This window comes from Chiloscyllium plagiosum, unplaced genomic scaffold, assembly GCF_037043375.1.
Source record: "Chiloscyllium plagiosum isolate Xiang-an unplaced genomic scaffold, Cpla_swu_hap1 HiC_scaffold_48, whole genome shotgun sequence".
In the NCBI taxonomy this organism is placed as follows: Eukaryota; Metazoa; Chordata; class Chondrichthyes; order Orectolobiformes; family Hemiscylliidae; genus Chiloscyllium; species Chiloscyllium plagiosum.
Genome location: NW_028270186.1, coordinates 5,984,742 through 6,113,724, shown reverse-complemented (window position 1 = coordinate 6,113,724; position 128,983 = coordinate 5,984,742). Strand labels below are relative to the sequence as shown.

The window sequence follows — 128,983 nt, the reverse complement described above, 5'->3', positions numbered from 1 at the left end:
GACCAATAAAGGAAAGCATACCAAATGCCGCCTTCTCTATCTTATCTTCCTGTGACTCCTACTTTCAAGGAGCTATGAACCTGCTGTCCAAGGCCTCTTTGTTTAGTAACACTCTTTAGGACCTTACCCATTAAGTGTTTACATCCTGCTCAGATTTGCTTTCCCAAAATCTTGGATCAGAGAGAAAACTAAGCTTGAGTGTTCCCTTTTTGTGTGGCTGGGGCATGAATCAAAATGTTCCCAAGGCATAAATAGAAGACCAGGCTGCTGTCACTGACTGTGCCCTTTCTGCACCATCAGCTACACACACACAACAGATGAATCAACTGTTTGTAATAAAACCGACAAATGCATACGCTGGAAACCTAAAACAAAACCGGAAGGTCCTGCAGAAACATCAGAAGATCTGCCAGCATTGCTTGAGAGAAAGCAGAGTTAACATTTCTGTGATAAAGTGTCACTGAAACAGATGTGTTGACTTTTTTTCTCTACAGGTGCGGCCAGACGTGTTGAGTTTCTCCAGCAATTTCTGTTTTTGAATGAAGTGGCTGTCTGAGGGAACTTAAGCTGGGGAAAATTGTTTTCTGAAAACCTGACTGCAGTTCAGATTTAGTGGTATGCAATAATTGTTTAGGATTGATGCCTTTTGCGAAGGTGTTACATAAACGTAAACAGGGGTTGCTGGTAAAGCTCAGCAGATCTGGCAGCATCGGTGAAGAGAAATCAGAGTAAATGTTTTGGGTCCGGTGACCCTTCATCAGAACTGATGGTAGCTAGAAAAATGTCAGTTTGTATGCAGAAGATAGGGTGGGGAGCGGGGAGGTAAGGAGTAAACAATAGGTGCTGCTAGAGCTCAAAGAGAGAGAGAACAGTTGGACAGACAAAGGAGTGGTTAACGATCTGGCTAGGAGGATGAATAGCTATTCATGGAGACTGTTGGTAGCTAACAATAGGTATGATTTGGAGATGCTGGTGTTGGACTGGGGTGTACAAAGTTAAAAATCACACAACACCAGGTTATAGTCCAATAGGTTTAATTGGAAGCACACTAGCTTTCAGAGCGTCGCTCCTTCATCAGGTGAGAGTGCAATAGGAAGTGTGTTTGGCAGTCTATAACAAGGCCTGGTGTATGGGGTAGCGGGCTGCAGCGGCCCCAAGAAGAAAATGAGGTTTATTCTTCCAACTTGAACTTTGCCGGAGTCCAGCAGGAGGTTTGAGACAGATGTTAGCCAGGGATCAAGGTGGTGTGTTAAAGTGGCAGGCAATTGTCAGTTCAGGGTCTGTATTGCAGGGGCACATAGATGTCATGCAAATCAGTTACTCAGTCGACCGTTTGTTTCCCTAATATAGAGGAGACCACATTGTGATCAGCGAATCCAATAGACTGGGTTATGAGAAGTGCAGGTACAGAAGTCCTGCTTCGCCTGGAAGGTTTGTTAGGGCCCTTGGATTCTGAGGAGGGAAATGGGCTAATGTCACACCTTCAGCAGTTGCCGGGAAAGGTGTTGTGGTGGTAGTGGGGGTGGGGGGCGTAGGTGTTATGAATGAAGGAAATGTGTCCTGGAGGGAACGGTCTCTTCCTTGTCCATCTTTCAGGTGCTCCAGTTTTCTCCTACAATCCAAAGATGTGCAAGTTAGTTAGATTGGCCATGTTAAATTACCAGTAGTGTTTAGGGATACGTAGAGTAGGTGCATTAGCCATGGGAAATTCAGGATGATATGGGTGTGGATGGGATGACCTTCAAAGGGTTGGTGTGGAATTGTGCGACAGAATGGCCTGTTTCCACATTGGGGATTCCACCTTTAGCGGTTGTCCATCTTCCAGGACAGCCTGGTACTCTCTTCCTTCACTCCCAATAACCCCCCATGGCACCCTCCCCTGCAACTGCCAAAACAGTGCTTACCACTGAGTCACTGTGCCACCACCTCTCACAATCTGATCTACTGTTTTCACTACTCACAATGTGGCCTTGCCTACATTGGGGAAACAAAGGGTAGACTGGGTGGCCATTTCACAGAACATCTACATGCTGCCTGCAATGAAGACCCTGAGCTTTCAGTTGCTTGCCACTTTAACACACCAACCTGTTCCCTGGTCAACATCTCCGTCTCAGGTTTGCTGCAGTGCTACGGCAAAGCTCAGCACAAGCTGAAAGAACAACACCTTATTTTCCACTTGGGGACCCTGCAGCGGTCCAGACTCAATATCGAGTTCAATAATTTTAGGGCCTGAACTCTCCCATGTCTTAACATCCTACCCCATGCACCAGGCCTTTTATCACATCGTCTGCCATTACATGCTACCGATTGTTAGCCATTAACAGTCTCCAGTAACAGCTACTCACCCTCCTTATCCACTCCCTTGTCTCTCCCCACCTATTGTTTACTCCTTATCCCTTCCCCAACCGCCAACCCTATATTATGCATTTAAACTGACATTTTCTAGCTACCATTAGTAATGAGGAAGGGTCACTGGACCCGAAACGTTAACTTTGATTTCTCTTCATAGATGCTGCCAGACCTGCTGAGCTCTTCCTGCAACTTTTGTTTTTATTTATGATTTACATCATCTGCAGTTCGATCAGTTTTTATTCCATAAATGCATGTGGTTTATCCCATATGTGATCTGAGAAAAACATTTTACAATAAAGTTCCCATAGTTACCCACCACTTGGTTCATTGAAGTGTTGTTTAAACACAGTTTGAAAAATGACTGTCCTGCAAATGCCTCTCTTTGGTGAGAGAACAGCCTGTAGTCGTCTTGAGATGATGGCACCATGTACTTTGATGCTGTTGTGGGATTGAAACTTGGCAAACGAGCCTACTTATGTACCAACAGCTTTGAAAGATTGTAGTTGCATCCCAGCCAGTTGTGAAATTATTTCACACCTCGGGCAATAATATCAGGAGACATAGAAAGAAAACTTATACAAAAGTAGAAATTAGTGAAGAAACTCAGTGATCTGGTAACACCTGGAGAGAAACAATTCATGTTTTTTTATCGATATTTTTATTGAAAATTTAACATGTTTTTACAAGTTTACAAATAAAAAAAACCCCAAGTATAAACATTGATATACAATTAAATCTTAAATAATTAATAGCCAAAATCTATTAAACAAAAGAAGAGATACCGAAAAGAAAAACCAAGACAAAACTCAACTACTACTAATCAAACCGACAACTAACCAGAGTGTATGATTAAATCTCTTACATTATTCAAGAAAAGAAAAAACAATGGATAACACAGAAATTGAGTAGTAAAGTACATGCTCGGAATGTGTTAACATCAGATCGTAACAGAACCCGTATTCGTTCAGGATTCTTCTCCCAAGGGGCCCCGGACCAGCCAGGGCCGTTGTCTCAATGAGATAAAAGCCCTTGATATAATGGTCGAAATATCTATCTGTATAATTCAAGAAGGGCTGCCATATTTTATGGAATAATTCGGTTTTTTGGTGCACTAAGTTTGTAAGGAAGTCAAGGGGAATATATTCCATGATTATTCTGTGCCAATTCAAAAGTCCAGGAGGGCCCTCAGCCACCCAGTTTACCAAAATATTTTTCCTTGCACAGAAAGAGGGAATGGAAAATAATTTCTTCCTGTGCACATCCAGGGAAGGTAAGCTTGAAAAGGCCAAAAGGAAAGATACTGGATGCACTCTAATTTCTGTCAGGGCATTTGCTACTTTAGTCCAATATTTACGGATCTTATGATAAGTCCATAAGCAGTGTACAAGAGTGCCCACCTCTGTTTTACATTTGGGACACATTGGAGATGCTCCTGCCTTAAATTTTGCCAATCGGTCCAGTGCCATATGGGGCCTGTGAAGTATCTTCAACTGAATGGCCTGGGTTCTGTTGCAGATGGAAATTTTTCTGGCATTTTCCCAAATGTCATTCCACATGTCTATGGAGATTTCCAGCCCCAAATCCTGATCCCATGTTTTAAGCAGATTGTCCATATCTCTCGATACTTCATCATGTAATAAATGATAAATAATGCTGACGGAAGATACCCCCATTGGCCATAACATTCTATGTTCTCTGCTGTGGTTCTGTTCGCCGAGCTGGAAGTTTCTGTTGCAAACGTTTCGTCCCCTGGCTAGGCGACATCATCAGTGCTTGGGAGCCTCCTGCGAAGCGCTTCTTTGATGTTTCCTCCGGTGTTTATAGTGGTCTGTCCCTGCCGCTTCCGGTTGTCAGTTTCAGCTGTCCGCTGTAGTGGTTGGTATATTGGGTCCAGGTCGATGTGTTTGTTGATGGAGTTTGTGGATGAATGCCATGCCTCTAGGAATTCCCTGGCTGTTCTCTGTCTGGCTTGCCCTATGATAGTAGTGTTGTCCCAGTCGAATTCATGTTGCTTGTTGTCTGCGTGTGTGGCTACTAAGGATAGCAGGTCGTGTCATTTCGTGGCTAGTTGATGTTCATGTATGCGGATTGTTAGCTGTCTTCCTGTTTGTCCTATATAGTGTTTTGTGCAGTCCTTGCATGGTATTTTGTACACTACATTAGTTTTGCTCATGTTGGGTATCGGGTCCTTCGTTCTGGTGAGTTGTTGTCTGAGCATGGCTGTTGGTTTGTGTGCCGTTATGAGTCCTAGGGGTCCCAGTAGTCTGGCTGTCAGTTCTGAGATGCTCCTGATGTATGGTAGTGTGGCTAGTCCTTTTGGTTGTGGTATGTCCTCGTTCCGTGGTCTTTCTCTTAGGCATCTGTTGATGAAGTTGCGCGGGTATCCGTTTTTGGCGAATACCTTGTATAGGTGTTCCTCTTCTTCTTTTTGCAGTTCTGGTATACTGCAGTGTGTTGTGGCCCTTTTGAATAGTGTCCTGATGCAGCTTCGTTTGTGTGTGTTGGGGTGGTTACTTTCATAGTTTAGGACTTGGTCTGTGTGTGTGGCTTTCCTGTAAACCTTTGTGGTGAATTCTCCGTTCGGTGTTCTCTGTACCATCACGTCTAGGAATGGGAGTTGGCTATCCTTTTCTTCTTCTCTCGTGAATCGGATTCCTGTGAGTGTGGCGTTGATGATCCGGTGTGTTTTTTCTATTTCCGTGTTTTTAATGATTACAAACATGTCATCGACATATCTGACCCAGAGTTTGGGTTGAATTTGTTTGTTCTAACTTTTGCATAACTGCCTCTGCTATGAGTCCCGAGATTGGTGATCCCATGGGTGTTCCGTTGATTTGTTCGTATATCTGGTTGTTGAATGTGAAGTGTGTTGTGAGGCACAAGTCCAGTAGTTTAAGTATGCCGTCTTTGTTGATAGGTTCAGCATCCTGTTTTCTGTTCTGTATGTCCAGTAGGTTGGCTATTGTTTCCCTGGCTAGGGTTTTGTCAATCGAAGTGAACAGTGCCGTCACGTCGAATGATATCATGGTTTCTTCTTTGTCTATGTGTATATTTCTGATGATGTCCAAGAATTCCTGTGTTGATTGTATAGAGTATTTGGATCCGCTGACCAGGTGTTTCAGTTTCTGTTGTAGTTCTTTGGCCAGTTTGTATGATGGTGTCCCTGGTAGTGATACTATGGGTCTGAGTGGGATGTCTGGTTTGTGCACTTTATGTTCGCTATCTGATTTATAAAGACTATCTAATAACATAGTCTTCTTCTGTATGTAATCTCGAATTTGGAAGTATCGAAAGAGGTCACCATTAGGTAATCCAAATTTCTGATGCAGCTGTTCAAAAGACATCAGGACCCCTTCTTTAAACATATCCCCTAAACAGGAGATACCCCTGGATCTCCACAGTTTGAATGTGTCATCTGTAAGCCCCGGTTGAAACCCCCATGCTCCCACTATCGGAGCATAGGGGGATGTTTTATGTGAGTTGCCCTCATTTTGCCACATTATATTCCAAGCTTTAATTGTGTTTAGTATTATAGGGCTTTTACATTGATCCGTGATGATTTTCCTCTTGTCTGAAAATAAGAGGTTAATAAGTGGGCATTTCACTTGAGAAGCCTCGATGTCCAGCCAGATTGATTGCGGGTGAGACAAGATCCAATCGGCTATGTAACTTCACAGGGAACTTAACTGATATTACCTAAAATCTGGAAAATCCAGTCCTCCCCTTGCCTGTGGAAGCCGTAGCTTGCCCAGCTTAATGAGGGGCCGTCGATGATTCCAGATAAAGGAACCCAACCAACCATATAATTTACGTAGTGCCAGCCTTGGCAGCATCACCGGACGCATTCTCATAGGGGATAGGAGACGGGGCAAGACATTCATTTGATTTAGTGCTATTCTACCCAGCCAGGAAATTGGAAGGTCTCCCCATCGCTGGAGGTCCTGCCTTATCCTTTCCAGTAAATGCACAAAGTTAGCCTTGTATAACGGACCAAATACTGGGGTAATAAAAATGCCTAAATATAAGGAACCCTCCAGGGACCGCCAAAAGGGAAAGTAGGATCCGTCCAATAAGTGGGATATACTAGCAAGGCCACCCATTGGCATAGCCTCTGATTTTGAGAATTTAATTTTATAGCCTGAAAATACACTAAATGTATTAATAACTTGGACTAAGCAAGGCACAGACATCAAAGGATTACTGAGAAATAGAAGAACATCATCTGTATAAAGGGTAATTTTATGTTTATCTGTACCAATCCTCAGGACTGTTATATTAGGGTCAGCCCGTATAGCTTCTGCTAGTGGCTCAATTATTAGCATAAATCGCAATGGCAAAAGAGGCCATCCCTGACGGCAGCCCCTATCCACACTGAATGTATCCGAGCCTAATCCATTGGTAACCACAACTGCTTTGGGATCATTATACAATGTTGAGACCCATTTGGTAAACACCTTTCCAACGCCAAACCTTTCCAGTGTGTAAAACAAATATGACCATTCAACCGTGTCGAATGCCTTTTCCGCATCTAATGAGACGACTATTCCTGGTATCTTTCCCTGATGGCAGGTTTGAATCACAATCAAAACCCTTCTAACATTATTGGATGATCTATGGCTCTTAATAAACCCCATCTGATCCTTCTTTATGATGTATGGTAATACCCTTTCTCGCCTCAATGCTAATGTTTTAGAAAGGATTTTAAAATATACATTTAGCAAGGATATTGGTCTGTATGACGCGCAATCTTCTGGGTCCTTTTTTGAAAATAAGGGAGATATTCGCCTCTTTCAGCAAAGGTGGGGGACAGCCCTGACTGTATGAATAGTTATACATGTCCATAAGTGGACCAGCCAATATTCCTGTAAATTCTTTGTAGAATTCAGCTTGAAAGCCATCTGGGCCAGGTGCCTTACCGCTCTGAAGTTACCTGATTGCGTCAAGTATTTCTTGGATTGTTAGGGGAACATTCAGAACCGATACCTGATCCAGGGTTAGGTCCAGAAAGGTTAAGTTTTTAAAAAATGACTGCATCCGCCTAGCTCTATCTTCACAATCCTGCAATTTATATAAATCAGAATAAAATTTTCTAAAGATTGCGTTCATCCTTTTGTGATCATGAGTCAAAGTACCCACACTTTCCTTGATAGACATGAGGGGCCTTTTTTATCTTTGCGAGAAATGCGAAGTATCTACCATGTTTATCGCCAAATTCATATAACCTTTGTTTTGCAAATAATATTTCCCTCTGAGCTGTTTGGGTAAGCGTGGTATTCAGAGCTATCCTAAGCTTCGTAATCCTTTGTAATTTGATAATAGAAGGTCTGTCAGTGTATGCTGTTTCAGCTGCTTTTAAGCGAGCTTCAAGCAGACGCTGTTGATCTCCCTTTAATTTTTTCTGGGTCGCCGAGTATGAAATGATCAAACCTCGCGCCTAAGCTTTGATGGTCTCCCACGTCATTGATGGGTTGCTAGCCTTACCTGAATTAATTTCTGAAAAAGTTTTAAATTCTTGAGAGAAGTATTTTACAAATTTACTATCTTTCATCAGGAAGGGGTCAATACGCCAATGCTGGGGGAATGTCTCATTGTTCCTCGCCTTGATTTCCATATATACAGCAGTGTGATCAGAAATTGCTATACTGCCTATTTTACAGGATGATATGGAATTTTTAAAAATCGAGGGGGCAAAAAACATATCAATTCTGGTATGGCATTTATGTGGATTGGAGTAAAAAGAAAAATCTCTGCCCTGTGGATGAAGGCATCTCCATACATCTACTAGTCCAAATTCTTTGTTCAAATCCACCAATTGTCCAGATCTGGGAAATACTCCTGCAGTACTCTTGGGAATCCTATCTATTTCCGGATCCATAATACAGTTAAAATCTCCCCTTATAATTATATGACGAGCACCGAGAGCCATCAATTTGGAGAAGGCTTCCATTATAAATTTAAAAGGATGGGCCGGGGGACAATACAGATTTAAGATCCCATATTCCTCTCCATTTATAAGGGCTTTAATTAGATTATATTGTCCAGATTCGTCTTTTATCTGATTTAGGATTTTGAAAGGGAAATTCTTCCGAATAAGAATAACAACTCCCCTACTTTTTGAGCTGAAGGAAGAAAAAAAGGCCTGATCAAATCCACCCTGTCGTAATTTCAAGTGTTCTTTATCCAATAAGTGTGTCTCCTGTCGGAGAGCTATATCAACCCTTTCTTTCTTGAGGTTTGATAATATTTTCTTCCTTTTGCTTGGTGAATTACTCCCCTTGATATTCCAGGTGCACCATTTAATCGAATAACTAACCATAATCGTCCGGGCAAGTCCAAGACCCCTCGGGAGGGGAAACCCTATCCAGAACATCCCGAGCAGAGAACATATAAAATTCACAAAAATAAAGGTTCTTTAATACACTCACATCAATATAATAAAAAACTATTTTGAAATAGAAAAAATATAAAACATATTTAAATGGAGATTTTCCACCTTGTTCCCCAGGGCATCACTTCCTTTCCAAATGTCCATCATATCCTCTCCCCACCAGTGCCCAACCCTTGACTCAGGTGCCCTACGAGAGAATAAAGAAAATTCAAATATACTACAGAGCTTGAGTTAACAGTGAGCATCCTACCCCCACCCATACCAACACCTGGGTATATTTGGTAATGTTAATACCATATATGAACATATATAACTATAAAATTACAGTCTCAACAAATAATAATTAAATATAGTAATGCAAAATAACAGGGGAAAACACCCCTGCTCTTAAAAACAGAGATAAAATAGGATAAGGTAACCATCTCCCCCCACCTACATTAACTAGACTACCCGGCCTATATATATCTATTTTTCAAAAAAGAGGGGGAAAATTACAAAGTAAAGAACAAATAAATAAACCCCTCTCCCCACCCCCTGGAGATAATATTTCCGCCACCTCCAAACGGACCCCACCACCAAGGATATATTTCCCTCCCCTCCCCTATCAGCATTCCGTAAAGACCACTCCCTCCGTGACTCCCTCGTCAGATCCACACCCCCCACCAACCCAACCTCCACTCCCGGCACCTTCCCCTGCAACCGCAGGAGGTGCAAGACTTGCGCCCACACCTCCCCCCTCACCTCCCTCCAAGGCCCCAAAGGAAACTTCCATATCCGCCACAGATTCACCTGCACCTCCACACACATCATCTATTGCATCCTCTGCACCCGATGTGGCCTCCTTTATATTGGGGAGACAGGCCGGCTACTTGCGGAGCGTTCAGAGAACACCTCTGGGACACCCGGACCAACCAACCCAACCACCCTGTAGCTCAACATTTCAATTCCCCCTCCCACTCCACCAAGGATATGCAGGTCTTTGGACTCCTCCATCGCCAGACCACAACACGACGGTTGGAGGAAGAGCGCCTCATCTTCCGCCTAGGAACCCTCCAACCACAAGGGATGAACTCGGATTTCACCAGTTTCCTCATTTCCCCTCCCCCCACCTTGTCTCAGTCAAATCCATCGAATTCAGCACCGCCTTCCTAACCTGCAATCTTCTTCCTGACCTCTCCGCCCCCACCCCAGTCTGACCTATCACCCTCACCTTGACCTCTTTCCACCTATCACATTTCCGACGCCCCTCCCCCAAGTCCCTCCTCCCTACCTTTTATCTTAGCCTGCTGGACAAACTTTCCTCATTCCTGAAGAAGGGCTTATGCCCGAAACGTCGATTCTCCTGTTCCCTCGATGCTGCCTGACCTGCTGCGCTTTTCCAGCAACACATTTTCAGCTCTGATCTCCAGCATCTGCAGTCCTCACTTTCTCTGATAATATTAAACAGTCAGGTAAAAGAAAGGGATGAACCGGGGTGGGGGGAGGGCAGAACAACATCATTCACCACTCGAATTAAATCTGATAATTTATCTAAGAGAGTCCAGAAATTCCTTGGCCTTCTCCGGCGATCCGAAGTTGTACACGGACCCTTCATGGCTAAAACGTAGCGACGCTGGGTAGCACAGGGAGTACTGGATGTTTAAGTTCCTTAAACGCTTCTTCGCTTCGTCAAACACCTTCCTCTTTCAGACCAAAGCTGGGGAAAAGTCCTAGAAAAGCATAATCTTGGATCCTTTGTAAACCATGGCTTGGGGATCTTTCCCAAGATTTCTGGGAGCTTCTCAGGGCATCTGCCTCTCCTTGTTGCTCTGCAGCCGGAACAAGACCGGGCGGGGGCGCTGGTTCGAGCCAGGCCCGCGCATTGCAAACCGGTATGCCCATTCCACCCTTACCCGGCCTGACCCAGCCTTCAGATTTAAAAGCTGTGGAAGCCACTGCTTGAGGAACGCTGTATGTTGGCCTTCCTCTTCCCGCTCGGGAAGGCCCAGAAAACGAATATTTTTTCGTGATTTTCTAAGGCCAAGACTCGCTGTTCGAGAGTCCGGACCCGACCCACAGCCGATTCTGCGGTCATCTCGAAGGTCGCGGCCTTTAGCTCCACCCCTCCGACTTGGCGCTCGATTTCCTCGATGTCTCGGTCGTGCTTTTGTAGCGCGACCGAGAGTGAATTCCATCTGCTCCGGAACTCTTCGATGAAGGCGCGATCTTCACGTCAAGTTTGGAGATTACTTCCACGAGGCTCGCCACCTTGGGTAAGTCCCCCGGGGCGACTGCGGATGCCTCTGCTGCAGCTGGGTAGGGTGGGGGAGGGGTTCCTGTCTGCTGAGAACTGCGGGCACCTTTCCCTTTAGTCATTTTTGCAGGAGACTAGACTGTTTAAATTTAGTACAGAGCAACTAATTATATAAATAAAAACTATTTTGAATGGTTTGGTAGGTGTGGTGGAGGCCTCTTGGGAGGAGCACTATAGACTCAGACTGGCTGGGTCGCCGCCATCTTGGATCTCCCAGAATTCATGTTTGAAGTCCTCTGAGTGTTCTTTAGAACTATGTTCTGAAGAGAAAATAGAGTTTGCAAAGGGATATTCAGGTGATTTCTCGACTCGCGTTTGATGTCGAGTTTTGACTCCCCAAACTAACACAGGAGATAGTTCACAAGAGACTCGAGATGCTGATTCCGAAGCGGAGTTGATTTATGAACAATGGCCTCAGGATGGTTAGACCTTTATACATTTGTGTTCATTTCCAGAAGAATGAGAAATGATTAATGAAACATTCGTGTTTTGGAGGAGGCTTCTGAGAGAATGTTTTGACAAATCTCACACCAAATAATGGGACACTGATTTAAAACAGATAAAATTATAGAATTCCAAACACGTGGAAGCAGGCCATTTGTCCCATTGAGTCCACACCAGCCCTCTGAAGAACATCCGACCCAGACCAATCCCCTTCCCCTTTAATCCTGCATTTCCCATAACTAACCCACCGAGCTTACGCACGCTTACACTCACACAATCACACAGATCCTCTCATACACGCACTCTCGCTCACACACTCACACGCAACTCTCTCAGAGGCATACACTCCATCACACACACACACACCTGTAAGTCATTGGAATGAATTTGCATTTTCTAGATTAGAGTGGTGCTGGAAAAGCACAGCATGTCAGGCAGCATCTGAGGAGCAGGAAAATTGATGTTTCGGGCAAAAGCCCTTCATCAGGGATTCCTAATGAAGGGATTTTGCCCAAAATGTCGATTTTCCTGCTCCTCGGATGCTGCCTGACGTGCTGTGCTTTTCCAGCACCACTCTAATCTCGAATCTGGTTTTCAGCATCTGCAGTCCTTGTTTTTACCGAGATGAATTTGCATTTGCAGATTTGCATTTGCATAGCCATTCTGTTTTGTTCAAAAAGCACACAATCTGTAAGCAGTCAGTCCATGTGACATTTTATAAATTCCTACTTTGGAAATAGAACCGGTCTGACTCAAAGTGGAATACAGACATACTCTAACCTCACACCTTTCATGCATTGTCTAAGCTGAGATATTACCTTTTTAAATAAAACCTTAAGTTATCTTGGCAATGTGACTTGAAAGAAGTTCTGGGATTTACATATTAATGAACCAAAACCTGCATCCCCATTCTAAGACTTAACAGCAATCTAGCTTTGTTCAATATGTTGCATTAGTTGTATGACACTTTGATTTTTTACGATAAATTCTGTGTCCTATGATCCTGCCCCACTGGCTACCTGATGAAGGAGCAGTGTACAAAAAGCTCGTACTTCCACATAAGCTGGTTGGATGATAACCTGGTGTTGTGTGATTTTTAACTTTGTCCACCCCAGTCCAACACCAGCACCTCCACATCATAGATAACACCTAACCTGCACATTCCTGGCTGCTATGGGTAATTTAATATAGCCAATCCACCTAACCTGCATACCTTTGGACTATGGGAGGAAACCAGAGCACCCAGAGGAAACTCAGGCAGATACAGGCAGAGTGTGTAAACTCCCCACAGATGGATGCCCAAGGCTGGAATCAAACCCAGGTCCCTGGCGCTATGAGGCAGCAGTGCGAACCAAGCCACCATGGGGTGAACAAATTTCTTCTCCCAGAGTGTAGTTGGGACCAACTCACTGAACACATTTGAGCAAGAGAGAGATACATTATTTTTTAAATCTTCAAAGCATGCAGTGTTTTGTCGAGGAATAAGATGGTGTTATTTTCTGGATCTGTAGATTGTGAAGGAGCAAAAATGGCCTTTAATAGAGTGATATGCTCTTCTTGTCAGATGTGGGAGTTTAAGGAGAGTTTATGGATTACTGTGGATTATATCTGCAATAAATGACTTTGGTTGTGAATCCTATCAGATCAAATGGATCGGTTGGAGAAACAGTTGGAGGCAATAAGGAATTTACAAGAGCAAGGGGATGTGATGGATGGCAGTTATAGGAAGGGGGAAAAGTCGCAGATACAGTCACATAGATGGGTTAACTCCAGGAAAGGTGAGAGAGGCAAGCAGTTAGTGCAGGAGTCTTCTGTGGCTATCCCCATTTTAAACAAGTATGCTGTTTTGGAAAATGTCGGGGGTGATGGATTCTCAGGGGAAAGTAGCACGATCAGCCAGGTTTCTGGTATTGGGGCTGGTTCTAATGCAACGAGGGGTATGTCGGCTTCTAAGAGACCAATTGTGTTGGGGACTCTCTTGTTATTAGATTAGATTACATTACAGTGTGGAAACAGGCCCTTCGGCCCACAAGTCCAGTCCGACCCGCCGAAGCGCAATCCACCCATACTCCTACATTTACCCCTTACCTAACACTACGGGCAATTTAGCATGGCCAATTCACCTGACCTGTGGGAGGAAACCAGAGCACCCGGAGGAAACCATGCAGACACGGGGAGAACATGCAAACTCCACACAGTCAGTTGCCTGAGGCGGGAACTGAACCCGGGTCTCCGGCGCTGTGAGGCAGCAGTGCTAACCACTGTGCCACCGTGCCACCACCGTGCCGTGCCACCTACTCCGAGGTACAGACAGACGTTTCTGTGGCCAGCAGCAAAAAAGCAGAATGGTGTGTCATTTCCCTGGTGCCAGGATCAAGGATGTCTCAGAGAGGGTGCAGAATGTTCTCACGGGGGAGAGGGGCCAGCAAGAGGTTATTGTCCACATTGGAACCAACGACATAGGAAGGGAAAAGGTTGAGATTCTGAAGGGAGGTTACAGAGTTAGGCAGGAATTTGAAAAAGGAGGTCCTCGAGAGTCGTAATATCTGGATTACCCCCAGTGCTATAAGCTCGTGAGAGCAGGAATAGGAGGATAGAGCAGATGAATGCATGGCTGAGGAGCTGGGTATGGGAGAAGGATTCATATTTTTGGATCATTGAAATCTCTTTTTGGGGTAGAAGTGACCTGTACATGAAGAACGGATTACACCTAATATGCTGGCAGCATGATTTGCAGGAGGATTTAAACTAGTAAGGTGGGGGGGTGGGTGGGACCCAGGGAGATAGTGAGGAAAGAGATCAATCTGAGACTGGTACAGTTGAGAACAGAAGCGAGTCAAACAGTCAGGGCAGGCAGGGACAAAGCAGAGAACAAGGGAGGACTGATAGACTGCATTTGCTTCAATGCAAGGGGCCTAACAGGGAAGGCATATGAACTCAGGGCATGGTTAGGAACAGGAGACTAGGATATCATCGCAATTACAGTAGCAGGGCTCAGGGATGGACAGGACTGGCAGCTTAATGTTCCAAGATACAAATGTTCCAGGAAGGATAGAAATGGAGGCAAGAGAGGAGGGGGAGTGGCGTTTTTAGGGACAGCATTACGACTGTACTGAGGGAGGATATTCCTGGAAATACATCCAGGGAAGTTATTTGGGTGGAACTTAGAAATAAGAAAGGGATGATTACCTTATTAGGATTGTATTATAGATCCCCAAATAGTCAGAGGGAAATTGAGAAACAGATTTGTAAGGAGATATCAGTAAGAATAATAGAGTGGTTATGGTAGGAGATTTTAACTTTCCAAACGTAGACTGGGACTGCCATGGTGTTAAAGGTTTAGATGGAGAGGAATTTGTTAAGAGTGTACAAGAACATATTCTGATTCAGTCTGTGGATGTACTGACTAGAGAAGGTGTAAAACTTGACCTACTCTTGGGAAATAAGGCAGGGCAGGTGACTGAGGTGTCAGTGGGGGAGCACTTTGGTGCCAGCGACCATCATTTTATTAGATTTAAAATAGTGATGGAAAAGGATTAACCAGATCTAAAAGTTGAAGTTAGGGTGAAAGGAAAGGCTGGTAAGTATAGGGAGTGCTTGGGAGGTCATGTTGCAGCTATACAGGACATTGGTTAGGTCACTGTTGGAATATTGCATGCAATTTTGATCTCCTTCCTATCGGAAAGATGGAGTGAAACTTGAAAGGGTTCAGAAAAGATTTGCAAGGATGTTGCCAAAGTTGGAGGATTTTAGCTGTTGGGAGAGGCTGAACAGCCTGGGGCTGTTTTCCCTGGAGCGTCGGAGGCTAAGGGGTGACCTTATAGAGGTTTACAAAATTATGAGGGGCATGGATAGGATAAATAGACAAAGTCTTTTCCCTGGGGTGGGGGAGTCCTGAACTAGAGGGCATCAGTTTAGGGTGAGAGTGGAAAGATATAAAAGGTGGCATGTGTATGGAATGCGTTGCCAGCTGTGGTGGTGGAAGCAGAGTCATTAGGGGCATTTAAGCGACTGCTGGACATGCACATGGATAGCAGTGAGTTGAGGGGTGCATAGGTTAAGTTATTATATTTTCCATTAGGATTAAACCTCGGCACAATCAAAGGGCCTGTTCTCTGCTGTACCTTTCTTTGTTCTATGTTCTAAAATAAGGCCCAGAAGCAGGAAATGTGAAACAAAAATCAAGAGAAATTATGTTTAACGTTTCCAAACTGTTCTGCAGAAGACTGATTGGACTTAACATTAATTCTGCTTTTTTTCTCTATGTCTGTATTGATACTGCCAGAACTGCTAAATTTCTCAAGCAATTTTGGTTTCAGATATGAATCACCCAATACCCTATTTTTTTCATGGAAAACGATATCTAGTAATTGTGACAAATGGATATATCTGTGTAAGGAGGATAAAGGAGGGTGTACGTTTTAAGTCTGAAGAAGCAGGGAGTTGAGTGGTGATCTTACTGAGGTTTATAAAATCATGAGGGGCATGGATAAAGTGAATGACGAGGGTCTTTTCTGACGGTGGAAAGTTCAAAACTATGGGACATATCTTTAAGGTAAGAGCAGAAAGATTTTAAAAGAACATGAGGGTCAACCTTCTGACACAGAGAGTGGTTCATAGGTGGAATGAACTGCCAGAGAAAGTGGTGGATTCAGGTACTGAGAATGTTTAAAAGACATTTAAATAAGTTCCTGAACAGAAAAGGTTTGGAGGGATTTGGGTCAGGAGCAGACAGGTGGGACTAATTTAGTTTGAGATGATGTTTGGAATGGACTGATTGGACTGAAGGGTCTGTTTCCATGCTGTATCACTCTGTAACGAAGCCTTGGTCTGCAGTCGCCAAGCTCTGGATATGGCTACCTCCTCAGGGCCCTTGTGGCTTGGCCACGCCCACAGAAACCGCTCTATTCCGCAGCACAGCCGGGCCATCTCGCCATAATGCATGAGCGCATTTCCCCGAGCCAGCCAAAAGACTCTACATGACTCGAACTTTGTAAGCTTATTTTTTTGTTTTGGAATCGCGGGCCGTGCGATTAAAAATGACGGCGAGTGGCTCGGGCGGGCAGCCGGGACGGCGGGCGCCTCTGTTAGACAGTCCTGAGTGTGGGAGGTGCGGTTAGGGTCCTTGCGGATGCCTTGATCAAAGATGGCGGCGGTGAAGTTGGGCACTTGTTGGCTCTTGGCTTCAAGGTGAGTCCTGGTGGGTCACTGCTGGGCCTGCAGGTCAGTGGGGTAGATTTATTGAATGATTTCTGATCACTTGCAGCTTCAAACGTCTGCCTGTCGCTGCAGCGAGCTCAGGTAGTGGGCACAGTCCTCCCCACTTCTCCTCCAAATCCACTTGGTTTTCACAGGCCTGGCCAAATGTGCCCTGGTGAGGGATGTTTTCTGGTCAGTCACTTCAGGGATATCATTCACAAACACACACACCTCTGGGAGGAGGGTGTGGGAATTGAACCCAGACTCCCTGGTTCAGAGGTGGGATGCTACTGCTCTGCCACAGGAGCCCTCTTGCCCTGCTGAGGAGCACTTTGCACTTGAGCTGCTGCTGTGGCTTGCAACAATGTTTTCCAGTGCATCGCATTATACGAGCACAAGAGCTCTCCTCGTGATGGCTCGCTCGAACATTATGAAACAAAATTAACTTTTGTCAGTCAGGGCCTTGAGTATAGAAGTTGGGAAGTTATGTTGTAGTTGTACGAGATGTTGTTGAGGCCGCATTTTAACTACTGTCTTCAATTTTGGTTACCTCGCTTTCGGAAGGATGTCATTAAATGGAAACAGTGCAGAAGAAATTTACAAGGATGTTGCCAGACCTCGACAGTCTGTGTTATAGGGAGAGGCTGGACAATCTAGGACTTGTTTCTTCAGAATGTAGGAGGCTGTGGGGGGTGTCATATCGAAGTGTATAAGATCATGAGGGGCCTGGATAGGATGAATGTGCTCAGTCTTTCTCCCAGGTTTTGGAATAGAAGGTGAGAGGGCATCAGTTTAAGATTCGAGGGGGAAGTATAAAAAGGAACCTGAGGGGCAGCTTTTTTACCACGGAGTGGTACACGTGTGGAATGAGCTGCCAGTGTAAGTGGTTGACGTGGGTACATTAGCTGCATTTAAAATGCACTTGGGCACATACATGGATCGGAAAGGTTTAGAAGGAGATGGACTAAGTGCAGGGAAATGGGGTTAGCATGGATGGTCAGTTTAGTCGGCATGGACCAGTTTGGGCCGAAGGACCTATCTCCATGCTGCAGGACAGTATTAAGGTAAAAAGGGTGCCAGCACAGATGGTCAAAAATTTGGGTTTAGGCAGCTGGTTTTTAAGAAGTGTCTTCAAGCTTGGACACAAAAAGTGTCATGTCTGGACTACTTCTGGTATCACATGCTAATGAGTACAGGAGTAGGTGGATAGAATTAATGGATGTGTGGCAGAAGGGTTGGAGCAGGAGGGAAAGCTTTAGATTGCTGGATCGCTGGGTACGTTCTTGGGGAAGGTGGGACTGGTACTAGTGGGATGTGTTGCATCTCAACTGGAACTGGACCAACATCCTCATGAGGATGTTTTTGCCATACATTTGCCTTCCTTGATCAGACCATTGAGTAGCGGAGTTGGGACGTTATGTTGTGGTTGTACAGGAGATTGGTAAGGCCACTGTTGGAGGGCTGTTCTGGTTGCCCTTCCGAAAGGATATTGTTAGATTGGAGAGGGTGCCAACATGCTGTGTTTTTTCCAGTAATTTCTGTTTTTATTTCTGATTTCCAGTATCTAATGTTCTTTAGGTTTGTGTGCATATGTGGTGGGTGACGATGCTGTTCCTTTAACAAGGTTATGTTGTCCTTGGCACTTTTTTCAAAGAGTTCATAAAAGACACAGACTCTTAAAAAGTCTGGGGACCAGCTTAATGGTTTAGTTTCGTTTTTAGCAATTGTGTCAAAAAAGCTGCTGGACCCAAAGAAGCAGGTCCATGCGGATCTCTCTCTGACTTCTTTCCTGTAAGACCCTGTGTTTGATTTTTCCTTTTGTGCCAAGGGATGTTTATGGGGATTTTAGCAAGTATTTGGAACAGCATCATCAAGTTGGGATAGTCTGTTAGCTTCTTGGATCGGTTGCTATTCTATATTTTGTTCTCTTTTGTTTGTGTTTCATTCGGAAATCTTATAAATAAATTCAGTTTGGTTGAAAACTAAGTGGTTTGACCAGCTGCATGTCTCCTGGAATATCCACTGTACACATACTTGAAACAACCAGAAAGGTGAGGGTCTGGGCTGCTTTCTTGAAATGTTTTGAGGGAGTCTGGCCTGGTTTGTCTCTGTTATTCAAAGGGTCAATTGCTGAAGTAAGGAGTGATGATATCTTGGAAGGTTCTTGTGGGCCATCACTTGGCTGGAGGTACACAAACAATCAGAGAGATAGAGAAATATGGAGGCAAATCTCGATGTATCAAAATAGTAGGTGAGCAGTGGCAGAGGATTTAAACTCTCTTGATATTAACTATGTGTTAAGGACCAGGCCAGACCCCCTCAAAACATTTCAAGACAGTCGCCCAGACCCTAACTTTGCTCGTTGTTTTGAGCAGGTGTAAAGTGGATAATTCAGGAGAGATGCCACTGGTCAAACCACTTAGTTTCTGACAAAACAGAATTCATTGACAAAATTACTGGATGAAATACAAACAACAGAATACTGAATAATTTAACGTCTCCAAACACCCAGCAGACTATCCCAACTAAATGATGCTGTTCCAAGTTCCTGCAACAATCCCCATAAACACCCTGTTGCAAAAAAGGAAAAATCAAACACAGATTCTTAGAAGAGAGAGAGAGATGACAGAGAGATTCAGCACAGAACACCTTCTTCCATGCAGCTGTTTCTTGGACTAACAGCCTCACTGACTGACTGCCTGCTTTCAGTGAACAGCCAGACTGCTAAAACCAAACCAAACCAAACCAAACCAGAGAAAACTGAGCTGAGCGAACTGGCCACGCCCCTTTCATTGTACAAGTGTATCTTTTTCAACTTAAAAACTTCTTTAAGTCGATCAAGCCAGATATTTTGGATCCTGTGTCTCATAAAAGGCTTCTGAATAAAAAACAAGGACAACACAACCTTTTTAAATGAGCAGCATCATCACACTAGTATACAAAGTCTTCAAGGATGCACAATTGTTCAGCTATGTCCAGGAGAGCCTTTTTCAGCCAGCATGTGAGGGGGTGATGTTGGACCTAATTTTAGGGAATAAACCCAGGCAAGTGGTAGATGTGAAGCAAAAATAGAAATTGTTGGAATGACTCGGCAGGTCTGCCTGCACGTGTGGATGGAGAACGAGTTAACGTTTTGGGTGCAGAGAGCCTCCTTTTATTTGAGATTTTTATCATTCACGTTCTTCGTTTTTTTTTTGGTTAAGTGATAGCTGTGGCAATGCAGGCGCATTTGTTTGCTAGTAACTGTAATTTGGTAAGTTTTAAAGTAATTGTGGAGGAGGACTGGATCAGGGGCCTGGGTTCGATTCCACCCTCGGGTGACTGTCTGTGTGGAGTTTGAGCATTCTCCCTGTGTCTGCATTTCCTCTGGGTTGCTGTGGTTTCCTTTCACGGTCCAAGTATGTACAGGTTTGGGTGGATTGACCATGCTACATTGCCCATAGTGTTCAGTGATGTTCAGGCTCAGTGGATTAGCCATAAGAAATGCAGGGTGATAGGGATGGGGTAGGAGATGGGTCTGTGGGGGGGGGCAGGGGGCGGATGCTCTCAGAGTGGAAATGGTGAGTTGAATAGCCTGCTTCCATACTGTAGGGATGCAGTGAGTCTTCCTGATCTTGCACGGTGGTGCACGATATTCACAACAGGCCAACAGACCATTTGCTGGAAGCGGTCCAGGCAGTGATTATATCTCAGCTGAGTCTACCTCATTGCTTCAGGTTCTTTTCATTGAAAAGGTGGATTTATTTATAGAGATGTGCCCAACCAGCCCAGGGCCTTCCGCTACTTTCTGTAGTGCCCGAGTTCAATTGAATTGAAATTGAAGCCTGTTGTAAAATTGTATCTTACTGCCAAACCAGCAAGCAAGCGGAAAGGTTTACTTTTGTGTCTTCACGCCTCAGCTTGCACTGCCTGCCTGCTTGATCCTTTGAGTGCTTACAAGATTGCTATTTTTCAGAATACACACAGGCCAGCACGCGAGGCGCATGTGTTTGACCAAGAAATGGAGCGGGAATGGCTTGGGATATCAGAACCTTCTGCAACCATCAACTTCCGTCTCCGTTGCCTGTAAGCTGGTCAGAGTCTCTTTTATTCTTCTTAAAACAGTTTCACTGATGGCAGGGCGAGTGTCTCTAGGAAGGTCAGCATTTATTGCTGATCTCGAAGGTGGTCTTGATCCACCTTCTGAACCGCGGCAATTTTCTCGTGGTTCGATCCAGTCCGTTAGTAGCGATTTCAGAAGGCAGTGTAGAGTCCACCGTATTGCTGGTGGCCAGATCGGGAGCAGACAGCAGGTTTGCTTCATTTTCATGACAGTCCAGCGGTTTCATGGTCATTGATGGTTCAGTGGTTGGCGCCGCTGCCTCGCAGTGCCAAGGACCTGGATTTGATTCCACCCGCTGGGTACTCTCTGAGTGGAATTTGCACACTCTCCCCTTGACTGCTTGAGTTTCCTCCGGGTAGCCTGGTTTCCTCCCGCAGTCCAAAGATTTGCAGGTTAGTTGGATTGGTAATGCTACATTGCCTGGACTGTCCTGCAGGCTGGATGGATTCTCCATGGAAATGCAGGGTTCCAGGGACAGGCGGGTCTAGTTTGGATGCTGTTTGGATTGTCAGTGTGGACTCAATGGGCCGAATGGCCTGCTTCCACACTATAGGGATTCTCTGGTTCTATGACCATTCCTAAGACTGAGTTTTCATTTTAGAACTCAGTTAATGAAAATTGACCGACTGAATTTGAGCTTCTGTCTTTGGACAGTTCATCCAGGCTCCAGGTCACTAGTTCAGCTGGCTCTTCACTTTTCATGCGGTCTGTGATGCCCACGTTGTTATTGTTGAAAGTAATTGTGAGCGATTTGCTGCACATATTAGACACAGAGTTGAGACTAGGTTCGGTGTTGCTGTTGGTGTGACAGTTGTCCTTGGCAGCGTGAGGATGAAACTGAGCACGCTCGTGGGCCCAGTTCTGACCCCAGCTCATTTCAATGACTAAAAGCTGACTTTCCAACTCAGACTGGAGAAGTCTCTTGGACTTGTGCTGGAGCACAGTTTGTGCATTCAGGAGAGGTGAGAGGGAAAGACAAAGGTCAAGGCCAATCGTGCATTTTTTAGATTGCAAAAATATGCTTTCTTCACAAAAAAAAATCTTTACATACAAAAGTAATCACTAAAGCAGTTCAGTTCTATGCAGTGGCATATGAAGAAACAAACAAACACTGGAGTTTGACTCTGTCAAGTAAACAGACCAAAGGTATTTCTTACTTGTACAAGACTATATTTACATATGGGAGGCTCTGATAACTAAAAAGACCCCTGTTTAACTTCAGCAGAAGGACCTCGCACAGTGGTCTTGCCCCACTGCGCCTTGGCGGCAGCTGCCCAAAGCTTTAGTGTGTCCCTCAGCACGTAATCCTGGACTTTGGAATGTGTCAGTCTGCAACACTCAGCCAGGGTCACCTCCTTCCTCTGGAAGACTGTGATGATGCTGCTCCTCTAACAAGGTTTTGCTGTCTTTGGCTTTTTTTATTCAGAGAGGTCGTAAAAGCAGCGATTCAGAAACATCGAGGTTTAAAGGGTTTTAGGGACCATTTGATTATAGCTAACAGATACTGCCTCAGGAAAAGGGCTTTCAAGTTCAAAAGAAACACCTGAGTAATGAAAGGGGAGTGGCCAGTTCTCTCAGCTCAGTTTTCTCTGGTTTGCTTTGGGTTTTAGCAGTCTGGTTGTTCACTGAAAGCAGTCAATCAGTTTTGAGGTTGCTGGTCCAAGAAACAGCTACATGGAAGTAGGTGTTCCATGCTGAATCTGTCTCTCCTGTAAGACCTTGTGTTTGATTTTCCCTTTTTTGCAAAGGGGTGTTTATTGGGGACTCTTGCAGGAATTTGGAACAGCATCATTCCTTTGAGGTAATCTGTCTCTTAGGTCAAGTTATCCCATTTTCTGTTCTCTTTTATTATGTTTAATTCGGTAATATTGCAAATAAATTCTGTTTTGTTTAAAACAAAGTGGTTTGGCCAGTGGCATATCTCCTGCAATATTCACTGTACACCTGCTTAAAACAGCGAGCAAAGTTAGGGTTTGGGCTACTTTCTTGAAATGTTTTGAGCGGATCTGGCCTGGTCCTTAACAAAAGCAAGCGCTGAGAGGCATCTCCAGCACAATGGGCCGAATGGCCTCCTCCTGAGCTCTAACCTTTTCATTTCCATGAAATACTTGCAGTGAGTGTTAATAATAACTGGTAGCCCTAGGGGTGTCTCAAACTGATTGGCAAGGGAGATTTCATTACTATGCATGGTTGGTGCTGAATCATTCTCAGCTTCTGAATCTGAGGGAGTGCTGATTCTGTTCCATAACCACTGCGGCCTGTGTTTCTTTCAAGCTGTTGCCCAGTGAGACCACTGACAATTGCTTGCAAAGCATGTGGATGCAAAGAATGAGGAGCATTAATTATCATTTGCATCTGCTTGGGGTAATGTGCTTTTGTTGTTCAGAGAAAGTGAGAATTCAGCCCCTGCTTCTTCTCCCTGGAAGGTAACCCATGTTTAATCTCCCTCGATTGACACGGTGCAGGGATTTGCAGGCTGTCAGTCCCAGTGCAGAGCTGTGACTCGTGTTGCTCATGGCTCTCCATGTTGCCTAGACACTGAAACCCAAGCAGCTCACTGAACATTGCCAATGCAAAACTCAATCAGGTTACGTACAGCCTGATGGCACTGGAGCAGGACCAGCAGGGTTCAAATAAACCCCAGAAGACATTGTCCTTTGAAACAGAGACATTCTGTTGTGTTCCTGGAGCACTTTGGTGTCCCACTGTCACTGGTACCAATGGTCCGCATTAACCACCCATCATAAGGTGTAGTGTAGTGGAAGGCAGGTCCTTGTGCAGAGATGGATGGTGGGATATGGAATAAGGCTGGAAACTGGCAGTTGGTCACCAGAAACAGTGCAGATGCAAAGGGCCAAATTGCCTCATTCTGTATCCTAATAATAATGTGATTCTTGGTTCACTGTTGTCTTTCCAAACCTCTAGACCTATTCTGTGCCTCTCTCTTTATTTGGAGATAATCTATAGAATCTATCATGTTGCTGTTGTTAGGGACCAAACCAGACCCCCTCAAAACACGTGAAGAAGGTAGTCTAGACCCTAAGTTTTAAAGGCAGGTGTGATGCAGCTGGTCAAACTGAACTTATTTAAACACTACAGTTGAAACACGGACAAAAGAAAACGGAATTTGGAGTAATTTAACTGTTTTAAAAGCCAGCCAACACGATACAGCAACGTAATGAAGGAGCTGTTCCAATTCCTGTAACATCCCTGTGGGAAAAGATCTGTCACCCTGCCAACCCACAAAAAGGCCCACAAAAGCAAAATTGGCCAAACTGTACTAAAACACTCAGCAGGCTGACAAGCGAAACTAGACAGCACTCAGAGACAGGGAATACACTTCAAGCATCCATGAACAATTAAGCACCACAGCTATCCCAAAGCCCTGATGGCAGTTTCACAACCCCCAACAATGCCAAAGCCACACAAAGAACAGGTCAGACAGAGAGGCACCAGCGTGCACTACTCCCAGGACAGGACAATGGAAGCACCTCACTGCTTCAGAGGAGACATTAGCGCCTACCTGCATAGAGCAATGGAACCCATCGATACTGTCAGAATGTTGCTTTGTGTAGAGAATTAGGACATTCCTCCGAGAACTGTTTCCTGATTAGCATTGTTATAATTAGATTACTGCATTTCCATTGTATTTTGTCCCTATTTCTAATTAATCCTTTTGTACAGGATTATTATAAAAACTGGATTCTTCCTCAGCTCGAGGAAGAGAAATTCTGATCTACCTGCACAGACGATGAGTGCTGTGTCAGCCTAGTCAATTTCTCTTCCAGCGATATCGCTTGTAATAAACAGCTTGTCACTTTCACCCGATCTGGTTTGTGTGATCTCTGCTTTATTGGGCAAATTTCTCCTACAATCCCATAAACGTACCCCTTGTTAATTGGTAAATTCAAACACTGGTTCTTACAGGCAAGAGAGATTTCAGAGAGAGCAGCCAGCCAAGAATCATCTGCTGAAGCTTGGAACCTTTCCCCACTGTATCAGCTTCTCACTGTTACAACGAAAAGAAATTTGAAAAAAACCTGAACTGGGAGAACTCACCACTTCCCTATCATTGTGAAACTAGGCCCTTTGCCAGATATTTATGACCTCTTTTTAAAAACTAAAGTTATTATGTCCTTGTTTTTTTTTTTCAAGTGAAGCATTGTCACCCTGTCCAGTGTTGACAACCTCTTCCTCATTTTCCTTCAAATCCTCCCTCCATCATGCTCTTACATTTTCCGCTGAGATACTGTCTTTTCCTCAATGCGATTTCTTCCTTCAGTCGCTCTCCAACGCACTTCACTTAAGTTTTTTTTCCACTTTTCTTTTTCCTGTCCAGCACTTCCTTTCCATTCTTCCCCAAGTCCTCAGTTCAGGGCTGTTTAGCAAATCGATCTGCTCTTCCCATCAAGTCCAGGTCTGTCATCCGCATAAAAAACCACACTCCAAATGCAGCTGGTTGTTATTTCGATGCTTCTTCACCTGTCTGGTTTGTGACATAATTTGGAGGTGCCGGTGTTGGACTGGGGTAGACAACGTTAACAATCACACGACACCAGGTTATTGTCCAACAGGTTTATTTGGAAGCACTTGCTTTTGAGGCACTGCCTCTTCATCAGGTGTTTGTGGAACATGACCGTACGACAGTTACTGACAGTTGCATTGTGGACTCCCCATCACGCAGCTGTTGTGGCACATCCTCCACAGTTTCCCTTTGAGCAGAGGGTGATGTCTGACTGACATGTACAAGACTATGAAGAGCAAAGGTGGGGTGGACGGGAAGAGACATGTCCCCATCGTACAGCGATCAATGGCCAGGAGCCTTAGATTTAACGGTGAAAGGCAGATGGTTTAGAGGGAATTTATAGATTATTTTTCACCCACAGCACAGTACAGATCTGGAACACTCTGCCCTGAAATGTTGCTAAAAGCAGGAAGCATTGCAACGTTAAATAATTGTTTAGACGAGGACTTGAGATGCTAAGTGCTGGGAAATGGTTAAGTGCTTGATGACAGGCATGGGCACAATGGGCCAAATGGCCCCTGCCTGTTCTGTGGAACCCTTCGACCTTGTGCCAAGTCAGCTCAACTCCATTATCTGCTGAAACCCCTGCCACTGCTGTTCCACCGATCGCCACAAGGTGGGGCACGAAAACAACTGGTTTGACCGTCTGCTGCTTGCAATCCTGGTTGACTGATCTGTACAGATTGGGGGCCAGTGCAGGTCTCCGAAAGACTTCGCTGTGTGATGTGCCCTACTCCTTTGTGCCATTGTGGGGAGCGGGGAGGAAGAGAGGCTCGTCATCTTTCTGAGAGAGTTGGTCAGCTCCATTGATAATCCATGTGGCTCTCTTTCAGTGAGAAGCATGTTCATTCAGACCCAAGACACGCCAAACCCGAACAGCTTGAAGTTCATCCCTGGATGTACGGTGTTGGAATCGGGCACCATGGAGTTCTCAGCACCCCGAAGTGCCTTCTGTTCTCCTTTGGCCAGGTACAGTACCTCACCAGCTTCCTTTGTCCCTGTAGGTGGTGTGAAAGGTGTTGGGGTGGGGGGCAAGGAGGTGATGTTCGGAAATAGATAAAGTTGGGGGCATTACAGGGGAGAGTGGGAGCCAGCTCAGTGCATTCTGTCAATCTCATCCCTCTGGCCCAGCAAACTGGCCCAGGTTCCCAACAACCAAACAGCGCTGGACTCAGGGTCACCACCTTCAGGGTCAGACGTCGGTGAAGAGCGAGGGCCCACTCCTTCACTCAGAGGGTTGTGAATCTTTGGATTCCAAACCCCACCCCAACGTGAGATTTGTGGAGTGTGAGGCACTGAGAGAGAGAGAGAGAGAGATGGGGAGAGGTCTGTCAGATGGAGTTGAGTCAGAACCCCAGCCAGCCTGTTGTCCCATGTATCACGGGGCCCTGGAAGCTGTGGGGTCCACCCCTGCTCCAATATTTTATGGTCTTCAAGACTTCTCTCACTGAGAGATTCAAGAGTTAGTACTTTGCAAGGTTAGGAGGGTCGAAGGTCAGCCACGTTCTTGATGGCTTGCTCAGCAGATTGAAGAACTTAGTTTGGGGATGAGAAAATGTTCCTGCAAGACAAAACCTTGGAGTGTTCCTGGGCTCAGGATGGGAGGAGCCTGCTGCTAACCAGTTGGAGAGGCGTCTGGGGATTGGCCAAGAGGGAAGTGAGAGTTCCCTCTTTGGGGATGTGACGAGACGCACAGACAGACAGTCTCAGCCTGTTAGTGTACAGCGGTCCATTGATGACCATGGAGCTGTGCATGGAGCTCTGTTGTATTCCTTACTTCAGACTGCCATGCGTGTTCTCTTGTGGGGTTGGCTGCTCCGTTGGAGGCTGTAAAAGATAAGGTCGTGGTTTAGTTTCACACGAAGAAAACAACAGCAACACACTGCAATTTCTACTGCTCCGTGAGCAAGAGTGCCACGGGTCCAAAAATCTTGACTCGGGCCAAAGCAGGACAGGGAAGAGGTGGGTTTCGGGCTTATTTGGAAGGAGAGAAATGAGGCAGAAAGGTTTAAGAAGCAATCTTGGAGTTCAGAACCCAGACGGTTGAAAACAATCCTACCTTGACTCCAATCTTACTCCTCTGTTTCACTCTCTCCCCACCTACATCCGGGATTCCTCTCATGCCCTGCGCCATATTGACAGCAGGCCCTAACCACCTTCTATTCACCATGGATATGCGATCTCTTTACACCTCCATCCCACACCAAGACGGCTTGAAAGCTCTTTGCTTCTTTCTCGAAAAGAGGCCCGAACAATCTCCATCCACCACCACTCTCCTCCGCCTGAACTTGTTCTCTCTCTCAACAACTTCTCCTTCAACTCATCCCATTTTCTCCAAATCAAAGGTGTAGCAATGGGTATCCGCATGGGTTCTAGCTATGCCTGCCTTTTCATGGGGTACATGAAACATTTCTTGTTCCAGGCCTACCCAGGTCCCCTCCCACAACTGCTTTATCGGTACATCGATGACTGTTTCGGTGCGGCTTCATGCTCTCGTCCTGACCTGGGAAAATTCATAAACTTCCCTTCCAGTTTCCATCCCTCCATCACCTTCACCTGGTCCATCTCCGACACTTGCCTTCCTTTCCTTGACCTTTCTGTCTCCATTTCCGACAATAGTCTATACACTAGTGTCCGTTACAAGCCCACTGACTCCCACAGCTATCTGGACTGCAGCTGTCCTCACCCTACGTCCTGTAAGGACCCTATCCCTCTCTCTCAGCTCCTTCGCCTCCGCCGCATTTGTTCTGATGAGGCCACTTTCCAAAGTGGTGCTCTTAATATGTGCTCCTTCTTCTCCAACTGTGGCTTCCCACCTATAGTTGTTGACAGGACTCGAGACTGCGTGCAGTCCATCTCCCGTGCCACGACCCTCACCCCCTCCCTCCCCTCCCAGAACAAGGATAGGGTCCCTCTTGTTCTCATCTTTCACCCCACCAGCCTTCACATGCAAAGAATAATCCTCTGCAACTTCAACACGACGCCACCACTAAACACATCTTCCCTTCCCTCCCCCTGTCTGCATTCTGCAGAGATTGTTCCCTCCGGGACAACCTAGTGCACTCCTCCATCACACCTAACACCTCTCCCATCACACACGGCACCTTCCCATCACACCTAACACCTCTCCCATCACACATGGCACCTTCCCATCACACCTAACACCTCTCCCATCACACACGGCACCTTCCCATCACACCTAACACCTCTCCCAGCACACACGGCACCTTCCCATCACACCTAACACCTCTCCCATCACACATGGCACCTTCCCATCACACCTAACACCTCTCCCATCACACACGGCACCTTCCCATCACACCTAACACCTCTCCCATCACACACGGCACCTTCCCATCACACCTAACACCTCTCCCATCACACATGGCACCTTCCCATCACACCTAACACCTCTCCCATCACACACGGCACCTTCCCATCACACCTAACACCTCTCCCATCACACACGGCACCTTCCCATCACACCTAACACCTCTCCCATCACACACGGCACCTTCCCATCACACCTAACACCTCTCCCATCACACACGGCACCTTCCCATCACACCTAACACCTCTCCCATCACACATGGCACCTTCCCATCACACCTAACACCTCTCCCATCACAAACGGCACCTTCCCATCACACCTAACACCTCTCCCATCACACACGGCACCTTCCCATCACACCTAACACCTCTCCCATCACACATGGCACCTTCCCATCACACCTAACACCTCTCCCATCACACACGGCACCTTCCCATCACACCTAACACCTCTCCCATCACACACGGCACCTTCCCATCACACCTAACACATCTCCCATCACACACGGCACCTTCCCATCACACCTAACACATCTCCCATCACACACGGCACCTTCCCATCACACCTAACACCTCTCCCATCACACACGGCACCTTCCCATCACACCTAACACCTCTCCCATCACACACGGCACCTTCCCATCACACCTAACACCTCTCCCATCACACACGGCACCTTCCCATCACACCTAATACATCTCCCATCACACACGGCACCTTCCCATGCAATCGCAGAAGGTGCAAGACCTGCCCCTTTATCTCCTCCATGCTCACCATCCAAGGCCCCAAACACTCATTTCAGATGAAGCAGCGTTTCACTTGAACCTCTTTCAATTTGGTCTATTGCATTCGTTGCTCCCAATGTGGTCTTCTCTATATCGGAGAGACAAAACGCCGACTGGGTGATCGCTTTGCAGAGCACCTTCGGTCTGTATGCAATCAGGTCCCGGACCTTCCCGTGGCTTGTCACTTCAACACACAATCCTGCTCCCATGCCCACATGTCTGTCCTTGGCCTGCTGCAATGTTCCAGTGAAGCTCAACGCAAACTGGAGGAACAGCATCTCATCTTCCGACTGGGCACGTTACAGCCTGCCGGTCTCAACATTGAATTCAACAACTTCAGATGATTATCCCATCTCGACCCCTCTGTTTTCATTCTGCTCCGTAATTATATTTCATTTATTTTATTTATTTAATTTGTGTTTTAATTTTTTTTCACTGTTCTGTACCTCTTATTTCTTGATCGTCTCTCTTTCTCTCGCTCCCCACTCTCTTAACACCTTTTTCCTCTCCTCTTCCTCCTTTTCTACCCTTCTCCCCTGTTTTCCATTTTGTCTCTGCTTCACCCATCCCCCTCCATCCCCCACATATTTTGTCACATAGCACTGACTTCAGCCTTGGATACTCACAGCTCCTAATCTCCCTATAGTCTCTCTCTATGCACTGTCATTATCACCTCTTTATTGCTACCTTTGCTTCTGGAACCACGACTCACTTTCTCTCAGGCTAGTATAAATACCTCCCTATTTCTCCCCTTTTTTTCAGATTTGACAAAGGGTCAGTTAGACTCTTTTCTCTCCTTCCAGATGCTGCCAGACCTGCTGAGATTTTTCAGCATTTTCTCTTTTGGGTTGAAAACAGAGGCTGGAAGTGGCCAAGGAAGTTGGGCGAGAATCAGTCAAGGTGGGAGACCTCTGAGATTTGTGTGCACCTCTGAAGTTTACCCCCCAGCCAGCACGCTCGGACAAATAGAAGTAACCTTCCAGTCAGTTTTAACAATTTCCTGTTTCTTCTCTTCCCCCTCTCGGCAGGCAGCTCTTCAGGATTGACGGGGTGAAAGGTGTTTTCCTTGGGCCTGATTTTATAACCATCACCAAGGTGAGGAGGAAACCTTTCCTCGTGTCCTGAGAGCTGGGTCCAAGTCACCTTGAGCAGAGGTCCTCGCAATCAGGAAGGTTTTCCACTGAGTGAGGGAGGTGGCTCCAGCAGGAGGACACATGAGATAATGTGCAAAGGGGGCCAGGAAAAGATTGACCAGGATGTTGCCAGGAATAGAGGGTTTAACTTATAAGGAGAGGCTGAGTAGGCTGGGACTTGTTTCAGTTGCAGGTTGCAAGGTGACCTTTTAGAGGTTTATAAAATCATAAGGAGTATAGATAAGGCAAACAGCTAAGGTCTCTTCCCCAGGATAGGGGAGTCCAAAACTCGGGGGCATACTTTTCAGGTGAGAGTCATAGAGATGTACAGCATAGAAACAGACCCTTCAGTCCAACCCGTCCATGCCGACCAGTATCCCAACCCAATCTAGTCCCACCTGCCAGCACCCGGCCCATCTCCCTCCAAACCCTTCCCATTCACATACCCATCCAAATGTCTTGTAAGTGTTGCAATTGTACCAGCCTCCACCACATCCTCTGGCAGCTCATTCCATACACGTACCACCCTCTGTGTGGGACAACATTTTTACACAGAGTGTGGTTGATGTGTGGAACAAACTTCCAGAGGAAGTGGTGGATGTGGGTGCAGGTGTGACGTATAGAAGACATTTGGATAAGTGCAGGAATGTGAAAGGTTTGGCGGGGGATACAGGCCAGGAGCAGGCAGGCGGGGATCGTTTCATTTGGGATTCTGGTTGGCGTTGGACCGAAGGGGTCTGTGTCTGTGCTCTATGACTCTGTAACTGTTTCACAGGCAGTGAGTTGCTGTGATCTGGAATACGTTACATGCAAGGATAGTGGAAGCAGGCTCCTTTGTAACCCTGAAAGGAGAATCAGAGGCATATTCGCGGGAGAAAATACATGACCAGGTGGTCAGGGCAAAAGGAGAGGGGCTAATGGACAGCTCCATCAAACAGCTAGTACAGCCACTGTGGGCTGAATGATCTCCCTGCTGTGCTCTGTGACTGTGATGGTGGACAGGGAACTTGGAAGTACTGTAAACCAAGGACGGTTTGGAATTCCTCAAGGACATAGACAACTTGGTAGATTAGGCGAATAGGTGGCATTGCAGAGAAATAGGGGGTGCAATTCAAAAAGGGGGTGGAGGAGCAGAAGGACCTTGGTAGGCAATTGCAGACATCATTGACTGGTGGAGATAGCAGTTTTGTGAACCATAGTGTTCACGTGAATAAGGGAATGGTGTTCAACAGCTGGGCGGTGGTGAAACAAAACCAGAAATGTCTGGCAAAACTCAGCCAATGTGGCAGCATCTGTGCACCAAAAGCAGAGTTAATGCATTGAGTCCAGTGAGGATTCTTCAGAACTGGTGATGTTAAACTGTTTGGGGGAAAGAATAAAAGGGAAGCTGAGGGACAGATTTTTTCTTTACATAGAGGGTGGTACACATATGGAATGTGGTGCGAGTGAAAGTGGTTCAGGCGGGTACATTAACAACTTTTAAAAGGCATTTGGACAAAGACATGGATAGGAAAGGATTAGAAAGATATTAGGTTAGATTAGATTCCCTACAGTGTGGTAACAGGCCCTTCGGCCCAACATGTCCACACCGACCCTCCGAAGAGTAACCCACCCAGACCCATTTCCCTCTGACTAACACAATGGGCAATTTAGCATGGCCAATTCACCTTAATTGCACATCTTTGGACTGTGGGAGGAAACCGGAGCATCCGGAGAAAACCCACACAGACTCGGGAGAATGTGCAAACTCCACACAGACAGTTGCCTGAGGCTGGAATTGAACCTGGGTCCCTGGTTCTGTGAGGCAGCAGTGCTAGCCACTGTGCCACCCAAGTGCAGGGAAATGGGTTTGGCGTGGATGGACATTTTGGTCAGCATGGACCAGTTTGGGCCAATGGGCTTGTCTCTATGCTGTAGGATAGCACGACTCTATGCTTGTTAGACCTTATCTGGAGAATTGTGTCAACCTGTGGATCCCACATTCCAGGAAAAAGGTGAACGCATTGGAAAGAGTGCAGAAACAGTTTGCAGTAATGGTTCAAGGGATGAGAAACTTGAGTAATGCAGGGAGACTGGGGAAGTTGGGACTGTCCTCCCTGGAGAGAGGAACACTGAGAGCAGATTTTATTAAGGTTTTCAACGTGAGGGGATGGGGAGAAGCCGGTCCCACTGGTAAACAGAACAAGAATGAGAGCAGAGGCATGGATTTCAAATGAATCCTTTCTCACACAGTGAGTAATTCAGGTCAAGAAAGTCCTGCCTGCAAATGGGATGGGCGCAGGTTCAAGTGAGCCATTCAAGAGGCCAATGGGTGATTCTTTTGAACAGAAATAGATTAGATTAGATTAAATTAGATTATTTACAGTGTGGGAACAGGCCCTTCGGCCCACAAAAGTCCACACCGACCCTCCCAATAGCGACCCGACATTTACCCCTTCACCTAACACTACGGGCAATTTAGTATGGCCAATTCACCCTAACCTGGCGCTGTGAGGCAGCAGTGCTAACCACTGTGCCACCCACGTGTGCAAGGCGACAGATCAAAAGCAGGAGATTGGCACATGGTCATGATGGAAAGCCTGTCCAGGCATGAGGGGCAGAAAGGCCTCGTTCCATACCGGGACAGTTAAGGAGTCATATAGCTGTTCAACACAGTCCAACTCATCCATGCCGACCAGATATCCCAAATTAATCTAGTCCCATTTGCCAGCACTTGGCCCATATCCCTCCAAACCCTTCCTATTCATGTGGTTAGCACTGCTGCCTCACAGCGCCAGAGACCAGAGTTCAAATCCCGCCTCAGGCAACTGACTGTGTGGAGTTTGCACATTCTCCCCGTGTCTGTGTGGGTTTCCTCCCACAGTCCAAAGATGTGCAGGTTAGGGTGAATTGGCCATACTCAATTGCCCATAGTGTTAGGTAAGGGGTAAATGTAGGGAAGTGGGTCTGGGTGGGTTGCTGTTCGGAGGATCGGTGTGGACTTGTTGGGCCGAAGGGCCTGTTCCACACTGTAAATAATCTAATCTAATCTAATCTATCCATCCTGATGACTTTTAAATGTTGTAACTGTACCAGCATCCACCACTTCCTCTGGCAGCTCATTCCATACACGTACCACCCTCTGTGTGAAATGTTGTCCCTTTGGTCCCTTTTAAATCTTTCCTCTCTCACCATAAACCTATGACCTCTTGATTTGGACTCCAACACCCCAGGGAAAAGACTTTGTCTAGTTACCCTATCCATGCCCCTCGTGATTTTATAAACCTCTATAAGGTCACCCCTCAGCCTCTGACAATCCAGGGAAAACAGCCCCAGCTGATTCAGCCTCTCCCAATCTCGCATGTTAAAACATAATTGAATTTATCATGAGTTTCTAACTCCAATTCTCCCTTTAGATAAGCTACACCGTTAGCGTTGATCAGTTTGGACAGATTGTCAGAGACGCCTGCGTATCTGTGTACTCCTCGTGCACCAGATAAATGGCCAGAGTGCCTCAGGCACTTCTGCATCAAGTGTGGGTCAGGACCACAGATGGGGGTCCTGAGCTGAGGCTTTGGGTCTGTGAGCTTTGGGACAAGGATGGCGACTGTGGGGGTCTGTGTCAGTTGTCCTCCTACTTTCCTGGGTTCTCACCGAGGGGCCGTGACAATTCTCAACCCTCCTCGCCCAAGGGGAATGGCTGTGAACCCGGGATGCGATGAGGAAGAGAGGAGCCTTCCTCACCGATTCGGGTCGGATTTCAAGTGGGCCAGATATCGAAAGAGGGTTTGATCTTTCCAAAAAGTATCAGGATGACAGAAGGGTTACGGGAAGAATCGTGGGGGGATTTAGGGGTACTGGGGACTGAGCTTTCCGAAAGCTGGGGCAGTCCTGTCTGGATGGGCTGAACGGCCAGTGGTGATTGTGTTCTGTGTGTGTGTATCCCCAGGTCGGCGAGGAGGTGGATTGGAAGTTGCTCAAGCCGGACGTGTATGCCGCCATCATGGATTTCTTTGCGTCGGGACTCCCAATCCTGACTGACGACGCTCCGCGCTCCGATACAGGTGGGTGCTCGAGCTGGTCAGCTGTGAGGAAACCCCATCCCACCCTCCTGGCGGCAGAAAGACAGACAGATACACATGTGGGTGCAGCTGGGAGACTGGTCCTGGCCACTGCCCGGAGGGTAAGCACGGTGGGGGAGAGTGACCGGTGAACAAACAGGACTGCTCCACCCAGCAGCTAGCACAGGCATGACGGGGCGAACGGACTCCCTCTGTGTCCAGTCGCTGTGGCGATCTGGCACGAACCACAGAATGGTCGGGTGGGGGTGGGGCAGTGTGGAACTCTGAAAGGACACAGGCAAATTGGTATATCATTGGGGTAGGGTGACAGATGAGGTTCACTTGAAGAGAAGTGTGAGGTGATGCACTTGTGTTGAAAGAACTTTGGAATGGCACTGTAATGTAGGGGTACCGTTCTACAAGTAAGTGCAGGAGCAGGGACACCCAGGGGTATACGTGCACGTTGAAGGGAACAGGAAAAAGAGAGGAAAAAAGGTTGCTTTCCTGTCAAGATCGATGGGATGGTTTTATTTCCCTCCTGCCTTGGCTGGATGCGTGACACGTCAGGTGTTGTCAAGATGGAATGTGGCGCGGGGGCTGAATGGCCTCCTTGCGTTTCGCAGGTGTCCGGGCATCGGTGAGAAATCAGATCTCGGGGAAGGGTGTCACAGCTCCCAATCCTCTCGCCGTTTCTGCATCAATTCTCACAGGTGCCTGACTCAGTTCACCGGGCAGGGGTCTCAGACAGTGGCCCTGACAACGAGGGGCTGTTGGTGGCCGAATTACATGAAATGTGATTCAGCATAAAACCAAGGCCAGCTCATCTCAACCAAGGCATCCCCACTCCAGCATTCCATGATGCAGGGTTTGCCACACAGTTATAGCGCACTTGGACTGTTCCTGATGCCCAGCACGTTCCTCCTTCTCCCCTTTACACCATTTGCCTGCTTTCCTGTTCATTTCTCCCTCAGCTCGTTCTTCACCTTCCCACTGTTCACCTGAGTCACAGTCGGGGGTTGCACACTTATGGTGGCTTTCAGGGCCCAGGAACGCCATCCAACCTTGCTCATCCCCTCTCCCCGATCCTGTCCCCCCCTTCTGATGGAGATCGCACACCTCCGCTGGTATAAAGCCCTTTGGCCAGGTGGGAAAAGTCCAATGGGATGCTTCACTTGGAGGCTTGACAGGGGGTCACAGCATATTGGAACATTTTGTACAGTGGCCTTGTGGATTAAAGTTCCCAACGGTGGAACCCTGCGCATTGATTTATTCTGGTGCACTGTGTCATCCCGTGCTATACCTTGTTGCAGGCATGTGTGAAGCATGTTTTCATTTCAAAATACTGTCCCTAATACTCTTCGAAACTCAGCTCGCGGCCCTGAGCCCCCTGGAACCTGACTCTCCGAGAAGGGCCAGGCTGCAATGGACTGACTACTCCTGTCCCCCTAGAGCTGAAGCATATCTTGTTATGGTGCCCTGGTTCCTCATGAAAATCAGAGAGGCCACCTCTGAGGTCTCGACAAAAGATCGTTCGCGTCTTGTCTCATTCAGGCGATGTTGTCACGCTCCAGATCGACAGAGTCAGAGAGGACATGCAAAAACACGTTTTATTTTCGTATGATTGCGTGTGTTACTTGGCAGCACCCTGACATGTGTTGATTTTTTTAAAAAATTGTCCCCTTGTTGCTTCCAGCTGCTTCAGAGGATGATGACGAAGTTGTGGCCATCATTAAGGAGCTGTTGGACACCAGGATTCGGTGAGTAGCAGTGGAACATGCCATGCACTTGAAATGTGAGTCTGGGAGGGAATGACGAGTTCTCAATTTCTGTGGCACATGCTTTTCGACATTGTCTCTCACAATGCACAGTCACGGGCAGCTGACCAAGCAGGTAGTCCGGTTCAGGTTCTGATCCAACCGAGACGTGATATGATGTATTCCTGTTGTGGGGGGAGCGGGGTTTGGGGCATTGGTTTATACATTAATTGGTCAACAGCAGAGCAGAAATCTAAAAGGGATTCCTGATGTGCAAATGAGTCTTGCCAGACAGAGACACCATGTGGAGTACAGGCAGCCCAGAGGCTCTATCGCCACACTGTTAACCCAGAGACGCAGATCATGTTCTGGGGACCAGGGTTTGAATCCCACCATGGAAGATGGTGGAGTTTAAATTCAATAACAGTCTGCCTCGTGACGACAATGGGACAGTTGTTTGTTGGAAATAACCCATCTGGTTCAGTAACGTCCTTTAGGGAAGGAAATCTGCCTTCCTTGCCTGGTCTGAATGACACATCAGTCCAGACCCACAGCAAAGTGGTTGACTCTTCACTGCCCAGAGGGATTGGGCAATGGATGGTGTCCCAGCCAGTGACGCTCTACTCACTGTGGCTGAAGAGTTTTAAAAAAAGCACCATGATAACAGGCTACCGGTTCCCTCTGAAAAGGTTCACTTCTGTGTTGCCCTTGACACAGGGTGTTGGTGACTGCCTGCACCTCTTAGGGAGATGTAAAAGAGAAATGGGCATTCTTAATCTGTGACTGATCTTACTCACAGGGCTGCACAACGCTGGGTGCGTTTCTGACTGCCCGTTTCCATTTTTCTTTAATCGAAACTGTGTGCGCTATGTCAGATCGTGGTTGCAAATCTTCTGTTGATAGTTGCGGGGGTATTTGCATTCCCTTCAGGAATATCTTCTGGTTCAGGAGAAATGGGGAGTAAGGGGGGGTTTCACCCCATTATCAAAGCTGGAGATGCTGGATAAACTGAGCTGCACCTCTTCCTAAGATTGGACTCCGAACATGAATTCCATGCCCCTGTCTGCAGCCATCCTGGGAAATTGATCTCTTTTTTAAAACCAGTTATTTCTCATTGCAGCCCACAGTTTCAAAAGGCACAAATTTTTAAAAATGTACAATTCTTAGAATCAACTTTTAATTGAGTTCTGAAATGGTCAAGCAAGCCTCCCAATTCAAGAGCAGTGAGGGGTGTTCGTCCTGCCAGTGATGCTCATATCTCGTGCAGGAAGAATTTCACCAAATACAAAGGGACCTGTTCTCTGTGGGGTAAAATGGAACTTCTCCAGGCTTTACCTCTTTTATTTTTGAAAAATAAACAAAACTTCAGAGACAACTGTTCCCTTAGTTATGCTTTAAGAAATTGGAGTTGACCCACCAACCAATCAACACTTGTTTCTCATGCATTATAAATTGTTCCCTCGAGATGGTGTGGTGGCTCAGTGGTTAAAATGGCTGCCCCACAGTGGCAAGGACCCAGGTTTGATTCCAGCCTCGGCTGACTGTATCTATGGAGTTTGCACATTCTCCCCGTGTCTGTGTGGGATTCGGCCGGGTGCTCTGGTTCCCTCCCACCGTCCAAAGATGTGCAGGTTAGGTGGATTGGCCATGCTAAATTGCCCATAGTGCTCGGGGACGTGTCGGCTAGGTGGATTAGCCATGGGGAAATGTGAGATTGTGGGGAGAGGGTGAAGGGTGTGGTTTTGGTTGGTGTGAAGAAGTGGAGGCATCAGTGTGCTTGCTTAACTGTGGCGTCGGTATTGATGAACCAGGATGGACCGCTGATCATACTTACTCTGAGGAATGTGAAACTCTCGACCATGTCTACTTTCAGCACCAGTGATGCATACAGGTGGGATCTTGTTGCTCACTTCCCCACCCCCCACCCCCACTCAACTTTAATATCACCCACTGCGTATCACCCTGTCTGTACTTGATGGGGCAAACGGCCTGCTTCCACCATATGGGGGATTCTGTGATCCTGAAATATGGCATTAGGGTGTCTGGCTGCATGAGTGCAGGATGAAAAGCATTGACAGTGTGGCTGTCTTTTCTCAGCAAAGCTGTGGAGAGTGGTGCTATTGGTATGCGTGGAGAAAAAAATGGAATGGCAACTTAGGGATGACCGACAGAGGTTTGGATCTGGAGAAGGTGTTGTAGGCGAGAGAAGAACTTGGGACGTTTGAGAAAGGCACTCACTGGTTAGAAAAGTTGGCTGCTCTGGAGAAGTTACTCTGCCAACAGAGGGTTGTTCAAATGACCATTCACTGCCACAGGGAATGTAGTGGATGAATTAAATTCAGGAAAATGTGAATTTACATATGTGGGTGAAGGGGCTGGAAGGTGTGTTGAGGGGGTGAGCTAATTTATTTGTTGGCTGAATGCATTCATGATCACAGTGGCCAGCAGTAGCCTGGTCAGTGGTTTTTGCAGGTTCCTGAGGTCCATCTTGATGGTCGGTCAATGCAGTCTTCTGGACATTGCAAGTTACTGTCTGATCTGGAGTACTTCTCCAGCCTTGCTGGGTCATGGTGACTCTCCTGAGCACAGGTGGCTGTGCACAATCTGTGGAAAAGCTGTTATTGGGTGAGATTAAAGATGAGTGGGGGGACGGGGAAGTGAGCAGCAGGATCCCAAATGTATATATCACTGGTGCTGAAAGTGGCCGTGGTCGGCAGCTTCACATTCCTCAGAGTAAGTATCATCAGCATTCCGTCCTGGTCCATCGACACTGACGCCACAGTCAAGAAAGCATGGCAACCCCTTGACTTCCTCAGAAGGCTGAGGAAATCTGGCAGGTCCACAATGACTCTGACCAATTTATATCAATGCACCATCCCACCCCTGGTGCATCACAGCTTGGTGTGGTAACTGCTCTTCCCAAAAGTGCAGGAATTTACACAGAGTTGTGAACACAGCCCAGTCAATCATGCAAACTAGTCTTCCTTTCACTGACTTCGTATACACCTCCTGCTGCCTCAGGAAAGCAGCCAACATCATCACCCCAGTTATCATCTCTTCTGCCCTCTTCCATTGGGCAGAAGATACAAAAGTTTGGAAACATGTACCAACAGATTCAAGAACAGCTTCTTCCCCACTGTTATCAGATTTTTGAACAGACCCCTCATATGTGAGAGCTGATCTTTGGCTGCACCCAGCTCTCCAGCTGTAAAACTGCATTCTGCATTGTGCTTCAGAAAGGTACGGTTTGTCTGGTTAGCACGCAAAATTATATTTTTCACTGTGTCAGTGTTTGTGACAATAACAAATCAAATCAAATCAGAGTGAAGCAGCAAGTTCCCCAGGTGGGAGTTGGTAAAAGTGTCACAACACCACATTGTCACTAAAGAGGGGTGGGAGGGGGCACACATAGGTCACAACCCTGTTGCATTCTGTAAGAAATCAGGAATTTTCTGTCTTCGTCCCCTTTCAGCTTGGATCACCTGCTTTGCCACTAGATGGCAGACACACACACACAATTCCAAACACAGTGGCATCCTTGTTTGAATCTCAGTGAAATCCTGTACTGTGTCTGACACAGGTTAACTGTGCTTTCTCTCTCCCTGTACCCCACCCCTCACAGGCCCACAGTTCAAGAGGACGGCGGTGATGTGATCTTCAAAGGTTTTGAAGACGGAATTGTCAAATTGATGCTGCAGGGTTCGTGCACCAGCTGCCCCAGCTCTGTCGTCACCCTGAAGAGTGGAATTCAGAACATGCTGCAGTTTTACATCCCAGAGGTGGAGGGTGTGGTGCAGGTACTTTCCCAGGGGCTTGTCACAGGGGATCACAGGGATCAGTGCTCGGACACCAGCTGTTCACAGCATTGATGCACAATTTGGATGAGGGAACTAAATGTAATCACGCCAAGTTTGCATACGAAACAAAGATGGGTGCGAGTGTGAGGAGGATGCAAAGTTCCTTCATTCTGAGTTGCACAAGCTGAGCACGTGGGCAAATGCATGGCCAAAACCATGGGATGCAGGTGAATGTGAGGCAATCCAGTTTGGCAGCGAAAACAGGGAGGTATATTATTATCTGGGTGGTGATAAATCGAGTGAGGGTAATGTGCAATTTACACCATTAGCTGAAAGTAAGCGCACAGATGTCGCCAGCAATAAACAGATAATCAGTATGTTGACCTTCTTCACAAAAGGATTTGAGTACAAGGGCAGGGCTGTCTGACTGCAATTATAGGAGGCATTGGTGCAGACCATGCCTGGGAGCAGTATGTGTAGTTCTGGTCCCCTTATCTGAGGAAGGATGTTCTGCTCAGGGAAGGAGTGCACCAGTTGCTCAGACCACATTTGGAGTATTGTGCACAATTTTGCGTTCCATATCTCAAGAAGAATGCACTGACCCTGGAGTGTGTTCAGAGGAGGTTCAGTGGAATTGTCCCAGGAATGCAAAGTTTAACATGTGAGGAACATCTGGGTCCATACTCAGTGGAGTTTAGAAGGATGAGAGAAGATGTAATTGAAACATCCAGAAAACTGAATGGCCTGGACGGAGTGGATGTTGGGAAGATGTTTCCATTGGTAGGAGAGACTAGGACCCTTAAGAGTAAAGTGAAGACCTTTCAGAATGGAGATAAGGAGAAACTTCTTCAGCCAGAGAGTGGTGAATCCATGGAATAGATTGTCACAGAATGCTGTGGAGGTCTGGTCATTGAAGATATTTAAGACTGAGATATCACGAGGACAATGGGGTTGAGAAGCTAGTCAGCCATTCACTCATGGTTGATGAGACTCAATGGGCTGAATGGCCTAATTTCTGCACCTATGGTCTAAGGGTCTTATCATTGTTCTCCAGAGCGATTCCTGGCATGGTAAGACTACATACCAAAAGAGACTGGATCGGTTAGGATGAGGGTTTGGAACAATGAGGGGGAATCTCATCAAAGTCTATCAGATTCCAACAGGCCTACGCAGGAAGGATGTTCCCAATAACCAGGGCGGCACGGTGGCACAGTGGTTAGCACTGCTGCCTCACAGCACCAGAGATCTGGGTTCAATTCCTGCCTCAGGCAACTGTCTGTGTGGAGTTTGCACATTCTCCCTGTGTCTGCATGGGTTTCCTCCGCGTGCTCCGGTTTCCTCCCACAATCCAAAAATGTGCAGGTTAGGTGAATTGGCCATGCTAAATTGCCAGTAGGTGAAGGGGTAAATGTAGGGAAATGGGTCTGGGTGGGTTGCGCTTCGGCGGGTCGGTGTGGACTTGTTGGGCCGAAGGGCCTGTTTCCACACTGTCAATAATCTCATCTAACCAGGGGGGGGTCACAGCCTGAGGATATGAGTAGGCCATTTGGGACTGAGATGAGGAGAAATGTCTTCACCCAGAGAGTGGGGACCCTGTGGAAATCTCTTTTGTGATAAAGTTCTTTTGTGATAAAGTTTTTAAAAAAAAAACAAAGACCTGCAGACACAGGAAATCTGATACATAGGAAGTGCAAGAAATCTGGCAGCACCTGTTGAGATAAAAATGGGATGGTCACTGCACACAAAAGGTTGACTCTGCCAGACCTGTTGAGTTTCTCCACGACTCCCAGTCTGCTTTTTTTTTTGTCATGTTGATTGAGGGATAAATGTTGACTTAATCATGAGGGAAGACTCCTCTGCTTTTTTCAAAACAGTGTCTTGCCTCTAACCGAGAGATCAGTCCATTATCTTGAGTTAACATTCCATTTGAAAGAGAGCACAACTGACAGTCCTGCACTCTGTCATTACAGCAATGACGTGCTGGCCTGTATTTTCATGCTAGGGTCTGGGATGGGATTTGAACTGACTCACATGTCATTCTTGTATTTAAATGTTGAAGGGATATTTTTATGTAACCCAAGAATAATTAGGTAAAATAGCTGTAATGTCATCGCTTTGTCATTCCAATACCACTCTTCATAATGGCCAGTTACCAACAATCAACCAGAGATCCGCAAGTCTTCTCAGTCATATTGCTCCTGTGGACCACTATTAAACCTTCGGTGGCTCAGAACCAGAGATGTGATACTTTGAGCAATTGGTCTTACAAAATGCTGGCATAAATGTCAATCTTTCTCCCTGGGCACCTCTGAATTCACCTGAAGCACTCACCTCCAAGTTATTGTGTATAACAACTTGCGGGTGTGCTGATAACCTGCCTGAGCATAGCAGTTCGGATTGACAAGGGTGAAATTGAAACAACAGAGTTCCACGCACAATAGGAACAAAGCAAATACAATGCTAGATCCGATAATGGCACCTTGTTGCTTCACTGTAGATTATGAATGTTGCAGCTCGTAAGCAGAAAGTGGTGGAATATATTACCTGAGATAACATGTGTGCTATAACCTTTTTTTAATTTACAAACTTTACTAAACTTCATCCCCCCCGAATACATGGATACAAGCTAAAACAGAAGAGTATTGCCACTGTGGGCAATGTCAGTACTCCGTCTCAGTTGATTTTATACTTCTGTGCTTTGGAATCATCGTGACATGCCGTTGGGGTGATCTTCCGCATTATGTGTGAATACTTTAACCGGCTCGGGCATGCCTGATGTGTCCTCAGTATTGACTTCCGTCCTGCAACGGGATTCCAGGTGAGCAGATCAGTGACTTGGGGCTGGTTAATCATTTGGGAGAACACAGAGCTGTTTGGGATTGACTTCACAACAGCTTCAACATGAAGGAAGCGGGCAACGTAGATGTACCGACAAGAGAGAGGGGTTTGTGAATTATCAAGGAAGAACTTGAACTTTTATCAACCCAATTACATCTTTCCATTATTGGAATACTTTGCATGCCATTCATTACTCTGAGGTCAAATCATTAATCTATGTCTGTTCCAAGAAAGGTTTTCAGGCATTAAACGTGGAACATGTATGGTTTCGATGCCCCAAGTAATTCTGAAAGTTGCCTTCCAGTCTCTCTCTTGATTTGTGCTGAGTATCAGGCACTGGTTTGGTTTGGGTAATAAAGTTGTCAGCAATAAAATTGGTGTCTTACTGTTTGCTCCTGTTATGACACCAGGTAAACCCTCTTGCTTAATTCAAACCAGCAACACAGAAAAGATTTATCCCGTGCAGTAATCTGTGAAATTTTGAGAGGCCAAGAACTATTTAAAGTAAAACTTTATCACCTTAAGAAATAAAGTGGTTCAGAGAATAATTAACTAACAACTATTTACAACTCCTTCCTCTAACCAATATTTTACCTTCATTAATACTAGTTTGATGACATCCCCTGATTAAGATTTACCAAAAATTCAAGTTTTCAAAGCTAGCCAGCTGTCGAATCCTCTATTTGGATCTTCCTGTGTCTTTTCTTCCGAGGGATTATGCTTCATATGTCACAGAGTGATAAAGGTATCTTTAAGAGAGCTATTCTCCAGGCAGTCTGCAGATGTCATTGGCTTGGCAGTTCTCCCCCCCACCTCCATTCAATTTTTCCCAGTCTTATACTCCCAAAGCATCGGATTGTGCCACTGGCTTTTAAGATTGTCAAGATACTCAATTCAAACTGCATTGGAGTTTGGTATTTTTTTGAGGTATAATTTGAACTGATTGGCCTAATTTGAATTTGTTTTGTCACTTCCAGGCAACCAGCTAATTGAGTTGGTCAACCAAGCTTGTGGGATTAAGACTACAGGTGATAATTTAACCTGATGGTGCAAATTTTACATTCCTACGGATTTGTCAGTATTTGTCCCTCAACTAACACCAACAAAGCAGATTATCTTGTTAGTTCAGTCATTGCGGTTTGTGGAAACTGCCTGTCTGGAAAGTGTACCTTTCTTGTCTTTCTAGAATCCCTTCAACTTCCAAATCCTTGCTCACTAGTCCAAAAACTAATCCTCACCTTCTCCCCCAACCCCTGCTGTCACACACACACAATCTGCACCAGTAAAAGAGAAACAATGGGTGTCCTTTAATCTCTTCCATGCCAGTGACCTTTTTAGTCCATACTCTACTGATTGTGCAATTGTTGGGGCACTCAACTGTGCTCAAAATTCCTTTCTCGCTCTTAGCAAGGATCTTGAATATGGGCTGAGGCTGTGAAAAGGACGATAGGTATAACTGCATTTTTTTTTTGTGCTATGTGCAACCTCGGAATGTTTCGCAGTCAATTAAGGGATTTGGAAGTGTCAGCGCTGTTGTCACGCTGTACGTACGAGGGCCAATTTGCACCTAGCCAGCTCCCCACAAACAGCGGTGTCTGCTGATAGCGACCAGATCCCCTGATGGTGCTTTGAGTTAAGAGGACTGTAGAATAACTCCATTGTGAGAATGAAAACAGAAGAGCATTTTGGAAAACTCCAGTCAGCTGGGGCACCGTCCGCAAAGAGAGCAGAACAGAATTAAAATGTCTCTATCGGGGGGAGGTGATGTCCCAATGGAATTATCATGAGACTGGAAATCAGAAGACCCAAGTAACCTGCGTTTGAATCCTGTCACAACTGACAGTGGAATTTGAATTCAATAGAATTCTGGAATTAAATGTTTAATGTTGATCGTGAATTCATTGTCAATTGTTGGAAAAGCCCACCTGGATCACTAATGTCCTCTGGGGATGGAAACTGCGACCTTACCTGGTATGAGACAAAAAAAAACTGCAAGTGCTGGAATCCAAAGTGGACAGGCAGGAGGCTGGAAGAACACAGCAAGCCGGGCAGCATCCAGAGGTGGAGAAGTCAACGTTTCGGGTGTGACCCTTCTTCAGGACTAGTTCAGGAGGAGACCTTACCCATTCTGGCCTACACGTGACCCCAGTGACGTGGGTGACTCTTAACGAGAGATGGGCAATAAATGCTGGCCTAACCCCATGAACGGATTTTAAGGAAACTGCACGTTCTCTTTGTTTAGGAAATGCAGAGGATTACACCAGAGTGGAGTTTGTGTTTACAGTTGGGGTGGACTGTCTCAAGGAAATAGGAGAAAGTGAGGACTGCAGATACTGGAGATCCGAGCTGAAACATGTGTTGCTGGAAAAGCGCAGCAGGTCATGCAGCATCCAAGGAGCAGGAGAATTGATGTTTCGGGTATGAGCCCTTCTTCAGAATGAGGAAAGTGTGCCAAGCAGGCTAAGATAAAAGGTAGGGAGGATGGACTTGGGGGAGGGGCGTTGGGAATGCAATAGGTGGAAGGAGGTTAAGGTGAGGATGATGGGCCGGAGAGGGGGTGGGGGCAGAGAGGTCGGGAAGACGATTGCAGGACAAGAAGGCGGTGCTGGGTCCGAGGGTTGGGACTGAGATAAGGTGGGGGGAGGGGAAATGAGGAAGCTGGAGAAATCTGCATTCATCCCTTGTGGTTGGAGGTTTCCTAGGCAGAAGATGAGGCGCTCTTCCTCCAGGCGTCGTGTTGCCATGGTCTGGCGATGGAGGAGGCCAAGGACCTGCATGTCCTTGGTGGAGTGGGAGGGGAGTTGAAGTGTTGAGCCACGGGGTGGTTGGGTTGGTTGGTGCGGGTGTCCCAGAGGTGTTCTCTGAAACGTTCCGCAAGTAGGCAGCCTGTCTCCCCAATGTAGAGGAGGCCACATCGGATTCAGTAAATGATGTGTGTGGAGGTGCAGGTGAATTTGTGACGGATATGGAAGGATCCCTTGGGGCCTTGGAGGGAAGTGAGGGGGGAGGTGTGGGCGCAAGTTTTACATTTTTTGCGGTTGCAAGGGAAGGTGTCGGGAGTGGAGGTTGGGTTGGTGGGGGGTGTGGACCTGACGAGGGAGTCGCTGAGGGAGTGGTCTTTCCGGAACGCCGATAGGGGAGGGTAGGGAAATATATCCTTGATGGTGGCGTATGTTTGGAGGTGGCAGAAATGATGAAGGATGATACGATGTATCTGGAGGTTGGTGGGGTGGCAGGTGAGGACCAGTGGGGTTCTGTCCTGGTGGCGATTGGAGGGGCGGGGTTCAAGGGCGGAGGAGCAGGAAGTGGAGGAGAGCATCGTCGACTACATCTGAGGGAAAATTGCGGTCTTTGGAGAAGGAGGCCATCTGGATTGTTTGGTATTGGAATTGGTCCTCCTGGGAGCAAATGTGGCGGAGGCGAAGGAATTGGGAATATGGGATGACGTTTTTACAGGGGGCAGGGTGGGAGGAGGTGTAATCTAGGTAGCTGTGGGAGTCAGTCGGTTTATAGTAAATGTCCGTGTTGAGTCGGTCGCCCGAGATAGAAATGGAGAGGTCTAGGAAGGGGAGGAAGGAGCCTGCTTGGCACACCCTCCTCATTCCTGAAGAAGGGTTCATGCCCAAAACGTTGATTCTCCTGCTCCTTAGATGCTGCCTGACCTGCTGCGCTTTTCCAGCAACACATTTTTCAGCTCTATTTCAAGGAAATGCCCATTTCAGTCAGAACAAAACTTGATAAGTGAACCTTGCTGCCAAGCGAAGGGAGAATCTCCATTATGACTGAGTTTAATGACTTCCTGTTTTATTGCCAGGTTACAGATGAAGAACTCGAAGCCGACGTTTCGTGAATGTTTGGTGACCACAGGGTGATAACCCAAATGTGCTGCCTGTTGGTAAATCCTCATGCACCTTAACAATTTATTGGCACCTCTACTGGCTGCAACGCATTGTGAAACAGAATAATATATGTTGCAATAAAGCATTAAAGCTTGAGTTTTTCAGTTGATTTTGCATGTCTTTGGATGGCCTGACCGGCTTTGTGTTGTGCCAGCTATCTGTTAGTGCTCTTGGGCAGTTTTTTCAAAGAACAATTCTCTCTCCTGCCACCCCTTCATATTTGAAGTATGTATTTGTTCAGTCATTATGAAGGGGGGCAAACCAGGATGTCGTGGTGGTGCACCCAGTTATAGAGTCAGTGAGTCATATAGCTTGGAAACAGAGTCTTCACGCTGACTGTAATCTCAAACTAAATTAATCCCACCTGCCTACACTTGGACCCTATCCCTCCAAACATTTCTTATTCATGAACTGATCCAAATGTCTTTTAAATGTTGTAATTGTATCCACATCCATCACTTCCTCTGGAAGTTCATTCCACACATTAACCACACTCTGTGTAAAAAACAAAAATTGCCCCGAAGGTTTTTTAAAATCTTTGTTCTCTCACCTTTAAAATATGCACCATAGTCTTGAAATCCCTCATACTGTGGAAAAGAAATTTTTGCCGCTGACTTTATCTATACCCCTCATGATTTTATAAACCTCAATAAGGTCACCTCTCAGTCTCCTGTGCTGCAGTGAAAAAAGTCCCAGCCTCTCCTTATAAATCAAACCTTCTATTCCAGGCAACATCCTGGTCAATCTCTTCTGAAACCTCTCCAGTTTAATAATATCCTTCCTGTTACAGGGTGACCAGAATTGGACAGAATACTCCAGAATAGGCCTCACCAATTTTCTGTAAAACCTCAACGTTATGTCCCGACTCCTGTCCTCTCAGGTCTGAGCACTCAAGGTGCTTCAACCTCTGAGCCAGATACGGAGGTTTGAATTCCCCCTCCAGGACTCGATGGCTAAGGAAATGACAGCCATGATGCAGCCAAACAGAGTGCCAACTTGTAAATCCTGTCCGCTCCCACCATGCATCATGAGACAGACTCCTGGTTGAGCCATTTCATGTGGAGAAATTTGGGCCATTTCCCACCACGATTCATAATTCCAGCAACCATGTGCAGACTCCCTGAGTAAAGTGTGACGCACTGCCGTTCAAAAATGTGCCTTTCCTTGTGCAGTTGAAATGAACAGAGTGAGAAAGACGTCCAGCAACGTGGAATGTTAACAGAAAAGGAAGTCAAGATCAATCCCACAGTCAAAGACCTCACTTCCAGAGGTGACTTTTCTGTCAGAGTGGATTTAAGGAATCATACAGATATCTGTGGAAGCATATCTTGACTTGTTTACAATCCTACCAAAAATTGATATTCCACTTCTAATTTTGTCAGTACTGTTTGAAAATCAAACAATCATGAGAATTTCTTTCTTGTAGAATTCTCAGCTTGGTTCTGACAGTATACAAGCAACAGCCAAGTTTGACTAATGAAGTTAATTGTTCTCCATCTGATCACCCTGTTGTATCATGTTAAATCTGGATGTGGGACTTCCTGGTATTCCTCCTCAATTTTATGATGCATTCCAACTCACTTGCATTGAGAAATTAGAGCCATCATAAAGATAAGGAATTTTATAAGTCTACAATGTTCCCTGGCAGGCTTGAATCTGTGCTTTGTAACCATGGAAACCATGGGTTGAACTTGATTCATTTACAGAAATAACTTAATGAGCAGTGCTGAACCTATTGCTTTTTATTACTGTTGTTCTACTGGTGTCGTCATAGTTTACGTTACAGGTAATGATATCCTGGAACAGAAAGCACTGGGGCTGCTGGTTGACCTGCCTCTGTGCTTGTGATGTTAAAGATATCCTCGCCTAGTTTCACGTAAGCCTGCAGATGAATGGTGGGTGGCTGGCCACATGTACAGGAATTAATGGGATGTGACTTCACCTTTGCAGATTGGAATGAGGTTAGCCTCCTAGAATGTGAGTTCCCTGAGAGAGGCTGTTAACCAGGTCTGCTTGATGGGTGGAAACAGGAGTGTCAGGGAATTCGAATTAGAATCACAAATACTAAATGAGTATCGTGTGTAGTGAAAAATTTATATGTTGTCACTTATAGCGCCATCTTACCTACAAAGGCACATAGTTACAGCTTCTTTCGTTACAAGATCTTAGAAAATAGACTAATTAAATGTCCAGTGTTGCCGAAATAAAAGTTTAGAACCATGGTCTTCCAAACCAGACCACGCTGGCGCCAAGCATCCAGTCTGCACCGAGCTTCACCCTGAGGATCATGAGCTGGGTCAATGTCAAATCCTCTCCATGTGTAAATAAAGGGTAACATGGTGACGAAATCATAGAATCCCTGCAGCGTGGAAACAGGCCATTTGGCCCAACGAGTCCACACCGACCTTCCGAAGAGTATCCTACCTACACCCATTCCCCTAACACTCTACATTTCCCCTGACTCATGCACCTAGCCTATACACCCCTCAACGTTATAGGGCAATTTAGCTTGGCCAATTCACCTGACCAGCACATCTTTAGGTTGTGGGAGGAAACCCGCGCAGACCCGAGGAGAATGGGCAAACTCCACACAGACAATTGCCTGTGACTGAAATCATAATGGGTGCCTGGTTCTGTGAGGCAACAGTGCGAACCACTCTGCTGCCCGGGGATACTGGCCCTTGTGGAGTTACTTCAGCCTAAAACCCCAGGGTCTGGAGTGAATCATATGCTTTATGTCAGCTGTTGCATGGTTAAATACAGTCCCGTGGTGTGTCTTTTCAGTTGTAGTTTTTTGGACTGGTCGCTTCTGAGCCTTAGCTTTTGTATGAGTGCCTTGCAAGCTGTGAAAATCAAAAGGTGTGTGGAGTCCAGTGTTGCCTGGACCAGACAACTCGCAATCATTGTGCAAAAACCTCCACTCCCAGATCGTCCACCTTCATTTTCATCATCCACAAGTATACCAGAACTGTGCCCTCAGCACAGAAAACTCAAAGTGGTTCAGCTCAGCAGAGCTGTCTCTCCCAGGAGCAGTTTCTTCTACAGAATCAGGGCTTTGTTTTATTCTGTTGAGCTGACCTGGCTAACGGGGGTGTATAGGCTAGGTGCATGAGTCAGGGGAAATGTAGAGTGTTAGGGGAATGGGTGTAGGTAGGATACTCTTCGGAAGGTCGGTGTGGACTCGTTGGGCCAAATGGCCTGTTTCCACGCTGCAGGGATTCTATGATTTTGTCACCATGTTACCCTTTATTTACACATGGAGAGGATTTGACATTGACCCAGCTCACTCTTCCACACGATGCTGGACCCTGTTTCGATGTAAGCCTGGGGTACAGACAAGCAGAAGAGCAAGATTTAGGGCAGGTTGTCAAGGAATACCTCACTTTGCCTCATCCTGGAGCTCAGTATTGGAATGTTTTCATTCCCAAGTTGAAGGAAGGCTGGGCCACATTTGAACAGAGTAGTTAATATACAAATAGAAAAGAAGGCACTGATTCTTTTACAATCTGCACCACACACCATCTCTAATGCAAATGGTGACCCTCTTGGACATTCAAGGGGATAAACCAAACCGAAGCAGCACATTCCGCTCCGAAGTGGGAGAAGTCATTCTCATGTGTTCTGTCAAAATTCCTCGCCCATCTCCATGTTTGACATTTGGATTTAAGAGAAGGGATCTTGGGAGCTGAAGGTAGAGTTTTACCTCTCCAGGTTGTCAGACAACAGCGTTGCAGAGGATGTGGCAAATGGAGAGTGTCATTGAAAGGTATTGTTCCCAGCTCAAAGTGAAACCTTTTCAGTGCAGAAAGCAGCCATGGTATTGGCCATGCACTTCAGCTCAAAGTCTTCATGACCTGCAGCCCGTACTCCGACTGGCTCAGCACAGTTCTTGACAAACAGCTATGTTTCTGCGCCATGTTTACCAGGTTTATTTTGAATGAGTTATGGTCCTGGGGAGTGTTGCTGACCAAAGAGACTTTGGGACGCAGGTTCATAGCTGATTGAAAGTGAAGTTGCAGGTAGGCAGTAGTGAAGAAGGCATTTGGTATGTTTGCCTTTCTTGGTCAGTGCATTGAGTATTGGGTTTGGGGGGGGGGGGGCACATTGCAGCTGTACAAGACATTGGTTAGGAACACTGCGTTCAGTTTTGGTCTCCCTGTTATGGGAAAGATGTTGTGAAAATTGAAAGGGTTCAGAAAGGATGTTGTCAGGGTTGGGCTGTAGGGAGAGGCTGAATAGGCTGGGGCTATTTTCCCCAGAGCGTCGGAGGCTGGGGAATGATCTTATCGAGGTTTATAAATTCAGCACGGATAGGGTGAATTTCCAAGGTATTTTCCCCATGGTAAGGGAGTCCGAAACTCGAGGGCATAGGTTTAGGGTGAGTGGGTAAAGTTTTAAAAGGGACCTAAGGGGTATCTTGGTCACGCAGAAGATGGTGCATGTGTGGAATGAGCTGCCAGTGGAAGTGGTGGAGACTGGGACAACCATTTTAAAGGGATCTGATTGGTTATATGAATAGGAAGGGTTTAGAGGGATACTGGCCAAATGCTGGCAAATGGGACTAGATTAATTGAGGCTATCTGGTCAGCATGGACGAGTTGGACCAAAGGGTTTGTTTCTGTACTGTACAGCTCAATGTGCTGCATTATTTTATCCTCTGCCACATTAGTTAATAGCACTTGAGTAACAGGCAATAAAGAGCTCAAACAGGCTCTACTCTATTGAAACATTTCATCATTTTAAAACCTCTGAAGAAGACTCACTGAACCTGAAACATTAACTCTATTTCTCATCTCGACAGATACTACAAGAATTGCTGAGTTTCTCCAGCAATTTCAGTTTTTCTTTGGACTGAAGCATGTTCAGTGAACAGTTTTAGATCTCAGAGGTGGGAATCTGACAGAGAAACAGAGAGAATAGGGTCAGGAGTCGGTCCTTTCTGGCCCTACTACACCATTCATTATGAGCATGGCTAATCATCAAACTCAGTAACGTTTTGTCCTTTAATCCCATCATCCCTGAAACATTATCTGACTCCAACACATTGAATGTTTTCATGATGGCCTTGACTACTTTCTGTGGTTCATCATTCTCTGGGCCAAGAAATTTCTATTCATCTCAGTACGAAATATATCTTTTGACTTTAACCTATGGTTATGGACCCGTTGGTCCTTGCGCACATCCTTCCTGCATTGACCCTGTCTCTTCCTGTTCAAATGTTATTGCTTTCTTTAAGATTCACTTCCATTCTCTGAACCTGCAGTGAGTTTCATGCTAACCATTCTAGCCCTTCTTCAGAAGACAACAGATACATGGGAACACTACCACGCACTTTTCCCTACAAGCCAGTCACCATCCTGACTTGGAAATAAATCGCTGTTCCTTCACTGTCACTGGGTCAAAATCCTGGAATTCCCTCCCTGAGGGCATTGTGGGTCAACTCACATGTATTGCAGTGGTTCAAGAAGGCAGCTCACTCCCACCTTCTCAAGGGCTACCTAGGAACAGGCAATAAATGCCGACTGCAGCAGCTCCGCAGACATCCAATGAGTTAAGAGAAAATGTCCTTCCACCCCATGAATCAGTATGGTAAGCATTTGCTGTACTGTCATGAGTGACCATCCCGGATCACCTCCTGATATGTGTAAACTGTCTGTCACCCCAGCATAATCTGCTGTCAGTTACAACTGTGGAGTAAACTAGATGTTGTAGACCACAAGGGACTTTTCCCATACAGCCAGTGCACAGTTGCTCTCCACCCAGACTGAATGGCACTGTACGTGCCTGCAGCCAGAGGACAGTTTCACAATCCTTGTGAGGCCAATTCCATAGCTTTTCAACATAATTATGCAGCAACTATTCAGTTTCACAATCAACCATCAAAACTTTCATGGGCCCAATGCAGATGGAATATTTATTTAATACCTTCCCGTGAACCAATAGTTTTGGGGCAGAATCACAAAAGTGTGGTCAAAGGGCTGAGTTAGGAGCAACTTCAGGGTGAAGTGAGTCAAAGCAGTTGAAGTGTCAAGCTCAATAGCTGGTGTAAATGACAGAGCTCTGAAGGAGAACACTGGGCCTTTTGTGTCTTGCATGTGTGAAAAGACTGTCCAAAATCAGTTCCACCCCATGGCTGTTAGGTTCATTGTAGGCTTCTTGAAACTGGAGTTGCAGGTAGGTAGGATAGTGAAGAAAGCATTTGATACGCTTTTCTTTATTGGTCAGAGCATTGAATATGGGAGTTAGGAGGTCATGTTGTGGCTCTCCAGGACATTGGTTAGGCCACTTTTGGAATATTGTGTGCAAGTGTGGTATCGGAAGGATGTTGTGAAACTTGAAAGGGATCAGAAAAGATTTACAAGGATGTTGCCAGGGTTGGAGGGTTTGTATGATAGGGAGAGGCTAAATAGGCTGGGGCTGTTTTCCTTGGAGCATTGGAGGCTGAGGGGTGACCTTACAAAAGTTGATAAAATCATGTGGGGCAAGGACAGGGTAAGTAGACAAGGTCTTTTCCCTGGGGTGGGAGAGTCCAGAAGTAGAGGGCATAGGTTTAGAGTGAGAGGGGAAAGACTTAAAAGGGACCTAAGGGGCAACTTTTTCATGGAAAGGGTGGTGCATGTATGGAATGAACTGCCAGAGGAAGTAGTGGAGGCTGGTACAATGACAACATTTAAAAGGCATCTGGATGGGTATATGAACAGGAAGGGTTTAGAGGGATATGGGTCAAGTTCTGAAAATGGGACTAGATTAATTTCAGATATCTGGTCGGCATGGACGAGTTGGAGCAAGGGTTCTCTTTCTGTGCTGTATATCTCCATGATTCGCTGTTGCCCCAGCTCCATTGTTAAAGTGACCATTGAATCTATTCCCAGGAGGAATCTGTCTCCCAACTGACAGTGTCCGAGGCAGAGAAAGTGAATACTGATGTATGGAATAAAACTTTGTATTATTTGGGAATGAATATTGGATACAATTTCTATTCTCCTAAATGGTCAGTATCTGCTGGTGACAAATTTTGCAATGAAAGAAAGTACTAGAAAGATATCAAAGAGTAAAATCAACCAAACAAATTTCACATTGCACTTCAACTAGCTATTGCTAAGTGTAGTTCAATTAATCAGTGCAATAATTTGGATTAAAACTTTATCCTTTTACCATAAAACTTTAACATCATCCAAATTTGAAAGCACTGACCTTCCAACTAAAATGAACCAGATGATATTTACCTTTTAATTAAAATTGTCAACTATGTATGAAATGAGTGAATTTCTCACTGGATCTGAATTGGTTAAATTGGTTGTCATCCTCCCAAAATGTTGTGGACTGAATTCATAAAATTCTCCCTCTTCAATATATTTGCAGCAGACGAGAAGCATCTCAAAAACTGTCCCCTCATGTATGAAGTTAAAAATCACACAATTTCAGATTATAGTCCAACCAATAAATAGATTTATTTGGAAGCACTGGCTTTCAGATCACTGCTCCTTGTGAAGTATAAGGTCATAAGACACAGAATTTCAAGCAAAAATGTTAGTGTCATGGAGATGTAATTTTATATTAAACAAATTTAGATTAAGTCTTCCAACTTTTAGAATGGGATGTGCTCATTCCATTCTTTAATATGTAAATCCCAGAACTCCTTTTCAGTTACATTCTCAAAATAGCTTTAATTTTTCCAACAATAGACATCATCTGTGCTCAGGCAACGCCTTAAAGGTGTGAGGTTAAAATCTGTCTGTGTCTCAACGTTGAGTTAGACTGGTTCTATTTGTAAAGTGGAATTTACAGGATCTTACATGAATTTATGCAGTTTTTGAACAAATTAATTTCTGCAAATACAAATTCACCCCATAAACTTAAATGTGTGTGTGTGTGGAGTATGTGAGAGAGGGTGCGTGCGAGGTTGCATGTGTGTGCGTTCTGAGAGAGGGTCTGCTCTCATACATGATCGTTCACTTCGGAATCGATATTTGCAATCAACGAAAAATTAAAAAAAAGTGGAAGTCATATCCAAGGTGGTGGAGGGGGGGGAAGGGAAGGATTTCTTTATGTTTTTGTTCACTGCCACCGAATGCTGGATTCTCTGGAGCAGTTTGATTTGGAAGGTTTGCAAGGCAAGGAGGCTGGATTGCAGCAGCCCTCCTCTCTGTCCTCACCCACATCCTGGTGCCACGTCCCCGGGCGGGGCTGTCAATCAGAGGCGGGTAGGCGGGGGCACCGGGCAGGCCCCGCCCCCACTCACTGCCAACCGCCCACCAGCGATGAGGGGCGGCGGCCCCGGCCAATCGGGGGTCGCGGCCGGGCGGGGAGGCGGGGCCACGGCGGGGGAGCGGGACCAATGGGAAGGCGGCGGCGGCGGTGGTGGGGCGGGGCGTTGGCTCGCGCCGCCCCCCCTGCGGGAGGGGGTGTGTCCGCCCCGTAGCGAGGCCGCTCTCGGCGCCTGACGGAGGGAGTGTGTGAGGGAGAGAGAGAGAGAGAGAGAGAAGGAAGGAGCGAGAGACTCCAACAGAGAGAGAGAGGGGAGAGCGGACACCATGTGCGGTGAGTTGAAGGAGCCCCCTCCCCGGTTTCCCCGGTGTCGGTCCTCCCCCCCCCCCCCCCCCCCCACCCGGTCAGCACCAAGGCCCGTCCCAGGGCGCGCTGGGCCCTCGGCCCTAACCCCCCCCCCCCCCCCACACCCCCAGCCGCAGTGATCCCCATCCCCAAGTGATCCCTATCCCCAGAGAGATCCCTATCCCCAGGGTGATCCCCATCCCCAGAGAGATCCCTATCCCCAGAGAGATCCCTATCCCCAGAGAGATCCCCATCCCCAGAGAGATCCCCATCCCCAGGGAGATCCCTATCCCCAGAGAGATCCCTATCCCCAGAGAGATCCCTATCCCAGGGAGATCCCCATCCCCAAGTGATCCCTATCCCCAGAGTGATCCCTATCCCAGGGAGATCCCCATCCCCAAGTGATCCCTATCCCCAAGTGATCCCCATCCCCAGGGAGATCCCTATCCCCAAGTGATCCCCAACCCCAGGGAGATCCCTATCCCCAAGTGATCCCCAACCCCAGGGAGATCCCTATCCCAGAGTGATCCCCATCCCCAGGGAGATCCCTATCCCCAAGTGATCCCCAACCCCAGGGAGATCCCTATCCCCAAGTGATCCCCAACCCCAGGGAGATCCCTATCCCCAAGTGATCCCTATCCCCAAGTGATCCCTATCCCCAGGGTGATCCCCATCCCAGGGTGATCCCCATCCCTAAGTGATCCCTATCCCCAAGTGATCCCTATCCCCAAGTGATCCCCATCCCCAGGGAGATCCCTATCCCCAAGTGATCCCTATCCCCAAGTGATCCCTATCCCCAGGGAGATCCCTATCCCCAAGTGATCCCTATCCCCAGGGTGATCCCCATCCCAGGGTGATCCCCATCCCCAAGTGATCCCTATCCCCAAGTGATCCCTATCCCCAAGTGATCCCTATCCCCAGGGAGATCCCTATCCCCAAGTGATCCCCAACCCCAGGGAGATCCCTATCCCAGAGTGATCCCCATCCCCAGGGTGATCCCCATCCCCAAGTGATCCCTATCCCCAGAGTGATCCCTATCCCCAGAGTGATCCCTATCCCCAGGGTGATCCCTATCCCCAAGTGATCCCCAACCCCAGGGAGATCCCTATCCCAGAGTGATCCCCATCCCCAGGGAGATCCCTATCCCAGGGAGATCCCTATCCCCAGAGAGATCCCTATCCCCAGAGAGATCCCTATCCCAGGGAGATCCCCATCCCCAAGTGATCCCTATCCCCAGAGTGATCCCTATCCCAGGGAGATCCCCATCCCCAAGTGATCCCTATCCCCAAGTGATCCCCATCCCCAAGTGATCCCCAACCCCAGGGAGATCCCTATCCCCAAGTGATCCCCAACCCCAGGGAGATCCCTATCCCAGAGTGATCCCCATCCCCAGGGAGATCCCTATCCCCAAGTGATCCCCAACCCCAGGGAGATCCCTATCCCCAAGTGATCCCCAACCCCAGGGAGATCCCTATCCCCAAGTGATCCCTATCCCCAAGTGATCCCTATCCCCAGGGTGATCCCCATCCCAGGGTGATCCCCATCCCTAAGTGATCCCTATCCCCAAGTGATCCCTATCCCCAGGGAGATCCCTATCCCCAAGTGATCCCCATCCCCAGGGAGATCCCTATCCCCAAGTGATCCCTATCCCCAAGTGATCCCTATCCCCAGGGAGATCCCTATCCCCAAGTGATCCCTATCCCCAGGGTGATCCCCATCCCAGGGTGATCCCCATCCCCAAGTGATCCCTATCCCCAAGTGATCCCTATCCCCAAGTGATCCCTATCCCCAGGGAGATCCCTATCCCCAAGTGATCCCCAACCCCAGGGAGATCCCTATCCCAGAGTGATCCCCATCCCCAGGGTGATCCCCATCCCCAAGTGATCCCTATCCCCAGAGTGATCCCTATCCCCAGAGTGATCCCTATCCCCAAGTGATCCCCAACCCCAGGGAGATCCCTATCCCAGAGTGATCCCCATCCCCAGGGAGATCCCTATCCCAGGGAGATCCCTATCCCCAGAGAGATCCCTATCCCCAGAGAGATCCCTATCCCAGGGAGATCCCTATCCCCAAGTGATCCCATCCCCAGAGAGATCCCTATCCCAGGGAGATCCCTATCCCAGAGTGATCCCATCCCCAGAGAGATCCCTATCCCAGGGAGATCCCTATCCCAGAGTGATCCCATCCCCAGAGTGATCCCTATCCCAGAGTGATCCCCATCCCCAGGGAGATCCCTATCCCAGAATGATCCCCATCCCCAGAGAGATCCCTATCCCAGAGTGATCCCCATCCCCAGAGAGATCCCTATCCCAGAGAGATCCCTATCCCAGAGTGATCCCCATCCCCAGAGAGATCCCTATCCCCAGGGAGATCCCTATCCCAGAGTGATCCCCATCCCCAGGGAGATCCCTATCCCAGAGTGATCCCCATCCCCAGAGAGATCCCTATCCCAGGGAGATCCCTATCCCAGAGTGATCCCCATCCCCAGGGTGATCCCTATCCCAGAGTGATCCCCATCCCCAGGGAGATCCCTATCCCAGAATGATCCCCATCCCCAAAGAGATCCCTATCCCAGAGTGATCCCCATCCCCAGAGAGATCCCTATCCCAGGGAGATCCCTATCCCAGAGTGATCCCCATCCCCAGAGAGATCCCTATCCCCAGGGAGATCCCTATCCCCAAGTGATCCCCATCCCCAGAGAGATCCCTATCCCAGGGTGATCCCTATCCCCAAGTGATCCCTATCCCCAGAGAGATCCCTATCCCAGGGTGATCCCTATCCCCAGGGAGATCCCTATCCCCAGTGTGATCCCAATCCCCAGAGTGATCCCCATCCCAGAGTGATCCCCATCCCCAGGGACATCCCTATCCCAGAGTGATCCCTATCCGAGTTGATCCCCATCCTAAGCTGATCCCTATCCCAGTGTGATCCCTATCCCAGGGTGGTCCCTATTCACAGGTGATTCCCACCCCACCGCGACTCACAACACCATCCCAGGGTAATCCCTTACCCAGGTGGTCCCTCACCTCACAACCCTATCCCATGGTGATCCTTATCCTGGGATGGTCCCAGTCTCATAAACTGATCCCAGAGTAATCCATACCCCCCCCCCCACATGATACCCAGACTCACCAGCCCATCTCAGGGTTATCCCGATCCCCAGGTGACCCCCGGCCTCACAAACTGATGTCTGGTGATCACTATCCTGGGTGATCACCAGTCTCAACCAGATATACAGTCACACAAACCAGTCCCAGAGTGATCTCTATCCTGAGCTAAACCTCAGTCTCACAACTTCATCCCAGGGTTATACTTGAGCATTTTGACCCCATCGCAAAGTGATTCCCTCCCTACCCACCCACCCCACTTGGGGTGATTCCTACCAGCATTACCACCCCTGACGGTGTGATCCCCAGCCTCTCTTAGGTCCCATTGCTCCCCACTTCCTCCCCCTTCCTACAGGGCTCACTGTAACAGTGCTAAAAATGTGTTGCTGGAAAAGCGCAGCAGGTCAGGCAGCATCCAAGGAACAGGAGAATCGACGTTTGGGGACGTTTCAGGAATCCTGAAGAAGAGCTTATGCCCGAAACGTCGATTCTCCTGTTCCTTGGATGCTGCCTGACCTGTTGCGCTTTTCCAGCAACACATTTTCAACTGCACAGTGCACAGTGAATCTGGCTGTGACGGTCTCTGTACCTCTCACAGAGATGCATTTGGGGCTGGTGTGGTCCCTGCCGTCTGTACAGTGAGTGAGGCTTGCTGTGATGCTGTGAGTGAGATTACAGCCGAGACCTCCTGTCTGACTCTGACGTTCACTGTGACTGCTTGCTGTGATGCCTTGGGAGGGCTTGCTGGGTAATCCAGTGCTGGTGTGATGCAGTGGTCATCTTAGTCTGGGATGATGGCTGCATGTTGATCTCTCTGACATGGTTGGTGCTTCGCCTCATTCCATGGAGGGCCCAGAGAGGGCTTTGTCATGATGCTGGCACATTTGAGTCCTTGGGATTTGATTGATTGATTTGTTGTTGCATGTACTGAAGTACAGTGAAAAGCTCTGTTTACGACACATCATAGTTAGCAAGGATGTACAGATCAAAAGGAGTCAAATAGGGGCATGCAGGTTAGGTTCACAGGGTGTGCATGATGCAAGATCAGCATTATTTGAGGCAAGAGAGTCCCTTCATCACTCTCATAACAGCCAGGAAGAAGCTGTTCCTGAACTTGCTGGTGCGTGTCTCAGGCTTCTGTACCTTCTGCCTAATAGAAGAGGTTGTAGCAGATTATTTCCAGGGTGCGATGGATCTTTCATGATGTTAAAAAATCACACAACACCAGGTTATAGTCCAACAGGTATATTTGGAAGTATGAGCTTTCGGTGCACTGGTCCTTCATCAGATAGCCTTTACATGGGAGTGAGTTGTGTGAATGGAGTCCATGGATGAAAGGTTTGCTTCTGTGGTGTAGGCTATGTATGTTGCCTTTTGTAGTTTCTTATAGTTCCAGACAGAGCAGTTGCTTTACCAGGCCATTAAGCGTCCATACAGTTTGCTTTCAATGGTGCATCTATAGACTTTGGTGAGGGTCCTTATGGACATGCTAAATGTCCCGAGCTGCCTCAGTGAGAAGAGGTGTTGTTGTGCCGCCTTGACTGTCACATCTGTGTGGAAAGTCCAGAACAGGTTATTAGTTATCATCACTCCAAGGAATGTGACATTTTCCATCCTGTCAACCTCAGTTCTATTGATATAGATGGGGGCATGTTTCTCCTCCTTTCTTTCTGAAGTCAATGATCAGTTATTTAGTTTTGTCAACATTGAGAGAGAGGTCGTTCTCATTGTACTACATCACCAAACTCTCTATCTCCCTTCTGTATTTTGACTTGGCGTTGTTAGATATCTGAGTCGAGAGTGTGGTGGTGGAAAAGCACAGCAGGTCAGGCAGCATCCGAGGAGCAGGAGAATCGAGGTTTCAGGAGAAGCCCCTCATCAGGAATGAGACTGTAAGCTGAGGGGGTGGTGAGACAAATGGGAAGGGGCTGGGGGGAAGATAGCTGAGTCCTCATTTTCTTCTCGTTGTTAGATATCTGTCCTCCTACAGTGGTGTCATCAGCAAACTTACAGATGACATTCGTTCGGAGAACAGTCGGGGGCTGAGGATGCAACCTTGGGAAGCTCCTGTGTTGGCTGTTATCACAGAGGAGGTGCAGTTACCTATCTTCACTGTTTGCAGTCTGTGGGTCAGGAAGCTGAGGATCTAGTTGCAGAGATTCCAGAGTTTTGAGATCAGTCTGGAGGGGGTAATGGTCTTGAAGGTCAATGAGCAGGAGTTTGACGTAGATGTCCTTGTTGTTCAGATGTTCCAGGGTGAGTGCAGCACTAGGGCTATGGCACCTTCTGTAACCTGTTACATCGCTGCGTGTCTGGGATCACCTGCAAGAGAGTTTGCATCAGGACTTTGAGTGAACACCAGTAAACAGGATCTGTTTTGATTGCTCTGTGCGAGTTTCATGCTTCTTAACTTGAACCTTTTATTCCAAGTTTCATTCACTTGGAATTTCAAGTCTCCAATTGCAATGATGAGATTGGAACTTGTGTCTCCAGGTTGTCTGTACTCCTCGAGGTCATAAGCCCATGGCAGACTCCAGCCTTCTGTTTCCCTGTTGTGCCATGGCCTTAACACTCAGTGTGATATCAGGATGTAAAAATTGTTCTTTCTGATGAGATATGGGCTGTTAGGAAGACGGTATGTTTCCAATTTGCTGTCATGTGTGATGATGCAGATTGTACCTAAGCAGGTTCCAGATCATGGGCATTATACAATGATTCAGGATTGCTGTCATTTTTAAAGAACAATACATGCACAAGCAGTACAAGGAAGTGGAACTAAACGTAATTCAGTTAGTTATGTCAGTCCTTTGAACATTATGTTCTTAATTGGGTGGGTCCTATTCCATTGAAATATTACAAAAGAAGTTGATATTTCAATATGTTGTGTTCTCTAAAGCCTTTATTTTCACCCACATTAACTATTTTCTGTGCCACTGTACTGTTCATAGTGACAAGGAGAAAGCTGTGAAGATGATAGACCATGAAGAGATTGGTTCTAGGTTTTCAGATGGAATGATTTGTGCTCATCTCTGTTCTCAACCCAGTTTCTTCATTTTTATAATCTGTGTTTCAAAATAGATATCCATTCTCTTTTCAAATGGGGGATGGCCTGTCCTCAACAGGATACCATCTGTCTTTAGGAGAAGGTAAATGATGCTGGAATGAAGATATATGAAATGCCAGTGAGACACAGCTGCAGCACAGTGTATACTGGTTACCACCCTTTGGAATAGTGTAATTGTGTCCAAGAGGATGCAGTGGAGACTTAGAAGGGTACTTCCTAACCTGGAGAATTTTAGATATAACCAAGGTTAAGAGACAAAGGTGGTCCTTTTTGGAAAAGAGTGTGCTCCCAGTGTCTGCCTCAGCTGCCATAACACACAGTTGATGTTTGCTGACGGACACCATCTGCTTGGTGACTGAAGGTTACCCAGTTGAAATGTATAAAATAAGGTTAATATTAATAGGAAGGTGCCAATTCTACAAAGTTGAGAAGGCCACACGGCGTGGTATCAATGTTGGCATGGAGATTTCGAGAGGATTCAAGGGGAAGTGATTTCAGGAGGTTGTCAGCTATCAGGCAGTGTGATCGGGTGAATGACACAGAAACCTCGGAACATTTGGATAGGCACTTCAAGCGCTCTAACTTACAAGGCTGAAGATTCAGTGCAGGAGCATCAGTGGGACTTGGCAGGGCAACAGTGTGATGGCCAGCGGAGACTAATGATGGACCAAATGGCCTCCTCCCATATTGTAAATTTGTATTGATTCAGCGTGTTTCATACCCTTGACTATTTTTCCGTCTCCATTTCACCGATTCATTAACCAGTGGAAACAGTTTCTCATTCATGTCTCAGAGTGATGATTCGTTTCCTTCGGCACATTACATACTGTTTTTGGGTCAAGTTTTGGGTGTAAGTATTGAAATGGGTGTTTATCTGGAAAGCTTGAAGCATGCTTCATCACTTGGAAGGATGAAAACTTGCTTCCTCATTGAGCTGTTAGGCTGGAGCTCAGAAAGCAATGTGTTGTTCCATTCTCCCCCTCAGCAAAGGCTGGTCAGATGCAATCGAGGTAGAGTCAGAGTGAATGAAATTACTATGAAATTCACACTGGGTGCCAATTCGGGTTCGGCACTGAAGCCAACTTCCTTGCAATTAGCCATTAAATCAGTCCTCAGTCTTAAACTGATTTGGTAGATAGATTGGAATGTGAATAAAAGCTCAAAACGAGAGGAAATTTTAATGATATTGCAAGTAACCTTACAAGTTGAACTCTGTTTGAATCGCACCCCAGTCTCAGCCACTTGGTTCTCACTCTGTATCCAGCCCTTACTCCTCCTGAATTTGCATGATAGTTTATGTTGATCACTGTGTTGTCATTGAGAACTGAAAGACTTGTCCATTTTGTTTATTTACTGTCGTCATTGAGCTCCATCGGATGAATAGTCATCAAGTATCTGGTGACTACTCGCTGTCAAAGAACCCAATGTCAGCATCAAACAATGCTCAATTGAGGGCTGAGCCAAACTGTTCTCCAAAATTGTGCCTTAACTCTTCCAAAGTGTTGGTCACTCCCAGTGGATCAAATCTCAATTTCACAACCAAATTAATGGTAGTCTTGTGCTGTTGGCTCATATCCACTACAAAGCAGGTCAACACTCTTGCCAACCAGCAAACAGTAGAAACCTTCATCTCATTCAAGCGGCCTGCATTGAAGGCACACCTCCAGAGGTGGGAGCATAGAGTACTCATTCATTGTATGATGCAATCCTTGCTAGCAGCTTAATTTGGTATCAACAAACAGGTAAACATTTCCAGGGAGGAGAATGTGAGCACCACAGATGCTGGAGATCAGAATTGAAGAGTGTGGTGCTGGATGAAGGGCTTCTGCCCGAAATGTCGATTCTCCTGCTCCTTGGATGTTGCCTGACCAGCTGTGCTTTTCCAGCGCCACACTCTTCAAGGTAAACATTTTCAGCCTGAACCAATAGAGTGTTTGTTCCCAATGCAAAAATGACCACTTTGACCATATACATACGCACATTTTGCACCTGTAAGTCCTGTGGGCATAATGTTAAATTTTAAATCAATTGTTAGATTTAGGGAAACGCAGAAACACTTATAATCTCTCTGAATTTCTTTGATCGATGAGTCACTGGTTTACTGAAAAGAAGGCTGATTATTGTTCAGGCAATGTCACATTACACCTTTGAAAGACTGGACTATTTAACATTAGCCAGTAAAATGTACAGACTGATTGATTGTAATTGTTGCTGTGTTTTCCAGGATTTTACAACTATTTCAAAATTTAATGGAATTGCTATGGCCTATTTGTTTCCTCCTTGGAATGAATTTCAGCGCAATGAATGCAATGGTTTTGTCACACTGAGTCAGGTGCAATTCTGTTACCTTTCACACTAGTGCATTGCAATATAAAACCTAGCAGTGGCATTGCTGGTGAACCTACCCATCCAACTGGGGAGCTCAAATCAAATGCAGCAGCATATCCTTTTCTTTCTTCTACTCCTTTTTGGAAGCCATATGTATTCTTAAGTCCATTTAGAAAACCAATCATTTTCACATTCAGACTTCTAATTATAATTCCTTCATTCTTTGCTGTGACCTTTTCTCTGAGGTCCACCCTTTGCTCCCACTATCCATAGAAGCTGAACAAAGCATTCTAGCTTTGGCAAAAAAAATGTTCATATCACCTTAATTCACAGTACTAAAGACTATAACCAATACAGTACGCTCTGGCTATAATGCAGTTCCTTCAATGCAAATTGGCTATAATGCGATTGAAGAATTTAGACCATTATTTGTAGAATGCCAACTTTCCTTACCTGTATTGGCTATAATGCTATTCCGGTCCCATTGATTTAAATGGTGCTGCCATTACACAATTTTTGCATACCACGGGATCGCACAGGAATGGAATTATGATGTTATATCAGAACAGACTTTAGGCTGGGATATGACCAATAGGCTGGGTTTCCTTTTCCTTCAAAAAGAGAAGTTGGAAGAAGGATGTATTTGAATCATTGATTAAATGTTTTAGGTGGCTCGATTTTTCCACTTGTGAGAAAGAGTTAAACTCGAGCCATCCTGTGAAGCGAATCACCAAAATGTCCAACAAGGAATTTAAAAAGAAGTCTCGTCAAAGCATGGCGAGAATTTGGTCTCCGTGACGGGGAATTGTTGAGGTCAGAGTCATGGGTGAGGGCAATTTAGGGAATTACATGAAGGTGAAACAATTTGAGGGCGAGGTCAGGAAGATGAGAAGGAGCATGTGTATTAACATGCAGATGCCGCTGCTAATAAAGGCCATCCTATAAGCCTTCTTAACCACTTAATTGGCCTGTCCCACTGCCTTAGGGACTGGTTGACGTGCACATCAAGTTCGCTCTGATCCTCATATTTGCAGGGTCCAACTGTTCTTCATGTATTTCCTTGCTTTGTTTATCCTGCCCAAGTGCATCGCCCCACATGTATCTGGAATGAATTCCATTTGCCACTGATCAGCCTATCTGACCAAACCATACATATCCTTGTGTAGTCCAAGGATGTCCTGCTCACCATTTACCACTCCATCAATTTTTATATTGTCTGTAAACTTTCTGATCAACCTCCTACATTCAAATCTTAATTTTTCATACCACAAACAGCAAGGCTCCCAATACTGATCCCTGCGGAACCCCACTGTACACAGGCTTTCAGTCATAAAAATATCCCTCCATCATCAGCTTCTGCTTCCTTTTAATCGGTTAATTCTGTGTCCAATTTGCCATATCTTCTGAGCATGGCAAAGGCCATTGCAAATTCCAGGCAATGGGCTTTGGAACTGACTGCCTCCCCCTTTTCCATGGTTAGGTCTGTGTCATTGGAGAGAAAATGTGTGATGTCTGCTGGTGTCTTCTGCAGGGGAGAAGCATTGAAAATAGGAGCAGAAGTAGATCGCTCAGCCCAACGAGCCTGCCCTGGCATTCAAGGTGATCATGGCTGATCATCCAACTCAATACCCTGTTCCCACTTTCTCCCCAATACCTAACAACCAAGCCAAACTCCTTCTTGAAAACATTCAATCTTTAGGCTCAGCTGTTTTCTGCAGCAGGCTCACACACGATGGGTGAAGAAATTACTCCTGATCTCTTAAGAACCAGGAGCACAAGTAAGGCAATTCGTCCTCTTGAACCTGCACCATTTAATACAGTCATAGAACATAGAGCATTACAGCGCAGTGCAGGCCCTTCGGATCTCGATGTTGCTGTGACCTGTGTAACAATTCTGAAACCTATCTAACCTACACTATTCCATTCTCGTCCATACGCCTATCCAATGACCATTTAAATGTCCTTAAATTTGGCGAGTCAACTGCTGTTGCAGGCAGTACATTCCGCACCCCTACTACTCTGAGTAAGGAAACTACCTCTGACATCTGTTCTATATCTATCACCCCTCAATTTAAAGCTATATCTCCTCGTGCTAGCCATTGTCATCTGAGGGAAAAGGCTTGGCTGATCTTGTCACGGTCTCAACTTTACTTTCCTGTTCGCTCCCCATAACCCTTTAACCTCCCCTGACTGATACCCAAACTTTTGGATGGAAGACATAAGAAGTACATTCAGAGACAAACTGGCCTTTTGACTGACTGCCTTTTTGCACAGCAAGATTCCCATCCCCAGGCCGTCCGCCACCAACATGTAATTTGAAATCAAATGTCACCTTTTCTGAAATGCTCCTACAAAGGGGTTGCCAAATTGTCAATTTTGTTAATTGGTCTTCGAAGAGAGACTGCTGGGATACTGGCAGGAAGAGGATGTACATAACAGGGGTAAAATGCAGTTTTAACTTGAGTTGAAAAGTGACCCATGATTGTTAATCATTCCCATCCTGACAATCTTCTCCATTTTCTGATGAGGATGCACACCTGAAGCGACAATTATATTTTTAGTCTGATGGTGTTAAATGCTCAGCTTTATATTTCACTGATTAAATTATCTTTTTTACCTGAAAACTTCAACAAATTTTAGCTCAGTGATACATAAATCCATCCTTTGAGGAAGTTGGAGAATGTAAAAAAATTGTAAAATTTTTATTTCACCATTTTATGTGAAGAATTGGAGACTCTTAACTAACCTTAAAGCAAAAGGGTTGGCCTTCAGAATGTGTAGGCTGATCAGATGTGCTGTTCAGTCGATCAGTGAACTGTAACATTTGAAAATGTGTCAATGTTTTTCTTTTCACCCTGCTTTTTCAGAGTAAAGTGTTGTCACCCCCAACCTCTGCACCGAGATGCACCTCCATCATCAGGCAGGAATCCGCTTGTCTCTTCAAAGGTTTGATTAATAAAAGGAAGAGTCCATGTCCAATTGGTGCATTCCTTCTTGAGAGCTTCAGTTTCCATCCCATGTCTCCCAGTGCATCTCACCTGAGAGTCAAGTGTGGACATAAGCACATGTGACATACTCCGTTCAGGAGCACTGGTTGCCAGTCATATTTGTGTCTTTCGTCCTCCACTGTTCTCGCGTCACTGAGAGCTGAGGTTGGGGGCCAGTTATGGAAACACAACCACACTTGGACGCAAGATAACAATCTGAAAAACCAGGGCAGACCATGAAACATTTCAATTTACTGAAATTTGGATTGTTCTGATTGAGAGTCCAACCCAGGATGTTAAACCTGAGCTATGTCTAAGTGTATAAAATGATTCAAAGTGGTGTGACGCCAATATCTTAGTGTTCTACCTTTCATAGCCAAGAGCGTGTAATTCCCATACCTACTTCCTGGATACTTAATGATTCCAGAACTGAGAACCAGCCTTTGTTTGGTTCAGTTATTATCAGGTTTGATATGTCATGTGTAGAATTTACTTGTTACCTGAGTTCTTTGTCAAAGTATATCTGCCAGTTTAATAGCAGGATATCAGCATGCCTGACGTTCAACAATGTTATGGACCAGACCAAACCCCCTCAGACTAATTTCATAAAATAGCTTTGACCCTCACGTTTTCTTAATTTAAAGGTAATTGTAAGGTGTTGCATTCCGGATTCAATTTGATTGGTCAAACGGCTCAACTTCAAGCAAAACAAACTTTATTTATTTTAAAATGCAGACAAAATAAAAGAGTTGGCTTCACTGTAACTCCATGGAAATGCTTAACAAATTATAACCACTGCTAATTAACTGTCACACGATAGCAACATCCATAAACACACTGTTGGCAGAACCAAATTCAGCAAAATAGATTGTCTCCCATTCAATTCTAGCAGCACAAAGAGAACCCCAGCTTTTAGCTGTAACAGAGAAGGGAATTAGATCACCCATATCCAGCTTCAAAAACCCAGCAAATACAGAAAATCGAATCTGAAAATCTTGGTTCTGTGGGAGTCATACCCATCTAGCTTCTACTGTTGTTCCTACTGAGAAGAAAAACCCACTGTATACTTGATTAGCTTTGAGCAGACCACTCTTCACCTCTGTCTCAACCTTTCTTCACTCCAAAAAAGGACAAAATACACCTCTTAAAGCCATAGTGTTGTCAGAACAACATGTCGGAGGAGGTACGTTGCAAAAAACATTCTTCTTGTGCAGTGCAATAATGATACACCCATTGATGTATTGTGTACAGGGTGCAGCGTTAAGGAGATGAGTTGGCTGATATTCTGGAGGACCTCAGATTCGATATTGATTTTTGTGATCTTACTTACAACAGCCTCGCTGAGTCTTTGTGAGCGTATCAGATGGTATTCCGAGCTCTCAACCAACCCTTGTTTGCTTTTGGCAGAAGCAGTACATCACTGCAGAAAGTGACCGTTTCAGCTTCCATCTTTACTTCATGTAGTGGCATTTATTGTTCACTTGTACCTGCCTACATGTGGAACAATCCACATTTTCAGTGGCCAAACAGTTGAAGCAATCTGATTGAGTCAGTTCATCGAGCCACTGAGAAAATGTACTGTCCAAGAGGGTGGTGGAGACTGGGATCATCAAATATGTTTAAGGTTGAATCAGGTTGTTGGGTTGGCTGGCAGGAAAGTGGAGCTGGGGTGGTGTTCAAATCAGCGGTGATCTTTTTGAACAGTGGAGCTGTTGTGCATCCAAAGGATCCTGGAGGGTGTCAGGATTTATGGCAGAATTTGAGAAAATGAGCTTGCACCATACGTTGCTGAAAAAGCCAATAGTTCCTGTTCAACTCCCCTGAGATGCTGTGCTCAATAATCCTTTGAGATGGTGGGGTTGGTGGCATCACGTGTAGAGAGAAGTGTCAGCTAGAGCAATCGTGCTACTGCTGCCATTGATGTTGTCAAAGCCTGTGTTAAATCTACTGAGTTGTGAACCCATTCCGTGACCTTCCAAATAAAGGATATCAGTCAGGTAGGACCAGATTAGATTCATTTGGTTGAGCTCAGGTGTCCAGACTCTGATATTCATGCTTGTAATGAGTACATATACTGCAGTCCCTCATCATCCACTGTCAAGAGTTGTTATTTCTTGCAAAGTACCTTGCAATGTTTTTGTTAGCAGAGATGCATTGTGTGTCGACGTTTTGTGATATTCAATCATTTGATTCAGACATGGAAGTCCAGCTTCCTATTGACAGCCATTTGGGGACGATGGTGGTGGAATGGCAAAGTCACAGGATTATTTGTCCAGAACCCCAGGCTGCTGTGATGGATTCAAATCTACTATGATAAATGGTAACATTTCAATCTCAATAAAAATCTGGAATTAAAAAATGTCTAATGATGACTATGCAACTTTGGCAGTGATGCCATCATAGCATGAGCAAAGAAATAGCATATGCATCTTTTGAACTGAGTTTTCAGCTTGAATATTAGCTAGCTAAGAAACAAACCAATCTCCATTTCCTCTGCCTTGACATGAAATAAGAACAGCTTTGTTGGTGACAGGCCCATTCTGTAAATACTGAGCAAGTCAGCGGGAGAGGTTTCTGACCTTGCAGCAGAACTCCAAAATGTGCAGGTATAGTAGACATTAAGCAAGCACAGAGATCATGAAAGGAACATTGTTGAGCTTCACTGGTAAAGTGCAGAAGCAGAGGTCAGAGCTGATTGGGGAATTAATGTGGGAACCAAGAGGAAGCGTGGGGTCAAGTTTCTGGTCAGAATGGAGGCGCTCAGCAAAGTGGTCATCCGATGTCAATTTGCTCTTGATTTATTTCAAGGCCACGCAAACCTTTCGTTCCCATTTGATACATGCACCAAAACTACAAAGAACTCAGTGCATGATGTGGGTGCATGTACAGGAACCAGATCCTGTTCCATTTGGGGACAAAGAGTGGTGCTGGAAAAGCACAGCCGGTCAGGCAGCATCTGAGGAGCAGGAGAATTGATGTTTCAGACAGAAGCCTTTCATCACTTTCTCGTGTTCCATTTGAAGTTGTTTTTGGGTTTAGGTATAAGTGTGTTGTTAATGGAAATTGGCAAATGCTGGTGGGGGCCACATTTCTGATAGAATGGAATGTTTGGATAACAGAGTAAATTGGAGCAGAATCTTGAGATCCCAGTGAATGCCAGACTATTGTTATTCTCTCAGTTGTTAAGCTGCATTGATTTTTGTACTCTCTGATTTCAAAAGTGCGTTTTTTCACCTTGGCAAAAATCTGTCTTTCCAATTGAGAATGAGAGACTGAAAGGTTCTCTTATGTGTGTTTATGTTGACAGGAATCTTTGCATACCTGAATTACCATGTACCCAGGACAAGGAGGGAGATTCTGGAAACTCTCATCAAGGGGCTTCAGCGTCTCGAGTATCGCGGATATGATTCTGCCGGCAAGTGCACAGATTTTAGTTTGCTTAATTTGTTTTCTTTATTCAACAGAATCAGGCCCCGCTAGCTGGGTCAGCCTTGGAGGAGATGGTGATGAGCTGCCTTCTTAAACCATTTCAGTCTTTGTGGTACAATTATATCCTCAGTCCTGTGAGGGAGGGAGTTGTTAAGTTCACCCCAGACCATGTCCTTTCATAATTATGAAACTGAGTAATTGGCTGCTTTGAAATGTTATTATTGCTTGCCATGTCTCACTTGAGTTCACGCTGGCACTGCCTCATGTTTGTTCTGATCAACTCAGCCTACTATCTCACTTCTGAGATATTTCACGTCTGCAAACCCTCTGATCAGAGTACTCCTGGGTGATAAATCTCCACATCCGTGGAAAGGCATTCCAGGGTGGATGTTTGTAACTTTTAATACTTTTTCGTTTTTGTTTTCTCAATTGTCTTTCCCCCTTCCAGTTGATGAAATATTCAAACATTTTGATTGACTTTATTTTTGCAATGAACTGATTACTGCACCATCTGAGCAACTCGGTGGTCTGACTGATCCGAAGTATACTTGAGGGGAACCTGAGAAACAGTGGAAAGGGAGAGAGGACAGAAGTATATCCTCATACCAACCTGAGAGCTTTCCAGAGTTGCGAAATCCTGAACAATAATAATGCAGGTTGGGCAAAGATGGGAGGAGGGTGTCTCCTCAAATGGTTCAAACCCTAAATCATCTTTTGCTTCTTGTTTGGTTCTTCAGCTGCTTCTGAGTTTGTTTCTCTGCCATATTCTGAGAAGTTTTTTTTTTCTTTTGCCAGGTGTTGGAATCGATGGTGGAAATGACAAGAACTGGGAGAATAATGCACGTCAGATCCATCTGATCAAGAAGAGTGGAAAGGTCAAAGCCTTGGAGGATGAAATTGAAAGTAGGTCTTTTAGCGTGTAGATGGTGTCTGATAATCTCAAACAGTTTTGGCTTGGTCTGTGACAGAAGGGTTTCTGACTATAGTGGTGCACAGTGAAGCATGGCTGTCACACCATCAATGACAAGATTAACCAAACATTTCATAGAATAACAAGTGTGATGCCTTAACAATTAAATCATCAATGGCTTTTGCTTGGCGCCCTTCACCATATATTAGAGGTTTTCCCATTTGTTCCAAAGTGGACCACTCTGCTCTTTGTAATGACACAGTTAAAAATCACACAACATTAGATAATAGCCCAACAGGTTTATCGGAAGTACTAGCTTTCAGAGCGCTACTCCTTCAGTCATCGTCCCCAGGCCAGTTTCGAGGTTATTTCAAGCAGTTCTCGTTCATTACACAAAGTCAAGGACAAAAGACTGTTTGATTGTACCAATTCGACAATACCTTAAAGTTAAAGGAGGAGGAGAAAATGAGGACTACACATGCTGGAAATCAGAGTTGAAAAGCGTGGCGCTGGAATACCTGAAATTAAAGGGCAGGCAATAATTGCAAATATTGATGCTCATTCTTCTGCATATTGTCACATGAAAAAAAATGACAAGTGAGAGGTAAAGATGCTTAAGCTGAAACAAAGGACACCTTTGACAAGGTATCAAGCTGCATTTGCTTTCAAGGTATCAAGCTGCATTTGCTATTTGCCAGAAAAAAGCTCTGCTCAACCTGGTACTGACCCACACATGACAGCATTATATCCTGCTGTATAACTGTGTCTGCACTTCAGAAGTACTTCACTGGCTGTAAAGAGCTTTGAAATGTCCAATTGTTATGAAAAGCAGGATATAAATGCAAGTCTTTCTTGATTTTTGTCCAAAGCAAAGTGATACCATGAACCACGTTGGCTTAGTTAACTAGTTGCAGCCACAGTAGCACCTGTACAACCCGCTCTTTGGAAGTACGCAGCCTTCAACTTTCTTTCCTGATTAACAGTGACTCTTGGCAGAAAGCATTGGTGTGTGGATGCCAGATAAGGACCTGATCATTCTCCAGTTTAATGCCCTGCGTGAATTTAATTGGTATTCTGACACACAGAAGAGTGATACACACCCCAGGTATCAAACAACTGCTCGTGGCTCATCCTAGAGAAGATCAAATTGGAATGAGGTTCAGATATCAAAATAAATTATATAATAAGTATGCTTAAGGGAGGAACTTAGGTAGATTTTTTTCCCCATGACAGAGCAAGAAGTGAGAAGAAGGGATATCTTTAAGAGATTGAGGCAATCATCTTCTGAGATGATTTGCTTGAGAACCAAACTTACACTCTTAAGTACAAAACTGAGCTGTTTGTCACATAAATCTCTCTGCAACAAAACAGCAGTGATTCTCCCACGAGTCAGGAAATGTCTTGCTAAACTGATCAGACTGTTCGTTTTAATTATCGGGGCGTTAAGCAACTGTTTAAATTATGGGAAGGAATGCAAATGAAAGCTTTCAAGCAAATTTCTTGCAGCAAATGATTAAGTCAAAATCTGTGCAGAAACTTGTCCTGTTTACAGCAGTGGCAACATTGACCTATACTTGGCTAAACAAGGCTGAAAAGACACTATGCCATGGAAATGCAAGACTTCAATTGCCTTGTCTGAGGTTAATCAGCCTGCTAAGATCTTCCTGCATCTCCATGCCAGGCATGGCCCACATCAGCACCCTTTTCTCATGCTGCATAAATTGACATTCCCTTTCAAAATTTGGTTTCTTGTTCCCCCAGTCCTGCTGGATACAAGGCAGAAAGCTTTGATTCCTTGTTCCTCTGAATAAACATGCTGTACTCTGGAGCTATGGAAAATTATGCTATAGGTTCCAATAACCTCTACATCGCACAGCTGACAAGGAACCTTTTCTCTTCCTGCCTGCCATTAATGATATTCACTGTCCATAATTTGTTGTCAACTTACGCAAATCAAGATAACATTTAGACCATGCAGAGTCATTGGTAAAGTTTATCTGTCATTATACCCACGGTAGCTAATGCAATTAGAGATTTTTCCATTATGATGTAATAAAATCGATTGAAGCACAAACTCTCTCTGAACTGAGCTCAGAAAACACAGTCACCAACCTGGGAAGGCTAAGTTGAGAGGCATTAGAATCTGAACCCACCTTCGACTGCTTTTGCAAAGCAATAAATAAATCTCGAAGGAAATGTTCAAGGATCCCTCGGGTCAGATGTTGTCTTCAGCAGTTCCTGAGAAACAGGAACTAGAGAAGGCCATTTGGCCATCAAGCCTGCTCCACCATTCATTCAGATTGTGGCTGACCTGAATCTGGCCTACGCCACACTTTCCTGTCTGTCACTACAAGCCCTTGCCAACCAAATATATTTTCATGTTATCCTTGAATAGATTCAATGGCCCATCCTTCACTGGTGTCCATGGAAGTGGTAGCCACGATTGTCACCCTTTGAGACAATTCTTCCTCATCTGCATCTCAGATCAGGAAGGGGAGCATCCTGGCAGCATCTGTCCTGTCAAGACCCTCAGTCTTACATTTTGAACAATGTTGTTTGAAACATCACTAAGTATATCCTGCTTAACCTTTTGCTCATAAGAGAACCGTTTCATCCTAGGAATCAGCTAATGAACCTGGTCTGAAACTGTTTTCAAAGCAAGTATTTTGCTCCTGAAATGACCAGATCAAAACGTGTGATCCTTCAGGTGCCATCTCCCCTACAAAGCTGTAACAGAACTTCACTACTTGTATCTTCGGTTCCTCCTGGATTGTAGACCAAGTTTTCCTTTGTTTTTCCAATTACTTGTTGTGCCTGCATGCTAACTCTTCGTGATTCATAAACTGGGATACCCTGATCCCCATATACCAAAGCACTTTGCAGTTTTTCTCCAACTAAGTAATATTGTCTCTCTCTATTCTTAGTGCCAAACTAGAAAAAGTGAAATTTTTCCACAGAACAAGATGTGTCAAATTTTTGTTGATTCACTTTACTTATCTATACCACTTTTCAGACCCCTTGTGTCTTCCTCATAGCTTGCTCACTTGCTATCTGAGAATAGTCAGGAAATTGCTCGCAATATACTCAATACCTTCATCCAAGTCATGGATATCGAGAAATGAAGGCGAAATGCTGTGGAGCTGGAAGGAAACACAGAGAAGAAGTCATACCAGATTTGAAACTCTGTTTCTTTCTCCACAGATGCAGCCAGACATGCTGAGGTTCTCTAGCTCTTTCTGTCTTTGATTCGAGACATCCATAATATTGCCTCCGTCATGGATTCTGGCATTTTCCTCATTATGTATGTTTGACCAATTGGTCCATATAGCTTGACCAGAAGGTCTTGGTTCAAATCCAGCATTCCCACTAATTTTCTGCCTGGATTCTGATGTCTGAAAGTGGCACAGTTTCTGGAACTAGAAGTCTGTGCTGAGAACTGAACAGACTTTCTAATATTTCTAAAGGTGCGAATTGACACATCTTGAACAGGTTGAAAAATACCTAGAACTAATGCATCCAGTATATCTGCAGCCACATCCTTTAAGACCCGAGGTGCAGATCATTAGATTGGGGGAAGCGGGGGTGGTCATCAGCCTTTCAACCCATCAGTTTTCAAAGTATGTTTTTCATTGGGATTCCTCTGTCTTTCCCTTTTGCCTCCTGGTATTGCACATTTTTTGGGTGCTTTTGTTTCTTCTGCCGTGATTGCAGACTCACTTGTTCAAACTGTCTGCCATTTCCTTGTTTCTCATCATTCATTCCCCATTCTCACCCTTTGAGAAACTAGCATTCATTTTTTGCTACTTTGTCCTTTCTTGGAGAATCTTTTGCTGTCTTTTTATGTTTTTTGCAATTTTTATTCTATCAGATTCCAACATTTTCATTTTATTTAGTCGTAATTTGCTGGTATCTAAACTTTCCCTCAGTTCTCTGGTTTCTTACTAATCAACATTACACGTTTTTTTAAAATTTGTTTGTCTGAATGCCCGGTCACATGTTTGATATCTCCCAATTGCCACAACCAAAGCTTTGAGGCTGTAGCTGTAAGGTGATTGACAAAGATGTTGTGATAACCCGCAGTCGATTCTCTGTGCCGTAAATAGTTCACAATGGTTTTGACTATGCCAGTGTTTCATCTTTTGCAGAGCAAGAATCCATTGATTTTGACATTGATTTCGAAGTGCATCTTGGCATTGCGCACACACGTTGGGCAACTCATGGTGTCCCAAGTTCGGTCAACAGTCATCCACAACGATCTGACAAGAACAATGGTATGTTTTGTTTTATCTGAATTGTTAAGTAGTCTTGACTGTGACCTGTTAGTGTGATAGTGTTGGTAAAGTGGGAAGTCATGATTTTTCTGCTGTGTCTTTCAAGGTAACCCTTGTTATGTTTCTGCATCTTTGTGAGAGAAGAAGGTATGTAGCAATCCAGCTTGAGAGGTCACACTTGTTTTTCCTTTATTTTAGACCGTGAAGCAGTGTGGGTTGAAAGAGTGGCACTGGGGAGCATTTTATTCGTAGTGATCATAATTCAGTTTATTTTAATTTTAGCATAATTATGTACAGGGATAGAGAGAGAAGAGGAGTTAGAGGTCTTAAATGGGGTAAGGGCAATTTTATTAATGTGAGGAGCATTTTTGTAGAAGTGGACTGTAAACAGCTGTTTGAAAGTAAGCTGTGTGGGGCAGTGGGAGACATTCAAAGAGGAGATTCAACACGTTCAGAATAAATATTCTGTCACCAAGCCAAAAAAAGTGGTTTGGCCAAGTCTCGAGTCAGCTGACAGGTTAAAATAAGACAGTAAAGGAAATTTTCCATCAGACATTGAGAATTACTGAAAGTTCGAGATGAGTGTTAGAAGTGGAGGGTGAAGTCAAAATGAAAATTACCAAAGCAGGGAGAGGATATGTAAGAATATTGGCAAACAACATCATGGTGAACTCATGGATATTTCGTCAATACAATAAGGGAATATCTAAATAAAGGACAGAATCCATAACAAACTCAAACCAACCGGCAGGCGGAAGCTGTTGATATGGTTGTTCAGTTTTTACTGTGCTGTTGATAAGGGCAGAAATAGTTGCCCATCCCTAAATGCCCTTGAACTGAGTGGCTTGTTGAACCATTTCAGAGGGCAGTTAAGAGTCAGCAACATTACTGTTGGCCTGGAGTCTCATGTCAGCCAGACTGAGTCAGGACATCAGCTTTCCTTCCCTGAAGGCCGTGAGTGAACCAGGTGGTTTTTTTTGACAATTGATGATGATCGTCATGGTTATCGTTCCTGAGGTTGACTTTGTATTCCAGATTTTGTGAGGGTCTAAATTAAAATTCCACCAGCTCCTGTAATGTGATTTGTAATGCTGCCCTCAAAGCACCATCCTGGGTCTCGAGATTATCAGTGACGGTACCATTTTGCTACCAACTTTGTCATTAATGAATGCACTTCACAAATCAGGGAGCAATGCAGACATCGTCTCTGAGGCAGAGGAGTGCAAATTATTGAACATGATAACCGATGAGGGAGAGGAAGTATCATTATCGTACCCTCAGTTGTAGTGCTAGTATCATTGGAAATGCACATAGTTAGCACCAGGGCCAGACTGTTAGAATAAGCCAGGGAGAAAGCAGCACAACATATCACCATCATTTTCCCGTCCTCACTTGGCACTGGTGTGCTGTCTAAAGGATTAAAAAAGGGAGCAAGAGATGAAACTAAATAAAGACAGGTCATTTGGTTTAACCTTGGAATATGCAAATTATTGGAACCACTTCTGTCTCTCAGACAGATACACATAGATTAACCAATTAGCAAAGATCTTTTTAAGGATGCTTATGTATGACTGCTTTGATTGAATATTGTTTGAAGAAATAACAGGATTGATAAGGGTGATTCAGTTCAAGTAGTTGTGCAGATTTTGAGCAGATCCCCCCATGGCAGACAAGCTTAAAACAAAAACCCCATGGGATCCTGGTGAACTGTAGCTGGGAACCAAATTGTCTCAGTGGCAATAAGCAAAGAGTAATTGTTGGCAGGTGTTGCCAGTTGGAAGGCTGTTTTCGGTGGAAGGTCACAGGGCGTAGTACTACGTTCTCTGCTTTTTCTTAGACACATTGACAGATTGGACACAAACAGAAGGAGCATGATCAAGAAGATTGCAGATGATATTAAGTTGTCCATGTGGTTGATTGTGAGGAGGAGAGTTGGAGACTGCAGCAATGTATCAATAGACTGCTCAGGAGAGCAGGACAGCAGCAAATTCATCCTGGAGAAATGTGAGGTGATGCATTTGAGGAAGGTCAAACTGGCAAAGGAATACACAGTGAATGGGAGAATGCAGAGAGACGTAGAGGACATGTGGGATCATGGAGTGAATTTCCACATATCCCACAAGGTAGAAGGACTGTTCAGTGTATTTGCTAAGGTGGTACATAGAATCTTTTCCTTTATTAACTGAAACACAGCATATAACAGCAGGGAGGTTATAAATCATGCGTTAGGTCACAATTTGAGTCCTTTGTATAGTTCTGGTTGCCTCATTATAGACGGGATATAATTGCATTCAATGGTATGACCTTGATATTAAGGTCCAAGGGGGTGTTGCTGAACAAAGAGACCTTGGAGTGTAGGTTCATAGTTCCTTGAAAGTGGAGTCACAGGTAGATAGGACAGTGAAGAAGGCATTTGGTATGGTTTCCTTTATTGAACAGAGCATTGAGTATAGGAGTTGGGAGGTCATGTTGCAGCCGTACAGGTTATTATTTAGGCCACCTTTGAAATATTATGTGCATTTCTGGTCTCCCTCCTATTGGAAGGATGTTGTGAAACCTGCAAGGGTTCAGAAAATAATTTTCAAGAATGGTGCCAGGGCTAGAGGGGTTGAGCCAAAGGGATTGGCTTGGGCTGTTTTCCCTGGAGCATCAGAGGCTGAGGTGTGACCTGATAGAGGTTTAGAGAGTCATGAGGTGCATGGATCGGGTAAATGGACAAGGTCTTTTTCCTGGGGTGGGGCAGTCCAGAACTAGAGGACATAGGTTTAGGGTGAAAGGGGAAAGATATAAAAGAGGCCTAAGGGGCAAGTTTTTCACGCAGAGGGTGGTGTGTGTATGGAATGAACTGCCAGAGGAAGTGGTGGAGGCTGGTACAATTCCAACATTTAAAAGGCATCTGGATGGGTATATGAACAAGAAGGGTTTAAAAGGATATGGGCCAAATGCTAGCAAATGGAACTAGATTAATGTAGGATATCTGTTCAGTATGGATGAGTTGGACTGAAGAATCTATTTCGGTGCTGTACATCTCTATGACTCTATAACTAGCACAGTGAACAGTTGAAACCATGGTATAGTATAGATCCTAGTGAGCCATTACTACTCTCATCCTTCCCTTTGGAGGACAGATTCAAATCTCTTGAAAGGCTCAGCAGGTCTGGCAGCATCTGCAGAGAAAGGGTCACTGAGCCTGAATTGTTCACACCAATTTCCCTCCACAGATGCTGCCAGACCAACTGAGCCTTTCCAACAATTTCTGGTTTTGGTTTCCACTGTCTGCAGTTCTTTCAGTTTTTAGACCAAAATTTGTGCTGTATCTCAGCTTCTACCTCACCAACCTGCAAACTCGGGCAGTAAATTTTCTTCAATTCCTTCCACTTAAATTTCAGATGGCTTTCTCTCGAATTGAACTCTGTTCAGTGTTTTCTGTGCGTCATAGAGCCATAGTCATAGAGGTGTACAGCACAGAAACAGACCCTTTGGTCCAATCGTCCATACTGACCAGATATCCTAAGTTAATCTAGTCCCATTTGCCAGCACTTGGTCCATATCCCCCTAAACCCTACTTATTCCTACACTGATCCAGATGTCTTTTAAATGTTGTAATTGTCCCAGCTTCCACCACTTCCTCTGGTGGCTCTTTCCATGCACACACCACCCTCTGTGTGAAAACGTTGCCCCCTAAGTCCCTTTTAAATTTTGCCCCTCTCACCCTAAACCTATATCCTCTGGTTCTGGACTCCCCCACCCTGGGGAAAAGGCCATCTGTAATTATCCTATCTATGCCCCTGATGATTTTATAAACCTCTAGAATGTCACCCTTGAGCCTCCAATGCCCCAGGTAGTGCAGGCCCAACCTATCCAGCTTCTCCCTATAACTCAAACCCTCCTGGCAACATCCTTGTAAATCTTTTCTGAACCTTTCATGTTTCACAACACCCTTCCTGAAGGAGGGAGACCAGGACTGTATGCAGTATTCCAAAAGTTGCCTAACCACTGTCCAGGACAGCTGCAACATGACCTCCCAACTCCTGTACTCACTGCTCTGACCAATAAAGTCAAGTGTCCAAATGTCTCCTTCACTATCCTAGCAACCTGTGACTCCACCTTCGAGGAACTATGAATGTGCACTCCAAGTTCTCCTTGTTCAGCAACATTCCCCAGAACCTTAACATTAAGTATCTAAGTCCTGCCCTGATTCCATATCAAATAGATTCATAGATGTTCCCTATTGAGTACTGCAGTTCTCAATGTAACTCATGTTGCCTCGTCATAATTATTTCAAAGTTCTCTTAGTGCTGAGTCCCTGTGTCCTGAACTATAGGTTCCAGGAAGCGCCTTCCCATCTTACACCATAAACCATCAGTACCTAGTTTTTCTCTGCATTTGTTGAAATAATGAAGTTCACAGAAAAAGCTGTGATTGTGTGATACCTATATTCTTTCTTTCAGAGTTTGTTGTCATCCACAATGGCATCATTACAAACTACAAGGACCTGAAGAAATTCCTGGTGCGTATGTGTAAAAAGAATGACTGTCATGCTTTTGTTGCATTTATGGCCTGAAAGAGAAAATAGAAGCATTGAGGGGACTGTTACCAAAAGGGCTGGACAAATAGTCCTGCGACATGAGTTCACATGCCACACTGCAGCTATGAAAAATTGAATTAATTAACAGATCTAGAATTAAATGCTGGGCTTATTAACAGTCATTGAATTGCCATATTTTTAAAAACTCATCTGCTTGACTCATAATTTCAAGGGAGGGAATTAGCAATCCTTGCCCAATCCTACTGACATATGACCCAAGAATCACAGCAATGTGGTAAATGCTTAACTGCATTCTAACATGGCAATGTTAGTGTCAGCTCACTGCTGCCTACTCAGGTACAACAAATTCACAGTAAAGCTCACATCCCAAGAACAAACAGGAATAAAATAATTCCAGCCCCTGGCTATGATGCAAGGTACCTGCTTGTAATGGACAAACAATGCTAACTGGCTGTCATTGCCATAGGTGTCACTTGCTACATAACACACCAGCTTTTTCCCTGCAGAGAGTCTGAATGGTTCCACATCCGACATGATGAACTTGACAAATCACGGTCAGCCTTTCTGTTGATTTAATGGGTGACCTTCCCGTGGACCTATCACAACATCCTGGAAGCAACATGACCCTGAACATGCATTGTAGATTGGCCCAACAGAGCCCACGTTTGGAAGTCAGCAGAGGACATTACCCGATGCTAATTGGCCTTCTAATATGATATGTCGATCTTCTACACCACCACCCTGTCCTTTATGCTGTGTTTATTGACTAAAAATGTAACTCCTGTTCAGGAGCCAGCACAGGCATAATGCCCATACATAATGCACAGTCTGTATTGACGGCAAGACCTGAATTGTTGTTGATGAGCCTGTGTCAGCTTCTCTTCAGAGAGCTCTGTCTTTCTTACAGGAAAGTAAAGGTTACGAATTTGAATCCGACACTGACACAGAATCCATTGCGAAACTGGTCAAATACATGTATGATAATCGTGAGAGTGACGACATCAGCTTTGCCACCCTGGTGGAGAGGGTCATTCAGCAACTGGTAATATTTTACCCTGAATTTTTTAATTGGGAAATGAAAGTTTCACGTTTGTCATAATGTACATTACCCCATCTCAACTTTGCTCAGTATGAGTCCAAGTATCATCTCTGAAGCAGAAGATTGAGAGTGCTTGCCCCATTCCAGAGACAGGGATATGATCTCGGTTTGCATTTAAATTTAACATCAGTGGCAAACTACCTCCTTCCAAGTGCAGTGTTTTGAAGGAATTATTCCTGCACAAGATCACAGGATACATGAATGAAATTCTGACATCCTTGAATCAAAAATAGCCAATTAGTTGTTCCTCTCAGTGATGTCTAAGAAATGTTGCAGTGCTTAAGTCACAGCTCTGCTTTGTGACAAAATAGCAGACAAAATTAATTCATGACATCCTGAGGTTGAATAAGGCAACCTGCTCCTTTCCAACTGTTGAACAAAGTCATGGCTTGCAGCTTGATCTTTTGGTTTGCTTCTTGTTCAAAGGGTGCAATCATCTCATTGAACAGCACTCATGATAATCAATATTTTTGACTTCACTTGTGACTGTAATGCAGCTGTATTGCTTCAAGCTCTTCAGTATGGTGTGACCAGGGAGCTCTTGAAATTGTTGCAGCTGCAAGGCAAGATAACATGAGCACTGATTGTCCTGCTCCTTGAACAGGCTGAAAAACACTAATTGAACTTTATATTTTGAAAGCCATGAAAAGGCTAGCGTTGCAGGTGTTTTAGCGCCCATGTGAATTTCTCTGCTATGCCTTAAACTTATCATGCAAACACTATCTGTGTGTACGTAAAGTCTATGAGATGTTCATCAGTTGGTTTTTAATCCTATGCAAAGTAGTGAGTCCTTCTCCTTTGTTTTAAAATGGAATCAACAATAGTTGCAGGCTATTTCACCTGATAGAATATTCCCCTCTGTCACTTTGGTTTATTAGTGTTGTGATTGCTGTATCCTTTTGTCTTGTGGCATAAAGTTCACACGGTGTCCGGAAACCTTGGCATGAAAGTAGCCAACTTGCGCTGCTGGGGAAAGAAAATCATCGGCTGAATTAAATTCTTTGTTTTCGTTTATTGCAAGTTTGAAGTAGCAATCATTTGAATGCATGGTCTGTGACTTAGTGCTTGGAATTCATCTGATCTTTGTGAGCTATTTGAAATTCCCTTGGGAGGTTTGTAATAAGTTTGGAATCCCTCGATTGAGACACTGCCATGACCTGTTCAGAGAGGTTTCCAGTGTCCCCTGTGTACTTGGGTGCTGCCTTGTCTGTCAGGCAATGAGTACAAAGCATACTTTGTGTTTTATTTTATTTAATATGCAGCACCACCCGAAACCACCTGCTGAACCCAGTTAACCGCCGGAAAGGGTGTCATCATTTGGGTTTCGCCCTTTGAGTGGAATGTTTTGTCAATTTGGAAGAGCAAAGAGGAAAAGTGCAGGGCTGTACAATATTAGGCAGTTGCTGTTTCTGGTTTTGAATGAGTTTGATGTGATGCTTGCTCTAACACTGATATACTTCTGTTTTTAAACCCAGGAAGGTGCTTTTGCTCTGGTCTTGAAGAGTATCCATTATCCAGGTGAAGCAGTTTGCACTAGGTATGTAGATAAGGACATTGTGTCCATGATGTATTTTTCTCTCCATCCTCATGGGACAACTAAGTTTCTGCATGTTACATGTTTATAATTCTAACTCCTGGGGCATGAAGCAGAAGGCACTGAGAGTTGGATGCAGCTTCTTCACTGAATGGAAAGCATTGATGTATGTTTGGCTGGTAAGATGAAATTGATCGGTCACCAGTAAATCCCAGCAGCTTTGCCATTCCTCCTGAAATGACAAAGCTGTGGACCACTGTTTCTCGGTGGGCATTTGAGGATGCCGCAGTCCACAAAAACTTCGGAGCAAGAGGCAAAGTGAAAATGAATCCCTTGCGTTGTTGCGAAAAAAAATTCTCAGAAAGCAACAGAAGAATTTTTTTTTAACCTTACTTTTGGAGAGGTTTGGAGAAATGGAAGAAGTCTCCCAAAGTCTTCGAAAGAAGGGTCACACCGGACTCATAATGTTCATTTTCTTTCTCTCTCCACAGTGCCAAGTTTCTCCAGCAATTTCTGCTTTAATTTCAGGATCTTGCTTTTATGCAGGTCTCCCAGTCCGTTTGCAATCACGAGCAATAATCAGATGTGTGACTTTATAGATCGAGGAGCACACTTTATGTATTTTAGTTTATAATTCGTCTTGTAAGCAACTGGGCTGGCATTTATGTTCATGTCACTAGTTTTATTGCACTAGATAACGTGGCCCTTGTTGTCTTAAAAAGACCTGAGTCAAATTACGAAGGTGATGATGTTGTTATAGAATGACCATTGGGAACCAGTGAGGTGCAAAACGAGTTCAACATCTGCTCAGTTGTAAATGCAGCAGAGAAAGCAACAATCAGTGGAAGATATCAAGGGAATAGGCTTGAAGCAGCTGTGGCCTACATCAATAGTTGGCTCACTCAAATAACCAAAGGATAAAATGTCACAGCAATTGCCTAATTTCAAGCTCAGGTGACCGATCAGTGTGATTTATCACAAACAGGAGAAAATAGCTTGGTTTCAGAAGCAGAACATGTCACGAGTTTGAGTCCGCTTCATGGAGCTTTGCATTAATAGTTAGTACCAAACATGATTATCATGACAATTCCTCTGTGTAGCAAGTGGATTAGTAGTGATCAAACACTTGCTCTTTAATTCTTTAATGTGAGTGTACAGAATTTCAGTGCAATTTCAGTTCATTGTCCTTTTTGGTTTTCAGTTGATACAAGACATAATAATAAGTAAACAAATGAGTAGGAGCATAGCGGTTATTCTAGATTAACAACCTGTTGACATGTGTGTGGACTTCAAAATGTTCAGGTTCTGGTATAATGAGGTGTTTTATTTATTCAGGGAAAGTGGGCAGTACTGGCTGGGCTGGCTTTTGTTATTCATCCTTAGTTGCCCCTTGAGAGGGCGGTTTTGAGTTGCCTTCTTGAACTGCATGGTGTAGGTGTACCCAAAATACCCTGAGGGAGAGAATTCCAGGACCTTGACCCAGTGATACTGAAGGAATATTGTTAAATTTCCAAGTCAGGTTGGTGAGTGGCTACCTGCTGTCCTTGTCTTCCCAGATGGTCGTGGTTGTGAGTTTCAGAGAGAAGGAAGCATTTTTGTTAGTTGTTGAGGCATTATCTTCTAATTTCTGTGTCTACTAGCTTATTCCGATTTATACTGTAGTCTTCTGTTGGGTAATACCAGCTTTGATAACTCTTCAAAAGTCAGTCTCTAAAAAGTTACAGTTTGGTTTCTGAAATAATGCATTGACAGTTGGTTTATTAGTCTCATTAGTCTCTGAACAGGTCAAAGCTCTTACATAAACGACATAAAACTGTTTTTGTATTTGCGTTAAATCTTACTTGTGGGTCCAGTGTTGAGAATGGAAATTATCAAATGAGAGGCAGACAGCTTAGCCTCATTACTGACTTTTCATCCCTTGTGCAGCTCATGTGTTTCATTGAGAGAATGTGACCTCTCTTGCCCTCCCTGAGGCTTGAACTGCTGATCTGATTGGCAGTAAAAATGAAATGCTGAGATTTCCGAACAATCATGTGAGATGGTGAGAGGCTTGGTTTAGTTTTGAAATAATGGATACTGTAACAAACCTGCGAGAGTCATAGCAACTGCTTTTTATCAGTCTTTTTTCTGCACATTGCCTCGGGCTTGTCATCTTCTGACCCCTTTATTGTTTAGTTCCATTATCTTAAGAACAAATGTCACTGTTTAAACCCCTGTACTCGTTATATTCTAAAGCATTACTTGAGGCATTCTAACTAATCGCCATTTTTTATTTAAGTTATTGTTCCCATTAGAGTTACAGAAATACATCTGTACTTAATTAGCCAGGATAACCATGAAAGAGTCTTTGTTTAACTGAACTTTGTGCTCAGTTTTCTTCAGGGTCAACAGTCAACGTTAAGATTCCAATTAAAGCGTTCTATCATTCAAGTAAACTTGCTCTGCATTTAATTCAAAGTTAACAGGATTCATTTAAATGTGCTGAAACTATTTGAAGCCCACATACGTTCATTGAGAACTTCAAGAGCCCATTTTGCTGAATTGGTGCCATTTGATGCGTCTCTGTTTGGTTTGAATTCAGTTTACATGCCACTTTTAATCAAAATAGTGCACCATGAAGACTGGAAATGCTACATGTTTCTGCAGTCTTGTTTGTTAGCCATGCAAAGTGGTGCTGGTTCCAGTATTTATGTGCACATGAATTGATACACTCTGTATTTCGATATATATAGGATGCAATTCGTTCATATTGAGGCATGCTCCAGTTGTGTACACTGTTATTGTTGTGGCTTTTGTTGGATTGTAATGTTTGTCCTCCCATGGCTGTAGCCAAGACACTTACTCTTTCAGACTCGAGGACAATCACTGCATTTCACTGCTGTGGTGCAGTCCTCATCTGAAATCACTGGGTTACTAACTTTCTCATTTGCTTCTCCCCCTGCTCCACTGCACCCACCCCAAAGGTGCAGTGGATGAATAGCCTACTCCTGTTCTTATGTTCTATGTCGTTTTGTCATCAGTAATTGTTCATCTGTTTCTTTTCTTTTTCAGGAGGGGAGGCCCTCTACTGATAGGTGTGCGAAGTGAGCACAGATTATCCACTGACCACATCCCTGTGCTATACCGTTCAGGTACAGGAATTGTACTGACATTTACAAGCTATAGTCTTCATCATGTTCCAGAATCCTTTTGAGTAATTCTCCTTAAGACATTCTGTGGCCTAATTCAGAGGCCACCTTTGCCCTTTGTACGTGACGCATCCTTATTTTCGTTTAAAGAGCTTTATTTGCTTCTTTGGGCTCCTCCTTGATTTCAATACATGTCATACTACATCCTGGTTGTGAGCAAACACCTGGTATGTTATATACTTGCAAGATGGATGAGGATAATTGCTGTTTGACCTGCCACCCCTTGTAGAATTTGCGAGACTTTGTTTGCCTAAAGTTGGGAAGTTTGAGGATTCGATATTGACTTTGGGTGTAGTGGGATTTTCCTATGAGGAGAGGTTGATTCAGTTGGGCCCGTCATCATTGTTGATTTGAAACATACAAGATACTTAAAAGGTTTGACAGGATCAATGCAGAGAGGTTGTTTGTTTTTACGGATGTAGAAAGCATCATCTCAGATGAAGGGGTCTTCCATTTAAGACAGAGATGAGGAAGGATTTTTTTACTCGGAGGGTAGTGAATCCATGAAATTTTTTAAAGCAGAGAGCTGTCAAGGCTGGGTCATCAAGTATCTTCAAGCCTGAGGCAGACAGGTTTTAAATCTGTAAAGGAATCAAGGGTTATGGGAAAAAGGCAGGATAAGTGGAGTTGTGCTTTATCAGACCACCCATGATCTCATTGAAGGGTGGAGCTAATTTGAGGGGCTGAATGGCCTACTTCTGCTCCTACATTTAGTGAGCATTTATGACCCACATCTCAGTATCCAGTCACAGCAGTGTCTCGTAAATGAAATTCAGAGAGAGCACTATTTTTTAATCAGGGACAAAAAAGGAAGCTCAGAATTGTTGCCATTTAGGCAAGGTCAATAAGCCTCCATCATACCCGGTGTGGCTCTGTTCAAGAGGAATTCCAATCCCACTCTCCTCATACTTCACTGTGGCTGTATATATTTTGTTTTGTTTTTCATTTGACTCTCCAATTCCCTTTTTGAAAAACACAAATGGATCTGCTTTCAATGCAGTTCAGAGTTTGACTGCTTGCTGCTGAACAGCATTTTTCCTCATGTCTCGTCCTTTGCCAATTGTCATCAAGACTTCTGTTATAAGTACTGCTGTTTCATTTGGGGCACAGTGTTGTACAGCATTGCTTTTGAGTTCCAAGGTAGTTATGTGAGTTTGAGAGACAATCTTAACTGAAGAAGGTCAACTGATGTGAGAGGCCTGGCCTAACAGCAAACTTCCTCAGGGTGACAGGCAAGTCTTTGATGACCTACCATTTTCAAAAAGTGAAGACAGAAAATGAAGAGAGGAATTATTCTCTTATCAGTGGCATGTCCTTGCTGCTGGCATTTATCCAAGTCTTCAAACAGGTCACCATCACATTAGACAAGGCAACCAGAGATTATTCACATTCAGTGTTTTGTTTCCTGTTGGAAATGTCAGTGCCAAGCCTCCCTCAGCAATGCAAGGTACTCCGGCAAGAGGATGACTCTCCACGGTCATCCCGAGTGTGGCCAGGGCCTCAGCAATGCTCTTGCTTGCAAAAATTTAAATTATCTATCAATTGGTTTATTTGTGGTCATGTTTTACTTTGATTCTGTAACTTTACAATTCCAGCTGATTTTAAGAAGGATGGAAAATCAATGGAATCAGAAAGCAAAGGTTTAGGTCGAGTATTCAACCTTGGTTTACCTTGTATATCTTGTCCTGTTACTTGATGTTGTGAAACTTGCCAATCATCATGGAGGATTCAATGAGCATATTGGGGCATTGGTGCTGCTTCTCTGTTTGATGCCTTTTGTGCACATCTCATGTCTCACAAAAAGAAGTGTGGCCAACACTTAACAGGTCTGGCTGCCCGAAATCTGCCTGACTTCCTGAGCATTGCTGGCATTTTTACGTTTCCATTTGTAGATCCCGAACACCACCCCACCTTCCTAGTTAGGACTGATTTGGACAAAGCCCCATCCTTGGAGCTGCAGAGTACACCTTTGGTGTTCATGTTTGTTTCAGTGCCGTGACATGGAGTTCTGACAAAGATGGCCATTGCAATTTGGCATTTGGCAGGAAATTCCAAGATAGCCCTTGGCTTGTTGCAAGTCAAGATAATCATGCCCCATTTCCACTTGGAGGTGGAACTTGGGCTGACGTTTGGAGCTTACATAATATTTTTCCAAAGCCTTTAAGCAGCACTGTGTGCATCCTGTGATGTAAATGGCACAATTGTATTAAAAAAAAACAAGGCCAGCACGCAAGTCCTGTAAGCCACGTTTCAGCGCAATCCTTAACTGTGTTTTTTAAACTGACACCCACTGCCCAAATGCTGCTTGACCTGGTTTCCAATGACCCAGACTCGTGCTCTCAAATCCCCAACCCCAAAGGGCTTCATCTCCTGGAAAGCAGCACCAACTTTTGTTGACACTAAATCGAAAAGGAAACATTTGGCTTATCTTGAGTGCATGTCTGTCTTCCTTTCAACTCCTGGACAATCACAATGTAGAATTAGAATGCTTAGAGCGATTGTATTTTGCTTGAATCTCATTATGACATGGTGGAAATTCTCATTTCCTAACTCACCCTTGTCCTGTTATCTGCACTGGGGAGAAGGATGTCTGTTTATTGCTGATGATCGACTGTTCGCTTGTTTGGTCTGGATGTAAATCCGATGCATCTTCCCCTGTAATGTGAAGCTGTATATTTGAGTATTTGATTAAATGACTGGAAGAAAAATAAACGAAATGCAGAACATTTTTGAAATGGAGCAAGATTCATGTCCAAAGGAATATGGCTGCCAAGGCCAGAGGAAGGTGTGTGGTTTGTCAATCTCCTTTGCAAAAGGGTTTGAGGACAGGAATGAAGATGTCTTGCTGAATTGTCGAGTGCTTTGGTGAGATCACACCTGAATACTGTGTGCAGTTTTGTTTCCTCCTCACTGAAGGACGGACTGATTTGCCAGCAAGGGAGTGCATTGAAGGTTCTGGTTTGGAGGGATCGACCGATGAAGAAAAATTTAGGACACTGGGCCTTTATTCTCTCAAGTTTAGAAGAATGAGAGATGATCTCTTTGAAACTTATAAAATTCCTTTGGGACTCAGCAGTATTGTTTCCCATTACTGGGAAGTCTCGGATCAGGGGAACACTCTGAGATCAAAGGGCAAGTCATTTTGGACTGAGAGGAGGAAGATCTTCATTCTAGCTGTGACTCTTCGGACTTATCTATCCCAGGGTGGGGTGGAAGCTCAGTGATTGAGTACGCTCAATACCGAGGTCAATAGATCAAGGGTCTGAGTGACAGTTTAAGCAAGCTAGGACTTTTTTCTTCAGAGCATAGGAGACTGAGGGTGGATCTTCTCGAAGTGAATAAGATCATGCGAGGCATGAATAGGGTGAATGCACTCAGTCTTTTTCCCAGGGTTGGGGAATCAAGGACTAGAGGGTTAAAGTTGGAGGGGAAAGAAGGAAAGGGATCCTGAGGGGCAACATTATTACACAGAGGGTGATACACATATGGAATGAGTTGCCAGCGGAAACGGTTGAGGTGGGTACATTAACAACTTTCAAATGGCATTTGGACAAAGACACGGGAAGCAAAGGTTTAGAAGCGTATGGGCCAAGTGCAGGGATATGGGGTTAGTGTGGATGGACATTTTGATCAGCATGGACCAGTTTGGGCCAAAGGGCCTGTCTCCGTGCTGTAGGACTCTATGACTGTATGAATAGAGTTGTAGATGTCAGAGATATTAAGAGATACATGGGTTGTGTGGGAAAATGGCACTGAGGTAGAAGATCAACTATGATCTAGTGGAATGTTGGAGCAGACTCAAGAGACCAAATAGCCCATGTTCCCAATCAGGGAAAGTGTCTGTTTCAGCTCACATCTTCAGCACTCATAATGCAGAACTTCACCTGCCAGGGGTTCATCTGCTCACTCAGGCTGTTGTGAATAATCCCCTGGGACTGTTTCATAGAATATGAGAGTTATTCCCACTGTCCTGGCCCAGACTTACCCCTCAATTATCATCACCAATCGCAGATCTTTCTGATCTGGTCACTGGCAGTGGGAACTTTTTGTGTGCAACTCGACTGTTCTGTGTCCTGCTTTAAATGTAGCCACTCTTCAGAAAAACAGGGCCGTGAAGCATTTTGAGATATCTCTTAGTCATGGGTTGCATGATATGAATGGAAGCTTTTCTTTATGTTGAAAAGTTCAAGTTGTTGTCAACAAAGAACAGAAACTGCAATTGTCTGACTATTGCTTGTGACCTGTTTGGAGGCTGCATTGAGTCTTATTTGACAAAGGCCTTGGAGCAGGGTGCTTACACAGGGGTGAGCAGCAAAGGTGGTAATGGGAAAGTGGGAAGGATTCAAATGTTCTGTTTCATTTCCACTGTCGAGAAATGCAGTCTGGTAAAGAATTGAGGATTTCCTGATGAACGTTACAGGGGGAATGCAAGGATCAGGATTTCTATTATTGTTTGACCCTTTGGCCTGAATTTGTTGATTCTGATGTCCTACACTCAACAGGGAAGGACAAGAAGGGAAACTGCAGCCTTCCTCGTACTGACAGCACCACCTGCTTGTTCCCAGTGGAGGAGAAAGCCGTTGAGTACTACTTTGCATCAGATGCCAGGTAAGCAACAACGTCCCAGTGAGCTGGCCAAGCTCTCTTCAGATGTCTGTGGCAGAACTGCAGCACAAAGGGTCAGTGACCTCAGGAGTGGGTCTGTGGACTTCTGAAGTGCAGTGGACAGAGGCATGAGGTTTTGACTAGAATTGTGTTTATCCCTTAGTAAGATTGAGTGGTTTGGGGCTGAAAGTGTACGAGCGGGCTCTGCCTGGTTTCTAGGAAAAGAATACAGGATTGGGAGAGTGTGAGGAGGTAGTGGTATCCACTGACATGTGAAGCAGCAGACTGTGACCATGTGGAACACTGCAGCCTAATGTATTGTCATGCTCACATCCAACAGTGCTGTGATCGAGCACACCAATCGAGTGATCTTTCTGGAGGATGATGACGTGGCAGCCGTGGTAGACGGACACCTCTCCATCCACCGGATCAAGCGCAGAGCCGGTGATCATCCAGCCCGTGCCATCCAGACTCTACAACTGGAGCTTCAGCAAATCATGAAAGGTATGGATGGCTGGGCTCTGCAGCAGCTGCATCCTGGAACCTTAGTTGGTCCTGCTTCAAAGCACGATTCTTTGAAGTTCAATGACACAAGTGGGACAGTGCAGCAGTGGGCTATTTGGCCCATTGTCACTTCACCGACTCTCTGAATGAGCAGTTCCCTTTGTGCTATTCTCCTACCTTTGTCCCATAACCCTGCACATTCTTCCTTTTCAGACTGAAGTCTAATCACATTTTGAATTCTCGTTTTGAACCTGCCCTCCACCACGTTGTCCTGCTGCATGTTTCAAACCCTGTGCCACATTGTGTGGGAATGACTTCTTTTACTAATTATTTCAAATCTGGTACACACTCCTTCTCAATCCTTTCATGAGTGTGAACTGTTTCTCCCTGTTTACCCTTGACTAGACCTTGCATAGTTTTGACCACTTCAACCCCTCAGCATTCTCTTCTTCAATGAAAACAGCCCATTCTACCTTCATAACTGAAATTCCCCGATCCCAAAGCCATTCTTGGAAAACCTCTTCTTAACCGGGGCCATGAGGCTTGAACACAGACAGTGTCCCTCAAAAGGTTGGGGAGCAACTGTGGTGAGAAAAACAGATAAGGTTTCAGATCCATGTTGCTGTGCTAGTCCTGGGTGCAAGGATAGCTAGGCATGACCTCTCAGTGATAGGCCAAGAACAATGAAAGAGCAGCAGTAGAGGAGACACCACCGAGGAGAGGAATCTCCTCTCTGTCAGATCCAGCCTGCACCTCCTGTCTGCCTGTGTCTCCTCCTCACTTCCAACATCCTCCTTATCCTCAGGCAGTGGGAAGGGGAGCCACATCAGCAGCGCTTGATGGAGGCCATCTGGGCCTGGGCTGCTGCAAATGTCACCACCTGCACGTGTGGGTGCTGGGGGATTTGGTGATTCGGAGATGCTGGTGTTGGACTGGGGTGTACAAAGTTAAAAATCACACAACAACAGGTTTAATTGGAAGCACACTAGCTTTCGGAGCGACGCTCCTTCATCAGGTGATTGTGGAGGGCTCGATCGTAACACAGGTGGGATTTGGTGGAATGGACAAATACTTTGCTCAGAGTAACCCAACTGGATCACAGATAGCCTTTAAGGCAGGATACCTGCCACCCTGAGCATGGGACAGCCTAATGTGTGACTGCACACCTGCCAGCCTTGCGTGCCATGTGGTTGTAAAGACACGCAACGCAACAGCTGTCCGAGAACGTGGCTCCCACTGCCACCTTCTCGAGGAGAGTTAGGGATGGGCAGCAGACGCTGCTGTTACTGCGTCCATGCTCATCCTCACAGTGTTTGAGAAAAACTCTGCCAAGTTCGGATGGGTTTTATGTGCAGCTTTTGGAGCTGACAGAGAAGAAACTCTCATTCCATCAGCCTGGGTTGGAGTTGATCCCAGGTCCAGAGGTAAACAGCAAGCATGGAACTGCCTCTCTGGGCTATAATGCTGTAATAAATACCTTGTGTCCCGATGGAAAATGATACCATCTGTACCATTTCAATATTTATAAGTTCTGCCAAATTGTATTTCATTTACTTTTCTGATGGAGTAAGTTCACATCTATCAAAGTTCTGTTTCTCTTTCACACTGATTAGGTTTCTGGTTGGCCTGGTTTGTTGGCACATGTACCTGAACGATAAAATCTACTGATGTGTCCTGTTTTCAGGACTGCATAACCTTTCAGTATTTATGTACAGCTTTCCTCAGGTTGTGTATAGAGAATGCCTATCAGGGATCAGTGCACCACACAAAGCGCTTTCCAACCAGATTATTTTAATGCTACACCAGCAGTTTATACCTGAATGGGCTCGTTTAGAGATACTGTCCCTGGAAGCAATTTAATCCCGGTCAGAGCAGTTTCAAATCGAGAAAGGGGCTGTGGAGTGCCTTGCAAGATCGTGGCCTGTCTCAGAAAAACCCAGAATGAAAAGCACCTCGATCAGCGAAAGAGATAACTGCATTAAAAGAAATCAGATCAGTAATGAGATCATAACAGCATCATATACTGATTCTAATTCTCCCAATAATTCAACAGAAAACAAGTGACCTGACTTGTGATACTTTGGTGACCATTGAGATATGCCGACTGTGTACACATGATATTGCCAGCTTCAGTTGCTAATCTGGAGGGGCTGGAGACAGACTGAGCCATATGAGTAACTCACCATTCAAATCAGTTTGTGCACATGGTGGTGATAATGTAATGGTGTAATTTTTATCTCATTTACCGACCCCCTGCATTTTATTAACAGGCAACTTCAGCTCCTTTATGCAGAAAGAAATCTTTGAGCAGCCTGAGTCTGTTCTCAACACTATGAGAGGAAGAGTCAACTTTGATGACTATACAGGTAAGAAAGTTTAAGAGCAGCTTTATATTCAATTTTATATTTCGCTGTGCACGTTTGTGAGCTGTTCATGTGTACTGAGGTGTGAAGTCATGTCAATCATTGGAAAAACGTAAGCCATACAATCCATTGAGTCTGTTTCATCTTGCAACAGGGTCATGGCTGATCTGATTTTGGCCTTAACTCTGATTCGTTGACTGTCCCCCCATACATTTTAACAGCCTTGGAGATCAAAGATCCTTCGAACTTAATGTGGAATGTGAATGATGCAGCCTTCACTGTTCTCTGTGATTGAGAATCCCAAGGGTTAATGCCACTCCAAGGGAAGGCTTTCACCCTCACATCTATTTGAAAAGGAGACCCTGCTTCTAGGTGACACCAGGAGAGGAAATATCATCTCAGCATCTTTCCTGTCAAGTCCCCTTAAAACCCACATGTTTCGTTTTTCTAAAATCCAACAAACAGAAGGCGAACCTTTTGTCAGCAAACAACCCCAGTATCCCAAGATTCAGCTCGGTGAATCTTTCCATTGCAGGTCCCTTCAGTAAGGAATCGGGACTTCACGTTATACTTCAAGTCTAGTCTGCCAGTGACCTCTTCAGGACGGAGTATTTTTCGGCTCCAGCTCTCTCTCAGCACTTTGCCATCAAAACTACTTGGTGTTTGTGTACGCTAGTCTTTTGTGGTTCATATGCAGTGACCGGGAATCATTGATTTAATTTCAACCAAGTTGTCCGCTTGCTAAGAAAACGGAACTGAAATTGGCCTTGCCTCCCTTCTGTTCGACACTGCACAGAATGCTAGTCCTGTGCTGAATGTCCATTTAAAAATTGTGTTTTTGTTCCAGGCAGCATTCATCATGACACATCCAGACAACTTTTTAAATGATTACGGGGGTGTAAGACAGTTCAGCCTAATTCATTTATTCAGAAAATTCCCAGAGTCTAATCATTGAAACTTGCCATTCAAATGCAACATGTATTGTACAGGATTTAAATCCTTAAGCCTGCTCTGTAATAGAATCAATGCTGATATAGTCAATGTACTTGCCCTTTCCTCAAAAATTTTGACTTATCTTATGGTTCCACCTGATGGTCATACTGGACAGGTCATATGCCAGATTAAAATCTGGCATCTTAGACTTGAAGCTTTATTTTTCATGTTGTTAATTGTTGAGGTCAGGCACAGAACATATTTACAAGACTTCTGAATTTATAATTCCAAAGAAGAACAGGAACTGCATCTCACAAGTCAAGACCTCTTGGGTGGTATATTTCAAATATCAGAAAGAGACAATGATTCATCCCTTTGCTCCCAGCAACACCCTTTCAGTCCTGAAATCTCAGTGAAGAACACCTCCATATCTTGTTTTATGCTTAGCTGACAGGGCTATGATTGGTTCCCATCAGTAAGTTGCTGTGCATTCATTGTATGTTGGTACCTTAGTTCATGTCACTTCCCAAGACCCAAACTGAGCTCACTTATTACTAAATGAGGTTTCCTCACCTCATCTCTGTAAAAGCTTTGTCGGATGCATCCCTATCTAACTTTCAGACCCTTCTGCTTCTGGCTTTTTTCTCAGCAATTTCAACTCAGATTTCACTTTGGGACCTGTCCCCTCCGCTGACTGTTTGGAGACTGTTAATGTCAGCACATCTGCTGTTTTAAGGACCTGCTTCTGGCTCCCTCTCTCTCTGTCTCTCTGTCTCTCTCTCTCTCTCTCTCTCTCTCTCATGCTCGTAAAACCCAAGTTGTAAAAGCCACGTCAGCAAACACCTTCGCCTTGATCACCCCAGGTGGCTTCCTGGTTGTTGACCTGAAGTCAGAGTTCAAATTAACTTTCTGACCTTTAAAAAAAACATCAAATCTTCACAGAACTACAAATTGGAAGCCATTTTATTCCCCCCACTTTTTGTTCCATCAAATTTCTCTTTTCGTAATACTATGAACCTTCCCAACAGCTGAGGTTAACAAAATCTATCCACCTCCATTTTAAACTGAACAAATGATCCAGCAGGAATTGCAATTTGCAACAGAGATTTTCAAATTCCTGCCACTTTTTACATGTGCAATTGCTTCTTACTTCATTCCTGAGGGTCCTGACTCTGATCATGTTTCCTGGTATGGCATTCCCCAACCCAGTGGAAATTGGTTCTCTCCATCAACCCCATTAATTCCCACAATATCATGACAACTTCAAACAAGTCTTTTAAATTCCAGGAAATTGGACTTTATCATTTCCATTGCAAAGCATCTTGTTTGTGCTGTTCTTGCTGACAACAATCCTCAGTTTCCCTCTGGCTACTTGGAATATGTCTACTTGACCCTGATCTCTCAATTCAATACACTGCAGTGGTAATAAAGGGGAAAGTTGCCAGTACAAAAAACAAATTGTGAAGCTTGTTCATTTCTAAGAAAAAGGAAGATGAATCCCTTGGCCGGGAATCTTGATTGCAATTCCCATCAAGAAGGGAACAAAAAATCCCTTGAAAGGACTGCTCAGTGCAAAAGCAAACAGAACAAGCTTCCTTTTACCACTGTTATGGACCAGGCCAGACCCCCTCAAAATATTTTCAGTAGGTAGCCCAGACCCTAATTTTTTCTTATTTTAAAAGTCTATCTGAAGTACCGTGTTACAGATGCGATGCGACTGGTCAAACTACTCGATGTTAAGCAAAGGACAATTTATTTAAACACTGTAATTAAAATACAAACAAAGAAAGAGGAGTTTAGAATAACTTAACTGTTGGAAAACTTAATCAAATAATAGATATGGTAACTGTTACTAATTGACTGTTGCAATATGGCAACTTCTCGTAAACACATCCGTTGGTAAAAAGGCAAATTCAGACACAGATTCTCACATCTCATTCAGGAGGAAAAAACATCAAGAGAAAATTCAGAGGAATTGCAACTAGGAGACATTCGCTGAAGCTTCCAACTCTGTTGAGACCCCAGTAGCTTCTGATGCCAAACCCAGAAATCTAGATCTGTGAAATCTGACCACACATTCAGGCTGTTAAAAAAATGCAAGGCCTCCCAAGCTGTTTAGTCAAGAGGTCACCAGTGGCTAGTTCAGCGCCCCTGCCTTACAATCTCTTTTCAAAAAGAAAGGACAAAATAACCTCTCAAAGTGACAGGATTGTCACACCACTTTCAGACATTGGCAGTCCTGCCAGATGCTGCAAGTCGAGCTCAAGATGCAGAGAAGAGCAACAAGATTGAGACAAACCTCAAAGACTTAAGCTGTGTCATGTGGAATAAAGCCAGTTTAGGAATGGTGTGGGTGATGGGGTGAGGGGGATGGCGGTTGTGGTTGGAGAGGAAGGTAAGGGGTTGGGTTGTTTACGGTGTTGAGTGTGATGAACTGGTTAAGGTGAGCCCAGAGTACTGTTTGGTGGCTTACAGACAGACAGAAATTTAATTTCCTGGCGTATAACTTTCAAATGGATATGAGAGAAATAAGCTTTATTCCATTGGAATGCCTGACCATTCAGAAGCCAGAAAGATGTTGGGGATGTTAAGATGTAGCTGGATGCCTTTCTAATTGAGTTGAAAGGACTAAAGGCCATCTCAATGGGTTAACTTTCCTTCTGTTCTCTTTGCCTGGGATTTTTTTATGTCATTGTTCCAGTTGAGCCCACTGTTGAAGTGCAAGTGAGTGATGAATCTTTCTTTTTCCTTTCACAGTCATTCTGGGTGGCTTGCAGGATCACATCAAGGAGATTCTGAGGTGCCGACGTTTAATCCTCATCGCTTGTGGGACAAGTTTTCATGCTGGTGTTGCTGTAGGTTGATTTAACTGGTACATATTTTCAAATATAGAGATTGACACTGTCACATGTTAGGAATGGCACTTGTCAAAAAGCAGTGAAAGAAAAATTTGCTATTGCCTTTGTCTCAGTTTTACATTAGAATCCCTACAGCATGGAAACACACCCTCCGGCCCTACAAGTCCACACCGACCCTCCGACGAGTATCCCATCCAAACCTATTCGCCATTACACTATGTTTGCCTGAACATTATGGGCAATTTAGCATGGCCAATTCACCTGACTTGTACGTCTTTGGATTGTGGGAGGAAACTGGAGCACCCAGAGGAAACCCACGCAGACCCGGGGAGAATGTGCAAACTCCACACAGGCAGTCGCCCGAGGCTGGAATCAAACCCAGGTCCCTGGCGCTGTGAGGCTGCAGTGCTAACCACTGAGCCACCATACCTCCCTCAGTTAACAAGAGGTGAATTTTGCACTCTGTAGTTTGGAACCTGTCACACACAAAACTCGTTCCCCATTGTGTCACTGAGAAAGTAGACCATGTGATCCATTTCTGAGCCACCTTGAATAAAATAGTTTCCATTTCTGTCCTATGCTGTTGGTTCATTGCAGCTCATGCAGTAGACAACGGTGCAAACTATGTGATCCCTGGGGAAAAAGACTTAGGTTTTTGCAGTCCCTTGCTGAGCCTTCACATTGGCCCAAAGTGATAGCAGAATAGAACAAACCTTGAGCAAACATGTAGATTTTCTTTCAAGTCACAGCTGTCTGTATATCGTTATTATGTATTTAATTATTTGAACCTCTCTTTCCATTTCAATTCATTGGCATTTTCTTCCACTCAGACACCAGTTAGTTGAAAGCTTTCTAAGTTGTGCTCTCTTGTATAAAAGCCCTCCACCCCCATGAATAGTATTCTTGTAACACTGTCCTGGTTTCTTGTTGTCTCATACCCACCCAAATACGGCAAGTTCAGGGTTCTTGTTAATTTGCTTTTGCAAACTTGCCCTGTTGTCACGAACATCTGAGTAACATGTTCCATTGCTCTCCCTTAAACTCTTGATGACCACTCAACCAGTGCTCAGTTCCAATCATTATGACTTGCTGTGAACTTTACCTTCATCCACTCCATCTTGTGATCCATTCCCTTCTTTCAAAATACTCCTTTTTGACCATATTTTATCCTGTGGCCTGACACAATCTCTCCAGCCTAACAGTAACACTCCTTGCCCCTCTCCAAGTGAACAACGTTGAAAGAATGCAGACAGGGACAAGAAGGATAAGCCGGTGAACCTCAGTGAGTGCTGAGGTTTCTTTTCCTGTCAATGAAATTTCCTGCAGTGTCTCACCTTCAGCATTATGGGTTATCTGATTTCTCAGCTTCCCATAATAACAGCCTTTTAAAGAAATGATGCAAATCCACAAAATGTTAATCTGAAAAAGATGGAGGTGACCATTGAGCACACTCCGCATTGACTGGGTTATCTGCCTGTGTCACACCACTTCTGATCCAGAGTCAAATATCAGGGGCGGTACGATGGCTCAGTGGTTAGCACTGCTGCCTCACAGCACCAGGGTCCTAGGTTCAATTCCAGCTTTGGGTGACTGTCTGTGTGGAGTTTGTACATTCTCCGTGTGTCTGCGTGGGTTTTCTCCGGGTGCTCCGGTTTCCTCCCACAGTCCAAAGATGTGCAGGTCAGGTGAATTGGCCATGCTAAATTGCCCGCAGTATTAGGATCATTGGTCAGAGGGAAATGGGTTGGGTGGGTGACTCTTCGGAGGGTTGCTGTGGACTTGTTCAGCCAAGTGGCCTGTTTCCACACTGTAGGGAACCTAATCTTGGTTTTTGATGTGTTAAGTGAAGCGAAAGCAACAGAGAGTCTGAAACAAGGTTTGTCGTCAAAAGCACCTCCCAGTGGATCACTTACTTTCAACTCATTTTGGTGTTAGTTTGGCGAACTGGTAGCCATGATTTTATTCAGCTGATGCTTTGTTGTGGTATTGAGAGGTACTTCTCTTCTGATGAATCATTAACCTGAGGGCCAACTGACTGTTGAAAAACAAAACCTGCAAAATGGTGAGAGAAGCCAGTGCTGTGGCCAGTCCCTGGGATCATCTTGTTGTCTTGCTTGTAGTTTGTCAAGACTCATCATGTGCAGTTGTTCTGTAGTAACAGAGATGGCTTGTCATTGGCTGACAAATCATTCCTTCTCAGTAAAATATTGTTGTGCTCACTGCTCTTCAAATGACACACAAGGTTTTTTTTACCCTATCTGCTAACACCAGAGGTCAAGAGACGAGGCCGAATGATCTATTCTGACAGATAACTGTTCCTTTTGAAACATTGTGGGACCCCGCATGTTTTTGCTGATCCTTTGCTTTGTTTGCTGCAGTGATGGGTCTGTTTTTGTCCACTGGGAATATTGTGACTGCTCCCCAGTCATGTGCGGTTAAATGCTGGCAAGAGTACAACCTGAACAACAAACAAAAGTTGACCAATTAGCTTAAAACCTATCCATTCATTGCAAACTGCCCTTTCAGTATTTCTGAGGACCAAGTTCTCTGTGTTCAGACCCTTACCGAATGACTGTCTAATTAAGCTGATTATTTGACTCATTCTGTGAACTACTGCCGCCTCAGAACAGCTGGCGGGAGGACAACAGTCACTGCGTGCCAAAACCTTTTGGTACTGTGAGCAATGATTCCTGCTCAGTGCAATCAGAAGAAGAAACAGCAGAAGAGAAACAGGTTTGTTTTCAGTGTGTTCTCTTCGGAGATCAATGGGCAAGACCAGTTGCTGCCTTCAGTGTGTTCTTGTCTTGATGAGTGTTACTTAGAAAACCTTGGGATGTATCCCACGTCCCTCCCATGTGTATTGCAAGGCCCCATCGTGTTTTGTTGCTCTCCATGAGAATCTTCCTGCCATCAGTAATCTCTCCTCACCCCTAGTATTCTCCTAACCTTTCTTCCTTGTGTGCATATGTTGTTTAAATACATCCCAGCTCCTCCTTGCGATAGTAGGTTCTCTATTTTCATTCGTGGCTCGGTGTAGTTTATCCTGAATTCCGTGTGAGGATTTGCCAGTGACTGTTTATGTTTATGATCTCCATATCTGATCTCACCAGGAAACGAAAACATTTTTGTCAATGGCCATTCTGCCATCACTTTAAAGACAGGCAGAGGATTTCTCATCCTTATACAAAACAAAATACAATGGAACTGGACATATGAAATGAAAAGAAAGTGCCAACAGTACGCAGGAGATATGGCCATAATTGAAGGGTCGTGTTCAACCTGAAATCTTTGCTCCCTTTCTTTCGCTTCACGAGTATTTGAGCTTTTTTTGCATTTACTGTTTGCACCTCTCTCAAGAAACAGCTGAGAAAATGACTCACATTGCCAATGTCATGAAGCAGAATATGAACATGGCCCTTTAGTAATCATTTTGTACTTTTTGTTTGTTAAGACTGACTGTGAATTGAGGAAATGGTTAGTGCTGATTCAGGTGGAATTGAGTGATAGACTGGCCAAGGGTTCTGAACCTGGTTTTGTCCTCCTGACCCCCAGAACGACTTGGGAAATATTTCTTAAATACAGGAACTCGAGCACTTACTATGTTTTTCTGTGGGTTTGCAGACTCGACAGGTGCTGGAAGAACTTACAGAACTGCCCGTCATGGTTGAACTTGCCAGTGATTTTTTGGACCGAAACACTCCAGTCTTTAGAGATGATGTCTGCTTCTTCCTCAGCCAGTCAGGTACTTCATAATGACAAAAGCTACCGTTACCTGCATGTGTGGTTTTTTTTCTCTAACTTTAAAAACATCACTTCAGTGTAAATTGTTATGTCAGCTTAGTGAGACATATATGGATATGAATGCTCCACAGTGACTTGTCAATTACATCGCCAGTTAAACCTCCTTTCAAGTTAATTTTATTCACTGTGTGCAGCGTCAAATCATAGAATGCCATCATAAAGGCCATTTGATCTGTTGTGCCCAGACTAACTCACTGCAAGAGCAACGCATCTCATCCCAGGTGCCGAAAAAACATTTATCTCCGCTTTCTTTTCTCAAAGTCTCGAACTTTTTTGTAGCATAATTTCACATAAACTTATATTTTTCTCAACTTTGGGGACTAATGGGGAATTGATGGAGAGGTTCCCAGGCTGTTGAATCATATCCTGAATTCTCCTTCCACGTCCAACAAGTCGGCAGCCAAAGCTTGTGGTCCAGAAGTAGGGGTGTGACCACTGCACCTCAGGACCTCCTGCATGCACACTCAGGCAGTGCACTGCAAATGAGAACCACTCGCTGATGAAAAATGTTTTCCCTTCTCTCACCATAGCTTCTTTGCCCCATCACCTTAAACGTTTAAATCTTAAGGCAGAATATGATGTAAATCTTGTTGGCAAAGATCACAGGCTGAAATTTTCAAGGTGTTGACAATTCCTGCCCTTGAACTATAACTTGCATGGTGAGTTATTTTACTTGGCAGTATACCATTGTGAGAAACAGTGCGTTGGGATTCTACTGTGTGAAACGTAGCAGACAGCCTCATATATTCCGATAAAATCCCCCTGTTGCTGTATTTCAACTTGGGCATCAAACCGGGTGGAATAAATGTGCTAATGTCTCTGTTCTAATCACACTGACAAAGTTGTAAATCAATTGTGTTAAACATTGCTCAGTTAACAGTATCAGGACAGGCCATTCAGCCTCTCTTGTGTATTCCGGTCCACGGCTAATCTGTACTTTGACACGATCTACCTGCCTTTGTTCATAACCCTTCCATCAAAATTCTCCGAAGTTCAGGTTTGAAATGTTCATTTCAACCTCAGCCGGTCCAGTTTTTTGGAAGCAGGCAAGTTGAAATTTCCACACCCTTTTTGCTGAGCAGTGCTTTCATTAATCACCCATAATAGACTGGCTCAAAGTGTTCTGGGTTGTCTCAAAAGAGGAATTAATTTCTCTGCATGTTGATGCCTTAATCGTTTTCGTCAGCTTTAATCAACCCTCAACCTCCAAAAGTCAATGAAATACATGCCAAACTTATGCAAACCTGTCTTCATAATGGAAGTCTGGCATTGAATCCTGGCATTGTTCTGATAAATCCACCCCTTTCAAGGTCAGTTTATCTTGCCTGAGATTGGTGCCCAAAACTGAATGTAACACTCCAGATGGAAAAGTGAATAGAATTGTTGCCAAGTCCCAACATGATAATTAAATCAGAATTTGACTTCTTGGGTCGCTACGTCAAGAGCCTTGCAAGCGTTGTGAGAAAAATGGATGGAGGGTTTCACTGTGACTGGTTTAACAGCCTCATCTCATTTCTTTGTTAATTTTCAGGGGAAACAGCTGACACTCTGATGGCACTGAGGTACTGCAAGGAGAGGGGGGCCCTAACCGTGGGCATCACAAACACGGTTGGTAGCTCCATCTCTCGAGAAACAGACTGCGGTGTCCACATCAATGCGGGACCAGAAATTGGAGTCGCCAGCACCAAGGTAAGTCGTTAGCGTCAGAACAGTCACTTCCTCATCGTTTCCGTGGCTTGGATTTTTAACTGTGATTTCTCTGTTCATCTTGATTCGGGCAATTGGTTTGTCCAGTTATACAATATGTGTCTTGGATCAGAGCTTTTACCCTCAGAGGAGGCAAGACCCTCTCTGACTTGCCACCTCACATCTGGAAATAATTATTGGGAAGCCTGTATGCACAAAAACATACAGTGACCCTTTGTGAAAGCTGCCTCTTTCTGCTGGGGCCCTCTGTGCCTCTGGCCAGAGAAGCATTCTTCAGTCATGAAGTGAGGCAGTACTTGACAACCAAGCGTGATATCTGCTTGTGCAGCCCATCCCAGCTGAGCCTGGTCCTCTGCACAGCCAACTCTGCAGTTGTATCCACCCTAGCTGCCTGGCTCTGGAAAGTTGAATCGCGGTTTGCCAAACTTGCCTGCTGACAGTTTTGCTGCTAACTTTCGGTTCAGGCTGCCCTGCTTTCTTTGTGTCCAAAAGCTTTTCACGACTCACTTTCTTTTTTCAATGATGTGAGCTGTGGTACAAGAGTACCCTCAGTTGGTGTGGATGTGTCACATGTCTTCATTCGTGTTTACTTTATCCATAGACAATCCTTAAAAGTGTAGATTTTTAAGGGGCTCCTATCTTGGAGAAATGGAAACTGGTTAAATGTAATATAAATGAGAATGAGAGCAGGGTTCTGGCTTGGTTCCCTGCTTTCTATCCACCTCCCCCAACCACACGCACACACAGTTGCCCCAAGTGAGTAATAGGAGACAGCGTTTTCTTGCCTAACTCAGAGCTGACAGAGTGTTTGTTTGTGCTGGAATTCTGCTTCTGCTTAGCTCAGATGGTGAGCAATGACGTCAGCAAGGCACACTTCTGTTAGTTAGTTCAATCCACTCCAGGCCTTGATTGTTCTCCTGAGACATTGATGGTGGAAAGCAACTGGAATCTGTCAGGGACGAGGGATGTCGGGGAGTGGACTGGAGCCATCGGTGAGAGTTGATTTAGGGATTTGTTGCTGCATTTCTGCATTCTTCTGAGTTCACAACAGCCTGATCGCTTTTTTTGCAGTATATAAACATGGTTAATATCACATTTACCTCGTGGTAGCTGCAATTTGAGACATGTGTAAAGGAAGTTGAGCAATTCCATTTATCCCTTTTTAAGGCCTATGTCTGATTTCATTCTTGAGCTCTGATTATGGCACTGATCTGGCTGCTGTGATGTGAGTCACTTTAAGAACTTGTGGTTTCTTTTACTGTTCATGTTCATTACGTTCCACGGTTGTGTAATTCAATAGTTTGTCATTGCTCTAATTCCTGAGGCTGCTAGCTGTGTCCCAAGGGTAAGGCAATGAAATCCTGTCATGTAGCCTGCAATCTTAGCCTTGACTGGAAACGTGATTTAATAGCACACACAGCCTGTGACTGTGCAAGTGTCAGTGGCTGATGTACTTGATATCACAGCCATAACCCATTTCATCTGGGACATTACAGTTCCACTGTGGTCAACAATTTCATTGAAGCTGTTCCACGCACTCTGCTTTGGTTTTTGAGTCCTCCTGGCTGGCATGCATTCTGCTGGTGCAGTTATCTTTTTTAAGGTTTACTTTGTGAGGTTCGAGATTGAAACAGAAGATGCTCAGGAGATCAGGCAACCTCTTCTGAGCAAAAGCGCACATAGAATTGTTGCGGTGCAGAAGAAGTCCCATTTGGTACATCGTGCCTGCCCTGACTGTCTCAGCACTTTAACTTAGGCCTACTCTCTTGCATTTTCCCGGTTGTCTCTATTCAATTAAGCGTCCAATGCTGCTGTTTAGAGTATCTCAGTTGTATCTGCATCTGCCTTACTTCCAGACATTCATTCCATACCTTAACCATTCACTGTGTGAAAACATGTTTTTTTGCCTCATACTTCCTTCTTTTGCAAAACACATTAAAACTGTTCTCAATCCATTTCTGAGCAGGGAACGATTTCTTACTGTACACTTGGTCTGGACCATCATGTTTCCACTTTTCCAGTGTTTCCTTGCATATAAAGTGTGTCGTCCTGGAACCATCCCGGTAAACCTCTTCTGAAGTCTCTCAAATGCATTTCCATCCTTCATATATTGTTGCACTAGAACTGCATAAGCTGGTGTCTCATCCACATCCATCATAAACTTCTGCTGTTGTAATCTATGTCCCTGTTTCTGAAGCCTAGAATATTGTGTACTTGACTCTCTGGTCTCCGTCTGTCCTGCCACCTTTCATGATTGACTTAAACATCCACCCAGGTCCCTGTGCTCATGCACACCCAGTACACTGACTCCCCAAGTTCTTTGTAGCAAAGCACAACACCTAACTTTGACTGCATTGAGCCTCATCTGCCACCGAACTGCCCACTCCACCAACTTGTCAATGTATTTTTTTTAACTTCTGCCCTGTCCGCCTCACAGTTCAACCAAAGTTTGAGTTGTCGGCAAGCTTTGAAATGGTCCCGTGTACACCGAGGTCCAGATCATATATTTATATGTACATCTGTATCAGGAAAAGCAAAGGTCCCAAAACCCGACTCCCAGGGAACTCCATCACAAACCTTCATCCCACCTCAAAAATACTCGTTAACCATGACATCCATATTTGCCAACCCTCAGCCAGTTTTAAATCCATGTTGCTCCTGTCCCTTTTTATTCCAGGATGTATAATTTTCCCCTCATGTCTGTTGTGTGGCATTGTATCAGACATCTTTTGGAAGTCCACTCGACCACAAATACAGAATTAAACTCATCAACCCTCTCCGTTACCTCTTCAGAAACTCCAGCAAGGAGCAATTCATCCTTAACAATTCCATGTCTACTCTTTGGAATGAATCCACCTTTTCCCATGCGGTGAATAGTTGTATCGAGACGTTACCCCACACTGAGGTTTCGGGGCCCTGATTTTCCATCGATCAGAAATCATTGTGACTCATTTTCTCTTCCAAACCTGCACTACAGAGAAAGAGGACCAAACCTGGTGGGTGGCATGATGTGCTTTGTCAGGGGGCTGCTGTGAACGACACATTCTGACAATTGGCGACACTCTGCATCTCTTTAGTGGCAAGTCCCCAATGCGTAGTTCCAGGAATAAAAACAGCAAGTGCTGGAGAAACCCTCCAGTCTGCCACTGTCTGTGGGGAGGGGAAAAGAGTTGACATTTCTCATGCACTACCATCTCCAGAGATGCTGCCAGACCTACTGAATTTCTCTGGCGCCTTCTGTTTTTATTGTAGTTCTACCGCATCTGCTTTAATTCAAATAATCCCAGAGTTTGGGTCCTCTGTGCTGTCAAAAGGTGTCTGATAAGATGAAATCAGTCCTATTTATACATGATTGACATGTTGAAGTTATCTGACTGCTGTTGATTGCCTTGTAATTTTCCAGAACCCTCGAGTTGGGATTGCTATTTTCTGAGCACTCTTAAACCGCATAGTGGTTTCTGAATTTAGCCAATAACTGACTCCCTTTTGTTTTCACCCAGGCATACACCAGCCAGTTTGTTTCTCTTGTGATGTTTGCACTCCTGATGTGTGAAGATAGAATTTCCATGCAGGAGAGGCGAAAGGAAATTATACGAGGTTTGAAGGCATTACCAGGTCAGCATTGGCACTGTTTATCATGTGAAATAAAATCAGATGTAACCTTGTCCAAAAATATTCTTACCGAAATGTAAAATCAAACTACGGGATAATTATTTTATGAAACCAGAAAGGACAATAATCTGCATTTACAAAGCACCTTTGATAAACCTTTTGTGCTTTGCCCTCTGTGAAATTATAACTCCCCTTCGTTTTTTTGCCAAATCTTTTACATCCACCCAAGCGTACAGATGAGGTATTGCTTATCCTTTCTTTGTCATGCACTGCCCAGATTTGGCAACTGGAGTCTGTCATTCAGCTTTTTGATCCTGCCCCGCCATTCAATATAATCATGGCTGATAGAACACTTCAGGGCTCTTTCCCAACTCTTATCACATAACCCTGTACGCCACTGGTAGTCAGAAGCGATCAATCGCTCCCTTAAATGTACTCAAAGACTAATCTTCCTCAGCCCTCAGGGCTAGAGAGTTCCAAAGATTCACAAAGTATTGCATTCAAGAAAACTCTTACTCCTCACCTAAGGCCTCAGAGGACGTTTGTGCGGATGGCACAGCTTTTGGCTCAAAGGCAAGTGTGCTTCCAACTCAACCAAGACTGACACAAATAAAGTAAGTTTGCAGATCCTGCTTTGCTTTACCTGATTGAATCAGCAGACTTTCCATGTGTTCAACACTGGAATCATTTCCAGGATGTGTTTATATTTTGTTTGCATCTCAAAATTCAAGTGCATCACCTTCAAGGTTTGACATGAAAGCAGTGACCAACAGTTCCTTTCATCCAAGAAGACAACCTCTGAAATAAGGCAATGTTCTGTGTCCGAACTGCATTAACACAAGAATAACAATTTCCCATGCTTCCTGTGTACTATCACCGAAGTGCATCACCTAGACTGAAAAATGATTCCTGTGAGCATGACGAAAAGAATAAAAGTCATACAGTCTAAGGGCCGTATTTCATGGTGCCTAAACAGCTATGTCAGGCCCATCTTCATATCCCTTGATTCACTCAGTGGCCAAAAATATACTGTTCTCCAGTGTCACTGGTTGAGGAATATAGAAGCCAAGGCTAATGTCCTGGGAGAAGAGATTCAAATCCCACCATGACCGTGGTAAATTCTGTATTCAATACAATATCTGGAATTAAAAACTACCATGGTGCTGACTGTGTAATCATTGTCACTTGTCATCAAAACCCTTCTGGTTCAGTGATCCTTTTCTGCCTTCCTAGCCTGGCCAGCCCTTCAAGTGATTGCACTCCCACAGCAATTTGGTTGAGTCTTAACTGCCCTCCCAACCGATTGAGCATGCCGCTTGGTTGCCAGCAGTGATTGAAGAAGGCAGCTGACCAGAGCAGTTACATTCGATGGGCACTAACTCTTGGTCACATCCATGTCAGCTGAATGAATGTAGTAAAGTCTGCAGTGTGCTCAACAAGCTGAATTTAGACACGTTTGCAATAAGGAAGTGTGAAGATTCTGAACCCTCAGTTCTCTTTATCCTTGCATTGGCCAGTCCCTTATCCTGAGAATATAAATTTTGACACTTTAGCCAGGTGAATCTTGGCATCTCAAGCGCTTTGAATATTTCACACATTTGAATGAGATCATGTCTCATTCTTGCAATTCCAGGAAATGCAGGATCATTCGGCTCAGTCTGTCCTCACAGCACAGCCCCCTCATCCCGGAAATGTGCTTCTCTGTGGCTCAATATAAAATCATTGACAAAGGGTTGTTTCTGTGGTCAGTCTGTAGGAGAGCAACAGCCACATTAGCACAGCTCAGTGAAGGGAAGACGGCGTGGACGTCTGCTTTCTAGGATCTAGCTTAGTTGCCACACCCTTTGTTCTGTTTACTGTGGAGTGTCTTGTCTGAACAACAGGACCCAGGTAAGGCATCAAGAGGAGGCCTGGCATTCAGAAAACACAGTGTTGATTTTGGAGAGATGTGCAGAAATAGCAATTGGAAAATCCCAGACAGAATGAGCAAATGCTGGAAGTGAGCTGTGAAACTATGAACAGCAAATATAGATTTGCATTTCAGGTGGGAACGCTCCATGTGAACTGGTGAGTGGGAGATAAGAGACCCTGGAAAGAACTCACTAAATAGGATGGCAAGGGCAGATTTGTCCTCCCTTCATCACTTCTAGTTTCCTGGCTAGCAGAATGTTTGCAGTTTCATTGTAGATTCCGAGTTTTTAACCATGAAGCAATGCCCTTGACTCAAGTCTGGTGTCCCCATAATGACACTACAGGTAAGTGAGTGCATGTGACCTCTGTACATGTGCTTCTCCAAATCTCTGGGTTCCAATCTGGTTGAAGTTGCCTGCCTGCGAACAGTCTGTTGCACTGTGAAGGAGCATTGAGGCAGCAGAATTTTGTCTCAATAATCCGAGGAAAGGTTTTCCTGAATGGTTCTCTAATTTTACTGCACGCTGCAGCCAGACAAATTCTTTCCCCTCTCTCCCTGAAATTTTCAAAGGAATGAAAAGTCAACTTGTCATATTTCCAGGAAGGGATTAACCACGGGAACGACAAATTGAGGAGGTTTTGGAAATGAATGGGAGAAGTCAAATTGTTTGATTTAATCCATGATTTTCATCTCTCTTTATCTCTTGTCAGACCTCATTAAAGAAATCTTAACTCTGGATGAAGAGATACAGAATTTGGCGAGAGAACTCTACCAGCAGAAATCGGTTCTCATCATGGGCCGTGGCTATCACTACGCCACTTGCCTGGAGGGGGCGCTGGTGAGTTGCATGTGCTTATCCTGATTGGGTTTGGGAAAATCTTGCAATCAGCCCGACTGTCGGTGGACAAGCTTTGCAGCCTTGCTGGCACAGAGCACTGATGCCACTGCACCCAAACTGCAGTTCCCTGTACAAGTGTTGCTTTGCATCTGTGTAATGGAGTTTGACAGATACTAGAGTTTCACACTGCTCTCACGAACAAGTTTTCAAGGTGGATGTTGTAAAGGGAGGCCAGACAGCACAGATGGATAATAACTACCCTCTCCTTAATCAGCCACATCTGGAACTGGATACTTGGGCCACTCCAGAGAGATTCAATTAAGGTTTTTCTTTCCCCTGCTCGTGTCTGGAAAATTGTCTTTTGAATAGAACACCCTTTCCTTTCAAACAAATTGAATTTTTGCCAGTTATTTTTGCACAGCTTGCAGGGCATTCCAGATGTTGCTTTTGCCACTGTAACCTGTAATTTAATGCAAAGGGCAAGGGAATGCAAAGGAAGCATCCTTTCGTTTGGCTGTTAACTGCAATTTGTGGTGAAAATGTTTGCAGGACATGCCACCAGCACAGTACAGTACAACCTCGATTATCTGAACAAGATCTCCAGGTCCCGTAAAAACGGCATTAGGCAACTCAGCATTCAGTTATCCGTTAAACAGCATTACGGCGTGCTTGGCAGATAACCGGCACTTATAAATTACTGCTTGTCTGCGATCAGATTTGGATAATCGAGGTTCTACTGTACTGTAACAACAAATGTGACTGACAGAGGAGGAGTAGCGAGGACGCAAACGATCACTGGAACAGAATAAAAGAAATGATCGCACAGGCAGGACAGAAACCCATCCAATGGTTTTTGTGCTAGTTCTTGAACTGGGGCAATCCATTCTGATCCTATCTTCCCTGCCCATTTTCCATCTCCTGTTCATATTCTTCCCAGTGAGGTGCGTTTTTCTCCCCCCTGAGGCTGGCAGGCTTTGTTGGCATTTCTCTAGGATTGTGTGTCTTACACCATGCCTTGGAATTGTTGGGATGTTGCACACCATGGTTCAGACGAGGTCGAGCTGGGAAAAGCACACTGTGTTCTCAGGCACAGTGAAAGCTGTTCTCCCTCCACGGAGGCTTGTTGTTTAATTTCATTAAGTCAATGGCAGAGAAAGAAATGCATAGTCCTGTGGTATCAAAATGAAAGTTACATTGATTCCAAGTGTCTTGAGATGCACGTTAAGTACATTTTGGTGGCCGCCCATTCCTTGGTGTGGGAAAGAGAGAGAGAGACAGAGCTTTGGCAGGGTGCTGTTTCTGCCTGCTGCATTGATGTGAAAGCATATTGTTTGAGATTTGCCTTTGGATGTTGAGAGGAGTGGATCTCACAACAAGAGTGGAAATGACATTTGGAACAAAGGAGGAGTTAATTGCACAGGCCATTGTCATTGAGTGAACAGCACGGTGATGGATGATGTATGGGCAGGTGACACATGGGGCATGACCTGGTGGAGACTTGATGGAAGCTCCACGTCTTGAGCAGATTGTCATTTATTTTTGGTGTGCTCTGATCGTCTCTGTAGCCACAAAGCTTGAAAAGAATGGGAGACAAGAGGAAATAATGATTCTGTTTGCAGCCAGTTTGGCTTGCAGTTGATGAGATTGTGGTGGTGGGGAGGGGAGGTGATACCTGTGTATGTAATGGTCAGCTGTTTGTTATTCTGGGCACCTTGTCCTGTTCAGAGCACAGAGGCGTCAGCGGCCTCACCTACTGTATTCCCCAGCTTGTGCCATCATGACAAATCCTTGCTCTGAAGTTGGACACAAACAACCCATGTATCCCTTTGCTCTGTGCTGCTCGATAGCCAGTCTCAAGTGGGGCTACCCAGAAGGGTGGGTGGTTCATCCACGTCGAAGTCAAATAATCCAGATGCTGGGAAATGGAAATTAAAGCAGAAACTGTTGGGGAAACTCAACAAATCGAGCAAAAAATGAAAGAGTCATCATGGACTTGATACTGGACTCGAAACGTTCACTCTGTTGCTCTCTCCATTGACACTGCCTGAGCTGCTGCAGTGGTTCATCCAGTTCTTGGCCCTACCTTGCTGCTCTATTTCAACCAGAGGGAATTCCAGCTTAAAGTCTAATTACCACAGACAGAAAAACAAAAGAAACAGAATCAGAAAATGAGCAGGTTGGCCCCTCGAGCATGCCTGACTATTGAACAAGATTGTGATTGTTCTGACGGTGGATATCACTGCACTTCCCCGCCTGTTCCCCTACCTAAACCTTGGACTCCCCTTGTAAATAAAAACCTTGTCAAACACATAATGCACCACTGAAGTTCTCGTTTGACAGAAGGATTGACATTGTAAAAATCCTTGGTGAGGCTGTGCCTTTCTCTGCAAAGAGTTAAATCAGGTACTCAGATTAGAAATGGACCATTCGGCCCACCCAGTCCATGGTGCCATTTACTTCCATTCTTCCGTCTCTAACTCAAATCAACCTTTTCCCTCATCTGCTCACTTGGCCACTTCTGAAGTGCAGCAATGCCATTCAGCTGCACCACTCCCAGTCACAGTGAAGGTCACTTTCTCACACTCTTTGGTGAGAGTGTTTCACTGTGAGATTTCTTGGTGACTATCTCAGCTTGCTCTAGATTTTCCCAACAAGCCTACTTTGAAAGACTGCGTTGTTTCAGGTGGCTGTTTCTGATTTTACATCAGAATATGACCGGAAACTCAACTGGACTTGCCACACCAATACAGTTAGAAAAAAAACCTGCAGATGCTGGAAACCAAGATAGACAAGCAGGAGGCTGGAAGAACATAGCAGGCCAGGCAGCATCAGGAGCCAACAGCCCGGAGGACTCAACATTGAGTTCTCCAATTTCAAGAAACCTCCCTTGCCATCCTCCGCCTCCCTTCCCAGCCCCTTCCATTCCTCTAATCGACCCTTTCAGTTACCAACTGGATTCATTCTTCTCATTGACCAACCAAGTCATACCCTCTCCTGTGTTCGCCTATCCCTGTCTCACCATCCCACCATCTACCCATCCCCTTTATCTGCAGCTCCCTTTACACCCACCCCCAGTCCTGAAGAAGGGTTACACCCAAGACATTGACTTCTCCACTTCCTGATGCTGCCTTCCAGCTGTCCACATCATAACAGTGGCTACAAGAGCAGGTCAGAGGCTGGGAATACTGTGGTGAGTAACTCCCCTCCTGACTGCCCAAAGCCTGTCCACCATCTACATGGCACAAGTTGGGAGTATGATGGAATACTCTCCTGTTGCCTGAGTGGGTGCAGCTCCAACAACACCCAAGGGACTTGACACCATTCGGAACAAAGCAGCTCACTTCATTAGCACCACATCTACCACCTTCAACATCCATTCCCTCCTCTACTGATGTTCAGTAGCAGCGGTGTGTACCATCTCTAAGATGTACTGCAGACATTCACCAAAGATCCTGAGGCAGTACCTTCCAAATCCACAGCCACTTCTATCTAGAAGGACAAGAGCAGCTGATACATGGGAACACCACCCTCTGCCAGTTTCCCTCCAAGCCAGTTACCATCCTGACTTGGAAATATATCGCCATTCCTTCACTGTCAGTGGGTCGATAGCCTGAAATTCCCTACCTAAGTGCATTGTGGGTCAACCCACAGCACATGGACTGCAGCAGTTCAAGAAGGAAGCTCACCCCCACTTTCTCAAGTCCAACTAGGAACAGGCGAATAAATGCCGGTCAGCCAGCAATGCCCAGATCCCACAAAGCAATTCTTTTTCTCAAATATCCGTGGTTCAGAAACGGAGAATAAGGTGGGGTTTCCTGCACAGGTCTTGGAACATAACAGACTGGTTGAGAAAGCTGTTGAGGCAACTCAGTTCAGTACCTCTGGAAGTTCGAGGCATATGATCCCAGAACAAGGACATTGTGGTAAACCTTTGTAAATCGCTGGTTCGGCCCAGGCTGGATTAAGATGTCCAGTTTGTGGCATGGCACGAGGTCTGGGCCTGGGAGAGATGCCTTCTCATGGCACCAGAATTGAGGACCTTCATTTAGCTGGAGAAACTGTGCTAGTTCTTCTTGGAACAGAGAGAGATCAGGCTGATTCAGTAGGGGATTTACAAATAATCAAGTGTTTGACAGTGTAAATGGGGGGAAATTGTTTCTGTTGGCAGGGGAATTAGCGAACTGAAGAGACAGATCTAAAATATTTAGCAGAAGTGCCAGGTGAGATCAAGAGAAATTTGTTATGACAGGGAGGTTTTATGACCTGGAATGGATTTCCCAAATGGGTTTGTAAAAGAGAATCGAATAAGTAATGAAAATGGAAAGATATGCAGGGCTGTGACCAAGAGCGAGGGAGTGGAAGTTTAATTGAAAACCTCTTTCACTGAGCCCAAGCAGGCTGGATGGTTTGAATGTTGGCCGATCAGACGGGAGTGGTGGAGAGCACACAGTTCACGTGGTGGAGCTGGGAGGAGTTCACATTGAACCCAGTGGGCAGTGACGTTGAGTAAGACCATACGTGCATTTTCTGAGTGAATTTCCAGGCTATTTGCTGTGGAGACCCATATTAAAGCAACAGCGACCAAGGAACGCCATTACTGCTATGTGGTTTCAACAGGCGTTACCATAGGTTTTACTGAGACAAGCACGCTTGAAAGCGTAGTTGAGTCATTTGAGCCATAAAGTCATCTTCATGTTGCTTGCTGCGTTCAAATGGAACCAAGGCCAATTGAGAATAATCTGAAAACAGGAAAAAGCTTCCATCAAACACGTCGCATTGGAAAGTTTCACTGCGCTCCAGGAATTTTTAATTAATCACAAGTCATCAAGGGTGGAAAGTTGGTTCTTAGCGTTGACCACAAATCTCACCACTTGTTTGGAAAAGCTAAACCAGATCTAAAAGTCCAGATTCTTATCCTTTCTGTGAAGCATCCTCTCTGGTGTCAATCCTGATCTAGTAGGGCCGATTTAAAAGCTGCTGTTTACTTTTGAGTCAGTTTCTTAACTTTGGCATTGCCTTATTACCAATAAAGTTTGCATTTACATAGTTAAACAAGCTGACAAGATTCATGTCAAACTATAGTTATCACCCAAGTCAGAGAAAGCGTTATTAAGCTAGTTAGGGCAGTGGTCTGTAGAGAGAGAGAGAGAGAGAGGGCAATGGGTTTCACAGACTTTGACTGTGCAGAGGATTGTTGAAAGCAAGTCTTCTCTAAAATGGCTGAACAAAAATGTCTGTGACAGACTTACTCTTGGTTGTTGTATGAGGAATATCACAATGGAAGGTACATTCAGTTCTCAGCCCTTTCAATTTTATAAACCAGCAAGGTAATTTGATCGACTGCTTTAAACACGTTTCAGTGACTAACTTGCATTGTTGAGGAATGAAACAGTCTCTGTAGCGGAAAAGGGAACATTTCCAGTGCTTTGTGGAAACCGGATGGGAATGAGGCAGAGCATGAAGCTCTTTGTGAAGTTTGCAATTCCATTCAAGCAGTTGCTAACCATCAGACAACTGTTCTGCTTTGTTAAAGGATCAGTAATGAGGGGGTATAATCTTAAGACGAAGACCAGGAGGTTTAAAGGGGATTTGAGGAAATGATTTTTCTCCCAGAAGGTGGTGGCAGGGTAGTTGAGGCAGGAAGCCTCACAACCATTAAAAAGTACCGAAGTGAGCAATTGACATGTCAGAACATTCAAGGCCAGGAGCTAGAAAGTGAAACACTTGTCAATTTAGAGTGGTTTTGTTGGTGCTGACTGGATGGGCCGAAGGGTGTGTTCCATCCTGTGTGAGTCTGAGAGTGGTTTTATTGTGCGATTGTAATTCTTCAGCCTCTGACTGATCGCCAAGCAAATGGGTGTGTTGTTCTGCCCTCAGTTACCTCCATAAAATCCAAAACCATCCATCCCATGGAGTAAGTTGTCCATAGGAAGGCAAGTATCAGGTTGTTGGGCTACAGAAATCAATAAAGAATATTTTAAGTTATGCACAAACCCCTGGCATGTGCCAGAATGACAGCAAATATGCTGTCAGTGAGTTTGCACCGAAAAACTGAAGCCTGACAGATTCCAGGACCTCTGGTTTGCAAATTGAAACAAGGTTCGATGCACTGAAGCAGCTATTTATAGACAACTGACATAGAGTATTGGCAATATACAGCACGAAAACAGACCATTCTGGCAGCTCATTTCACACATACCACCCACTGCGTGAAAAAGGTGCATCTTAGGTCCCTTTTATATCATTCTCCTCTGACCCTAAACCTATGCCCTCTAGTTCTGGACTCCCCCATCCCAGGGAAAAGACCTTGTCTATTTACCCAATCCATGCCCCTCATGATTTTATAAACCTCTATATGGTCACCCCTCAGCATCTAACGTTCCACGGAAAACAGTCCCAGCCAATTCAGCCGCTCCCTGTAGCCCAGATCCTCCAACCCTGGCAGCATCTTTGTAAATCTTTTCTGAGCCCTTTCAAGTTTCACAACATTTTTCTGATAGGAGGGCGACTAGAATTGCATACAATATTCCAAAGGTAGCCTAACCAATGTCCTGTACAGCCGCAACATGACTGCCCAACTTCTATACTCAATGCTGTGACCCATAAAGGAAAGCATACCATCTCTGTACACAGCAACTAACTTCAAACTCTGACTCTTCACCTTCATAAAGAATATTTTCTTTTAGTAAATTTGACCGTCTATCCTGGGTGAGATGAAATTACAGTATTTCCCAAGGTAAATTCCTTGCTATTTGTGAAGTCTCCTCAGCCTGTGGAAAAATATCTATCCTTTTCAATCCTTCATTTGGCTTTTAGTTGTTTAATCAGATGGAACTAGTTCTTCAAAATGCACAGTGAAGCGAATTCGGCTCATCTTGTAAACTTGGCATGAGGAAGAAGGAGAAACCAGAGATGTTTTTGAACAAAGTCAAGACTCTCCATTGGAAGTATTTTAGGATCAACCTGTTCAGAGGTGTTATGACACACCTCTGGAACAGATGAACCCAGCATCCTGGTTCAGAGGTAGGGACACTGGAGGCACGAGACCCGTCCTCTCCATTGAAAAGGTTGAGCACAGAATAAAGCTGAGTTGTGCTCTTAATGTGGAACAGCCTCCAAACATTGCTCAAGCCCCAGGTTATTTGGATTGGATCGTAGATGGTGATGTCGAAACTGCACTGAAAGATGTCTCCACATTCAGCAAGGGAGGGGAGAAAGTTTAGAATCAAAATAAAATTTTGTCATGGTAACATATGACACATATCACAATTTCATGAAATGCCGTTAGTTTGAAAGGACAGTTGTACAAATGTGAAATCTGACAAATATATGCTCATGTTGGCAGCGACAGTTTCTTCAAATACTTAACCCCTGGCAGCTGAATGTATTTAATTTTCATTCCCTTGGGAGATGAATAGTTCCATTTGCAAAACAGTATCTGTGATTTATAGGCCATTCCTCGAAAACTAATTGAGGAAAATGAAAAGCAGAGTGTTATTTCCGCAGTGAGCTTTAGCAACAGACAATTAACCTCTTTGCTTGTCGAGATATTGCGCAGTTGAGTGTCCCTTGCCCTTAATTAGCTAAAGCACCATCTGAAAGGAATCTTTTTATCGAGACACAAGAGGTCACGGAGTCTGGCTGTGTTCATAGAGAAAATCAATTGGAGCCATGTGCTGAGGAAGTGAATTATCTGAACCTCACATATTTTGTTCAAAACACATCAATTGTCTTGTCTAAAATCAGCCAAGAATTCATGTTGCAAAACCTCCAAAGTGAGCAGGAGCCCAGCAAAGCAGAGCAGTAGACTCAGACTCAAAGTAGCACAACACTGACCTTCCATTGTCTTCTAACAGCAATTATGTTTTATTGCTGTGAACTTGAGTGTTCTGTGGAAATATGATGAATGCTGACGGAAGTAGCCAAGTCCCCTAAGAATCCTTAAACAGCAATTTGCATGCACGTCTTTAAATCCAGTCTGTTGTTCTCGTTGCTGACAATATGGTTGGCTATGCACTGGGGGCACAAATACCCATTGGATGATCACATCCCTTCAGCCCACAAGCATAACTCCCAACTTCTGGTCTTCTGTCAACTTTAATTGTCTATCTTGCTCTCACACTGACATTTCTATCCTTGGCCTGTTGTACTTGCTGAAGTGAGGCACAACATCAGCTTCAGGAGCACGACATGCACTTTCAGTTTGATACTTTGCAGCCGTCTGGACTCCGTGTTGATTTCAGCAATTTCACAGGGTAAATACTGTTGCCCCAATTTGTTGCTGTCCCTTGCCTTGTTTTGTTCATCTTTCAGCCAGCAACACACCTGCTCTCAGTACATTTACATTGGCTCTGGAGGACTCAAATGTCTGTCATGCAGCCTCTGCCGTTTTCTAGCCTATCACAGACCTTGCCCCACACACATCTCTGCTCCAAACCTATCAGGTCAGGTTTCTGAGGAAGGGTCACTGGATCCGAAACATTAACTCTGATTTCTCTCCACAGATGCAGCCAGACTTGCTGGACTTTGCCAGCTATTTTGTTTTTTATTTCATTTCCAGCATCTGCAGTTCTTTTGCTTTTTATTTTCTATAAGATCCACAGTGTGGATTAGGACCCCCTCACCAGATCATGCGCTGAAGTTTTGGGAGTCATGAGCTCTGAGGAAGTGATTCTCATGAGGGGACTGTAACAATTTTTAAGTCTTGAAATAGGATCAGAGGAGAAAAAAGTATTCGATTTCTAAGTTTGGTTCTCGTGAAACTTCACAGACCAAAGTTTGACTACTCTTTGTCTTGCTACAAGAATGCTGCCTGACGTGCTAAGGTTGTTTCCATAAATTTGTGTTTTTATTTTGTGTCTCTGGCATCTGTAACGTTTTGCTCTTCAAGAGTTTCTGTTGTGTTTTTTTTATGAATTAATTTTCTGGTGGAATTGACCACATTGACCCACAGCCTCTTGAGACGCATACAAATCTCTTAAATTGTTTTCACAGAAAATCAAAGAGATCACATATATGCATTCTGAAGGGATCCTAGCAGGTGAGCTGAAACACGGACCCCTGGCCCTGGTCGACAAGCTGATGCCAGTTATCATGGTGATCATGAGGGACCACACATACACCAAGTGCCAAAACGCTCTGCAGCAAGTGGTCGCACGGCAGGTACAAACATCAGATTTTCAATAACTTTCAGTTGTCTCTTTATCAGAGCTGTAGGCCCTTTACTGGTGTATTGTCAGGCTCAAGAATGAGATCTTCAAACCAGACCATTCAGGGTTAATTGTTAAGAGTTAATTAGACATGACAGTGAGCAATTGTGGTAAAGTGGAAACGCTCATGAAAAGCAAAAATAGCCTGTTTTGATGGGGATGGGCAGAAACTGCCTGACCCTTAGGGTTGTTGGGAACCATCCGCTTGCACAGTCTACATGTGGCCACCTGGACTTTGTTACCACCTACTATTAGAGATATCGAGATGTACAGCATGGAAGCAAACCCTTCGGTTCAACTCGTCCATGCTGACCAGATATCCTAAATTAATCTAGTCCCATTTGCCAGCATTTCGCCCAAATCCCTCTAAATCTTCCCTATTCGCATACCCATCCAGATGCCTTTTAAATGTTGTAATTGTGCCAGCCTCCACCACTTCCTCTGGCAGCTCATTCCATACACGTACCACCCTTAATGTGAAAAGGTTGGTCCTTAGGTTCCTTTTAAATCTTTCTCCTCTCACCATAAACCTATGACCTCTAGATTTGGCCTCCCCGACCCCAGATAAAGACCCTATCCATGCCCCTCATGTTTTTATAAACCTCTATAAGGTCACTCCTCAGCCTCTGACACTCCAGGGAAAACAACCCCAGCCTATTCAACTTCTCCCTATAGCTCAAATCCTGCCAATATCCTTGTAAATCTTTTCTGCATTCTTTCAAGTTTCACAACATCCTTCTGATAGGAAGAACACCTGAATTGCATGCAATATTCCAAAAGTGGCCTAACCAATGTCCTATACAGCCACAATATGACTTCCCAACTGCTATACCCAATGCTCTGACCAATAAAGGTAAGCATACCAAACACACTCTTCACTATCCTGGGAGAAAGTGAGGACCGCAGATGCTGGAGATAAGAGTCAAAGAATGTGGTGCTGGAAAAGCACAGCCAGTCAGGCAGTATCCGAGGAACAGGAGAGTCGACATATCAGGTGTAATCCCTTCATTCCTGATAGAGGGCTTGTTCCTGAAACATCGACTCACCTGCTTCTCGGATGCTGCCTGACTGGCTGTGCTTTTCCAGCACCACACTCGTTAAGCCTCTTCACTATCCTGTCTACCTGGGATTCCACTTTCAAGGAACTATGAACCTGTACTCCAAGGTCTCTTTGTTCAGCAACACTCCCCAGGACCTTACCATTAAGTGTATAAGTCCTGCTGTGATTTGCCTTTCCAAAATGCAGCACCTCACATTTATCTAAATTAAACTTTGCCACTCAGCCCATTTGCCTATCTGATCACGGTCCTGTTTTACTTTGAGGTAATCTCCACTGTCCACTACACCACCAGTTTTGGTGGCCTCTGCAAAACTCACTGACCATATGTCCTGTATTCATATCTAAATCATTTATATTAATGACAAAAGCAGTGGATCCAGCATCGATCTTTGCAGCACACCATGGGTCACTGGCCTCCAGTCTGAAACACAGCCCTCCACCACCAAGCCCTGTCTCCTAATTTTGTATCCAAATGGCTAGCTGTCACTGAATTCCTTGTGGTCTAATCTTGCTCGTCAGTCTACCACACGGAACCATGCTGAAGTCCACATAGACAACGTCCATTGCTCGGCCTTCATCAAATTTCTTTGTCACTTCTTCAAAATACTCAAATCAAGTTAGTGAGGCATGATTTCCCGCACACAAAGCCATGTTGGCTATTCCTAATAAGTGTAAATCCTGTTCCTCAAAATCTCCTTCATCAGCTTACTCATCACTATCGTCAGGCTCAGTGGTCTATAATTCTCTGGCTTTCGAGAGCAGTCTGATTACTGAAGTTATTCTGAAATGGGAATTCAGCATGTAACCTTAGATCCAGAATAGTATTAATATCAGGAGCTCTGTCCCATTTGTGGGATTTTCCCTTTCAGGCTGGATTTGAGAGACCAGGGATATGGAATCTGAGATCAAACTCACAAGTGCCAGCCTTCACCCAGAGTTCCCAATGGACAGAAGACTGAAGCTCACTTGTAGAATATGTCTGAAGTAGTTTAAGCTTACAGATTCGCTCATTAATGTGCAGAAATCGAAAGTAGATTTTAAGCTGATAAATTTGTTTTATACCAAAGCACACGTGCATTCATTTTGATCAGACCTTAAAGAACCCTGCAGTGATTTCAACATTGTCAGTCAGGTAGACCTCATACAAATCTGAGTTGTCTGCCTGAGTTGCCTGGTCAAATCAGGGAGCAGTGGCAGACAGATATAAACAGGCTTTCAGAGGTACTGTTACTCTGGTGTCTGACTGTGAATGGGGCACTACTAATGTCAAAGACTGTTCATGTGGAAACAAAGGTAGACTTGATGATGGGATACTGGGGTCTGTGGAGTAATTCCAATGCCAGGAGGCACTTTCAGCCTCACATTACACTCAGCCCAGGATACCATCACAGCTGAGCAGTGCCTATTGCCTGCACAGTCAGAGTGGATCAGAATGACATCAGTATCATTAGGTTCAGGCCCCATTCCATCTGGGTTTTGGAGTTGTCTCCTTGCCATACCTGTTGTGGAGATCATGGTGCTGTGAGATGGACCCACCTTCATACATTGAAACATAGAGTAAGTTTAGTGGTCCAATTGCATGATATCGCCTTTTGCGATGGGATCCGCATCACAAAAATAGGCCAGTCTGCCCAACCCACCCATTCCAGACTTGAGTTCTCTCTCACCCCTTTTTTGTTTTGTTTGTTCATATCTGCCAGTGTAGTACCTGATCCTTTATCTGTCATATCCTTCCCGTGCTTCCCCTTAACTGGATCTGGACAATTCCCTGTCACCAGTCCTTGTGGTGTTGAGTTGCGCATTCTCACACGTTATTATCCAAAGCAAGTTTCTCCAGCATGCCGTGTTTGATTACCCAGTGTCAGTCTGATCTTGATAGCTTTGAGTTATGCTCGTACCCACGTTAAATTATTCTCTCTGCGTCCACTCTGCCGAACATTTTCATCATGTTCAAGTCCTCTATCCAGTCACACCTCAGCCTTCCAGGGACCCAGCCTGCCTATCCTTTCTTGATGTGTAAACTCCTGCATTTGCAGAGATGATCTGGATGGTTTTTGGAGTCTTGAGTGTAATGACAACATTCCTTCCTCAACCAATGCATCTCCGAAAAGAGAGTACAGAGTGGCCACTCACCTCAATTGAGTTTTATTGGGGATTGAACTTGGAATGAAATGGTAAATGCATTTGCCAACATTCCCAATCTTCTCCTTCGACATGCATTTCCATTTTGGGTAATTTCGGAGATAAATACCGTGTAAGTTAAGGTGGTTTTCTTCTGGAAATCTGCAGACAGTGGACAAAATCTAAGACTGAGGGCTGTGTCACGTCGCACAAAATGGAAACCTGAGAGAAAATGAGGTAATGAGTACAAGACAGTACAACGAATCTGAAACACTGAAAAGCTGTGGGGAGACACAACAGAGCATGTCAGACAATTTGTGTGATACTTGCAAGGAACAAGGGAGGAAAGTTTACGGGAGTGTTGTCCAGACTGGTGTGAGCAAAATCAAAAGCAGCATCAAGGGAGGTTGGAAGTGACAGCATATTGATATTAAAATTTGTTAGAAGAGTGATTGTGTTCACCATGTCGGGGACCTGTTTAACTCAGTTGGCTGGATGGCTGGTTAGAGATGCAGAGTGATGCCAACAGCGTGGGTTCGATTTCTGCAGCAGATGAGGTGAACTTGAAGGACTCACCTTCTCAACCCCTCCTCTCATCTGAAGCGTAGTAACCCTCAGGTTAAACTACCATCAGTTCTCCCTCTGTAATCAGAGAGCAGCTCTTTGGCCTGGTAAAACTGTGACAACTTCACCTTTTACCTTCACCTTGTTTCAGGGCCGTCCGGTGGTGATTTGTGACAGGGATGATTACGAGACCATCAAGAGTGTAAACCGGGTAATTAAAGTGCCTCATAGTGTGGACTGCCTGCAGGGGATCCTCAGCGTCATCCCACTCCAGCTTCTTTCCTTCCACCTTGCTGTTCTACGAGGATTTGATGTGAGTAAATATTTCAGGTGGGAGAAATTTGGATTTTCTTGCAGCTCATGCTTCCTTCCTCAGAGAGGTGAAGTGGAAGGCATGTGCACAAGCTTCTCAGCAGGTCTGGCAGCATCTGTAAGGAGAGAAAAGAGCTGACTTTTCGAGTCTAACTGACCCTTTGTCAAAGCTAAAAAAAGGGAGAAATAGGGAGGTATTTATACGAGGCTGAGAGAAGGTGAGTCGTGGCTCCAGAAGCAAAGGTAGCAATAAAGAGGTGATAATGACAGTGCATAGAGAGATTATAGGGAGGTTAGGAGCTGTGAATGACCAAGGCTGAAGCCGGTGCTATGTGACAAAATATGTGGGGGATGGAGGGGGATGCAAAGGCAAAATGGAAAACAGGGGAGAAGGGTAGCAAAGGGGGAAGAGGAGAGGAAAAAGGTGATAAGAGAGTGGGGAGCGAAAGAAAGAGAGACAATCAAGAAATAAGAGGTACAGAACAATGAAAAAAATATAAAAAAAGGATAAATAAAATTAAAAAATAAAATTATGGACCAGAATGAAAACAGAGGGGTCAAGATGGGATAATCATCTGAAGTTTTAGTTTTGACAAAGGGTCAGTTAGACTCGAAACGTCGGCTCTTTTCTCTCCTTACAGATGCTGCCAGACCTGCTGAGATTTTCCAGCATTTTCTCTTTTGGTTTCACATTCACAATTATGCACAAGCTTCTGTGGTCTGGCGAGGTCCACTCACTGCACTGTATGAGCTACTGCTCATGACAGGTTGCTGTCACTGTCGTCTTCAAGTGCAGGAAGCAAGAGGACTTGCTTGGTCTAGCGTGGTGGATGGAAACCATTTTCTGCACCATTGAGCAAAATCCCTTGTTATGAAAAAGATCTAGTTTATTGCATGTCAGCAGCTTATTGCTTATTAGAAAGGAATCATTGCCTTGTGACAGTCTTTCAGGACCTTACGTCTCACTTGTTCAAGACTTGAAGATGTTTAGTCCAGCAGTCCATGTGGTATCATAGTGGGTGGTCATGAGGACACTGCTCAGTTTTCACCCTTTCAGACGCATATTGAGCAATTTCGGCCAAAAAGTTAACAGCATGCAGTACGCGAAGATCAATGCTGAGAACACTTTCTGATAAACTTGTGATTGCTAAGATGTTACACATTTATTCTGAACTAGCTGTTATAAATCAGCTTACCCATACCCAGAAATGTCAGCGAGGAGCATGTCAAACGTGTTTAATATTTATCCATCTCATTGCTGCTATCCAGTTTTCGCGTTGGATTCACCAATATAGCCTTGAGTTTAAAATGGAGATTGCATACAGTTAGTTCTTCTATAACGTGATTGTAGTGTCCTTGTGCAACTCTGCGTTACAGGAAAACTGGGCTTTAGAAACAGGCTTAAAGTGTTGGTGCTGTAACCACGTTAAGTGCTGTAGAAGTAGCATCCCCAATTTGTCAATCACGTTACAGCGAATTTGTGTTGACAAAATGCGCGTTATAACAGAACAACCTGTATGTGAACTGAAAACAGAAAACTCTCAATATCTACAGTAAGTCACTCAGCATTTGAAGGAGACGGTCTCAGAGTGGGCCAATCTCCTTCATGAGATCTGAGAGTTCTATCAAAAGCTAGGGCCAGACTTCACTTCCATAAACTGATGTATGTAATTCCAAACTTTTCCGTTTGCCAAAATAAAGTATTCCTGGTTTCCTTGCGTGAAAATAGGTGTTCTAGTGTTCCCTCAACCACAATCTCCAAAATAACCAGATGAGCATGTATTTGATCTCATTGCACTGAGTCGGAAGCTAATGGGGGAAAAATAGCCGCCCTGCTGACTGAAGTAATATCAGTACACTTCTGCTCAGTCATCATGTCATAGAGATGTACAGCACGGAAACAGACCCTTCGGTCCAACCCGTCCATGCCGACCAGATATCCCAACTCAATCTAATCCCACCTGCCAGCACACGGCCCATATCCCTTTAAACCCTTCCTATTCATATACCCATCCAAATGCCTCTTAAATGCTGCAATTGTACCAGCCTCCACCACATCCTCTGGCAGCTCATTCCATACTCGTACCACCCTCTGAGTGAAAAGGTTACCCCTTAGGTCTCTTTTATATCTTTCCCCTCTCACCCTAAACCTCTGCCCTCTAGTTCTGGACTCCCCTACCCCAGGGAAAAGATTTTGTCTATTTATCCTATCCACGCCCCTCATAATTTTGTAAACCTCTGTAAGGTCACCCCTCAGCCTCCGGCTCCAGGGATCACAGCCCCAGCCTGTTCAGCCTCTCCCTGTAGCTCAAATCCTCCAACCCTGGCAACATCCTTGTAAATCTTTTATGAACCCTTTCAAGTTTCACAACATCTTTCCGACAATATTCCAACAGTGACCTAACCAATGTCCTGTACAGCCGCAACATGACCTCCTAACTCCTGTACTCAATACTCTGTGAAGTGATCTGAGATATTTCATTGATTTATAAATGCCAGTGTTTCGAAACATCAACAGCTTTTGTTCTTCAGCAACAGAAATTTGAATGCAGCATGAGTCCGAAATGAACAGCTGCTTTTAAATGAACAGTCACATTATTAGGTGAAAGTGAGGACTGCAGATGCTGGAGATCAGAGTTGAGAGTGTGGTGATGGAAAAGCAGAATCATTCCTGATAAAGGGCTCTTGCCCAAAACATCGATTCTCCTGCTCCTCAGATGCTGCTGGCCTGCTGTGCTTTTCCAGCACCACACTCGCGACAGAGTCACATCATTAGCCAAGTGTCGCTCGGATGTGAGCGACATGCAAAGAGAATTGGCTGGATTCCTAACCCCGATTGCTCCACATCAGCTGATAAAGATAGGTGTGAATATGCAGATGCAGGCGTTAGAAACAGTCCTTATCCTTTCAGTGCGCAGGACATCGACTTGCAAGTGAGAAGTGACTCTTTGGGTGAGGTTGCACAAGGTTCTAGTTGCATGTGGAATTGTAGGGAGATTGGAACAGTCATGCCAGAAAGCAGGAGGGGCAGAGTGAAACACAAGTGCAGCAAAGCATCACAGTCAAACAACAGTCACTAATCACCTTGTATTTCCTTCTGAAGGTTGACTGTCCCCGAAACCTGGCGAAATCCGTGACCGTGGAGTGACACAATGTACAGAATCCACAGGAAAGACAGAGGGCCAATGTTTATTTTTTAACCTGAAAAATCTTAACTTTTTTTATATTTTAGCAAGTTTGTAAACCCACTGGGGATAATCTTCCTATTTTACTTTTTAGAGTAGTGCAACTTATGTGGGGCAGTTCTACACATGTAGAGCTGTGCATTATTGAATCATTAGAAAAGGAAATAGAAGGCAAGATTGCTGCGCAGTGGGCTGTGACCTTAATGTTTTTTTGTGTTGGGTTTTTATCTATGTTCAGTGTTTCTTCCGTTTAGGATTAATCTCAAACCAGGGTTTCAAGCTGCTTATCCCTATCTCCATTCCAAATCATTTTAATTTCAGTGTACTGTGCAGAAGTGAAGAAGGCTTGTGAGCACAGTCCACTGATCACTGTTTGTAATACAAGTCACTTTTTTCTTTGGACCAATAAATGACCAATCAAGTCTGTGACAAGGGAACACTGTAGTCTGGAGTGGAGTGAAAGGGATTCTGCTGGCATGACAGAAACCAAACCCTGTGCCCATTCTTGAGCAGAAATGTAACACATAAAGACAGAGCCCAAAACTACATTTTAAGCTTTGTTGTGTTGAAAGTTACACTACGTGGGCAAGAGCTGGAAGAGTCACACCAGTTCCTTCACCCACAGGATATTTTGCTATGCAAATGTCTGAAAGTTCAGATTTCTTTCATCCTCACCTGCTCTCAGGCCTGCTGCCCTCCTGCAAACTGTGCTCAGATTTAACAAGTTCACACAAACAAAACTCATGTTATGAAACATCAAATTTCTCTTTTCGGTCTGCTCACATGACGTGGTGTGTTCCTTGCTACTGGCTTATTGTGAGCAGCTGTTGGGAGTTGACTTTGCTCAGTAATTCTCATTGTAAATAGTAAATTCACAATAATGTAAAATGACTCCTGAAACAGTGCACATCAGAGGTTGCTGAGTTTCCTGTAGTTAACCCATACCTGTCTCAATAGGAACGGCAGCAGCAGTTGATGAAGAATAAAGGCAATTCACGAAAGTTGCATTTTATCTTCCCACTCCTCCACTCCACCTCAAAATATCTTCACTTCCAAAATGGGGAATGAAGCACGAAACTGCTTAAAACTGACAAATGACAGTTTGATCATGAGCTGAAACCCTGTTATGTATGTACGATTCATTATTTATGTTGGCTTAATACTTTATACTGTGATTTTTAACTTACTGGGTCCTTGCATGAAGTTGAAGCTTGTGGCACAAAAGGAAATCCATGGATTCCCTTTGGAAATGTGAATCAGAAAAAAAAAATCAGAAAACTAGAAATTAGATGAAGAAAAACCTTTAAAATCATTTCATGAAAGAAGTTGACTTTGCTCATTCGAAGATAATGTTACTTAACTCCTGACAGAAGCAACAGGGGTGACTGTAACCATGATGAGCTGATATCAGTCGTGGGCAGGCATGTCACTCTCTGGCACGCACGGTCTATGCATGTAGTGCACGAAGAAGTATAATTTCAGCCTTTCCAACGTCAGTTAATTGGACATGCTGCAATCTGCAGGAGAGTAACACTTCTGGCCATCCCGTGGATCCTGCCACTCCACACAACTGGGTTTAAAAGGGAAAACTCACATGTGGAAAAATTGAAGGAAAACTTGCATGCAGTCATGAAGCCTGTTCCTTTCTGCAACTGTTAGATGAACTGAGTCGCATTACGTAATGTGACTCATTTTTAGCTGCTGAGTTGCAAATCAGTTTTGGATCTACTTTTGCGATCTGTGCAACACATGTCTCCAATGAGCAGTGGAACTGGTCTGGAATGCCACAGAATGTTTTTGGTCCTGTCTGAGTTTGGAAGGTCTGAACAAAATTGTCGGATACAAAGGGTTTTTTCTCGATCCCTAATCATCCCGTCCCCACCTCCACCCTGTACCTTGATGTCAGTATCTGCCAAGGTTTTTATTGATCTCATGTTAAGCTTGAAGTTTGATTCCAGCTTCACTGTAATGCAATGAATGAGGAAGTGTAATCTTGGAGAATTTTGATAACTGGAGTATTTAAAGAAGGAATAAATTTTGCTGAGCTCACCAAATGTCAAGTGTTGCTGTGTAAACTTAACTGTGCATATAATTGAGTTTCTGGATGAGTGGTGCTGGAAGAGCACAGCAGTTCAGGCAACGTCCGAGGAGCAGTAAAATCGATGTTTCGGGCAAAAGCCCTTCATCAGGAATACAGGCAGAGAGCCTGTAGGGCTTTTGCCCGAAACGTCGATTTTACTGCTCCTTGGATGCTGCCTGAACTGCTGTGCTCTTCCAGCACCACTAATCCAGAATCTGGTTTCCAGCATCTGCAGTCATTGTTTTTACCTATATAATTGAGTTTGTCAGCTTCCTCTCACTTGCCACACTTAATGCTTTCCAGCAGCTAATTAGAAGCAGTCTGGGGAATGAAACACCTTCAAGAGTTCTCCCAAGGGTGACGCATTGAATTTCTGTTCCATTTCTGAAGAATACAGGCAGCCTATTCAAGGTGCAAAATTCCACAATGTCTCACAGAAAGGCTCTTGTCCTCTCAAGTAGCAGTCAGAGGCGCAAGGCACTGTGTGCCTATCAAAGCGATCCTCTGTTCATGCCAAAGACAGTGAAGACCAGACCTGTTAGATAGGCTTCCCTTTTGAAATGTCACTGAAGGGCATTGATGAACTTGCATGAGATGTGGAAGCAAACTGACATCCTTTGGCCCATCAAGTCAGCTCTCGTATTTGATCAAGGCTGTTATGATTCTCAAACCCTTTCCCCTGCCTTCTCCCTGTAACCCTTGATAACCCTTAATAATCAGAAACCTATCTATCTCTGTCTGAAATAAAACTCAGTGACGACTTCCATGGTCCTTGGCAGCAATGAGTTCCTCAGATTCACCACCCTCTAGTTGAAGAAATTTCTCCTCATATCAGTTCTCAAGAGTTGTCCCTTCATTCTGAGGCTGTGCCCTTGGGTCCTTGTTTCTTCTCATAGAAACATCTTCTGCATGTCCACTCTATGTAGGTCCCTCGGTATTTTATAAGTTTCAGTGAGATTCCCTCTCATCATTCAAAACTCTATGGAGTACAGACTCAGAATCTTCAACTGCTCATGATATGATAAGCTCTTCAATCCCAGGATTATTCTTGTAAATCTCCTTTGAACACGCTTCAAGGCCAGCGCATCCTTCCTTAGACACGGAGCCCAAAACTGCTCACGGTATTCCAAATGCAATCTGACCAGAGCCTTATATAGCCTCAATAGTACATCTCTCCTCTTATACTCTTGTCCTCTCAAAAAGTATGGGAAGATTACATTTACCTTCCTAACTACCAACTGAACCTGCATGTTAACCTCAAAATAATCCTGAACTAGGACTCCCAAGTCCCTTTGTGCTTCAGATTTCCAAAGCTTTTCCCTGTTAGAAAACAGTCTGTGCTGCTATACTTCCCATCAAAGTGCATGACCTCATACTTTCTCAGATTCTCACTTTCTCAAAGTGCTCTGTCTGCCAATTCC

At 44.8% G+C, this 128,983-nt stretch overlaps 2 protein-coding genes across 4 annotated transcripts; both read left to right on the top strand.

Annotated features, from left to right (window-relative positions):
- Nucleotides 1–16,591: 16,591 nt before the first annotated feature.
- LOC122543056 (NFU1 iron-sulfur cluster scaffold homolog, mitochondrial-like) lies at nucleotides 16,592–46,975 on the top strand. The gene is made up of 8 exons (XM_043681256.2): nucleotides 16,592–16,667; nucleotides 20,632–20,741; nucleotides 26,137–26,272; nucleotides 30,447–30,513; nucleotides 34,480–34,594; nucleotides 36,285–36,348; nucleotides 39,968–40,142; nucleotides 46,795–46,975. Exons 1-8 carry the CDS (start codon nucleotides 16,624–16,626, stop codon nucleotides 46,828–46,830), a joined length of 747 nt encoding a protein of 248 aa, XP_043537191.1. The 5' UTR covers nucleotides 16,592–16,623; the 3' UTR covers nucleotides 46,831–46,975.
- An 8,317-nt stretch (nucleotides 46,976–55,292) lies between these two features.
- gfpt1 (glutamine--fructose-6-phosphate transaminase 1) lies at nucleotides 55,293–127,536 on the top strand. Of its 3 annotated transcripts, none has more exons than XM_043681253.2 (20): nucleotides 55,293–55,420; nucleotides 70,226–70,333; nucleotides 71,143–71,250; nucleotides 75,403–75,528; nucleotides 79,980–80,038; nucleotides 80,985–81,119; nucleotides 82,652–82,713; nucleotides 85,762–85,841; nucleotides 87,494–87,538; nucleotides 90,401–90,506; nucleotides 90,844–91,007; nucleotides 93,278–93,373; nucleotides 97,061–97,158; nucleotides 100,783–100,903; nucleotides 102,494–102,651; nucleotides 106,170–106,284; nucleotides 108,904–109,031; nucleotides 118,026–118,193; nucleotides 122,137–122,298; nucleotides 125,401–127,536. In XM_043681253.2, exons 1-20 carry the CDS (start codon nucleotides 55,414–55,416, stop codon nucleotides 125,443–125,445), a joined length of 2,091 nt encoding a protein of 696 aa, XP_043537188.1. In that variant the 5' UTR covers nucleotides 55,293–55,413; the 3' UTR covers nucleotides 125,446–127,536. The 3 variants fall into 3 exon arrangements, with proteins under 3 accessions (XP_043537188.1, XP_043537187.1, XP_043537189.1); XM_043681252.2 differs by having other exon boundaries at nucleotides 87,494–87,544; XM_043681254.2 differs by lacking the exon at nucleotides 87,494–87,538.
- The last annotated feature ends 1,447 nt before the right edge of the window (nucleotides 127,537–128,983 follow it).

Bases quoted from the DNA above. Each gene is read 5' to 3' on its own strand.
- LOC122543056 (XM_043681256.2), top strand. From the start codon at position 16,624: ATGGCGGCGGTGAAGTTGGGCACTTGTTGGCTCTTGGCTTCAAG. The intron at 20,742-26,136 runs GTAAGCTGGTCA...GCTCTCTTTCAG, and splicing joins AACTTCCGTCTCCGTTGCCT to TGAGAAGCATGTTCATTCAG. The intron at 34,595-36,284 runs GTGGGTGCTCGA...TGTTGCTTCCAG, and splicing joins CGCTCCGCGCTCCGATACAG to CTGCTTCAGAGGATGATGAC.
- gfpt1 (XM_043681252.2), top strand. The intron at 71,251-75,402 runs GTAGGTCTTTTA...CATCTTTTGCAG, and splicing joins CTTGGAGGATGAAATTGAAA to AGCAAGAATCCATTGATTTT. The intron at 87,545-90,400 runs GTCGAGTATTCA...TACACTCAACAG, and splicing joins ATCAGAAAGCAAAGGTTTAG to GGAAGGACAAGAAGGGAAAC.